The 125,109-nt window shown below is 35.7% G+C and overlaps 3 protein-coding genes across 3 annotated transcripts; 1 reads left to right on the top strand and 2 right to left on the bottom strand.

Annotated features, from left to right (window-relative positions):
* The first annotated feature begins 9,726 nt into the window (after positions 1–9,726).
* LOC128991725 (acid-sensing ion channel 1B-like) lies at positions 9,727–18,721 on the top strand. The gene is made up of 6 exons (XM_054414849.1): positions 9,727–9,805; positions 10,541–10,801; positions 13,871–13,939; positions 14,232–14,403; positions 16,284–16,375; positions 18,585–18,721. Exons 1-6 carry the CDS (start codon positions 9,727–9,729, stop codon positions 18,707–18,709), a joined length of 798 nt encoding a protein of 265 aa, XP_054270824.1. The 3' UTR covers positions 18,710–18,721.
* Positions 18,722–26,743: 8,022 nt separating this feature from the next.
* Positions 26,744–29,559, bottom strand: LOC128992736 (solute carrier family 35 member B1). Its single transcript, XM_054416466.1, has one exon. It carries the CDS (start codon positions 29,408–29,410, stop codon positions 28,457–28,459), a length of 954 nt encoding a protein of 317 aa, XP_054272441.1. The 5' UTR covers positions 29,411–29,559; the 3' UTR covers positions 26,744–28,456.
* A 21,566-nt stretch (positions 29,560–51,125) lies between these two features.
* Positions 51,126–119,498, bottom strand: LOC128993576 (protein RCC2 homolog). Its single transcript, XM_054417553.1, has 9 exons — positions 119,148–119,498; positions 111,514–111,748; positions 106,985–107,116; positions 89,081–89,169; positions 86,261–86,375; positions 81,753–81,916; positions 80,669–80,849; positions 65,882–66,060; positions 51,126–51,758 (listed from the first exon to the last, which is right to left on the bottom strand). Exons 1-9 carry the CDS (start codon positions 119,349–119,351, stop codon positions 51,588–51,590), a joined length of 1,470 nt encoding a protein of 489 aa, XP_054273528.1. The 5' UTR covers positions 119,352–119,498; the 3' UTR covers positions 51,126–51,587.
* Positions 119,499–125,109: the final 5,611 nt, after the last annotated feature.

Here is a 125,109-nt window from a genome sequence, read left to right as displayed (position 1 = left end):
TAAGAGGCATGACAGATAAACAACTAAAAATGGGCTTGCAATGAGTTTTCGGTGGAACACCAGCAATTAATCTAATAGCTCTCTTCTGCAACACAAATAAAGATTTTACATAACCACAATTAGCCCAAAGAATGGTACCATAGGTAAGATGACAGTGTATGTAGCTATAGTAAACAGTAAGCAGAACTTCCATTGAAACAACATTTTTTAATTTTCTTAATATAAACATACCTTTGGATATTTTAACAGCTAGAAATTCTATATGTGATTCCCACTTCAAGTTGCTCTGAATTAAGATACCTAAAAATTTAACAGGTTGTTGATGAGAATCTGTGTTAGCATAAGAAATTTTCAGGTCTTGTGTTTTATTTAAATTTAAAGACAGTTTGTTAGCATTACACCAGTCTACCATTGTATTAACAGAGCCAACGGTGATTCCATTCTGCAAGTCCTTATGAGTTTTAAAATTTAGACACACATCATCAGCATACATATAACAAGAAACACAATCATTCTGTAAATTATAAGGCATATCATTGACATAAATAATAAATAACAAAGGTCCTAAGATCGACCCTTGCGGAACGCCATGATGAGTCTCCACCAAATCCGACAGAACACCGTCAAAGAACACTGCCTGACTTCTACCACATAGATATGATTCCATCAATGCAACTGCGCTATCACTAAAACCTAAAAATCTTAGTTTTCTAAACAACAATTGATGTGACACAGTGTCAAAAGCCCTTGAGAGATCAAAGAACTTGGAGCAAACACTCTTTTTCAACTCCATCGCATCCAAAGTATCTTGAATATACATTAACACTGCATCTGTGGTTGACCGGCCTTTTCGAAAGCCAAACTGAACACCGGACAAAAGACTGTTAGATTCTAAAAAATGGATGATTTGCCATGAAAGTAATCTCTCAAGGACCTTTGACACTGTGGGAACCAATGCTACTGGTCTGTAATTCCCAGGAATGCTTCTGTTCCCCTTCTTAAAGATTGGAACAACCTTTGAAACTTTAAACTTATCTGGAAAAGTATTACTGGAAATGCATGAATTAAAGATATGAGCCAAAACTTCACAGATATAAGCACTACTTATTTTAAGCATCTGAGAAGAAACACCAAATATGTCTAGGCTGGTACTGTTACTTAAATTATTAATAGCATCAAAAACTTTTTCAACTGACACCTGAGAGAAATCAAATCTTACATCAACAACAGGAACATTTTCTAAAAATACATCAATACTATTTACATTATTAGGAATATTATCAACTAAGTTACTAATGCTATCAACAAAGAAGGAACTAAAGGCTTCTGCGTCAAGATTGTTGTTGTTAGCCTTCATAACTGGTAACTCGTTAATAGATAAACTATTTTTTATAATTTTCCACATCTCTTTGGGTTTATTACAGGCTCTAAGAATGCGATTGTTATTATAAACTAACTTTGCTTCTTTTACTTTATTGTTGTACACACTCATGTGGCTTCTGTAATGATTTTTATGAACCTCCAAACCAGTTGTTTTGCTTAGATGAAATAGATCTAGACATTTTTCTTTCAATAGCCTAAGCTCGTGAGTGTACCAATGACCAGCAGAAATATTAGTATGTAGTGAAATTTTAACCATTTTAAATGGAAAACAGCAATTTATATACATTAAAAATACATTAATAAAAAGACAAATTTTAACATTAACATCAGATACAGAGTAAATATCAAACCAGTCAGAGGTCCTAATGTAGCTATTAAATAAACTTGAATTGTTGCTATTTACATGTCTCCGGTAAAGTCTCCTAGTAGGCCCCTTATGACGCTGATTAGATGCTGCAGCAACAGCCAAGTCCAGCGAAGAAGACACCATGTAGTGATCCGACGCAGTAGTTGGTATAACCGCAGCAGACCAGCGAGAAGGATGCAGATTTGTCAAGTAGTTGTCAATGCAGGAGCCCTCTAGTAGGTTGACAGAGCTAGGCCGAGTAATTTCTCCAGTTAACATGAGGTTGAGTCCAAAACTGGTAATCAAATTGCTGAAGTCCGTTTTAAATGGGCAGTAACTGTCTCTCAAATCGATGTTATAGTCACCGGCAATTAGGATATCACAATTCATTGAGCTAACAATTTGTAACATTTCACTCAATTTATGTAAAAACGTTTTAAAGTTTGTTTTATCAGGAATACGGTAAATGCAAACTAGTAAGATGTTAGGATTGTCCAGCAAACAAGCACTAACTTCAAAAACATTCATAATGGCCAAATTAGTTAAACGAGGCACAGCCTTCCAGGTTAAGTCTAGATTAGGCTTACTTCTGATAAATATAGCCGATCCACCTCTGTGCATTCCAGGCCTGCTTCCTTTAGTGTTCCTTTATGAACTAATCTATTAAAATAAGAGCCTTTTAACTGTTCATAGTCGTTAGAGTCAAGCTCAACATTTGTCAACATTCAAATTGTTATCCCTCTTTCTTAAGCATTCTGTCAAACATTGATAATATTTTTCAGGAAATACAGGTTTTATAGTAAAATGGTGTGTCCCAATAAGATGGCTTTTGGGATTGAGCATTACGATGACATTATGGATGAAGAATTTTTTGAATTTATTCTTAAGGTCAGTAGATTATGTAATTTCTTTTTAAGTGTTTCATAAACATTTAACTTATCAAGAATTCTTTCATTACAGTTGCAGTAAGATTTTTGATTGTGAAGGACATCAACTTTTTTGTCAAAGAACACAAATCAAAATAATGTTATCTCTTCATTTCAAAGTAATTAACTAGGTTTTCTATACCACAGTCATATATAGGGTCCTCAAAAAGTCTGGAAGGGAATATCATTTTTAAGTGGCAAATAATATAAAAAAGATTTGCTCATACCTAAAAATCTACATTTGAAACCACTTCTATCTGGAGTTGTAAGGTAATCATCTTAAGACCATAGGTCAAAAAGTAGTTTAAATTGAAAGTCTATCTGGAAAATACAATGCTGCAAATCTGACTAAAATTTTCATCCTAGCCAAAACAGAGATAATGTAGTTTGTGTGGTTATTAACACTCCATTATTGTGTTTTCATTCAGGCCGCCATTCCATGTAAAGATCTGATCTTAAACTGTTATTGGCGAGGAAGGAAACGAGACTGTTGCACCTACTTTAAACCACTTCTAACTCCGTTTGGATATTGCTACATCTTTAACAGTTTACCAGGAAGGTTGAAGTATAAAAACTTTAGGTAAGAAATTGCAACTGTTAACATTTCAGTGAATGATTTTTCCCCATAATACCATGGATAAAACATACGGTACTCCCTTAGTAGATTTCTCATCCTATAGATCAGCTGAAGATAATTTTATTGTTAGTTCTGTCCGGTGCACTGTGGAGATTGTGTTTTGTATACAATTTGTTTATTGTTATTTCAGTAATTTAAAAACTTGTTTAACCAAATAAAACAATCTAACATAAACAATAACTCGTCCCCTAGTTATATAACCAAACAGTAAAGAACAAATCAGGAAATTAACCCTGAAATAACAGAAAAAAATTTTGTGTACCCTAGTAACTAGTGTCACTAACATGAACTAAACACAACAAACGAGCTTCAAAATTTACAATGGTATGAGTGAGAAGTTACTTGTGTTAGTTTTGTCTATGATAGTACCTTCACTATTTTATTATCTTCCTTGACAGAATGTTAGGTCACTCACTACAGCCTTTGAAATTCTTGAATTAATTAAAACGGATTGTAAGTCTATGATTTTTGTTTGAATGGACCACATTAATAAAATAGCTTGAACTGACATTATTGCTGAAATTGCCACTTAAAATTTGATTGCTTCAATGTTATTGGCTGTCGTTTTCTGTCAATTCCAATGTTTGTACTAACGTTAAGTCCCTTGCCTATAGGAAGGAACCTTTCTTCCTATCTGATGATAGGGTTGGATTAAAGATCCTGAAGAAGAAAAGTTATTGCTGGAAAGTGTCTGCTTTTACTTTATAAATAATATAACCTCAACATCAGCAACAATGAACGTAAAACAAAACAACAATTTGTAAAACAGTTTCCCTGCTACGCTAGAAAGATAACAAACCATTAGTTATTCATCTAAGTTTTTATTTTTTTTACTACTTCTTTTATTTACAGACCACCACCAGGTATAGATGATCGTGTTCTTGACGATTACTCGTTTTGGAGCATGACCAAAGGATATCCAAAGCGAGACGGGAAGCAAGCTAAGTTAGTTCGGCCGTTCTGGTCTGAGTTTGCTGGTCCAAACGCTGGACTCATGTTTGATCTGGTGGACGTGCGAGAAGAGTGGCAGGAAAACTGCTCCGGTGATGCACATGGATTCCAGGTTTTTTGTACAAATTTTGTTAAGAGTCCTTGGAGGCTAGCAGCCATCTTAGATCATTTCAAACAGTTGCTGAAGAGTTATTTACCGTCCAAAAATATTTTTTCAAACACCAAAGTGATTATAATTTAAATATCTAGTATAATGTGGGATTAAAAATGTTCTTTGTAGTTTTGAATTGTTCTCCGAGGGAGTCCATGAAAGCTAACGGCCATCTTGGATTTTCCCGCCATAAGAGCAATGTTAATTTTGTTAATTTCAAACAACACTTGAAGAGTTATTTACCATCTCAAAATATATTTTGTGGCCCTTTGGTGAGATTGATGGTGTGAAAACTGATTATTGATTCTGTGGTGATGTGATGTATTGATTGTAATTAAGTGAAATGTGTTGGTAATTGGCTGTTGTGGGTGTTAGGGCCTGGAGGACCCTAGCATGTTGCAATTAAGAAAGTGCTGTACTCTACTACCATCTTGAAATGACAATTAAATTGGAAACGTTGTTGGGGAACCAGAGGGCGGAAATCTTTACCCAGACCAGAAGCAGGCCAAGCCAGCTTTGATTACTTATTTTTAACTATTAAAAAGAACTATAGCTAACCTTCCTAACTAAACTGCTACGGTAATTAGTGTAAAACGGAAATGATGATTAAACAGGTAAATTTCGTTCCCTAACTCGCTACTGAACCAATTTGCACTCATAAGGCGATTCCTGAATGAATTAATACTTAAACCTTCAACGTGGTGATTTTTACATGTCTAGGAATGATTACCTCGTTAAGCGAGGTAATCATTATATTGGAATTTACATTTCTGCGAATGGGGCAAAAGCCTGCCGGCTTCCCCTTAAATAATTAAACTAGCCTGTCATCTTAATCCCAAAACTACTTAATAAATTAACCACTTATCCTGAATTTTGAAGTACATGGAGACATGACAAGGGGGCGATCTGCAGGTTTTCCAACGGTCGGCGGCAAGAGACAAGACGCGAAGACGGAGGAGAGCTCGGTTCCGTAGCTCCTTGACGTTTCTCGAAAAAAGGCAAGCGGCAGACCGAAGGAGGCGCGCCAATCGCAAGGCCAGCGATTTAGTTGTGTGGCACTATATAAAATAGTGGCGCTGAGCGTCACAATTTTTAAAAACCAGAATGATTCTAATTTAAATATCTAGTAAACTGTGAGAATAGAAATTTTCTTTGTAGTTCTTTTAACTGTTTTATGATTTAGAACGTCTAGGCTTCAAGGACTTTTAATATAAAATAAATATTTGGTTATCTTGAAACATTTGAAACACTGTGTTTTTCCAATGAAGAATTGTAACTTAATGTACAACTCGACCTATACTCTCATTTAAGATTTAATGCCGACTCTTTGTGGACTGCTTGGACTTAATTACATGTTTTATGGAGACTGGAACATCTTTAGGTATGTACTTAAGTAAGTTGGTAAGTCTTCTATCATCCGTTATGCAGAAGAGGATAGGATATACCTGAACAGTAGGAAAATGAATTCTGAAAAACTGTAATTGCCTTAAATTAGCAGAAAATACAAATAAAACAGTCTTCAATAACTATTCAATATATTTTACACTTCCACTTACTAAAATGAGCCAAACGACAGTAGACATATTTTTTTTTTTTGTTTTGCCTTAAGATTTCTACAGTCACCTTCTAGTATCTAGGACCATTTCAGGACTAAGAGAACAAAAATTGCATCACTAAAATAAATTAATCACAATTTACTAAAAAATGTCGAGGTATATTTCAAGTTTACATCAAAACTCATCTTCAGCCTCTAGTAACAACATATCAAGTAAATAATATACATAAGTAAATAATATAACAACATATCAAGTAAATAATATTTACTTGATATGTTTTACTAGAGGCTGAAGATGAGTTTTGATGTAAACTTGAAATATACCTCGACATTTTTTAGTAAATTGTGATTAATTTATTTTAGTGATGAGTAACCGACAACCTAAGCATAACATGAATAATGCCATCACGAAGGAAAAAACATACTGGAATGAAAAAATTGCATCCTTGATTTGATAGATACCATTCATCAATGAAAGTTAGGAAACAAATCCAGATAGGCAAAATTTAAGTTGGATTTATTTATTTCATTAAATTATTATCTAAATTACTATTATCACTTACTCTTACTTACTCTTACTCCCAGGGTCATGCATATCTAAGAAGATATTTGGCCGCACCAACAAAGCCTCTCCATCTTGCTCTATCCTCTGCATCCTCCTCAGTTGCTCCTAGTTGCTCCATGTCTTTCTTTACTTGGCTCCACCATTTTTGTTTTGGCCTTCCTCTCGGTCGTCTTCCTTCGGGATTTCTTGGTAAAACTAATTTTAACTTATTTTGCTCCTCTCTTCGTAAAACATGTCCAGCCCATCTAACTCTTCTACACTTAAATTCACACACCACATCTGGATCTCTGTAGAGTTCTCTCAGTTCTCTGTTGTGTCTCTTCCTCCATTCACCACCTTCATAAATTGGTCCATAGATTTTTCTTAAAATCTTATTTTCGAATGTTATTAACTTCTTTTCTTCTTTTTTATTTGGTTTCCATGTTTCAGCTCCATATAATAATACTGGGCTGATTATTGTCTTATAAATTCTAACTTTGGTGTTTTTAGACAGTAACTTAGAGGACATCAGTCTGTTGCAAGCGTAGAAACATCTGTTTGCCAGATTTAGTCTATTTTGAATTTCTATTTCTTCTTTGTTTTCCCTGGATAAGATAACCCCTAAGTACTTAAAATGTTCTACTTTTTCAAATTTATGGTCATCTACCTGCAGTGGGTCTTGGGCTATACCTTGATTTCTTGAAAATTGCATATGGTTTTCCCATCATTTACTTTTAGTCATAATTGTCCTGTTTTGTCCATAAATACTTTTGTTAGTTGGCGTAGGTCCTCTAAAGTTTCTGCAAAAATGACGACATCGTCTGCAAACGCTAATATGTTAATTCTGGAGCCAATTGAAATTCCCTTATCTATTGTTGCCACTTCTTGTAGAGCTTCTTCTATTGCTAGGTTGAAGAGGATTGTGGAGAGCCCATCCCCTTGCCTTACCCCTGCATTTGACTCCCCCATTTACTTTTACTGAACATGTGGAATTTGCTACAGTTGTTCTAGCAAGGTTTATAAGTTTGGTTGGGATTCCAAATTCGTCCATCTTTTTCCACAGTTTCTCTCTATTTATGCTATCATACGCTTTTTGGAAATCAATAAATATTGCAAAAAACTCCCTATTAAACTCCCAGTACTTCGATATGACTTCTTTAAGGATAAATATTTGATTCATTGTGGACCTGCCTTTCATGAAACCAGCCTGATGATCTAGGATTAGTTCATTTGTATATTCTTCGATCCGATTTAATACTATCTTTGATGAAACTTTGTACGGTATGCTAAGGAGTGATATGCCTCTAAAATTACTACATTCTTCTTTCTCTCCTTTCTTGTGAATGGGGACTACTATTGCTTCCCTCCATTCTTCTGGAATTTCTTCTCTCTCCCAGATTATTTTAATCAGTTCCCAAAGCTTTCCTATTACTACTCCCCCTCCCTTCTTCAGTATTTCTGCTGCTATCCCATCTCTGCGCGGGGCTTTATTGCTCTTTAGAGCTTTGACTGCTGCTTCGACTTCTTCTCTGGTTGGTGCCTCAACCTTTGGTTGAACGTGATAGTATACGTCATCATTATCTTCTTCTGGTGCAAAGTCCACACCATCTACATTTAGTAAGTCGCAGAAATATTCTCTCCATCTTTCTATAACCTGTTGGGTTTCTGTAACAACAATGCCTCCTTTGTTTTTCACTCCATAAGGGTTTGGAGTGTAACCTTTTTTGAAAAACCTTACTTTTTTGTAAAAATCTCGTGCATTATTTGCTGTGCTCTTCTTCTGCTTTTTCAATCAGGCTATTTATGTACCTTCTTTTCTTCTGTCTCAATATTCTGTTTGTTTCTCTACTTATTTCATTGTATTGTTGTTTATCTTCTGTGGACTGGCTGCACAACCATGCCCTTTTCTTCTCCTTTCGCTCTATTACCTTTGTTTCACATTCCTCATCAAACCAGGGTTTTTTGTTGGTTCTTTTCTTTTTCCCACACACTTCTTTCACTGTTTTTATTATGCTTTCCTTAAACACACTCCAGTTTTTATTTACATCCTTTTCTACTTGGAGGTTTTGTAAATCTTGGAATCTGTTTTCTAGTTTCAGCTTGAATTCTCTTGTTACCTGTTTGACTTCTAGCTTTTCTGTGTCAATATGTAAATTATATATTTCTTCCTTTCTTTTATGTATTGCGATTCTTTGGGCTACCTTAACTAACATTAAAGAGTGATCTGTTCCGCATTCTGCTCCCCTTATACTTTTTATATCTGTTATGCTGCTTTTGTGACGTTGGTATACTAGGACATGGTCTATTTGATTTCTAGTGGTTCCATTAGGGGATGTCCATGTGTACTTGTGTATATCTTTCCTAGGGAACATAGTACTCGCTATTTTGAAATTTTTGGCAAGGGCAAAACTTGCAAGTCTAGACCCATTATCGTTTGAGTTTACATGAAGGCTCTCTTTCCCTATAGCTGGTTTCCATATGTCCTCTCTGCCTACTTTTGCATTGGCATCACCCAGAACGATTTTCATGTTGGTAACTTTTCCACCTGTTCTTCCAGACGTTCATAGAAACCATCTTTATCATCATCTTCTGCTTCTTCTGTGGGTGCATAGAAGCTGACTAGAGATATATTCTTAAACTTTCCTCTTAACCTAATATTGCACATTCTGTTATCTTTGGCTTCAAAATGTATCACAGACTCAGCAATTTTCTTATTTACAGGAAAACCTACTCCTCCATAATAAATATTATCTTCACAACCACTATAGTAAATAAGGTAATTCTTAGTATTAATCCTTCCTGCTAAGGGCCACCGCGTATCTTGCAACGCTACAACGTCCAAATTATATTTTTCTAACTCCTGCGCTAGAATATCACTAGCTCCAGGTATTGCTAGGCTTTTTATGTTTCATGTACCAAAACGCAATAATTGAGGGCATTTCCGAGTCATTATCCCTTTATTCCGTCCAGTTTCCGAGGCTTTTTGTTGGCGATACGTAACAGATGTGTTTTGCAGGGCGGGTTGTCAGCCCAGCGCCCAACCCCCACCCTGGAGGACCAGGGGTTTAATTTCGGAGTCACCTTCTCCTAGGTTTGTGGCTTCCACTGCAGCTTTAAGATTCAAACCTAACCTCGGTGTTAAATCAGTTTCCTTCTCCTAGCCTTTGGGTACCCAAACCCTATCGCACAAGGCAGTGCGGGCAGTGCTTATATAATGGCGGCACTTCCTCACCATGACACAGCACTATCTTCGGGCTCATGTGGATTTTGTTGAGTGTGATCCCGCCACAGATCACCCTCCCACGCCCTCTGGTGCTGCCATTATTACATTGTATTATAATTACTATTACTGAGCATACAAACATAGACAAATAGAATAAATATAGACTGTCAAAGGAAGCTTCCAGCGCCCACCGCTAGGAGTGCCGTGTAGTTACGGCACACACCGCTGCAGGCAAGGAGCGTAGGAGCTGTATGCTTTCAGCAGGTGCTGCAGCGGTGTCCGCCGTAACTACACTACACTCCTAGCGGTGGACGCCGGAACATATGATAACCGCAGCACTGCTGCCGGTCTATATTCATTCTATTTGTCTATGATACAAATCAGCACTAACATACAAGAATGAAATTTGATTTTTTGTACCCTAACAGCTAACAAGTTTTGGAATGATGATGATGATGATTTTAGTTGAATTGTGACATTGATTAAGTGTACAGTTGAGGAACTTGTCAACTTTTAACCCAGCCATAACTGAAAGAAACTTTATAGTGCCACATAAATAATTTTAGTATTTAAAAAATAGCAAGCAATAGAATTTTGAGAGTAGCACACTCTTTAAACGCCTCATGTCCAACATGTTCTTTCTGTAGTAAATACTGTATTGGCTACAGCAGCTGCTGGTCCACATGACCCAACGTGATGGGGTGTCTACTCCAGTATTATAAAATCAATGGTTTTAAAATTGCACTCTTTTTCCTCTTCCCAAAAATCTAAACTATTCAGCATCTCACTATTCCTCAAGTAACTTCCTTTTTACCAGCTTGCAGTTTTCCCACCTTATGAGAATTTTGAGACGGAAACGATCATCACGATCCCTAAGAACGAACATTCGTACATCAAGCTGAACCCGAGTTTGATTCATGCTGAAGACAGCCTCAGATCAATACTTATTGAAGACAGGGAATGTGTGTTTGAAGACGAGGTTCGACTTGACTATTTCAACTACTACACTCAGCCAATATGCCGCATGGAGTGCTACTTACAACACGCTCTCCCCAGTTGTGGCTGTGTTATATTCTCTGCTCGCCGTGAGTAATATAGTTTCACCATTGTTTTGTCTTAAAATACTGACTAGATCAATCAAGGAATCAATAATATTTTTTCATAATTTATAATTTATCATAAATGATGGTAAGATTAGTAAGTAGTGGTACCGCGAGCCCTACTGTATGTATAGTTTAGGCCGACCATTCTACCAATACATTTCTTTTGCAATTTTAATTTGCTGTAATATGTTGTTTTAGCTATTTCTTTGTTTTATTCCTGTACATATCATAATGTATGTACTTACTTTTATTTAAAGCAAAGTACCCGTCCTTCGTACGGGGTTAGCGTGTAAGTATTAAATGCCTATTGCAGTTATACTCGTGCTTTGCGTTTGCAATAGGGACACGGTTTGAGAAAATTTGGTTCTTTTTAATTTACAGTATGCTATAGTATAGCACAGCACATCTACCATAGTGTACCGATTTTGTTGCAAAAAGCAACAAATCAATACAAGTTAACGCGAAGAACAGTCAGCTGTTTTGAACAATAGATCAGTATAGACCAGAATGCACCACGCACTAAAGGAGTAGAGGGGATAAGGTCTAGTCGGATGGTCATTTGCTTCCAGCAGTATCTGTTCCTTTCCAAATCTCAACGTAACTAGTTCGGTAAAACTTTCGTTTGTGCAAATTAAATTCATCTCGCGGCGTTTGGTCGGACAATCTCAAATTTCCTTAAAGTCGTTCAGCCTATATCCCTAAGGGATATAATTGCCTCGCGATCGGAAATTAGAATTTGTGTTGTTGTCAAAAAGTGCAAAAGTTCGTTACCGGCCAAACGCGGTCCGCCATTTGAAAATTTCTCAAACGTTCACACGAGTTTCAATTGATCGCGTCTTGTAGAATACCGACTAGTTACATTTCCTCATCCTGATCCCTTTGTTTGTGTTATATTTGTGGACGTCCAAACTGTAAGTAATTTGTGTTATTTATTTGTTATATATTTAAATTTCAGTGAGTCGCATACTTTGTAAATTTTCCTGTCTTGTCTTGTTAATTCATGTAGAATAAGCACATGTTCCCCGGTTCGATCCCAATTCGCTGATTTTCATATCCATTCATATTGTAACAATCCTCTTTATTTATTAGACTGTGGTAATACAATAGCATTAAGAATAAATAGATGAAAATGTTTTTATAGGGTAATTCAGAGTTGCTTTGTAATATTTTTATATAGTATTTGAATTTTGCACAGAGTCATTATTAAAGGTACAATTCGTCAAAGAGTGTCACAATCAGTATTTAAATTTGGGGGAATCAATTAATATCAAAGGAGGGATTAGGTAGCTGGTTCGGCTGAATCCGGAAGTGTTATCGGAGGCTGTGCCAGTTTGCATATCGACGAACCGCCAAAGTGCCAAATTAGCCATAAAACAATAAGCGACGTTCCAGTAAATATTATTACGATTAAACGCAATACTGTTTAATCAGTTGACCTTCGAGAATCGACCTTCATATTTACATCGTTGGCCAACGAACAGGACTTGCTTGGCACTGGTCATCTCAAATTAAATTAAAAACCACTCCTCCGTTGACACCTTCGAGATCGGTGTGAAACCGCGCCAAATATTCCCCTTTGATAAATCCATTCAACGTTCTCAAACAAAACAATTCAGTCTGATTGTATCACTCACGGTCATATTTTATATTACATCACACAATCAGAAATTGTCAAACCGAAATCATTGTAAATCTTAAATACTGCTTAATAAATCAAATTGTTACTCACTTTTTAGTTCTCAATAACCTTGGTAATTCAGTATATGCAATAGTATCTAATTGGTAAACAAAAGGTAATTCAGTAAATCATAAGCCACTACAAAAGATTCACCTTTTAAGTGCAACACTAAACACTAGTGTAGTAGTGAGCAAGTAAATTCAGTGTAGAATTAAGACTGGTAAATTGCTCTCATTAAAGGTATTACATTTTTGGAAGAACCATAACAGTACCAAGGGCGTCCCCTAAGGACCTTTGGGGAATATTTATATTTTGCAGGGCCCACACATATTTTTTATAACATCAAGCTTCCACTGCCAAAAGCTCTGTCTGATATTTTTATTTTCTAGAGTTCTTCCAACCTAGGGGCAACCAACATTTGTAAATAATTCATTAAAGAGCATTGCAAGGAGTAAATATATTTAAATACAGTAGAGTCCCGCAAACTCGGCGTAATGTGGACTGGAAGGGTGCCGAGTTTGTGAAATGCCGGGTTATTGGGAACTAGGGTTAAAAAGTAAGAACAATAAAATTTTTAAGCTTTTTAACTGTCTCTTTTATTTATATTTATATTACAAGTTAGTAATAAGTCATCAGATATAGTACAACATATCCTTAGTACGAGCTGCGAATGATTTGACTTTTGCTGGCTTGAGTACATGTTTAACTCGGAATCAAAAATCACTAATTTTCTGAGCCAGGTGATGGCCGAGTTATCCAGACTGCCGGGTTATCGAGTGCCGAGTTAGCGGGACTCGACTGTACAATATTTAAATATATAAAAGTAGTAGAAAGGGGAAACCCTTTTCCTTTTTTCTTTTTTTTCTTTACAATAGCCATTATGTTCTAGCACTTCACCTAAACAATAAATATAAGTTAGATTCTCATTTTTCACAGCTTTTTTATGCTAGTTGGTTCAAATTAGATGTTGTCATTTATGCAAAAAAAATAATAGTGCTTGTACCCTGTTGGTAAACCTTAACTTAACGTAACTTTTTAATGCTACTTACTATCACAGAACCAACTTGTGAAGTTGAAACAGCTGACAAAATTCTGCTATTTCTTTTAAATGAATACTTATAAGGTTAACATGGGATTTTAAATATGAGCTCAAAAGGATTTTTAAGATAAGAATGTGTACATATGTTAATCGGGAATGTGAGCTATCATCACACCAAATTTCAGCCCAACCCAACCAGTGTTTTTCGCTTTTACTTGTCACAAACATCCATACATCCAAACTTTCTCACTTATAGTAGGATTCAAGCAAAATCTTGGATTATTATTTGTGAGAAATAATATAAAATAAGACAATAATAATTTTTTTATTCCAGGAATACTTGGAACATTTAATCACCCCTACTGCAATGAGTCCCAATATGGTTGTCTGTCAAAAGAGCTAAGTAAGTATACATAAATGTATTACAAAATTACTTAAGTAGGATTTTAAAATACTTATTTATTTAATTATATTCACAATTCACATGTTTTACAACTAAAGTGTATTACTGTACATCATAATCAATTGTTGCATTTTTAAATTTATTCATTAAAAAAAACACAATAAAATCTGAGACAGTAGCCGACACTGCAACAGAAAACCACTTGTAACTTTGATATGAAACCATTTTATTCACTTAAGTATTAAGATATAATTTTTAAATCTCACTGTCAACCAATTTATTCTATTTTCAGGTAACTTACTCATCACACCACTGGTCAAACCCAAACAGGTAGGTGGTTATGACAAGTGTGCGTGTGTACCAGCTTGTTCTTCTTTAAGATACGACTTACAAACAAGCTATCAACAGATCATCACCCCAACTACACTACCTCTGTGGGCAGACGACTACAATGAAAGCGCAGAGTAAGTATTTTCATTATATTGAATTTTAGCCTCCTGATCGCATTTAAGTAGGCTACTATAAATTGGTGTAAATTACCTACAATTATGCAATCCCAGTCAAGATGTCTTGTCGCTTCATATAAAGGTCGTTATTTGATAATAAATAAAAAATCATTGATAATAAAGACACGCACATTCACACATTTAAACCTGAACAGTGATCATTTACCTTAAATAATATGGGCGTTGAGGGCCGACACCGTCGCCTGCTTGATCGCCCAAGCTCATTCCTCTCGACTTCTTCCTTTGGTTCACAATGAAACAATTTGTAGTACACCTGAAGAGAGTAAGATGGACTTAGTAGCTCGAGTGGTTGAGGCAGCCACGATAATAAAAGAAGATGACCAAGGCTTTGGACAAGTTCTTAGATCCATGATTGATCGGTTTGTATTATGCAACCGGGTTGACAGTCGTCATTTTGAACAGTTTGTTGTAAGTAAAGGAGTCCTAAGCGTTGAAGGAAATGTTTTAGTAAAATCCAGTCAGGCAAATTAAGGAAATTTGCTTAGTATGCAGGTTAGATGTGGCAAAAGTATTTTTTATCAAACTTGTTGTGATTCTATTCGTTCAAAAACACAAAACACAACACATCACAATCTTGAGTTGTATTTTGTTGGTTTATGAACATATTTTGATCATCAAATACCATATTATATTAACACTTTTTTACCCTTCTGTTGTAGCAAAGATAAGTACTCGTTAAACAAATACCTAATGCTATTTAAATTTGGGAATAAATGTGATATTTCTAAGGAGACATTTTAGTGTAAATCCAATCAGGAAAATGGAAATTCACTTAGTCTGCAGGTTTTCTGCAGGGGTATTAATAGGTAATCTCTGGTGATTTTTATTATACAGGGTGACAATTAAGTCTTAGGACGACTTTATAACTTTTAAACGACAAACGATATCACAACCACATTTGGTATAGCCTACCGTTACTGGAAATTGTAAGCTACTTTTCTGTGTAAATGGTGGTCGGATATCACCTTTGGGGGACGGCCCGTCGGGGGTCAGAAGAAAATCTTTAATGACAGCCTATGTTGAGTTGTACATCATTTTAAAGGTCTACTTCAACTGAAAACAATGCCGCAAACCGCACTTCAAAAGGTTGATCCTGCGCAAAATGGCAGATGTTCAAAGATTTTGAAAATTAGCCAATTTCTTTAAATTAAAACACTTTTTTAAATCTTTAAACAACTGTCATTTTTTAACGGATGGTCCTTTTGAAGTACGGTTTGCGGCATTTTTCTTTGCTTAAAATTCCCTTTAAAATGATCCCCATAACTTCACATTCAGTGATCCAAATAACTCTTCAGGGCGACGGCCCACAAGGAGTCGGAAGTAAATCTTGAATGGAAGCATAGGTCGATATGCACATCAAATTAAAGGTATTTATTTGTAGAATACAATGCCGCAAACCGTACTTCAAAAGGACCACCCGTTAAAATATGACAGTTGTTTAAAGATTTAAAAAAGTGTTTTAATTTAAAGAAATTGGCTAATTTTGAAAATCTTTGAACATCTGCCATTTTGCGCAGGATCAGCCTTTTGAAGTGCGGTTTGCGGCATTGTTTTCAGTTGAAGTAGACCTTTAAAATGATGTACAACTCAACATAGGCTGTCATTAAAGATTTTCTTCTGACCCCCGACGGGCCGTCCCCCAAAGGTGATATCCGACCACCATGTACACAGAAAAGTAGTTTACAATTTCCAGTAACGGTATACCAAATTTGGTTGTGATATCGTTTGTCGTTTAAAAGTTATAAAGTCGTCCTAAGACTTAATTGTCACCCTGTATATTACTTTGTCCATTTTAAATTCTGGTTTTAATTTTTCAGAGAAGATTTTGCACGGGTGTCAGTATTCTTTCACGAACAACAATTCAGTACCATCGATCGTAAAAGGACATCTACCCTTGGAAATTTCCTTGGTCAGTATACAATGGTAGCCCTACAAGTTGCATTTTTTTATGTAAAACTATTTTTTTTATTTTAACATTTATTTTGTAAACAATGCAGCCATAATGTCATTTTCTTGAAATGTAAATTTAAATAATTTTTAAAGTTTATTATTTTGTGATTATGATGAAATGGATATAACAATATATTGAACATTAAGGTGTATTTTGTTGTAATGAACTCATCACTGCAACAACTTTTAGAGAATACTAGGTGAAACCCGTCGAAATCGACGGTTACTTTCAAGGCTTACATTAATTCATCTAACTTCGATAAATTAGGTGTCATATATATTTTGAGCATTTAGCATTGTTTAAAGAGTAATAAGTGTAAAAACAATAATAATATTAATTGCGTTAGTTGTTAAATTTGGTTGATCATTCAAATGCTTAAAATATTCCCCATACCGTACGTCATCATGTTGAAAGGAAAATTTCCTCCATGGTACGTTATTGGAGTTATTATTAGTATGTTATATGGTATCTCTTCCTTTGGAAGAACCTTTAAATAGTATTAAAATCGTATTGGTGGATCTTTTCTAGTTAAACACTTCCGTGATTTCATTAGTGTAATATGATTTTATTTCAAAAGGAAATATTTTTTGGAAAGAAATAATTCTAACTTTAAAGGGAGGTATATCCGTTACAGTGTAAGACTGATTTTTCCTTCGTCACGTCACGTCAGTCCATATCGTACTTCTGTGTCAATGAATGAACCCTCTAACATAGTTTTGAGAAATTCATTGTGGGGTTACTGGTAAAGCTGGAATTCCTTGACATGGGGGATGTCAGTTAGTTGTCTCAGCCTTATCAATAACATAAAGTTGTCAATATAATCTCTCTACGGAATGTTAGGTGTAGTGGAATACTTGAAGTGAAGTTGGCTTTTATTCTTGAACTGTTAAGGGGCCTCCGCTAGTTCATATGGTCTTGGGGCTTCATTGGCAACAAATAATGCAAATGACACAGCAATGGGACATTTCCAAAAAGCAAAAATACTGTAAATTGGCTGTTACGTATATATTGACGTTTACATATTGTTAATCAACGTATCTTATTAAGGATTATGAGATCTAGTTTAAAAGGAATATGAAGTTTCTGTTATGACAGTAAAGCTGCTTAAATAGTATTTTCTCTTTGTACCATATTTTACAACCAAAATGTTGTGTTATTTTCAATAATATTACCAACCCAGTGCGCCAAAGTTCGTAATATAGGCAGGTGCAAATAATTTGTCAAGATGGGTGCCATTTTAGGCAAGGTTTCTATGTATGGATTTTATTAGACACGATAAGAGCATATATTTCTACATAAATATTTGATATGTGTAGAATAATATAATAAAATGTAGGCAAAAGTGGTGAAAAAGGCAGACACCAACCCGTACAATAGATATAAAATAATTCAATAAGAAATAATGTAAGAATTGCTGTGATAAAAAATGTTCCACTGATTTCGTATTGGAACGTTATATTGCAAAACATGACACGATAAAGAAGAAAATCAATTTTAAAATCAGAAAATAACATTGCAAATATGTATTTGGTAGAATCTTTGACTATTAATATAGTAAATGGTAGAATTCAGTAACTCCCAATAAATGTGTGTTGTTTGAAATACAGTTTGCAAATGAACAGCTGTTTCATTAAAAAGTATTATTCACATGGTCAAAATGTAAACAACTCTGTGGAGAGATCTTTAAAGGCTTCTAGGGCAGAGTCCTAAGGGATTTTGCTTAGTTTTTCTTTTGATAACTCATCTACATACCAAGACCTTTCTTTGGACACCTCTACCAAGTTTCTACGCCCAGCCGTTCTCTCAAATTAGTGGGGACAAAGTTGCCAATTAAATATTTAGATTCCCCCATGTTAATCTTATGGGTGAAACTCCAACTTTGATGGACTGTGGGGCAAATCCCGAGGATTTTTATTACAGGAATTGGTGAAAGGGGGCATCTACACAACAAATACTCTATTTTGACACGTCGTTTGTAAAAATCCGTCCATTATTAACGGAGGAGTAGTGTTTTGTAGAAATCGCCTTCACGTATTATATATAAGGATTTTTCATCACAAGACAATGATTTGATTGGTTGGCAGTTGTCACAGGAAAGCTTGTAATTTTCATTTGAAAATAAGTAGCACATATATAAGTTTTTTTTTTAAGTTTAATTATTTTCCAGGAAGTTGCGGTGGACTTCTGGGATTGTTTCTTGGGTTCAGCTTCATGAGTCTGTTTGAAATAATTTATTTTGCCTTAATTCGACCAGTTAATAGATTAATCACCTCCTACATTCAGAACCGTTAAAATGCACTTTTGTTGGCAATAAAAAATATGTGTACTTCAATGTAAGTAAATAGATTATGTAATAACTGAATCTGTTGTTTTCATTCTAAACATTTTCATACCACTTTACTATAATTTGAGTAATGATGTCCAAACCTTATCACATTTTGGGCAACTAAGAACAAATTTGTATAGTGCTTCTTAATGGACGGTTATTAACAGCAGTGTAATCTTTTGTGTTCAGAGCCATTAGAAAATAATCGTCAAATATCGTTACTCGCCTGTTGTTAATTAAGCGTTGCCATCACACTTCTAAAAGAATAAAGCTATGCTTGGAATGTGAAAAAGTTTGTAATATCAGGGTTGAAAATATCAGATTACAAAATTTTGTTGTGAAAAACGCTATGTCAAACATTATGCATGTATTGATGCATTGCAGTCAACAATTTTGACTGTTAGTTGACTTTTCTGTGAACCAATTAACCTTTTAATCGATGATGTTTAATATTCTTTACAATTGCTAAGAAGTACAGGAGTTATTTATTAACAAATAACTTATTGTTTAACCCTAGCAGTGGCCAATGGTCCTGGCAGGACCATTTCACCGTGCACCCTTAGAATGGCCATGGTCCCGCCGGGACCATTTATGTCCAAACATTTAATTTTAATGCTAAAAACTAATTGATAATTATCTTTAAAGTAGATAGTTCATATACCATTCGAAAGATGGCATTCTAAACTTTCATTTTATTATACAGACTGTCCCAAAAGTCCCGGACCGGTTTAATATTTTCTAAACGACAACAGATAAATCAATAAGATTTTGAACATCAACACCACACTTAAAAATCTACTTTTTTAAGGAACTATAAATTTTCTGTCATATCATGGGGACGTCCCACGAGGAGTCAGAAGGAAATCTTAAATAGGAGCATAGGTCAATATGCACATCAGTTTAAAGGGCTTAGCTAGCTGAGTTCAATGCCGGAAACCGCCCCTCGAAAGGATCACCCGTTACAAAATGGCGGCCGTTCAAAGATTTCTTGAACCTGCCATTTTGAATCTTTGAACGACTGCCATTTTTTACTCAGGCGTTCTTTTGAGCTTGAATTTACGGCATTGTAATCTACTAGTGAAGACCTTTAATTTGATGTGCATATCGACCTATGCTTACATTAAATTTTTTTTTCCGATTCCTAGGGCTGTGCCCCCAAATGCAAATTAAATGAATCTTTGAACCACTGTCATTCTTGACTTGGTTGTCCGTTTGAGTTCAAATTTGCAGCATTATATTCTGCTAGTAAAGACCTTTAATTTGATGTACATGTCAACCTATGCTTCTTTTTAAGATTTCCTTCTGACTCCTTGCGGGACGTCCCCATGATGTGACAGAAAATTTATATTTCCATAAAAAAGTAGATTTTTAGGTGTGGTGTTGATGTACCAAATCTTATTGATTTATCTGTTGTCGTTTAGAAAATATTAAACCGGTCCGGGACTTTTGGGACAGTCTGTATAAACGAACCTTCTAGCGTCAATATGTCAACGCAATTGCAATTTAAATTTGAATGAAAATTTCTGCGCGAATCTACTTCCACTTGTAGTGTTGCGTAAGCGCTAAACACATAAAGTTTAGAAAATCATAGCGAGGTTAGTTTTGTTCCCTATCTGGATGCGAGTTATACCACTAGATAGCAGTAGGGTTGCTGAATATTTTGGCATAGATTATTTTATCAATACATCGATAGCAAAGAACATATGATTTTTAGAAAACACGTAATTTTACAAAAATTAACAAATGGCCAATGGTCTTGCCAGGACCATTTCTAAAGTCGAAATATATATATAATGGAATATTTATAACTATTCAAATATAATATCCTTTTGTAGCGTAGGAAACGTAGAATAATTTAGTGTTGAGAAATGGCAGCCCTGCTCACTGTAATTTCTGTGTTCTGTCAGCAACAAAAGAAAATCGCCATCTGACCGAGTTACTCTGTTTGTTTTGTGCGGATCAGCTGACTTACGTTTTGAAGGTAAATATTGTTCGTCAAATATCTTGGGAATCATTCTAATTTTGGATTTTGTAGTTATGTAGTGTTTTTTGTTAGTAATGTTTTTGTGTTTTAGGCCTAACAGTAATCTTTATGCATGAATATAAGCCTACTGGAAAGTCTGAATTTCTTTTTACAGAAACAGTAAATTTTTAGTTTTTTTTGTATCATAAACGGGTAATCAAAATTTTTTCACTGCCTACAATGTGACATATTTGTATTCCTTAGTTTATAACCTACAAGAATATGTGTACTATATTATTATCACTAATTACCTTACATGAGCTATCTCCGAGTTACTAATTATTCGTCTTACGTGACAAACCATGCGATTTTTCGTATTTTCTTTAGGGATGGACGGGATTGAATTTTTAGTTCGGGACGGGACGATCGTCGGTATGACTTCGCGGTCACGGGTTGATCATCGGTATGACTCGCGGTCACAGCGCGATCGTCGTTACGTCTCCGCGGTCACGGGGTGATCGTCGGTATGACTCGCGGTCACGGCGTGATCGTCGGTATGACTCGCGGTCACGGCGTGATCGTCGGTATGACTCGCGGTCACGGCGTGATCGTCGGTATGACTCGCGGTCACGGGGTGATCGTCGGTATGACTCGCGGTCACGGGGTGATCGTCGGTATGACTCGTGGTCATAGCGTGATCGTCGGTATGACTCCGCGGTAACGTCATAATCGTCGGTATGAATCCGCGGTCACGGCGCGATCGTCGGTATGACTCCGCGGTCACGGCGCGATCGTCGGTATGACTCCGCGGACACAAGGTGATCGTCGGTATGACTCGCGGTCACGGCGTGATCGTCGGTATGACTCTGCGGTCACGGCGCGATCGTTGGTATGACTCGCGATCACGGCATGATCGTCGGTATGACTCTGCGGTCACGGGACGATCGTCGGTATGACTCCGCGGTCACGGGGTGATCGTCGGTATGACTCGCGGTCACAGCGCGATCGTCGTTATGACGTCGCCTCCTGCGTTCGCGGAACATCTCTCGCGATAGCGGCGTTATCGTCACTCGCGAAGCGGCAAAATCGCCGACGATCGGACCAAATCCCGTCCCTTTTTCCCGAAAATTTCCCGAAATTTTGGGACCCGTCCATGCCTAATTTTCTTACATAACAAATGTAAATAAAAATAATTCCTCCATGTGTTAACATTTCTATAAAGAGAATTAAATGTACTATAACATTTTTATAATCTGTTTGGCCTAAAAAAAACTGAACAAAATTTTTTTACTAAAATGTCTTTGAATTTTTTTTTATGTAATCGGTAAAAATATTTAAAATATTTTTAAAATACTTAAAATATTTAATAAGTTTCCTGTTGAATTCAGCTCTTTGCCTTTAAATGTTTTCTCTGACAAACTGTTAAAGTGGTGTAAAATCAATCCAATGTACAAAATAGATGATTTTTTTGATGTTAAATTCAAAAACAAGGACCTAGATTTTAAAAAGTAACCTTTATTTATATATTCTGTTTGACGAAATCTATTGTTATTTTGTAATTACCGAACGATGAATAAATTGTCTATTGCCTATTGTCTATTTAGTTTTTTGTATCATAAACGGGTAATCAAAATTTTTCTACTTCCTACAATGTGACATATTTGTATTCCTTAGTTTATAACCTACAAGAATATGTGTATTATATTATTATCACTAATTACCTTACATGAGTTATCTCCGAGTTACTAATTATTCGTCTTATGCGACAAAATTTGAATTTTCATTTTCTTACATAACATTTGTAAACAAAAATATTTCATAAAAATGTATAATCTTGTTGTTTTATATTTTTATAAAAAAATATAAAACAATGTTTGTTTCCCATGTTAATCTTATGGAGAAATACAAAACTTTAAAGGGCCCCAGAGCCTCACTCTCTAATTATTTCCCTAAAAAGAAAGTTTCCTGCACAACTTCACGTTACGCTCTTTCCAATGACACAAAAAAAAACATGCCAATCGGTTCAGTAGTTTCGGAGAAGTAATTGTCACAAAAATCCTGCTTGTGTATTAAATAAGTATAGATTTATAGAGAAAAGTAAAAGCATCACAAAATATTCACAGGTTTTATACGTACTAAATAAAGAAATGAGTAGCCTACAGTTTTCTTCCACAAATCCATGCTTGGGTTAACTCTATTTCAGCACCAAGATTGTCTCTAGCAGTCGATCAATCAGTTTATTCTTGGAGCGGATTGGGTTGGTTTCCATACTATAAACATTGGGTACTAAAGGCGCCAATAAAAGCACACTGATTTATTGGCTATCATGAGTAACAGCTCCACTCAGAAACTATTTATGCAAGCACAATGTAAAAAATATAAAACCACAGCATTTTATGAACAAACAAAAATGCTTACATGTTATCTTTCAGTTTTTGTAGTTATGTAGTGTTTTTTGTTAGTAATGTTTTTGTGTTTTAGGCCTAACAGTAATCTTGCATGAATATAAGCCTACTGGAAAGTCTGAATTTCTTTTTACAGAAACAGTAAATTTTTAGTTTTTTTGTATCATAAACGGGTAATCAAAATTTTTTCACTGCCTACAATGTGACATATTTGTATTCGTTAGTTTATAACCTACAAGAATATGTGTATTATATTATTATCACTAATTACCTTACATGAGTTATCTCCGAGTTACTAATTATTCGTCTTATGCGACAAAATTTGAATTTTCTTCATTTTCTTACATAACATTTGTAAAAAAAAATATTTCATAAAAATGTATAATCTTGTTGTTTTATATTTTTATAAAAAAATATAAAACAATGTTTGTTTCCCATGTTAATCTTATGGAGAAATACAAAACTTTAAAGGGCCCCAGAGCCTCACTCTCTAATTATTTCCCTAAAAAGAAAGTTTCCTGCACAACTTCACGTTACGCTCTTTCCAATGACACAAAAAAAAACATGCCAATCGGTTCAGTAGTTTTGGAGAAGTAAATGTCACAAAAATCCTGCTTGTGTATTAAATAAGTATAGATTTATAGAGAAAAGTAAAAGCATCACAAAATATTCACAGGTTTTATACGTACTAAATAAAGAAATGAGTAGCCTACAGTTTTCTTCCACAAATCCATGCTTGGGTTAACTCTATTTCAGCACCAAGATTGTCTCTAGCAGTCGATCAATCAGTTTATTCTTGGAGCGGATTGGGTTGGTTTCCATACTATAAACATTGGGTACTAAAGGCGCCAATAAAAGCACACTGATTTATTGGCTATCATGAGTAACAGCTCCACTCAGAAACTATTTATGCAAGCACAATGTAAAAAATATAAAACCACAGCATTTTATGAACAAACAAAAATGCTTACATGTTATCTTTCAGTAAAAGCTAAAAAACAAGAAATGTACTTGACAACTGATCAGCAACCTGCAATCGACAATAATTGCTTCGGTCAGTGTTTCATATAGCTGCCACTCGACTGAGTTCACACTACGTAAAGGGAGCAGGGAGCTCAGTATATAAAGGTAGTTTAAATTAATCTATTTAAATAACATTGGGTTTAAAAAGTACAGTACCTAGGTTTGCTGCTACAGGTAGGGTAATAAAGTGTGTTATTAAAATAAAATCTAAATAGCTTCTAAAATAAATACAGTAAATTTGCCAAGTTTGGTCAAAATATATCCATAAACAAGCAAACAGTTTACTTATTCGCTATATAAGAATAACATGGGAATTTTAAATTTACTATTTATTAAATTTTCTCGGTAACCAAAAACCGCACAAAAACACTCCTATATACTAAATTATTTGTTTTTAAGCTCTTTCAAATAATGTGAAGAGAAAATTGGGAAATTTTATGTTTTGAGGATGAAAATGAGAAAACCCAATTTTTACCCCATAACACCCCGTTCCCATAGTACGATTATGCTGGTTCACGAACTCATTCAAGCTTATCCCACTCTACGTGCCTTTAAGCCAAATTTCATTAAAATCAGACAAAAATTCCTCAAGTTATCGCGTTCACATGTATATAAATCTATATATAGATATATATATATACTAGCAGAGTACCCGTCCTTCGTACGGGGTTGGCATATAAGTATAAACAACTTATTGCGGTTATACTTCACCTAAACAATAGAGAAAAATACATTTTTTTAAATTCGCAAAATATCACAAATTATTCACAAAATTACAAAAATAAACATAACTGTAAACAATCCTACTTTGACAGTTAGTTTTCATGTTTTTTATTGCTGCTTAGTTCAAATTAGCTGTTTTCAAGAATGCAAAAAAATATAGTCCTGCACCCTGTTGGTAAGTCTTATAACTTTTTAATGCTTTTGCATATCATAGAACCAACTTTTTAGGTTGAAACAGCTGATTAAAATCTTTAATTCCCTTTAAATATGAACTAGTGTACATGTTGCTCGAAATCGAGCAATTGCAAAGAAGTACAGGAGTTACATATATAAACAAATGACTTATTTAAAAACTGATAACAGTAATAATTCCCGATGATTTTAAAAGAGTCAACTAAAAGATTATTAACTAATGGAAATACTTACAATTTACATAACAGTCCTATTCCAGTTTAAAGGGTTAATTTTTAACTAACAAACTGCCCATGGGCGGGAAAAGGTAAGCTTACAATTTAAGTCAACGTAAAAAAGCTGTCAGCTTTTATAATGTACCATACCTAAGTTATTTAGCCAATTTGTAGACAATAAGGTGTAGGCTACTTTAAACTCTACAGAACAGTGTTAGGCAAAAACTGGCAGAACTCTGAAATGGTGTTATTTATCATAGGCATACTCATATGCCAAATCTTCATAATAAAAATTCAATAGTTAATAACTTATATAATTTATTATATCATTGTAATAAATAATCTATCATAAAGTTTAACATGGGGAACTACAGAGCCACTGGGGCGGAGCCCGAAAGGAATTTTGAGATAAGAATATGCCTATATGTTAATCATGAATGTGATCTATCATTATGCCAAATTTCAGCCCAATCCGTCCAGTAGTTAATGCGTGATTGAACTTCAAACAAACAAACAAACAAACACACAAACTTTCACATTTATAATATTAGTAAGATATACAGGGTGACAAAAAAGTCTGGAAACGGTTTAATATCTTTTTAACTAAATCCGTTAGAAAATTCAAACATTTCACATCAACTTACATGTATGAAATCTACTTTTTCCCAAGCATTGTAATTTTTTTACCTCTACCAGGGGACGACACATGAGGAGTAGGTACATAATCTTTAATGTAAGCATAGGTTGATATGCACAGCATTTTAAAGGGTTAGTCAAGTGTGGAGTTCATTGCCGGAAACCGCGTCAAAAAAGGTTCATCCGTTACAAAATGGCAGCTGTCCAAACTTCTTGTGAAATATACCTGCACAGGCCTTAGTATGGGCAAATATACTCGTAATAAACATTAGCTTGAGAGCTTAAACTGAATTTTCAAGTCAACTAGCTCATAGACTAATAGTATTTAATCTTCAAAACAAATTTAACCGGGTTTCAGATTTCCCTGCTTATGTTACGTTTAACATTTAATAGCAACTAAATAGCAACTATTTCAGCACTAACAAATTTATGAATTGTATATGAATTTTGTGGAAACTGGTTTGTGTGTGCAAGAAAACTGCACCGGACATCTTAAGACAATCTTAAAAAAAACTTGTATAAATATATACAAAAAAATATAGTAAGAGAAAATAAATAGCTGATTGCCGGACATTGAAAATTGATTAAATTGTTTTCTCTATGGCAGTGTCACATTTTAAATCATTTTTTGTCAATCAACAGGTTTAATTTATAAACATAGACTACAACATCTACTTTTTCATTTTGTAGCTCTGTATTATGACAATTGTACTTTCTGATTATAATGGTAGGATATAATAGTTTAACTACAGTATTAAAAACCTTATTCATTGAATATAACATTTGATACATACGGATAAGGAAATTGTGATAAGTTGAAGAGGTATTTTGAATAATAACACGTTTTATAATAATAATGTTATATTTACACAAATTAAACGAAGAATTGCATGTTTTAATAAACGATTACAAAGTTGTTGACCAAAACACATCATGTTTTTTTTTGCCCTCGATTTGGCGTCACGACCATTTGGGAAAAATTTTCAACTTTGGAGCACGACAGTGGCAAGCCTGGCGTCGATGGAGTCAGTTGGTTTTAGAGACTAGTTCGGGGTGTACGTCAGGATTGTAGTGCCGGTCGTTTCGAGTTGAAAGGAGGAATTACAAGACTAATAAAGGAAAGATTGTGTTTTTTGTAATTTTGGTGTGTCCATGACCGTACGTAGTCATTCGATGAAGTAGACATGGTGTTAATTTTTGTTTATAAGATATTTCAATTGCTAGATTAACCTAGAAGTCCACTTTGTATCCTCGAACATGAGGTGCAGGGCTACCGCCAGAACAGAGCCAAATAACACGTAATTTCACGACCAAAGTTTCACGACCATCGCGGTTTTTTTCACGACCAATCCAGCCTTATGGATTATAGTGTGTTTGGTCGTGACAATAACTTTAATATAATTGTAATTTGAACAATTTTGGTCAATTGAAACACTTATTTTTATTATAACTAACAGTATAATTGAAGTATTGCTAGGAAAGATTTAGATTATTTCAGAAAATTCACGACCGTACCGCTTGTCCCTGACCATCACGTTTATGATTTCTATCATAAAAATTTCAAAAATTAAAATATCGTCATATTTCAATGTTTTATACACAAAAGAAGCACACCTCTATACAAACATAACGATTTTTCGGGTCTCAGGTAAGTTTTTTCGGAGTTATACAAACTTAAAAAGATTTTATTGGCTTTTTTCAAGTTTTTGAGTTTTTGTTATTTTTTTCTAGAAAGACCAAATATACCAAAAGCTCAGTGACCTTTTTATTGTATAATGGTCATAAAAGTAAATTAGTTTATAGCAAAACATAGCTATAAAAATAATATTAACTATTTTTAATATTCATTTAAAAGTCTGTTATATGGTCGTGACAGGATTTTGTGTTTTTCCACTAAAGATGCTCTTTTTTTTAAAAAATACCAAAGATATTGCGTTACCATGGACATTTTATGAAACTTCAAATGTTAGTGAAATAAAAATAATAATAAAAGTTTTGAAAACAGGGGAAAAAATTTTGCAAAGTGCTTTTCCTGAAAACGTACGTTTTTAAATTTTCACTCTAATATCAAACAATGATTGCAACAATTTGTCACTCAGATGTTAGGCCTACAAAAAAATGTAAAATACAAAACAATTTGTACTAAACATAAAAGAATAATGGGTCAACAAAAAACCAATAACTTAAGTTGGGTACAAAAATAAAGACATCCAAGCATAAATTAAAGGCTAACTTCTGAGAAATAGGCTAAATATTTTACTTATTTGTGCTTAGCAATTCTTGTACTATTTTGTAGGTTCTATTTATTTTACATAAATAAATAAATAAATGCAGCCTGGGTTTGAGATTTTTAATCAGCCTATTGAGAAAAAAATACATAAGAAATCACCGTAGGCCTATAGCTTACTTTATTAAGTTTGAATAACTTTACAATAATAGCCTACAATTATCACAGAGGTTTTGTGCTTAAAACACAAAAATATTAAGACATTAAAATTATATAGATATATCTTGTGCCAGCATATTGAACGTTTCTTTAATCTTACCTCAACTCAATTACTTTTCAACTTTTGCAGGTGCTTTCTTTCCATATAAACTGTCAAGTAAAAGTCCAGTAAATACAATAAAAGTTGCTATCCATTGCCTGTTTGACATGGAGTTTCCAAAGAACAATATAGAACCGAAGACTGTGAAGAACTTCCTGGTTGTAGTAACAATTGAGCAAGGTAGAGGTCCAAAATGTTCCACCATCAAAAATATAAAAAGCTGTCCTTGTGCACTTGCAATTGAGAAGGAAATCAGTTCCCAAATAATACTCGGGTGCCTCTCTACAAAGCTAACAAAATCAAAAATCTCACCAGTATATGCAATAGCAATTCCAAGTCCGAGGATTGACCATTTGTTTATGCTAGACATCATATGAAGAGATTTAGTTTTATATTCCGCTCTCATTCTTTCTTGAATAGCTCCGGTTATTCCGTCCATTGTTAAGGACAGTATAAGCAACATTTCACCTATTCCTATAGAACCAGACGAATTGGCAGAAGAATGTCCATCCTTATACATGAAGAGAGCAACTCCGATAACAACAAGCAGTACAAAAAAGTATTTCTGAATAGGATACGACTTTCTTCCTAGAAGTACTCCTAATATCATTACTGGTATGGGTTTTCCAGATTTCCCTATAACCTGAGTTGGGTAGCTTACCCATTGTAAGGCCATATTACTGCAGACCATTGCAAGAAGATAGGTTAGTGCTGAAGAGCACAGGTAGAAACTTGAGGTTAGATTCTCACCTTGCTTCATAAATGTTCTAAGAAGAAAATGTGCATATAGCCAGTTGGTTATGCATTGAACGAACACCAAAGCTAACACACATTTGAATTTTTCTTGCGTTTCTGGGGTCGAACCGTAAACACCTCTTGTAATACGTTCTTGGATAATGCCATAGTAAAAGTAACACACAAATATTCCTCCTGCATAAAAGAACAATTTAAAATGCTTATCCATTTTATACCAAGAGTCCTGTTGCGTTTGCTAAAGCACAATACACACACAATACAAAACTTGCAACTACAGCATTTTTAACACACAAAAACAACAAGATTCCACGAATACAATAACAACAGACGGCAAGCGTGCCAGGTTGTCAACAATTTCTGTAAGCAGACCAGCACTCAGCAGACGATTAGGAGAAGAATAAAGACACGTCAGTCGTAATCCAGTCAGCTGTTTTTATAATTACCCGTTTCCAAAGGCCTCCAAGTTGCAAAGCACATACTACTTAAAAAAAACTCCATGAAAAATAAAGAGATTATCCAAACACATGTACAAAAAATGTGTGTTGTTTAATGTTACCATGTTACTTTGCGATTGTACGACAAGGGGGTGATAATAACTAAGCACATCAAATAAAATCTGACTCAGTTACTCACTAGCATTTTAATTTATTTATTACTCCCCCCTCTTATAATAAAATGAATTAACAGTGATCCATTTTTTGCTAGGGAGTATAAATCGAGTTCAGTTAATTTACATACTTATAGATTAGGCTATTTGCATACACACTGATTTTAGACGGTCAGTAATAAGTCGGTCGATATTTTATCGGTTCATGGTGCTTGCACACATACCCGATTTTATCGGCGAAACGATCAGTCTTTGTTTTTGTGTCGAGGACGAGACGAGATTATTGAATACTTGTTCCTAAAAGAGTTGTTGCTATGTGGTTATTGTAGCGACGTATTAAACGCCGTAGGATTAAACGTATATTCTGGATTCACCCAATTAATCAAAGCAGAGAAAAAACGGGATCATTCCACACACTTTTTTGAATAACTGGCTTGTTAGAAGTAATATTTTCAACTATTTCAGAATGTCAATAGCATCCATATCTATAAAGTCACCCATTTAAAACGATATAAACACGCATTACCAAAACTTATTAAAAATGTCAGAAGAGCAGTCGCCTGAAATGGAGGATGGTGTAGCGAGAACTGCCGATACGATACGATCGGTAAACAATCTGTGCATGTGCAAGCTTGTGTTTAGTTACGTACGCCACTGCGTCGCCGGCACATCCCCGGCACCGGTGGTATCACGATTACTATTCTTAGAATTCGTGGGCGGTATGCAGTGGCAGTGGCCGGCTCGGCTGCGCATCGGCATTTTACCGGCGCCGATCAGCGGTCGGCGTGGGTGTGCTAGGTCCCGTTCCCGACTGTGGTTCACTATTGGAATTTGGACGGTCGGTAAAAAATCGGTCGTCCAAAATCGGTGTGTGTGTGCAACGCACCTTAGACTCGTCATTGTTGATCATATAAAAAATAGGAGTTGTCAACTATTTACTCCAAAATGCTAATGCTAATGCTACCGGTACACGATAGTATTGTCAGATTAGCTGTCGATCAATCTCAGTTTGATAAACCAAGCGGTCAAAAGTGAGAAAAACCTATTTTTACCCCATAAAACCCCCCGTAAAGCCCCGTTCCCATGGTCCGATCGTGCTGGTTCGTGAACTCATTCAAGTTTATCCTTGAACACGACATAGAGCTTTACTCACATGCACTAACAACGGAGTGGATGCTTTTAGCGAATTTCCCTATAGGGAAGTAGCTATTACCGTAGGTGGCACGGTAAGACCTAGACCCGGGACCGATTTACTTTTTCATTTTGATGTCCCCAGAGGCCAAAAACACCATTCGTTCAAATTTTTATATATGTATATATATATATATATACGTCCGTGAACGCGATAACTTGAGTAATTTTTGTCCGATGTTGATGAAATTTGGTTTGAAGGTGTAAAGCAGGATAAACTTGAATGAGTTCACGGACCAGCACGATCGGACCATGGGAACGGGGCTTTACGGGGGGTTTTATGGGGTAAAAATAGGTTTTTCTCACTTTTGACCCTCAAAACACAAAATTTCCCGATTTCTCTTTAGACCTTTATAAAGAGCTTAAAAAACAAATAATTTAGTATATAAAAGTATTTTTGTTCGATTATTAGTAACGGAGAAAATTTTAAAAATTGTAAATTTAAAATTCCCATGTTATTCTTATGGAGAATATTGTCAAATGTTGTGCTTTGCTTGTTTATGGATATATTTTGATTAAACTTGGCAAATTTATTTATTTTGTACTAAGCTATCAATATTTTACTCAAAAACACACTTTATTAGTTTCCTTGTAGCAGCAAACCTAGGTACTCGTTAAACCTAATGTTATTAAAATATATTTAACTGAAAATCAATTCAGACAAATGGAAATTCGCTTAGTCGGCTGGTTTGCTGCGGCGGGGGTATTATAAATTCACAAAAGCTGTGTTAACTAGTTAACCCCCTAGTTAATATGACCTCTAGACATATTCCATCCCCATGTAAAATTTGTAGCCAGTTATTTAACCAAAATCATCGTAGTTGATGTGAGCCACCGACAGATTGTGCTGATCTAAATTCCTGATTTCTGTCGAGTAAAGAATCTTTTATATGCTCAATTAAAACTAATGGAATTACTTATTGTGAGCTATAGCAACTGTTATGATCCATAAACTTTAGTCCAGGCGCTGAGGGGGTTTGAGCATGCATAAAAGTGTAACGAAATTTGACTTTTGATTGTTGCTATGGGTACCTAGTAGATGAAGAAAATCGATGTTGTCGCATTTCTAGGTGGTTAATAACATGGGGGGGAGGGGCGAAGTTGGGGGGCCGCCGCGCACAAAATAGCTTATATCTCGAGAACCAAAAGTCATATGAATACGTTAGACATGTCAAACTGTGCAGAAAAACGCATTCTACAAATAGATTATCTAGTAGTTTCACGGAAATTGACAAAAAGTTACTAAAAATTATATTTTTTAAATTTACGATAAGTATAATCAGGAGTATAATGGTTTTTGTTGTTGTTTAGAACCACTAATTTTTTAATTGACAACTTTTGAGAGTAGTACACAATAGGTAAATAGTACTTCTGTATAATGAAACTATTGCGGTACATAACTTAACAGCTATACAATCCTCAGATCCAATAAACATAACACAAACAAAGGCGCAAAACGCGTCGCGGTCATTGTTCCTGCTGCCGTAACTATTAATGGAGAGTACAGTTCAAGCTGAGACTTATATTATACTTTTAGAAAGATGGAGATTCTGAGGATCCATTTTCATATATGTAAAATAGTATTGAGCGACTATTATGTAGCGGGAAATATAGTATTTAAAAGAAGAGAGTTCAAAATATATTTTGGTGGTGGATCGTTTCCATCACCATCTGAAACTGCAATAAATTCCCTACAATTTATATATCTCCGAATCTGAGGTTGGTTATATAGTTATTTGTGCAACTAGTGAGAAAAGTGAGCAATTATTGTACTTTGAACTCGAGTTGCACATTATACTTTTCCTACAGTTACCCCCTATAAAAAAGTAATTTCTGGCCATATGGCCATATCAAAATTCCATGTATGTTTTTATAAAGCCATATATGGTTTTTTATGGCCATATATGGAAGCAGATATGGCCAGATGTGGTTGTATCCATATATGGGGGTGTCCATATATGGTCATATATGTAGTCTATATATGGAATTATTGGCCATATATGGCCATACATGTTTTCTATATATGAAATGATTGTCCATATATGGCCATAAATATCCTCCAATATGGAATTATTGTCTATATATGGCCATATATGACTCCCAGGTATGGAATTAAATTACTCATATAAGGAATAATAATTTTCCATTTATGCTCATGTATAAATGAGTTTTTGACAATAACTGGAATTATTATAAGGAATTGTTGCCACATTTGGGTTTTGTAACTGGAATCCCAAACACTTCTTATAATATATATAATATTTTTGTTGCTCTCGCAAGCACAAACTACTGAACTGATTGAGTTGAAATGTGGTACAGTAAGGGGGCAGATAATATAGGCATTTCTCCTTTAAAGTAATTAGTAGTAAAGTAATAAAGTGTCCAGATTTGAACCCAGATGACAAAATCCTGTACATACATCTATTGTACAATTTTATTATAACGCAACAAAATCTTTAAACTGACGTATAATTTTAAAATTGTAAGTGTAGTGTCCTAAATAAGGAGAATATTATATTAATAATTAATTAATTGTACCTTTGCTATTAAACAGCCGCAAATATCAATGTCACGTAGTTAGGCTATTTTAATGATAACATTCTTCAAATGACGTAAAATGTCTAAGAAAATCTTGTTTTACGAGACCACATACAGCTTCTCTTATTCGTAATGGGTTTTGTTGAGTGAACTGACATGAAGCGGTTGTGATGTAGTGGCTAAAGGGGCCGACTCCCACGCTGGAGTCCCGGGTTCGAATCCTAAATGGCTGATAGAAAATTTTGTTTTGAAATTTTCGTATAAAAAAATTTTATCATGGTTTTAATGCATAGTTTATACCATTTGATGTAAAAATATGTTTAATTTTTATTTTTTTATTATTTTTTTTTATTTAAAGATTTTCATATATGGGGGATTCCATATATGATCATATCTGGTTATACTTGGTCCAAAACCAAATATAACCAGATACAAAAAATTTTATATGGCCATATATAAACTTTTTCATATAAAACAAATAAATTGGTGAAGAAACATAACCTATTTTTACACAGAAGTGAACTTTTAATTGAGCGGAGCGAGCGAAGCGAGCGAAGCTCTTATACGTCGACTCTTATGCATTTCGTAATACGCAAACTCCTCCTAGACGGCTAAATCAATCGTTTTCAAATCTTATGGTGATAAAAACCATATCGGTGAGTGCCAACATCTATATGGCGTTAAAATATTCTCTCAGGAATCCGCCCCACTGGGTCTCAAAGTTTCAATGTAATCCTTATGGAAGCAGTATTTGACACATAAACAAAGACATGATCACTGTTAACTTTGAAAACAGTGCATAAAGAAATAGCTGATAGCATTATTCCACAGATATTAGAACAGAAACGGTATGGATCATAAATATAATTAAATGACGACACTGACTTGAGGTCCATGACATAAGAAGTGGTGAAGGAAGTAGTAAAGGAAAGCAGTCTGGAGTGTGGAAACTGTTTATGACGATTAGATAAAGGTATCTGCAATCCTAAAATGCTATGGGAAGGGAGGAAATCAGGCCCACGACGTAGGAAGTAGGGATGGAAGTAGTCAAGGCGAGCTGTCCAGAGTGTGGGATCTGTTTATGACCAATATATTAAGGTATCTGCAATCCAATGGTGCTTAGGAAAGAGGGAAAGAGGTCAGTGACGTAGGAAGTGGTGAAGGGAGTAGTCAAGGCGAGCTGTCTGGAGTGTGGGAACTGTTTATGACAATTATATTAAGGTATCTGCAATCCAATGATGCTTAGGAAAGGGAGGGAAACAGGTCGTGACGTAGGAAACGGTGAAGGAAGTAGTAAAGGCGAGCTGTCTGGAGTGTGGGGACTGTTTATGACGATTAGGTTAAGGTATCTGCAATTCAATAATGCTAAGGAAAGGGAGGGAAACAGGTCCTTGACGTAGGAAGTGGTGAAGGAAGTTGTCAAGGCGAGCCGTCTGGAGTGTGGGAATTGTTTATGACGATTAGATTAAGGGATCTGCAATCATCATATACTATGCTATGGGAAGGGAGGAAAACAGGTCCAAGACGTAGAAAGTGGTGAAGGAAGTAGTCAAGGGGAGCTGTACGGAGTGTATGATCTGTTTATGACCAATATATTAAGGTATCTGCCATCCAATGATGCTTAGAAAAGGGAGGGTAACAGGTCCGTGACGTAGGAAGTGGTGAAGAAAGGGGGATGCGGAATACTATCCCCCGGAAAACTACCCCCCCAGGTGAAACGTGACGTCACAAAATCTCCTAACTAACCAATATGGAAGCCGTGTCCGCGACTGGAATACTACCCCCCCTAGACAAACCATGCTATGTAATTTTATAATTTTAATTCGAGTAATTCCGTTGGATAATAGAAAAGGCATGTGGTGAATATAAAACAGATTTTCCAAATGTTACAACAAGTTTGGTTGGTTAGGTTAGGTTAGATTAGAACTGTTTGACAACTAAATTTGAGTGTCCGTGACTGGAAAACTGCCCCCCGGTCTCTGACGTCAATATGACGTAGGAACCTGCTTGGGGGGGTAGTTTTCCGGGGGGCAGTCTTCCGGCGACCCGAAGAAAGTAGTCAAGGCGAGCTGTCTGGAGTGTGGGAACTGTTTATGACGATTAGATTAAGGTATCTGCAATCCAATAATGCTAAGGAAAGGTAGGGAAACAGGTCCGTGACGTAGTAAGTGGTGAAGGAAGTTGTCAAGGCGAGCCGTCTGGAATGTGGGAACTGTTTATGACGATTAGATAAAGGGATCTGCAATCCTAAAATGCTACGGGAAAGGAGGAAAACATGTCCGAGAAGTAGGAAGTGGTGAAGGAAGTAGTCAAGGCAAGCTGTCCGGAGTGTGGGAACTGTTTATGACGATTAGATTAAGGGATCTACAATCCTAAAATGCTATGGGAAGGAAGGAAAACAGGTCCGAGACGTAGGAAGTGGTGAAGGAAGTAGTAAGATGAGCAGTGTGGGGTGTGGGAACTGGAAACCGTTTTTAGTTGTTAGATTAATGTATCTGCAATGCTGAAATGCTATGAGAAGGAATGGAAGCATGCCCACGACATAGGATATCTTTAATCCTAAAATGCTATGAGAAGCGAAGGTAACAGGCCCCACGACGTAGGAAGGGGTGAAGGAATTAGTAAAGGCTGGCAGTGCACCCAAGTAGCACACATCGTTGGCCCAACGTTGGGAAATGGTCGGCACGGTTGGGAAATGGTTGGCAGAAATTTTAACTGCCAAGAAGAAACTGGTATTCGTTGGCCCTACAGAGGAAAGAATCGTTGGGCCTTCGTTGGGTATTCGTTGGGTTTAAGTATAAAACATTCTAAAACGAATTTGAACAAATTGATTTATTTAAAAGTACATAAATGTTATGGCAGCAGAATATAAGACAAATATTGTAAAAATTTGGATCAATAATGAATGTATTCAGATGATGTTGTGATACTAGATACAGTGGGGAACACCTGCTTAACATATAATAATTATTACCGGTATAATTTTTTTTTAAATATTCTTTAACTTATTTAAGCAAGTGTTTAATAGTTATAGAGAAAAGATTAATTAATTATATAACAATCAATTATAACAGTAGCCTACTATTCTAATGGTAATTAAATAATCTATATTCAAATACTAGTATCCTCTCCAACTACCAGAAAAACAATTCAGCTACTTGAGGCCTAAACAGAATCATTATTATACTGTAGCATAAAAAATATTTTAAGTATTAATTGTGACCATTGCACCTGTCGGCTACTCTTCACCACTTGAAAACACTCTAAATCAACAAGCACAGTTAGGTCAGAGGTAAGGCGTGAGGCTCACATGTCGAAGGTACCGGGTTCGAGACCCGTCCTGGCCAAAAAATTTTTATTTCATTTTACTTTCAAAATAAGTTTTTATCAACTATTTAATCAATTTACTCAACTCATAATTATGCTTTGCTTACAAAATCTTTATTATTTTGTGTTTTTTATGTTTATGCCCAATATGGGATGGTTGGCCCTTCCGCAAAAATTGGTTGGTTGGCCAACCGTAAGACTGAGTGCCAAAACATACCGTTGGCCAACGATCGACAGAAACGTTGGGCCAACGATTTGCCAACGATTTTTGCTACTTGGGCAGAGTGGGAGGACCTTTTGGGCAGTTAGATAGATGTATCTCAGTATCTGTAATACTTAAATGCTATGAGAAGGGATGGAAACAGGTCTATGACGTAGGAAATGGTGAAGGAAGTAAGGCTAGCAGGGCAGAGCGTGGGAACTTTCTGTGGCAATTACATTCATGTCAATCTATATATTTGATATTGTAAAAAAAAAACAATTATCTTACTGAGTATATTAAGATAGTTGGCTTGTGGCTTGTAAGTTATGTTTTAGTAGTTCCGAAGATCTCAGCTTTGAGAGAATGCCATATACTTTGTGTTTTCGCTTATATAATCACCATCACATGAAGTCCTCTTATGCAGTTACTGAATGAGCCAAAATGGTAGAATTCGAAACTGTAAGGGTTGATTTCTGGATTATCACTAGCTGGAACTGTAACGCCCTATTTGAGAAAAAGCTAATGACCATCCCAGAGGTTTTAAACTTGAAATGTAAATGCAGGCCTCCGAAAAGGCCTAAAATGACATCTCTGTGTTTTTACTCCCCTTCACTATAAACAATGTGTAGCCAAACTAATTACCCTATTATTTATATCCACACAAATGTTGTCTTCACTTAAAACTGTAGGTTAAAATGATTATGAAGCACGCACGAATTGATACATATTTCTATACATATGCAATCGTTCGTGGGGTCTCATAGCTTATAATGTCATAGCTTATAATCGTGAATTTGTTCCATAGCTTATAATGTTGAAAATGTGGCATAGCTTATAATCAGTTATAAGCTATGCAACACTTTCACGAAAAATTATAAGCTATGCCACAATTTCTCTAAAACGTTATAAAGTATGACACATTTTCAGTTTCACAACGTATAATGGTCAAATAGTGGCGCAGCTTATAATTCCGATTCTGTTCTATAGCTTATAATCCTGATTTTGAGTTATACCTTATAATTCTGATTTTGGGACATAGCTTATAATTGAGGAGAATGTTGCATTGTGGGAATGGCATCAGCTGCTCCCTTCAGTCAGGTCTACCATATATACGATATTTTATGACGATCGTGAAGACAGCTATCGCCAGCTAACGGCGGGCGGAGAATTCCATACCCCCACCACCCATTCTCTGTACAGTCTAATAAAACGGAAATAGACCTCAAATTTATTAAAAATTTTAAAACCTTTTTTTAACAATATAACACATAATGTAGCGTTTTCCAGCACATATTAACGATTTAAATGGGTTTAAATGGGTTAAATGGGGAAATACTTGAATGCATAACAAATAAAAAAAATATATAGGCCTAAATAAAATGTTAGTTATTTTGAGCTAGAAGTCCAGCTAACGAATTGGCGCTTAGCGTACAGACAACTTTCGACGGATAATAAAATTATGTTCCTTATCAATTCCCAAACTTTTATTGCTGAAATTATTTAAGGTACATGTAATCTAAAAGTGTACATATGTTATAACAAAATAAAAGTGGTGGAAAATAGGTTAAAGTTCCCCTAACCATTTACTTACCATTCAATCTGTAGAACTCACTCAACTTTCGACGGATAATAAAATAATGTTCCTTATCAATTCCCCAACTTTTTATTGCTGAAATTAGTAGAGGTACATGTAACCTTAAAGTGGACATATGTTATAACAAAATAAAAGTGGTGGAAAATAGGTTAAAGTTACCCTAACCATTTCCATACTGCGTACGCTGAAAAATCCAGTCAAATTTCGACAGATAATAAAATTATGTTCCTTATCGATTCCCAAACTTTTTATTGCTGAAATTAGTATAGGTTCATGTAACCTAAAAGTGTACATATGTTATAACAAAATAAAAGTGGTGGAAAATAGGTTAAAGTTACCCTAACCATTTCCAAACCGCGTACGCTGAAAAATCCAGTCAACTTTCGACGGATAAAAAAATAATTTTCCTTATCAATTCCCAAACTTTTTATTGCTGAAATTATTTGAGGTACATGTAATCTAAAAGTGTACATATGTTATAACAAAATAAAAGTGGTGGAAAATAGGTTAAAGTTCCCCTAACCATTTACTTACCATTCAATCTGTAGAACTCACTCAACTTTCGACGGATAATAAAACTATGTTCCTTATTAATTCCTAAACTTTTTATTGCTGAAACTATTTGAGGTACATGTAATCTAAAAGTGTACATATGTTATAACAAAATAAAAGTGGTGGAAAATAGGTTAAAGTTACCCTATCCAATTCCATACCGCGTACGCTGAAAAATCCAGTCAACTTTCGACGGATAATAAAATTATGTTCCTTATCAATTCCCAAACTTTTTATTGCTGAAATTAGTTGAGGTACGTGTAATTTAAAAGTGTACATATGTTATAACAAAATAAAAGTGGTGGAAAATAGGTTAAAGTTACCCTAATCATTTCAATACCGCGTACGCTTAAAAATCCAGTCAACATTCGACGGATAATAAAATTATGTTCCTTATCAATTCCCAAACTTTTTTTTGCTGAAATTAGTAGAGGTACATGTAACCTTAAAGTGGACATATGTTATAACAAAATAAAAGTGGTGGAAAATAGGTTAAAGTTCACCTAATCATTTCAATACCGCGTACGCTGAAAAATCCAGTCAACTTTCGACGGATAATATAATAATGTTCCTTATCAATTCCCAAACTTTTTATTGCTGAAATTAGTTGAGGTACGTGTAATTTAAAAGTGTACATATGTTATAACAAAATAAAAGTGGTAGAAAATAGGTTAAAGTTCCCCTAACCATTTACTTACCATTCAATCTGTAGAACTCACTCAACTTTCGACGGATAATAAAATAATGTTCCTTATCAATTCCCCAACTTTTTATTGCTGAAATTAGTAGAGGTACATGTAACCTTAAAGTGGACATATGTTATAACAAAATAAAAGTGGTGGAAAATAGGTTAAAGTTACCCTAACCATTTCCATACTGCGTACGCTGAAAAATCCAGTCAATTTTCAACAGATAATAAAATTATGTTCCTTATCAATTCCCAAACTTTTTATTGCTGAAATTATTTGAGGTACATGTAATCTAAAAGTGTACATATGTTATAACAAAATAAAAGTGGTGGAAAATAGGTTAAAGTTCCCCTAACCATTTACTTACCATTCAATCTGTAGAACTCACTCAACTTTCGACGGATAGTAAAACTATGTTCCTTATCAACTTTATTTTTAAGCGTACGCGGTATGGACATATCCAGCTTCCGTGGGATTTTTTGTGAAGCAAATGTGTGACTATGTGGAATCTCTTTATTATATGTCACATAATGGTGTAGTACCGGGTGTTTACCCTCAAATTGCGGGGTTTGGTTTTTATGACGTCGTAAATCCAAGATTGCCGCCATGTGTGACATCTATTCATTAAATTAATAATAATAACTCTTTTCAGTGTAAAATAATCGAATTTTAATTTACACCATTGAATTCAGCTAAAAAAATCAAACAATTTGGTGTTTTGAATCATTGCTCTATGACCATTGGTTACCGAGATATTGAAGGCGGAAAACACAGAACATTGTCCCCATGTTATCCTTATGGGGAAAAAATAAAATTGTATATCTAGCTTATTACTCAGCATATCTTAATAATAATTGGTATGTAGCTTCATTTAATAGAGATCTACTTGATTATGGCCTAAAATACCCCATTTTTACATTTCCGTGGCAGCAAACCTGCATACTAACTTCCAATGTTATTCTTATGGACAATTTTTTGCATGCTTGTTCATGAACATACTTTGAGAAATGATAATATGTGGCTGATTTTAATTATTTATTGAAGCATTTGTAATTCGTTGAGTATAAAGGTCTGCTGCTACGGGTAGGTCTGCTATAAACAAATTATAGGTAGGGCCTATTAGAAAATAAAATGAATTAGACTATAGTTGTGAGGCATATGTAATTTTGTAGGATTTTGAATTAAGCAATTGTATGATTGTTGGCGATTGATAGGTAATGACATGTAGAGCCGTGTACTACCGAGTATTTTGTCTGAAAGTGTGGCCAAGCTGGTGTTTTCGGCCGCCATCTTGGATCCGCCATATTGGATGTTAATAACTTTTTTATACAATGCTAGTGTTGTGACACATCATTATGAACTAAATTTTCACGCTGATTTCAATGCTGAAATATGTTTTTCCGCTCAGGTTACTACGTCATAGTGACGTCAGCCCACTAACGTTTTGCCCAGGGGGTAAAATTCCAGGTGGATATAATTCCGGCGACCCTATTTGCCTTCAGCCAAATAAGTGCTTGCTGTAGTTTTTCACGTCGAACTTTGAAACCGATATGGCCAAAGCCGCCTTGACGTTGGACAATGATGACTTTTAAGTTTTCGGGCAGTGTAGGTAAGACAGATGCTATTTCATTAATCTTGCTCAACATTAATGATGTTACCTTTGTAGTGAAACTGGCCATTCTGACCATTTGCTTGTACTTTGTAAATGCGCATAGCGGGATGTACTCGTGCAATCAAAATTTGTTCTACAATCGTCAGGTCAGTTAATTCGTTCGGGACACTTGACACATCCATATTATTTAACGCCGACAACGCGAACAAATCGGTGTGTATCTAATTCTTGTTGGAATTGATTAGCTAACTGCTTATCACTATCAGCTTCTTCCGCCACTGCTTCATCTGGTTCTTCTTGTTCACGACGCCTTGTTCTCTTACAATATTTGCTTTATTGGTGCGACGACCAATATTACGACGTGGCCTTTGAGGCATGCTCAAAACAAATAATAATAGCAAAACTGTTTCTTCCATTGATAAACTGTTACATTCCAACTTTAACCTAGGATGAAAGTAAACATTGAAATGTAAACAAAACCGTTACAAACAATTAACATATGTTTATCTTATTTAAAGGAAACGAGATAAACCCATGTGTCATAAACCCAATATAATTTTTCTTTCAACTTACATTAAATTAACAAGCGAAATTGCGTGACCCGTAAAATAAAATCCAGAAGGAAATTTGCAAATATTTTTTACCTAAACATTGTGCTCAGTATTGTTAAGCTGTTGGCCAAATTTCATATCAATTGGTCAAGCCATTACATTCTGATGCTCTTACAAAGAAGTTACAAAGTGAAGGAAAGTGAGCTCCGCTCGCTTCGCTCAATTATATTGAATTTGAAGCAATTTTGTTACAAAAAGTTATAGGTTATTATATATTTACATGAAATAAGGTTATTTGAAAATGTTCTATATTATAATGTATTGAATCAATTACCTATTGGTCTGTTTGGCCATATATTATACAAGGTTTGATAAAGGGAGATGGATTGACATATTGATAAAAATAAAAACATATGGTAAAAATTAAATTATTCTATTGAAACCATTTGTGAAAATACTAAATTGTTACAGCAGTATCCTTATATATAATACGTGAAGGCGATTTATACGAAACACTACTCCTCCGTTAATAATGGACGGATTTTTACAAACGACGTGTCAAAATAAAGTATTTTTTGTGTAGACGCCCCCTTTCACCAATTCCTGTAATAAAAGTCCTCGGGCTTTGCCCCACAGGCCATCAAAGTTGGAGTTTCTCCCATAAGATTAACATGGGGGAATCTAAATATTTAATTGGAAACTTTCTCCCCACTAATTTGAGAGAACGGCTGGCGGGCGTAGAAACTTGGTAGAGGTGTCCAAAGAAAGGTCTTGGTCTGTAGATGAGTTATCAAAAGAAAAACTAAGAAAAATCCCTTAGGAATCTGCCCCAGAAGTCTTTAAAGATCCCTCCACAGAGTTGTTTACATTTTGGCCATGTGAATAATACTTTTTAATGAAACAGCTGTTCATTTTTAAATTGTATTTCAAACAACACATATTTATTGGGAGTTACTGAATTCTACCAAATAAGTATTTGCAATGTTATTTTCTGATTTTCAAATTGATTTTCTTCTTTATAATGTCATGTTTTGCAATATAACGTTCCATCACGAAATCAGTGGAGAATCCTTTTATCACATCAATTCTTAAATTAGGCCTATTTCTTATTGAACTATATTATATCTATTGTACGGTTGGTGTCTGCCTTTTTCACCACTTTTGCCTACATTTTATCATATTATTTTACACATATCAAATATTTATGTAGAAATATTTCCTCTTATCGTGTCTAATAAAATCCAAACATAGAAACCTTGCCTAAAATGGTACCCATCTTGAAAAATTATTTGCACCTGCCTATATCCTGACTTTGGCGCACTGGTTTGGTAACATTATTGAAAATAACACGACATTTTGGCTGTAAAATATAGTACAAAGAGAAAATACTATCTAAGCAGCTACTAATGACAGAAAAGTCACATTCCTTTTAAACTAGATCACATAATCCTTTATAAGATACGTTGATTAACAATGTAAACGTCAATACGTAACAGCCAATTTACATTATTTTTGCTATTTGGAAATGTCCCATTGCTATGTCATTTGCATTATTTGTTGCCAATGAAGCCGCCAAGACCATATGAACTAGGAGGCCCCTGACAGTTCAAGAATAAAAGCCAACTTCACTTCAAGTATTCCACTACACCTAACATTCCGTAGAGAGATTATGACAACTTTATGCTATTGATAAGGCAGAGGCAACTAACTGACATCCACCATGTCAAGGAATTCCAGCTTTAACAGTAACCCCACAATCAATTTCTCAAAACTATGCAAGAGGGTTTTATTCAATGGCACAGAAGTACGATATGAACTGATGCGACGTGACGGAGGAAAAATCAAACTTACACTGTAACGGATATATACCTCCCTTTGTAGTTAGAATATGTCTTCCCAAAAAATATTTTCTTTTGAAATTAAATCATATTATACTGATGAAATCACGGAAGTGTTTAACTACTAAAGATCCACAAATGCGATTTTAATACTTTGGTTTTTCCTAAGGAAGAGATACCATATAACATACTAATAATAACTCCTATGACGTACGGTATGGGGAATATTTTATTCATTAAATGATCAACCAAATTTGGCAACGAAAGCAATTAATATCATTATTGTTTTTACACTTTTTACTCTTTAAGCAATGCTAATTGCTCAAAATATGTATATTTCACCCAATTTATCGCAGTTAGACGAATTAACGTAAGCCTTAAAAGTAACCGTCGATTTCGACGGGTTTGGGGTTTCACCTTGTAACATTTATTTACTGTTGATGCAATAAATTTATTTCTCACACAACAATTAAATACAATTTGGTAATTAAAATAGTTTGGTAGTTTTTTTTATAATTTTATTTTTATGCGTATTTAAAAAAAAACAAAAAAACAAAAAAACATTGATATTTCTACGTAAGGAATCATATTTTACACAACCTTATAACATTTGGATAATATGGATAAAAACATTATTTTTATGATTTTTGCGGGTTGATTTAGACATTTCTAATTTGCATAATCCAAAAATTTGCAAACCTCTTTGCTACTACGCCTAAAAGCATTGCTGAAAAATATACAGGGTGAGTTTTAAATGAGTTCCCCCCCCCCCTACTTTTTTATATCAACTCCAGACCACGTCAGATCATTGTAGAGTAGTAAGTACTTCATTTTGACTGGGTATAAATTTTTGACCGCCATCTTGGATCCGCCATATTGGATACAAAGTTTTTTTTCCAAATGTAAAGGTAGGGTTGTGACCCATTATTCCAAACTAGAATTTTACGCTGATTACAATGCCGCAAATAGTTTAAAAAAAATCTTGATCCGTTCTAAAGTTACAAGGACTTTTTATAACTTTATTTTTAGCCCATTTTAACATTGTGCATTTACAAACTAAGACCATAATCTAAAAATAGTGCTAGATAAAGATAAGTATACACCACCATTCATTGTCGACCTATTTTCACTTGGTTATGACGGATGTATTTTCTTCGGCCGCCATCTTGGATCCACCATCTTGAAATGTGACAAATTAATTTAAATATGAAGGTGTGTTGTGACCCATCATTTTCAACAACTTTTTTATGTTGAACTCAATGCCGCAATCCGTTTTTGGTTATCAAGCTTTCTTGATGAAATATTAAAATTATCTTATTTAAAATTTCAATAATTCAAAAACCAAACATGCAAATGAAAAACTGTGTGCGGCATTGAGTTCAGTATAAAAAGTAGTTCAAAATGATGTGTCACAACACCACCTTCATATTTAAATTAATTTGTCACATTTCAAAATTACGGACCAAGATGGCGGCCGAAAAAATACATCCGTCATAACCAAGTGAAAATAAGTCGACAATGAATGGTGGTGTATACTTATCTTTATCTAGCACTCACTATTTTGAGATTTTGGTCTTAGTTTCTAAATGCACAATGTTAAAATCGGCTAAAAATAAAGTTATAGTCCTTATAACTTTAGAACGAATCAAGATTTTTAAAAACTAATTGTGGCATTGTAATCAGCGTAAAATTCTTGTTTGGAATAATGGGTCACAACCCTACCTTTACATTTGAAAAAAAACTTTGTATCCAAGATAGCGGCCAAAAATTTATACCCAGTCAAAATGAAGTACTTACTACTCTACAATGATCTGACGTGGTCCGGAGTTGATATCTTAAGAAATGTAGAAAAAAGTAGGGGGGGAACTCATTTAAAAATCACCCTGTATATTTTTATATTATTATATTCTACATTTATCACTGAAACATAATATAAAATAGATATCTACTTATATGGGCATGTAACTGTTCTCTGGTGAATTATATGGTACCACAAAAGGGCCAAAATATAACCACCACTGGTACCCAAATAGGGTCAAGGATTGAGAGATAAGAAGTAAAATTATAATGCTTCGAACTTCAACTAATCAGCTGTTCAAGTCAATTTAATTGTTAATGATTGGTGCGATGATTCGTTGCATTACTGTCAGAGACAATGTGGGGTAAAGAAAAAATAACCTCTCTTTTTAAGTTTTGAGTAGTGGTTTTTGGTAATTAAAATACTGTCGCAGGTTAATTAATGCACACAACTCACGTAAATAGTGTTAACGACACTCGTAGAAGTTTTTAAGGCACTCGCCAAGGCTTGTATTTAACATTTTCTACTCGTATCGTTTACACTACCTTTACGCGATCGCCGAAACAGCTGTTGCACCAATTGTGTAGCCTGGTCAGGTGATGGAAACGTTCAACTACCAAAATTTGTTTGAACTCTCTTCTTTTTCAAACTATATTTCTCGCTACATAATAGTCCCTCAATACTATTTTATAAATATGAAAATGAATCCTCAGAATCTCCATCTTTCTAAAAGTATAATATAAGTCTCAGCTTGAACTGTACTCGCCATTAATAGTTACGGCAGCAGGAACAATGACCGCGACGCGTTTTGCGCCTTTGTTTGTGTTATGTTTATTGGATCTGAGGATTGTATAGCTGTTAGGTTATGTACCGCAATAGTTTCATTATACAGAAGTACTATTTACCTATAGTGTACTACTCTCAAAAGATGTCAATTAAAAAATTAATGGTTCTAAACAAAAACAAAAACCATTATACTCCTGATTATACTTATCGTAAATTTAAAAAATATAATTTTTAGTAACTTCTTGTCAATTTCCGTGAAACTACTACATAATCTATTTGTAGAATGCATTTTTCTGCACAGTTTGACATGTCTAACGTATTCATATGACTTTTGGTTCTCGAGATATAAGCTATTTTGTGCGCGGCGGCCCCCCAACTTCACCCCCTCCCCCCCATGTTATTAACCACCTAGAAATGCGACAACATCGATTTTCTTTATCTACTAGGTACCCATAGCAACAATCAAAAGTCAAATTTCGTTATACTTTTATGCATGCTCAAACCCCCTCAGCGCCTCGACTAACATGGGAAACTCTAGAGCCGCTGGGGCGGAGCCCGAAGGGATTTTTGAGGTAAGAATATGTCTATATGTCTATTGACTTTTGTCTAATGCATTTGTTGTAAATGTTGAAGGACAATAAAATGTTTCTGATTTCTGATTCTGATTTCTATATGTTAATCGGGAAGGTGAGCTATCATCATACCAAATTTTAACACAATCCGACCAGTAGTTAATGCGTGATTGAACTTCAAACAAACAAATGAACAAACCAACACACAAACTTTCACATTTATAATATTAAGTATGATTGGTTGAAATTACAATAGATATGGGGAAAGGTGGCCGTGTATGGGGCCGTCCAAATATTACGAAATACGAACCGTAACGATTTTTTCGTTATTTTCAACCCCTGGCCCCTGTGGCGCTGCATAACGCAAGCCTACCACCCCCTATTCCTCGCTGACGAATAGTTTTCTTCAAGTTTGAAATATTGTTAACGTTTTCTCCTGAAGTAAAAGAATTGTTTTAAAATTGGCTTTGTATTATATTTTATAATTTTTAATCAATAAACACAAATACTTTAAGAACAAACTTTAGTTTATCTGAACTCAATATCTTAACAGAGTACAAACGTGATTTAAAAAACAGCAATCATTTGAACAATTCTTGTGTAATGTTTAGCATCTTTTTACTGTAGCACTTATAAAAAAATAGATTACGGTAATTTAACAGAACAAAATTCAGATTTATCGTATTTGCCATAGTATTCAACCGAGGGTGACCGAATCCTTTCTTTCATGTTCTCTTTAACTGTTAACTGGAAGATCAGAGCTATAGGAAGGAGTATTGGTAAGACTATAACCAAGACTTTTTGAACTAGAATATCAGTTCCAGACAAACAAAACGAGAAACAAACAATAAAAGCAATTTAAACTATAAGATGTAAAATATTTATAACAATTAGTTGGACTGTTTCTTAAATAATTTTATCATTTTGGGTTATACTTCAGATTTTTTTTCATTTGAATCAAAATTTTTGCTTTCAACAAATTTACTAAGACATTAACAGTTAAAACATTTAAAATTCCTTGTTGGCATTGGTCATCTTATCTTTACCAATACCTTCATTGTATACAAAGCAAATTATATCACAGTCTTTAAAACTTAATCTAGTCAAGCAAAATGTCAACTATTGATCTGTAGTGTAAAGTGTTCTGTGTTCCTTAGCGATTGGCTGGTTTAAGACAAATTTTATCAAGCTATGACTTAACCCTTAATCCTAAACCTTAACAACTAACCCTTAAGACTTAGGGTAACTTAATCCTTAAGAATAGAGGTGATAGTATTATATTCTGCTACAAGGCCGGAAAGTGTTTACATTACAAGCATGATAGTTCCCATACCCTACTGATTTGCTGAGCATGGGAATGATGGGATTTTATATGAGTACCTGTGAGAGTGAATGGTAAATTTACCGTACTCAAGGGACATTAGAGGTCCCTTTCTGTTAACGGACTTTCTCATCAACAAAGGGTACAGAAACCAGCTGTTTACTATCCTGTGTGTTGAACAATGATGAAGAAATGGATTGTATTAAAACTATTAAAAGAAATTCAAGCGATGGGATGCATAAACAAAATTATAGATATGACTGTTATGAGTTTACCATGAGTTTGTCCAAGGACTTATAGAAATTCACAGTAAAAGGTCACATAATGCTAATAGAAGTAATAAATTTCAAAACCAAATTCATTGAATTTTTAATTTTTTACTTTTAAGAAGTCCCTCTCTAAACATCTTCTCAGAAAAGCAGGCTAAACTCTTATCCCATTCCAAAAATCCTCTTTGGAGTAGAAAACCTAGGCTACTACCCATTTAAAAAAAAATTAACAATCTTGTGAAACCTTCAAACAACGGATGCTTTAAACATAATACCCTACATGGATTCGAAATTGATGAGGGACAGGATGAGTCAACTAAATTGAACAATTTAAAAAATCAATCTTAATTTATTTTTAGAACATTACATGTATTTGAATTAGTAAAACTAACCCTACGCTTTTAAGTACTACATATAGACTTATATAAAAATAATACACGACTTATAATAAACAGAGCTTTGTACTTTTGAAAACATGGTAGGTTTTATAACTTGTCTTGAAGAGTTCCAGGTTTTAGATCAAATTATGAGAAACAAATGTTATCTAAGTAATTTATAGTATGTTTTATTGCTTTTGGTGAAAGAAAATGTTAGAAACCTACAACAAATGTGATCATCAGATGCTTTTATTTGGATACGCATTATATAAATTACACCAGTTTGTTGGCATTGTGTACATTTCTTTACCTTGTAATGCCCTCTTGTATCTTGCATAGTACAAGACATGCTAACCAACCTTATTCTAAAACTCTACGACACCTGCACTATCTCACTATTATCTCTTTCCACTGAAACAGTTTTATTTAACAAATATATTTTTAGTGAAACTGATAAATGCTAGTAAAAATAATGAAGTTTCTTTCAATGTTAAGTCAACAATGTTTCAAAAAATAAAAACATATGTATATCAGTCTCTGAGTTTAAAGACTTAGGTCTACCTTATGCTTAAATACAGTGCGATGCAGTTTAAACGGTCGTAATTTTATCAAATAAATACTTAGACCCTAGCACAACCCGAATCACAGTGCAATGGCAATCACACATTTAAGTCTATTCAACAACAATATTAACAGATTCAGTTTCAAGGCATTTCTCAAGTGTTACGGCTGATACTCATGTTTTCAAAATACACTTCAAGCGATACAATTGTATAACAATTATACAAATTGTTTTCAAAATGAAAACATAGAAAAGAGAATAGTGAAAGTCATACCTAAAACCTAATTGACGTCTCTGCTAGATTAAGGAAATGGAAAACTTGTGGCCACTACAAATTTTGATATTTTTCTTAAAAGGAGTTATTTAAAAAACACGAACAACCTATACAGCTTGTGGCACCTAAGCTGGCACTTGGCCTAGCGCGGGCAGTGTAGGCGGGAGGAGGGTGGAGGTAGGGAAAAGACCGGACTGCAAACATTTCCGCTGCTTCACGGGGTTGACTCCACTTGTGTTATGTACTTGAGCACCTTCTATGGGTCGCGAGGACAGTTGATGCAACCCGCATTACGGGACATAATGTTTTTAAAATAGGTACTAGTAGTGATCGGCCAAGTGCCAGCTTAGATGTCACGAGCTGTACACTGGTTGATGTTTGAAAATTTAGATATTACAGTAAACTTTGTATTAAAAAATTTAGCATTTCAAAATTGTAGAGCAAAATAGTTTTAAGTGAAAATTAGATGTAATAGGCCTATACTTAAATTTACAAGTTTCAATAAATGAAGATAAAAGAAAACGTTTCACAACCAAGGAGGGGAAAACACCACTTGTGTTCCTTTATTGTAAATTTTTTTTTTAACGTACATCATACAAAGTTTACTGCATCATCTATCTATCCATAATAAACTAATTATTGTATGTGTTACTAAAAAAGTTGTTCAAGCAAACTAATAGAAACCTGTGTAAAATATCAGTCTTATTGCATAAGCTAGTCTTAATTGTTTATTACACTGTAAAAACATATTTGTTACTCGCTCAAATAATACTTTGGAACTGATTTGTTCAATACGTAAAAAGAGCCCTGGTTGGATAAGTCAACAATAGATAAGAATATTATTTAAGAGTCGGTTAGGTACCTATTACTTTAAAAATAAATGCATACTTCTATTTTGTTTGTGACTTTCTTAACAGGACAGATAAAATATCACGAAAACAAAACAATGGATGATTTCTTATAACTTTAGTGGTTGTTAATAATTACCATAACAATTATTCCTTGGTTCAGATTCAATACTGATTGAAATAGTACTATTTTAAGGAACACAATTTCCACTTTCTCCCCCATAGGTTAATTTTTTTTCATAACAATATACAAGTATGATATTTATTATTTGGGCCGAGGAGGAGATAGTCTATCAATATCTGATAAGGTTTATTTCCTAGGTTATTGAATGTAATATGTTTTAGAAATTTCATTTGTTAATTTAATGAGTGCTGACCTGGTTATACTTAAGTATCACAGATTCACAGGTATATGTTGAAGTATAAAATGGATATTGTATTATTTTTTTAAATCATTAACAAGGATAGTGGTTTTAAAAACCAACAAAGTTCAAGAGCTCAATCTGGTATCACTTCTTTTAAAACTACTGTAGGCCCTTATGAAACTGGTGGTAAACATGGAAAACATAAATTTTGAAACATGTAATAATCGTATACAAACATCTTTACTGCCTTATAACAGGCAACACCATAGTTTTCAACTATTATATAGAAACAAAAATAGCAAAAGTAAACCCTGTAAATAAATACACAAACCTGTTAAATTACCATGAAAAGCGAACAGGGAACGGAAAAATCAACATGAATGACATCGAGAGAGAAACATGAACCGTTCCATGCATTACATTTAGTGATCACAGTGAGGTTCCAGCAGAGGTCTTAAATATCCCAACACATAAGAAAATAAAGTAAATGAACGACGGCACATTGAGCAGAGTTACGGTTCGTAGTCGGGCAGATCGTTGATTTTATCTTTCTCTGCCTCGCTCTCGTCTCTGGCCAACAACAGAGTGTGATGCATCCCACAAGCTACTTGCTCCACGTACAATCCGTCTAGAGCCTTCACCTCCATGGCAGTGGTAGTGGACTTGCGTGTGGGTCCATGTCCCTGTCCAACAACAGTTATCACTTATATGAATCCAGAAGAAATTTACACAAGTTACAATAGGGCTGATTTACCCAAAATCCATTTCTAAATTTAAATTTGACTCCATTGAAAACATATCTCTCCCTGCCCCCCCCCCCCCCATAGGGCCATTTCCAACCGTTGACAAACTCTTGGATAGTCACAGTTACTCATAAATACCCCAAGCGAATTTCCACCAACCCAATTCGACTTTTACCTAAATGTTTTTTTTTTACATGTCTGATTTATTTCCTATTCAAGTAACATTATGATTAGCAAGTACCTAGGTTTGCTGCTACGGGGAATGTGGTATCAAACTTTTGTGGTGTGTTGTGATCAAGAAATGTCATTGGGAGGAGAGACCACGAAGGCTGTCCAAGGCAATTCCGGACCTGTTCCATCATTATTCTTAGCTAGGGTGGGGCTTTGGAAAGGGCCAGTTTTAGTAGCAGGAACTAGGTTTTACAATTTAGCAACCAATGGCAGCACTTGATGATGCAGGTTGGTGTACAGTCAGAATAAGAATAACTATCATTTATTGACATAAACACCAAATGCAATACATTAAGTGACTAAATTTCTTGGTTTTATTGTTATGGGGGAGCAAGCTGGTCTAGTGGCAAAGGGCGGGGTCGCATAATCCCACCAATCACCAATGGGTTTTATCTAAGTAATATTGTTGCAACCCCTAGGCTGAAGTAATGAGAAAAGAAAAAGGTTTTGGGCTAACGCCTAGCATCCCAGAATGTGAAGGTGAAAAATATATACATTGTATTTTAAGGTTCAGATAGTTTGGCAAACCAAACTAGAGCAGAGACTCTAATGGTGAGACTCTTGACTGACTGTGAAGAATGAACCAAAGAAATAATTAATAAATAAAAAGGTGTGAAATCAATTATTCCATCACCATAATTTATTCCCGACAAACTCTTGTTAGAAAAAAAATCAGTGATGTGTCAATTCTTTGTTACAAGCCTCTGGACAGTTATTTTCTCAAAGAATTCATCTCCACCCATCTCCATAATCATGCTATATTTAGGGGAGGGCGAGTACTCGACTGTCGAGTAATTACTCGAGTAGTTGGCAATACTCGACAGTCGAGTCGAGTAGTTAAAGATACTCGTGACTCGAGTCGAGTAGTAGACGTTAAGCCGATTTCGTTATTTTCATTGATATTTGATAAATAAATAGTAAGAAAGGAAAAAGTTTGAGTTTTATTTAATCGCTTAACCCCTTTAAATATTGACATACTAGGCCTACTAATAATCGGCAACCTAGACATCGCTTGCGTCATCCATTTCACTGGCAGCGACAGCGCCGACAGCTGAGCTGACACTGGGTGATGTGATAGGCATTGGTGTAGGTGTAGGTGTAGGTGTGCGATGCATCGAATCCCGATTCGATCCAGCATGCATCAAAATCCCGATGCATCGATTACGTCACGATACAGCTCTACTAGTAAAAAGGGATGATTCGATTATCGTCATCGATACCACCGATACTTGGACATTGGTATCGGCACCAAGACTCGATTGTCAAAAGTCGATTCCGATGATACCGACATCCGACAGGGATAAATATTTTATTTTAACATTTATTTACTGTATAGCTACAGTATTAGTTTTGTCATCACGGTTAACAATTTTCATAGCCAACTTAGAAACTATCTAGTTCAAAACAGCGACGGTGCCGGTGACATTGTTTAGCTTCAGCATTGCACAACACAATCTACGAATCTACATTTCAAGATGTCAGACTCAACTCAAGAGACAACCGGCGCGCGAATGTCCTGCCAACACGAAATTAATTATACTAAACAATGTCTGTATCAATAAGTCAGAGATTTAGATGTATTATTTTTATTTGTAGTACAAAATAAATAACCTAAACACGCCGAAATTTTCAGTTTAATAATCCCTGCATTATACGCATCATTAGAAAAATTATATTCAACAATTCAACCATTAAACTTTAACATCGTCGTATGGTTAGGCTTGCTTTATATTGCACCAAAAAGTAGATCCATATTTGATCTGTACTATCTACCTGATTAAAGAGTTTAGTGAAGTTTTTAGTGCTACTATAACATAATGTATTTATTGAAAAATATTATAAGCCTTAGTCCGTGTCGATTTTGTAATGTTAAAACGATTGGTGAATGTTGACAATAAAAGTATGTAACAACAGTTCTCATTGGTCAGGAGGCGTCAGTGCACTACCATGTCAGCCAATCGACTTTCGTGTTTCAATGGAGCAAATGACGATTGCTTTGACATCGTTTAGTGTTTTATTGTGGGTGGAAAGGGTATCGATAAATATCGTGATTCGAGATCCGATATGTAGGACGTGTTTGTTTATAAATAATGAGTATTTAATAAGTATAAAAAACTAGGTTACAGACAGGTTCAAAACTTCGATTGTTCCGATCCATTGTTGACACCCCTACACGGAGGTTATAGTGACGTCGTGCATAAGGGCCAGGCAGGCCGGTTCACAGTGAATCCACTCTGCCGAACCTTGTTCTTGGTATAATCGGGAACATAGTCAAACACTTTTGTTACTAAATAAAACTATGAAATGTTTGTTAAAAGCACTCTTTTGGTCTTTTGGAGATTTTAGTCCCAAAACATAATCTTTATTGTAGGCTAAAAGTAAAACCTATCTATTGCCATACTTTTCTCCACAGACGTCGACTTAGGCTATTATGCAATGTCTTTAAAAAATACCAGGGTTTCAGTCAAAATACTTTTGTAAACATTGACAATGTGCTGTTTTAGCACAGTTCATTAATTGACCACAATCGTTTTTACTCACTAGAGAAAAGACTCTCCTTACAAAATGTATTTGTAGGCCAAGATGTTTGTAATTTTTTAAGTATAACTGCAATTGCTTTTAAAAAGAAATACAAAAACTGACAAATGACTTAGATTAATACTTAAAAAGTTAAGCCTATTTATAAATTAGAGGAAACTTTATTAGATCTCATCATAGTCAAATTCAAACATTTACAGTATTTCAAAATAATTAACACTCTTGTGTAATGGAAATCTGCAAGCGACTGAGGCCGAGGGTGAGGGAGGGCATGTGAACCAGGCTTTAGAACAAGGGCAGATTCTGCCAAACTTTCTCTTTTCCTCCCCCATGTCCCGTTAGACGGTGGGTGGGGTGGGGCTTCACACAATAAACAGTTCATTCATTCACAGTAGAGAAGAGTTTTTGTGGCAGTTGACGTATGTCTGTTGTCTGCTCTTCAAGTTCACACATCTGGACTTCTTTAAAACAATAATTATAAGTGATAATCTTTATTAAAAATAAGTGAAAAACTTTTGACATTTTCAAGGAAAAAAAGTTGGGAAATAATAGTGTTAAAAATTTTGTTTGATTAGTTATTCTGTATTTCAAAAATATCCTCATTTATGATTATGTTTTCAGCTAGACTTGGTGACTTTTTCATAGTTAAACAAATTTTGAAGATATATAATTAGTGAGAAAATGTCATTATATAGGAAATTAGTTTATACTCACTTGGGGGAAAAAACTTACCTTACAAAGAGTATATGTAGACCAAGATGTAGGCTAGGTACGTAATTAAAAAAAAAATTATAAACTAATGAGTTAACTAAGACAATTTCATGGAATTTCAAATAAATACAAAAACTGAGAAATGACTTAGATAAATACTTATAAGCCTATTTATAAATTAGAGGAAACTTTACCTATTAGATCTCATGCTTTAGTCAAATTCAAACATTTACAGTAGGCCTATTTTAAAATAAACACTTAGTTCCATATTTTTGCATTTTTTTTTTTTGCAATTAATAATACACCTTTAACACAAAAATATAAGTTTGATACACATAGGCCTACATAATGTGTTTTTTATATGGTATAAAAGTTTTTAACCAGGTCTATTTTTGCTGGTGAATTGAGAAATGCTTTGTTCGTAAAAATGAAGATGGAATATATGTAAAATAAAATTGTTGATTTTCTCGTGAACTACTCGACTCTCGAGTATTAGGGCTAATTACTCGACTCGACTCAAAAAAACACTACTCGCCCATCCCTAGCTATATAACCAAATAATTTAAGCTTAAAGCTCTAAAACTACAGTTTACCAGGGCTGTGCAAATAGTTCAAAAAACCAATAGAATTCAAATCATTTTAGAGATTTAATTAGAATCAGAGTTAATCTGTCTTTGGATTGTTTGTTTTAAAATTTACGTAGGATATTGCCTAAGTTGCAATGGGTCAAAATTGGATAGCTGACACTAAAAACTACTAGTGTACTCTGATTTGCTGTTACCTGGTTCATGTTAGCAACCTGACCATGGTATTAACTTAGTGTTAGGCAGGCTTTAGGCTTAGGTCACATTTGAACCGTGTTTTAGCTATCAGTAAACTTAACCTCAGTATGAGTTAGTTTACTTGTCATAGTCATATGGATTTAGGCTTATGCAGGGAAATAACATTGAGAATAGGCCTATGTTTTAGACTGCACAAATTGGTAACCCATCACAAAAAATTTTAGGTGGACCTAGATTTGACTTGATACTGATTTAAAAAATGGATTCAATAACAGCTGTAAATTTCAAATTTCGATTCTGCTTTGAATTAATTTAAAAAATCTGATTTGATAACAGCTGTAAATTTGAGACTCGGATTTGACCCGGGAATAATTAAAAAACTAGATTTTGACCTGGATTCAATAAAATCTATACAGCTATGATTTCGATTCTGATTTGACCCAAAATCCCTGGATTCGCACAGCCATACTGTCGGACGCGTTGCAGAAAGTCAACAGTGCCGGAAGGTCAAATAATTTATACCTGTGCCGCTAGGTCAAAAACTACAATGTTTGCAGTGTCTGTAGATCAAAAATCCCATTAAGTCAAATAGTACAGTCCAAACTAAAAACGTAGTCTATGTTAAAGCAATTGACTTATTGGGAATTTGACCTAATGCAACAGCAGTTTTAATATAACGAAATAAGATAAAATATAAGTTCAGTTTCGCTGAGTCAACAGTGCCGGAAGGTCAAAAGTATAATCTGTTAAAAACAACGATAGTCCTCTCGACGAATGACTTCAATAATTTCGTGCTTTGGTGTACTTAAAGTTGTGCTAAACTTTTGAAATTTTGCACAGAGCTTCTTGGTTAGTCCTACTCGATGACTATTTTGTTGGAACTTTAAACTATTTACCGATCTAATTAATAAAAATTGATATGTATGGTGAAATAGTTTTAAATCGTGATTTCTAACATGAAAAATTTAGCATGCGAGATTTTTTTTTGTTTTTGGGTTAGAGAGGTTTTGTCTGTGGCAAAGTTGTAGCCAAAAGTGTGATGCGTAAAATATATTTTTTTGGATTTTTTACAATTAGTGGTTCAATAGATAACTTAGGTTGAAGAGGACGGCAAATTTAGCATTTCGCAATGCATGGAAAGAACTACATCGTACGATGCGACTGCTGAGTGGACTTTTAATTTACAGTTCTAAGGACAAGAAAAAGATGAATATACAGATCACCAGTACATTCATATTATTTATAAAACATCTTTCTGTATTACCAGCTTACATTTTTCACTTATAAGAATACATCATAAACAGGGTGTTAAAAATAAGCGGGGAGATACTTATTACTAATTTTTTTAATACAAATATTTATCTTTACACTTTTCCAACCGATTTTTATGAAACTTGGTATGTATGTTAAGGTAGGAGAGACCCATGTTATAAAAAAAAAGATTCATCTCGATTCACCCTAAAATTTCAAAATTTAACACTTAACTACAATATAATATACTTTACTACACCACAATATTTACGTATCACCATAAATCTTTAATGAAATAAAACGTTCACATTTTTTAAATCCAAAGTAAATCAATATAATCTTTATTTTTTGAAAATATAGTAAAAAAATAAGGTGGTGTTAAAATAACGTCAGGCGAGTTTCGATCTGGGTGTTTCAGGTTTGAACCTATGAGGATTTAACATTAATTAACATTAATGCTTAATCCTCCTAGGTTTGAACTGATTGAGAGGAATACATGATACCGAAGGGGGGAGGTAGCAACAAGTGCACTAGTATTTACTATAAAATAGTGTCCAATTACAATTTGATGGATTTAACCAAAACCTTTTCTATTTCACTTATTTTCAGCTGTTAAATTTCAAACGATACGTTTTAGCCTACATCATTAACATTATTATCATCATCATCGTTTGAGTTTGGGCTTGCGGCAATGTATTTTTGTGAATAAAACCTTTAATTTGATACCAAACCTCTGCTGCTATTAATTGACTGTATGGACTAATAATTAACAGCTGTGTCTAAGGATTATGTCGGCCTTAGTCACTAACAGGACAACAAGATCGCTCCACTCATCACACACTCATCTCCATTCATACTTGGCTTAAAATGCATACATTTGTATGGTCGCCATTTCAAAAACAGGTAAAATAGTATTAAAATTATATAAGAATTTTGTCTCAGTCTTTGTGGTCCATCCCAATTGTCCCCATTGGTGTCCCCATTGTTTTAAGGGATAAAAAAAATTATAATAGCTTAAGACAGTAGATATTCATGGCTATTATTGATATACAAAGTCTCACTACTTTATCTATATTGTTAAAAAATATCCAGGACTTTTCAACCATACTGTATAACGCCAACACGAAATTTTTCCGAGGCGTAATACATTTATACAGTTTATATGTAGACTACATTATAACTCATAAAATAGTTCTACAATTAAATGGATCTCCTTTTACGAACGTATATAATAACCAGAAATTTTCAGATCGTCCTTGCGGGTAATTGAATGAAATGAAATGAAATGAAAAAATATCTTTATTCATATGGTATACAGTCGCATACATTGAATGGCGTCACTAGGCTTAAAACTAAATAAAACTAATCTACAATTCATCGAAACCATAAAGTGTTTTATCAGTTAAGAAATGTTTAAGTTTTTTTTTAAATTTGGAAATATTATCAATATTCCTCACCTCAGCTGGGAGTTTGTCCAAAAACCTTTTCCCTGCACAGGTGGTTTTTTTGTTAAAGAGCTCCAAGTTATGGACACTGACAGCAATTTTGTTTCTGTTCCGGGTAAAATAATTATGACAATCACCAAGTTTAGGGACCAAATTAGCATTAGAAAGTTTTTTTGTGTGTAAAATTGTATGAAAAACATAAATACTATACACAGTCATTATTCCCAATTTTGAAAAATATTGACGAGCGGAAGTATCCCATTCTAAATTTAACATAATTCTGATTGCACTTTTTTGACGAGTAAGAATTCTATCCAGGTTTTGCTTAGAGGTACAGCCATAAATACTTATGCCAAAAGATATTGATGAATCGATAAAAGCAAAATAAAGAATCTTTAAGGTTTCTATTGAGCAAAATTTTGACATTCTATTAATAGCATGGATACCAGAAGTAATTTTGTTGACTACCTGGTCAACATGCTTATTCCATGTAAGATTTTTGTCTACAATTAATCCTAAAAACCTTGTTGTGGTGATTTCTTCCAATTTATTATTTTGAAATTGAATTACAGGCTGTACAATTTGTTTTCTTTTTCCTGTTGTAAAAACCATAAAATTACTTTTGCTTAAATTTAACAAGAGCTGATGAGAATTTAAAAAAGTATTTAGCATATTTAAAGTATCAGAACAATGATTTTCTAAATTTGATAAAGATGAATTGCTGATTTTAAAAGTAACATCATCAGCATACAGGCAGATATTACTACTGTGTAAACTAGTTGAAAATGGAATTGACAGATCCCTAATATAAATGAGAAATAAGATCGGTCCCAAAATAGACCCTTGGGGTACCCCATGGTGAATCTCTGTAAGAGGAGAAGATCTTGAGATTAACCTGTTATTTGTCAAATTTTTAATTTCAACGTATTGATATCTGTTAGAAATATATGATCTAAACCATTCAAACGAAATGCCATCAATGCCCAAACTTCTGATTTTATCTAAAAGAATTGTATGTGACACACTGTCAAAAGCCTTACTTAAGTCTAAAAATATGCCAACTGTTGTTTCACCTTTGTCAAGAGAGTTTATTACTGATTCTATAAAATCTATTGCTGCAGTTGTAACTGATCTTCCTGATCTGAAGCCATGCTGATTATTATCATGTAAAGAATACTTTTCCAGATAATTCGTCAGTTGTATGTATACTGCTTTCTCATATATTTTTGAAATGGTAGGTAATAGCGAAAGAGGACGGTAATTGGTTATTTTTTTAGAATCGTTGTTTTTATAAAGAGGAATAACTTTAGCAATTTTTAATTTAGAAGGAAATAATCCACTAACAAAAGATGAGTTAATTAAATGCACAAGAGGTTTCACTAACTGATAGCAAGCATGCTTTAATATTGTCATGGGTATCTCATCAAAACCAGTTGAAAGTTTGTTATCAAAGGAACTGATAATTTTTAAAACTTCACTATCTGTGACTGGTTTTAACCTAAATTTAGTTTGGGAGACTTGTTGAATTGGCTTGTTGACATGTGTGTTGCTATTTTGTGCAAGGTGAGGAAGTATTGATGAGGTTACATAGGTGCTAAAAAAATCATTAAATATTAAGCTAATATCTCCAGGATCAGTAAACAATGTATGATTAAAATCTATTTCAATATTACTAAATGCTGGTTTCTTGTTGGAGACCTCATTATTAAGGATTTTCCAGGTAGTTTTACATACATTACTAGATTGCTTAACCTTAGTCTCAAAATGTTTCTTTTTAGTAGCAATGACTTTTTTTCTAAAATCCTTATTCAGACTTTTGGCTTTATCAAATAAAATTTTATTTTTTGTGTTACGTGCCATTTTACTCATGTTTACAATTTTAGATTTTTCATTCTTCAAATCATCTGTTATCCAAATATTATTTGATTGTTTGCATCGTTTTTTAAACTTAGGAAAACATGTATTAAAATAAAACATAAAAATTCTATGAAAAGTGTCGAATTTCTCCATAACATTTGCGTTGTAAACATCTATCCAGTTTTCATGATCTAATAATTTAGTAAACATGTGTAAATTTTTTTCACTAAAGTCTCTTACTTCTTTTACAGTTATTTTATTTGGAGTCAAAACATTTTGGTTTGTGAACTTATTATTTAGGCAACTAATCTGCAACAATAATCCATCGTGATCAGATATCTGGGTATTCACTCCAGTAACATTTATCTTATAATCTAAAACATTTGTCAATACATTATCTAGAGCTGATTCTGACATATATGTAACACGAGTAGGAAAGTTTACAAGATATCTCATGCTATATACCTGTAGTACGTCATTAAGCATTTTCCTGTAAGTAGTGTCCAATACATTAATATTTATGTCTCCAACAATTACAATATTTTTAAAATGTTTCAACAATAAATTTAATAAAGAGTCAAGCTTCTCTAAAAAGAGATTAATTTTTACAGAAGGGGATCGATATATTGCTACTAGTAAAAGCTTTAAACTATTATGCTTGTACTCTGTAATACAACACTCAAATTCTTTTTCACATATTATGTTGGTATTTTCCAAAATATTTATTTTTCTATGTTTTACATTTCCATTGATTTTACCAAGGATCAAGACACCACCACCACCAGATCTACTTCTTGCAAAAGATGAGTGAATACAATAGTTATTTAAATTAAATCTCGAAAGTTCTAAATCTGTCATTTTATGCTCATTAATTAATATTAAATCGGGATTTAATTCTTCAACTGTTATCTGTAAAGAATCTATTCTAGATGGCAGGTGTTGTATATTTAAATGAAATATATCCAATTTAAAACTTTTGTTGGTTAAATTTAAGTGATTTCTTTTGGCATCTTTAATAAGTTTTTTGAAGGCGGGTTGTCTGTTACAGTTGGTGGTGTACAAGATATAACATTGCTTACTTTATCCTTAGCTTCTAGATTACAATTGATATTAATATTTCGGGTTTGAGGAGGGAGTTGAAGTGTACATAGGGCAGAGAGGCTATGCATTACGCCGGCACCAGATACCGCACTGACACTAGCACACCCACTGACAGCCAACCCCCCATCACTTGACACAGTTGAAGGTGAAATTCTCAAACTGGACTGGGAGGTATCATCTTCCTCTTGTAGTTGGCTGTAGACATTAACATCTTTGTGAACTGCTGTTGTAGTTCTGGTTGCATCAGTGTGTTGTTGGATGTTATGGATACCAGTACTAGAAGTTTTGACAGCGATAGCTTCTCTGAGACTTGTGATAAACGCAGCATGCGAAAGGCCATTTCTAATGTTGGTGTTGGTTCTTTCATCTGAAGTTATGATGATAACTGATGCATTAGTTGACCTTTGAAATTTCACTATATTTTTTGCAAAGTGTGCAAGCGTGACATGATCTCTGGAGCATCCCATAGGAGAACAAATTAGGGTTTTCAAATTTTGTTTATTAAATTCTTCTATTAGTTGATCAAAAGCATTGTTGTAAAATATGTACTTGTTATGTCTTGGTTTTTGGTAGTACCTTGATTTAGTGACCAAGCCAAAAACTGATGGCCCATTGTTAACTTTCTGCTGTGTTAAATTAGAGTTACAGTAGTCCGAATCACATGGTTTACCAAAACACTCTTTAAAAGCTACAGCTACTCCTGCACTCATGTTTTTTTCATGAGTGAAATCAGCTGAAATACAATGAGCGAAAGCAACATCTACATTACATTTTTGTTCTTGAATAACAACTTTCATGTCAGCCTCAATTACAGTAATTCCAGGGTTGTCTTGATTTGTAGCTGTAACTGTTACTGTTTGATTTTGTAGGAGTGCTGTGGCTGTACCAGAGTTCAGGCCATGTGTACTCGTGAGAACAGTAGGCCTAGCATTTTTTCGGTTGCTGTACCACTTTTTTAAACAGTCAATTATAATATGTGCTAATTTAGTTTTGCCTTTGTTATTGAGGTGCAGTCCATGGGATGTGTAGTGATATCTTTTGAGTTCACTTAAATTGATTAGATGCACATTGTCACTTCTAGCTGTTAATTCATGGAGATAGTTGTTTACCATCTCTATATTTAAATTTTCAAAGTGATTCATGGGTTTGTCATGTCTTGTTGGTACAGTACATAAGAATACTGGTCTGGATTTGCTAATTTGGGTAAGTTTGTGTTCTAGATGTACATATATATCAGATAGGTTTCCATTCAGACTGTCATTGGTGCCTCCAAGTATGACTAAAGGGTAATTCTTGTTGTTATCTATGGATGCTGAGTCCACAACCTGCAGTAGAGTGGTATTGGCTCGTACATAGCCAAACGTGTTTATTTTGCCCAAGCTGTAGGTTTCAATCTTGTTGGCTACATTTCTACCTTGACTGTCCGAGCAGAATGTTAGATTAATATCAGGACATGTAGTTGTAGTTCCTTGGCTAGTTCTTCTTGTTCTTCTTTTAGGCCTAGTGTTATCAATCTGAAGTGCTGTAGGCTTTGTCATGGAGTCTTCCGGTGTCATGAGTTCTCTATCGGGTCTATTTGCCTTGGTAATATCCTGGTTACTCTGTTTGTCAAGAACAGAAAACTTATTTGTTGTTACTATTTCAGGTTCTTTTGTCAATGCCTTTTTAGTTTTAATATGATTTCTTTTAGCTCTAGGTTGTATTTGGGTCCAGGATTGTGAATTAGGTGTAGCTGAAGTTTTCTCTGTATTACACAACCTTTTATTTTCCTTGACTTTACCTCCTTTTTTAATCAACAAATTGTAAAACAATCCGTTGTTTAATGCTGTGGAATCATGCAGAAGATATGCAAGTATTGAGCGTTTTAAAATCACGTCTTCATTGGTGAGTTTACAATTCTGGAGATACTGCACATTTAATGACCCAGTAGTGATAATGTCATCTACCAAAGACTCTACGACCCAGCAGGAGATCACACCACAGTCATAGCTGTTCGACTGCTGTGGGCCATTCAATGACAGAAATTCAGCCATACACGTTTTTTCACCAAAATAATCTGAGAGCTTTTGAGCAACCTTCTTTGCAGCAGACAAATTGGCATTGTTCAAGGAGTCAAAATAATAGAATTTATTGTTCTTCCTGTCAAATGACAATACACTCCAGTGGGAACCGCTAATTCCACTGCTAAGATCTTCAGAGTCATTTATTAATGTTAAAATAATATGTTTGTTTTTAATTTCCAATGGATCTAGAAATTGGTGAACATCCATTGAGTTTTTCACTGCATGGACAATTAGTGGGTTTATAATAACACACGATGTCTTAGTTAATAACTTGTTATTTAACATATCAAGATATGGTTGGATAGTTATATCAGTTAACCAATTTGTGCCTAATAATTCAGTGGCAATCATTGACTTACTCATTGTGTTTGATTTAGTCTGTGTCCCAGTGGATGTTGTGGGTTTGGTTTCTTTGTCTGTTTGCATTTGCTTAATATTACCTTCCAGCCCAGTAATTAAATTGTCTTTGATTTTAATCTGATTATTTAATTGAGAAATCCTAGTCTCAAGATCATCGATTTCCTTCCTATATTTAGAGCACAATTCCTCAGACTCCTCCTCAGCTAACCTCAGGGATTTTTCCATCTTACTTTTCTCAAACATGAGTTGATAGTTAATCTCATTCAATTCTAATAAACTAGTTTCATGCTCAGGTTCATTATGTGTTTCTGGATCATAAATAAACTCCTCAGCTGTTATTTTAAATGAATCAGCTTCATCTATAGCTTGTCTCAATTTACTAGTCACTCTCTTTGTAGGTAAAACATCTTCTACATACATAGAAAAATCAAACATATCCATCCTCTTGCAGGTGCCAGTCTGCCCCGTGCCAAAAAATGTTACATGATATTTATCTTTGTCTACCTTGGTTACAAGAGCAGGCCATGGCTGATGTCCTTTAATTTTTGCAAAAATCTTGTCATTAATTGAAAACATTATTTACAAATAGCCGAGAATAATTACAAATATTGTAATTATTGTAGAGTAAAATGGATTTAGTTAAAAATAAACATAAACAAACTTCAGCATAATATGAATCCTTGAACTGAGTTATAAGAGATAAGATAAGGACCCCCAGCAGAGTCCAGTCAATCTGACCCTCCTTATCTGATCTGATAACAGACCCTTCTCTGCACTGTTATTTGAAATATTTTCAGGATTTTTAATTACATTTTCTTACCTAGCTGTTTAATTCTTTTCCACTTTGATAAATAAAAGTCAAGATAACATTCACTAGTTGAAAGTAAACAAATTACAGTAAAAATTATGTATAAAATTGCAGTATTTACTCATAAAATTAGCAAAAAATCAGGAGCACAAACTACACTAGACTTGCCTTGCTGCTCTCTCAAGCCACTCTCCTAGCTATTTGATGCCACAAATTTTGACAAAAGGCTATACCTATTTACAGTGTTGACCAAACAGTTGGCAAGAAGCATTAATAGATAAGCTATGTACCAAATATGATAATTTTAGCTCTATTCTAATTATGACAAAACACGAAGTAACTAAAAGCGAGTTTTTTTGGTGTAGTAAGCGTTGCAGGAGGTCTACTTTACACTGAATCGACGTTCACTTTTATTGCTTTTGATCTTCCGGCACTGTTGACTCAGCGAAACTGAACTTGTATTTTACCGTATTTCGTTATATTAAAACTGCTGTTGCATTAGGTCAAATTCCCAATAAGTCAATTGCTTTAACATAGACCACGTTTTTAGCTCGGACTGTATTATTTGACTTACTGGGACTTTTGATCTACAGACACTGCAAACATTGTAGTTTTTGACCTAGCGGCACAGGTATAAATTATTTGATCTTCCGGGACTGTTGACTTCCAGCAACATTCCCATACTGTCTACTAAATCACAAGGTTCAAAAAATATAAAAACTCGGTTACATGACAAAAAAAGTACTCACCAAATAAATTAATCTAGGCCTACAAATTTATGCTAGCTACAATTAAATCCAAATCTCAGTAGTAGTTATGTAGTTGGTACTGATTTTATCTTGATGAAATTTTCTAGGTTCTCAATTAATTGTACTTAGTTAAAAACATCACCATAGAGATGATCTGTATGACTTACCAGTTCTCCGAATGCCGGGGACGGGCCAAAGGATATGACACTGTTGTCTGCTGCCATGACTACAGCAGTGATGCCACACCCGACAGACCTCACGTTCCAACCGTATAGATCCTGCATGGGCTTCGGATACATGTTAGCCTCTCCGGTTTTCTTGGACTGTCCGAACAGGTAGGCCACCTCTGCAGACAAAAACACACTTGAGAAATGGACAGATTTGAGTCTAAAATCATTTATTAAACATTCATTACATGCTATCATTTGTACAATCCAATAACCAGCAGGGTTGTTCTCAAATTCAAAGCAAATATAGTGTCTCATTAAAATAACAACAATTTATAAATAAAATTTTTGCAAAAAAAAATTTATAATAATGCCAGTTATTATAATTAACATGGTAAGTGGAACAAAACAATTATAAAATAAAAATAAATATGTTTTAAAAAATCATGTGTGCCTTATTTTTCCCTTCGCTCACTGTCTCCTGTCTCAGGGTTCTAAGTTCAAAGTTAAAAATTTCCATGAAAATGATGCCAAAAAATAATAAAGGAACATTCAATATATTGATGAAAGAATGCCATTTGTTAATCAATTGAAGCAGGGGCGGCTCCAGGATAGATTCTCGGGGGGGGCCATCCAGTGGCTATGGCTTCTCCGGGGGGCCTGGGGGGTATGGAATACCCCCCAGCAAAAGGGGGGGGTCCTCCCCCGGGAAAATTTTGAAAAATATGTGTTCAATATTGCTGTTTTAAGCCATCTAAAAGTGCTGGCCGTAACTTCATAAAATTTTGAAGTTAAATATTTTAAAGTTTTGACTATTTGAATTTGAATTTGAATTTGAAATTCAGTTTACTCCAACGTTTTTTAGTTGTAAGTACAGAAAATGATTTTTTGATCACAGGAAATGAAGTACGGTACACTCCTTTAAAATAGTATATGTTTAATGTTTTTTTTAATCCACAAATAAAAAAAAAACGATATTACTAAAAATCAAAAACATCTTAAAATGTGTTTTCTTTTAAATAATATATTACTAAGATGCAAGAGGCAATAAAACATAAATTCGTGCTGACATTTAGCTGAAAAAGCAGTGTTACAGAGAAACCCCTTATTAATTATTGTACTAAGCTTATGGGTAGATAGATAGGCCTATCTCTAAGACACAAGCAAATTTTATTCATAATATATGAAATGGTGTACAACAAACTGTTGTCATTCAAAAGAGACTACTGTAGGTACAGTTACTAACCACAAAAAAACTAACCCTAGCCTATTTACATTTAAGTTTTAATGACACAAGAAAATTACATTATAATAAACTGGTAAACAACAAACTGTAATAATATAAACGAAACTTCAAACCAGTTAACCACTAAAACAAAATAACCCTAACCTAAGTAAATTTTAGTTTTAAAGACACAAGAAAATTAAATTAACAAGTTATAAAATGGTTTACTATAAACTGTGGTTATTGAAAATAAATTACAGCTAACCACTAAAACAAACCAAGCCTAACCTAAGTACTTTTGAGTATGAGTTTAAAAGATACAATAAAATTAGATTCATAATTAATAAACTGGTTAACAACAAACATAAGTTATTATACGCGACACGACAACACAATGAACTTCATTCTCACATCACACATGATGATACAAGTCGGCCTAGGACGCCTAGGTGCTTCTTCAAATTCAGTATCGTACGTAACATCGAAATCGACCAAGGAAACGCCTTTTTGTAACAGAGGGCGATGAAGACTCCATAACAAAATACAAACATGTAACCTTATAAAACAAAATCCAACCTTCGAATGCCTGAGTTTGCAAATCTGTCTATTACTTTGTTAACATCCACTTTAATATCCCTGTGGGTGGGTGTGAAGCAAACATAGGCCACTTAATCTTTCTTCTCCCATCGTTGATCTTAACCATGTCTTTAACCGTCGCAATGTAGAAAATGATCTTTCTGCAGACGCAACACTTACCGGCAAAGTACAAAGTATTTTTAGCAAATCATAAATGGTAGGGAAAATGTCTGTGTCGCAAGCTTCTAGAGCGTCTAGAGCAGTTTTCGGTAGATCAACTCCTGATGCTTTTTCTCTAAGCCATTTCGCGTGCCATAAATCAAACTCCCCTTCGATAAGATTACTTTTTTGTTTTTGCCCAAGTATTGGTGATAGTTTTTCAGTTAGTATGAGTAAATTTGCCTTATCTTGTGTTGGTGGAGAGTTAGTTTGTGGCTCAAGTTCAATGTATTTTACAATCTTTGACGGAATGAGTATACTAAGACCAAAACATTCTAGAGAGTAGAGTGTCTTTGGAAAATCTTGATTTAAGATCAATGATGATGTTATCTAGTAGAGGGATGAATATTGATTTCTTGAATTAGTCCTCAGGCTCAGTAGTCATATAATTGGTTCGATTTCTTTGAATGCCAGCTATTCTTGGCAATTTTAGCTCGATGTCCAAAACTGAGCACAACCCTTTTACCCCACTAAAAATCTTTGGGAACACAATGTCACACTCTCTTCTCTTCGTTTCCAAAACTGAAATAGTATCATGGATTGCATCAGATGCTTTTTTCAAATCTAATGATGGTGCTTGAAGCATTCTACTTAAGGGGAGCGTTTGTTTCAATACGTCTATCAGAGAAAGTAAAGATGTTATAAACTGAACATCACATAGAGATTTCATTAGGGCATTAGCTTTTGACGAACTGTTTATGTCTGTCCACTCAGAAATAGATTCTAGAGCTTTAACTGTATATGGTAGAGCTTCACAGAACTTTATCACACTATCATGTCTTTCCACCCATCGGGTTTCACAGAGACTAGATAATTTAGTCCCTTTGTTTTCTCCTAACTCCTCATTCCTTTCCTCAAGTACACTCTGGAGAACTGTACTTCTTTTTGCAGAAGCTGAAAAAAACTCAACAACAGTTTTTATTGTGCCTATAAGATTTCGTATGCATTGCACATTATTAGATCTCGATAAGGAGTTATTCAAAGCGTGATTCAAACACGGACATCTAACCGCATAAACTGCTTCCTTTAAAATTTCCGAGACTGCGCCTTTTACATCGGAAGACATGACGCTGCAACTGTCAGTGCCAACCCCAACACAATTCTTTATATCTAAGTCTAGGTCTTTTACAAGTCTTACAACTATCTTCCCTAACATTTCACCACTAAGCTTGGGCTCAGCACTTTTGTCCTCCGTGAGTTCAATCAGTTTTTCGTGTGCATCAATAAAACAGAAAAAATCTTCTCTGACTTGTCCATTGAAAAGGTATCTCATTGTTAGGGACAGTTGCGATGTGTGTGATAAATCGGTGGTTTCATCGAATATAAATACTGTAGAATCTAGCTTCTTTTACTCGGTTTATCAACACATTCTTTATTTCCTCTCCACAACATTCAATAAGTTGGTTTTGGGTGTTTTTCCCTATATACGTTGCCCTGGAGCTTGCATTGTCCAAATGCTTCTTCAAAACGCAATCTCCTGACGCCACCTTGAATCTCAGGAGCTCTCTAAAGTTACCTTCGTTTGCGACTATGGATTTGTTGTCATCTAACAGTTGACCGTCGTCGCGATGACCACGCAACGGTATGTTTTGCCGACCTAAAAACAGAATAGTTTCGACAATTGGACGCAGTCTCTCTCGGTTTTCCGTCACTTGTTGCAGGCGTTGTGTATTGACTTTATTAATAACTGTATGTTTAGGTGACAGATACGCTTTAACAAATTTTTTACCAGCATCAACGCTATGTTGGTGGTAAATATTTTTTTCATGAGTTTCTAAAAACCCGTCTTTTCCCAAGAGTTTTGCAAAGCAGGTCACAGGTTTTGACACAAAGGATTGGAGGTGGACACCTTTGTTATGGCCACTGTATTCTTGAGAGAATAGGACGCAATATTTGCAATAAAGTCCTTTTTGTGCATCTGATAAAACTAACCAGTGTTTACTTTGTAGATGTTGCTTTCCTAAGTACCGCTTTACTTCCTTCCCAGCTTTATGGTGGAGCGAAAATGGAAATACATAATCTTCTGGTGGTTGCCAATGATTCTGTAACAGGCCAAACTTTGTAAATTTATCTATTGGCTTCCCAATATAGTTTCCAATATCAAATGTTTTTATTGGTTCATTCGAAGCGGCAATAGTTGAAATCTCTGAACCGTCTGAAGAAGGCAAAGGTAGTTCTGGAAGCATGTCAGCCACTTCAGGAGCTTCAGAGTAATTTGACGAGTCATTGTTTGCGGGTTGTAGTTGTAATGGTATTTCCGAATTTTCAGAGAGTATGGGTATATTAGGACCTGAAGACGTACTAGGCTGTGGTTCTGATAAGTCGATCTCGAGATTCTTTCTTGGTGGTATTGGATTTTTTTGATTTTCAGGTGGTGTACCAGAAGGACTTGAAGACGTGCCAGGCTGTGGCTCTGATAAGTTGATCTCAAGATTCTTTCTTGGCAATTTCCCAAAATAAGATTCAATTGGGTTGGATAATTTTCTTTTTGTGGATTTCCCAGGTATACTCTGAAAACATCAGAGTGTTCAATGAATTTGGAAAGTAATAAAAATATTCCTGCTATTTTTTTCAGCAAGAATAAAAAAAATATTTAAGTTAAGTTTAGATTTGATAACAATGTAGTTTTTAATATCTGTAAGCCTAATAAACGGAAGTCGGAAAATAAACGGTATCAGCAATCTGGCACATACTTTCTCCCACTAGCTTGTCATCAACCATTATCATGGGTAAGCGGTAGGGGTAATATTTTAAATATTTTGCAAGAAAAATCACAAAAGGTGCAATAATTTTTGAACCGCAACTTAAACAGTAATGGGGGGGATTGCACTGCTGGACTAGCCTATTTTGTTTGGATTATAAGGACCATATCAATATCTTACTTATTTTAATCAAAACCAAATATTTTCGAAAATCTGATTTGTTACGACCTTGAAGGGGTTGTGCTACCGAAATCAAACTTAAATTACCGTTTCGTTTTAAGTATTTTATACGATACATTCGGTCATTATAAAATGTCCATAATATCACGTTGAGTGCTGAAAACCAATGGCAGCGAGCCCCGGCGCGCCAGTGAATCAGCGAACGCAATTGGCTTCGAGCGGTGGTGATGGTGCTGCGTTACCCCTTGAGTGGACGTAGTTCACTGAAACACCCACAGGTAGCAGCACTGCCTGGATCCGTAGGCAGTATCTTTGTAATTTTTTCACTCGTAGAAAGTGGTCGAAACCGGGATAAAAGCATTGGCAGGCGGGATTTTATGGGAAATTTTAGTACCAACCTTCACCAAAATAAAGCTCGCATTCTAAACTACAGGCTGGCGACGATTCGTTCTCCGGCAATGCCTGAGCACATACTGAACTAGTCAATAGATGTAGCCCCCGCACTCAACATGTTTGTTTTATATAAGCAGTATTAGTATATTATATGCATGCTTGGTATTCGTGGACAATGATAGTTATTATGTATTTTAAAAATCAAAATTGTATCGGGTATTATGATCTAAAAATAGGTTAGGAATTTAAGATACACTTGCTGATCATGTCTGTTCTGAGTAAAGAGATAAATGTTTGTATTAAACATTTTACGATGGCTTACCTTTTTCATGGTGATGCTACGAACGTACGAAGGAACAAAACAAGTACAATAATAAGCTAAGAAGTAGAAAAGTAACTTTAGGCATAATTCTCTCACAGTCTATCTCCATGACACTTTGACACCTACCAACATTACAACAACAACACAGCCCGGTCCGGGTGCGCGCGCAGCTTGTCCAAGAACCACACCAATGCCAACCTGACAATGTTAAATTTCGATTTGAATATTAAATTCAATAAGCAAGAGGTTATAGATGTAATAAAAGTGAATTCTTCGCAAACTGATTGTGGGTTGAATGACTGCAATGGGCTACTTCGGTGATGCATATTTATTCATATAGCCTATGTTTATTTTTTATTTTTCCTTGGCTCTCGGGGGGGGGCCATGGCCCCCCCCCTGGAGCCGCCCCTGAATTGAAGAGGAAAGCTCAATATCATCACGTTTTTAAATATTTATGAAGTTTTAACTGTCTTCAAGTTCACGACGAATTTGCCGCGATGTTTTGAATTTGCCGCTAAATCGCCCGCCAATCAACGTATACCAGCATGCACCGGCACTGTGTGAGAGTGGAGTGTATTGTACAGAACGCCGGCCGAAACTTGATGATAAATTATATATTTCCCGAGTTAAAACGGAAATTCTGGTTAGAATTAGTGCGTACCTTTATTGCTGTTTCCTTCACTCACGTATCATAACTCAATAAATTTACAAATAACAATAATAACAATGGTATTGTTTAAAAGTACCGAGCAGCCAGTATAACCTCACTTTCAGGCCAGCTGAAGCTGCAGTTACAGTCGCGTCAAAAGTAATAGACCTTCAAATTTTCTCTCCGCTCACATTCTCTCCACTCACGTGATCGGAGAGAAAAACGTGAGCGAAGAGAATGTTTTGTGACCAAATAACTTCTTTAGAGAGATTTGTTGTCATGATTACTTTCCAAAATCAAAAGTTACTCTGTAACAATTTAACCTCTGGGTTTTTTGATAAATACTAGGTTTAAAATACTCACTCACGTGATCGGAGAGAAATACATGAGCCAAGAGAATGTTTTGTGACCAATAGAGAGATTTGTTGTCATGATTACTTTCCAAAATCAAAGATAATTTATTTTCGCTTTATAAAATTTACTACCCTATGTAACAATTTAACCTCTGAGTTAAGAGGGTTCCCTACCCCCGCCGAAAAACGTTAGAAAACCGCTTCGCGCGGTATCATATAGCGATTCCAGTTTAAACATTTAAATTGTGAACCATACACCATTTTGTATATAAAGAGTGGCTCTACTAAGTTTGCTTTTTAAAAAATGTCTATGCTTACGCAATCAAGGGCAACGACTTGTCAAAGTTAGTGAACTTTACAGTTGAGAAATAATATATTTTTTGAAATTATCGATTTTTAATAAAGCAATATTAGTGCGAAATTTAACTAAAAATTTTAAGTCACTTTTAGTTTCAAGAAAAGATTGGTTGTTTGCAATCGGTTTCTCTTTTCCGCCTAGATAGATATTTCGGCATTAGTTGTTTGGACGGCAAACGAACAAACTTTGCTAAGAAAAGGTCGTATCAAGCTAGATGCGCTGCTGCAGTCGTGAGCCACAATAGCGGTACACCGCATTAAAAGTTGCACAAAGCTGTGTACGAATGCAGCCCTGGAAAATATTCCAAGTCATATGAAATAAGGCGAAAAAAATAATCAAACGTGCACACTTGCGGTTGATGACTCCAAAAAGTAGGTGCCGACTACTCCTAGGAAACACCAATAAGTCAGATCCACATTATGGCGAAAACGCCCAAAGGCCAGAGCTTGGTGAAGATGAGTATAAAATGAAAACCGAGGAGTTCTTGAACAGCTTGAAAAAAAAAACTGAAGAAGAAGTGAAAATAACTGAAGCCAACACGAAACTGCAGCAAGCCTTGTGGAGAGAAGAAAGACGCAGGCTTCTAACGGCCTCAAACTTTGCTCAAATGTGTAAACGACTTCCACATACAAGTTGTGATAAACTTGTCACACGACTGCTTTATAGCAATGAGATTGACGTGCACAGTTTGAGGTACGGTCGAGAGAACGAGGCAGTGGCTATCCAGGAGCTAAGAGCAGCTGGAATGGATATTTCCAAGTGCAGCCTCTTCATCGACGTGGAATTGCCATACCTTGCTGCAACGCCAGATGGTCTTCTGGGCGAAGATGCTATTGTGGAAATCAAGTGTCCTTCAGCGGCAGGTAACCTCACACCAGATGAAGCTATAGCACAAAAAAATGGAGTGTTCAGTAATTTCTGGTGGGAAAACAAGAACAAAATACTAGAGGTGAATCGATCCCACGCATACTTCTACCAGGTGCAAGGCCAGCTCCACATAACAAATAAGAATTACTGCATGTTTGTTGTGTGGACACCAAAAGGAATGAAACCCCAACGGATTGATAAGGATGAAGAATTTTGGAAAACGAAGATGGAAGAAAAACTAACTAGGTACTACAAAAATTGTTTGTTGCCCGAGATAATAGATCCCTGAAAACCACGGAACATGCCAATCAGGAAACCCCTCCTACATTGTTGAAGCTAAGAAGAAGAGAAAGCGATAAGATGATACAATGAGATACAATTTGAATATAGTAGTATAGAGATATATTTGAAGATTTAGTATTTGTAAATCTTGTCTTGTAAATATTACTCATATTCACGATATTATTATTTTTAATTATTGCAATGATTTTCACGTATAATTGAAATTGCATTTTACCACTCAGTCATACACAATTTTCTCTTTACACTTTTAAATGTTCTTACGATTGCTATAACTTTTTTGTGTTGTAAATAATATTTCTGTTATTATAAAAAAGATTTGTATAGTATGGTATGTTTGCGGAATATTTTTATAGTTTTTATGTGTGATACTTAGCTGTAGGCCTACTGTCATTTCTTTGAAGATTTAGTATTTGTAAATCTTGTCGTGTAAATATTACTTATATTCACGATATAATTATTTTTAATTATTGCAATGATTTTCACGTATAATTGAAATTCCATTTTACCATTCAGTCATACATCATTTTCTCTTTACACCTTTAAATGTTCTTACGATTACTATATACTATAACTTTTTTGTGTTTTAAATAATATTTTTGCTATTATAATTAACATTTATAAAATATTAGTATTTTTAAGCAATATGTATAGGCCTATGATGTTTAGTTTTCTATTTGTTGCATAATTTAGAGTGTGTTAGATAGCACGTGCATATTAGTTTTTTTTTCAATTTGTTAACTATAATATAACATTCTTTTAAATTATTCTAGAGATATCTACTGAATATTTTTATTATGAAATAAGAATTTCATTGAATCAATTATATTCAATACCTCTTATTTATAAGCGAAATAAATAAGTAAGCATATGAATTCAAAAAATTATAACTTGGGCTATAATCCCACACTTATTTTACAGCGGTGTCATCTGACTGGAAGAGGCGCGCAACGGTCTTGAGTCTGTATGAACGGCGTGAATAGGTTCAGGGAGGTAGCCCGTTGTCGCCAGTCGCCGAGGGTTGTAAAAGAGAGAGAGGGGGAACTAGGGGAGAAAGTGAAAGTGAGTGCACTGCTGGGGCGGGTTTACTAGGATGGGCCTACTTCCACTGCGGAGGCGTCCTGGCGGTGACACGACCAGCAGACAGCAATCCTAGGGAATATTTTGTCGTCTTGTAGTTCCAACTAAACTCACCAGGGTCGCAGAAAATTGAAAACAGTCCGAGGTAGGGAACCCCCTTAAAGTCACTTTGTAGTTCCCCTCTCTCACTCTGTAGTTCCCCTCGCTCACACTAATTCCCCTCGCTCACACCCAGTAAAAGCTATGTTTATCAAAAAATATTTTTTTTTTAAACCTGTTTTCAATTTCAACGCAAGAACCAATGATTGTTACACAGGTTTATTAGTTTTTTTATGAATTAAATAAAAATTTTACTTTTATTCTAAAATTTAACTTCTGTTTTGGTCTATTTGGTAAAAAATGGAGGTTTTTTTTAGATCAGCAACAATTACTTTTAATTAAATAACGTTTTTTAAATTTTTAATTGTTAGCTACAATTATAAACTTTTACTTAAAACTATAAATTTTACTATTTTTCTTTTTTTTTCAAGGGGGGGAGAAAAACGTGAGCGAGGGGAAAAAATGCATGACATCCTGAAAGAAAATTGTATAATTTTAACAAAAAATGTTAGAATTAAGCTCAGCCATCTTTGTTTTCTTATTAAGGGACATTTCTTAATAAGGGACATTCTTATTAAGGGATATTTCTTTTAATTTAATAAATAAATGATTGTAAAAAAAAATTTTTTTTGTTTTTTTTCCGATCCCCAAATTTGCCTTGAATTTGAGAACAACCCAGCAGCATTTTCCACTTTTATGTAGTTAGTTGCTTCTGACAGGGCAGGTTTAACCCATACGCGACCTACGCGGTCGCATATGGCGCCACGAAAAAGTGGCACCAACGGGACACAATTTTTTTCAGGATACAAAATTGGAAACAACTTTACTGACAAGTGAACAACTTAATTTTGTTTTTTTCTCTCAGAGTTCAAGTATCCAAAGCACCAAACCAAAGGCATTTATTCTGTTTGTACCAACAGCATTTAGAAAATGTGTATACTTGTACAGCACTTCAACTCAAGGACTCAAGGCATTGATTTGCAGTTTCGATTTGTAGTGAGCTGACGTTCGGCAGCGTACAGCGTGGCGCCCGTGGGTTTCATTTCATGACTCATGCTCGAGATAAGCGTGCAGCACCACAACAAGAAACTTCCCCCTCCCTTCTACCCCTGATCACTCTCCCATCCTAGAGCAGAGCACTACGTTGTTTTGTTTTGCACTCTTAGTTGTATACCGTTACTGTTTTTGATTATAATAGGCTTTATAAAAACTTATATTGTATCCAAATTATCCTGTAAAAACTGATTTCACATTTAGAAATACATTTTTAACTTTGGGTTTTGCTAAAGTGTATATCCCACTTATCCACAAGAATTTTTTAACCATCACATCTCCAATTTATTCTGCAATTTAGTAAAAGTGCAAAAATGTTAAATTTCTGTGAATAATAAACAGTATAGTTGAAAAAAGTCTCTAATTGCAAGTATTCTTCTAACCTAAACTTATAAAAAAGTTCTTCCCAAAAATTTCACAAATAGGGTTAAGTTATGTTCATGGGGGGGTGGGGTGGGGGGATTCTAGGTGGCACTGATTCGGATGTTCGCTTAACTCTGAAAAATTCCTAGAACCGGCCCTGGCTTCTGATCAGTAAACACTCACATCAATATACTTTGATTTCAAGCAGGCCAAATTTGAAATTTTGATATACAATATTGCACAGACACATTATTTGGGCATATTTTGTTCATCTTTAAGCACAGCTCTATTGGAGAACTGCTTACACTGTTAGTTACTAATTAGTAACCAACAGATACAACAAAGCAAATTTAAAAAAAGTTTTAAGTTGAACATCATGGAGCGGTGAAAAAACAAGAGTTTTCCTACAGATACAATACAATCACAGCACCAATCAAGAGATCAGCAACATGATTTTATGTGTAATTGCTTTTGCCGTAGTTGTACAGTAAAACCTCTTTTAACTGCCCCGTATGGTAAAATTAAAATTTAGCTAGGCAATAGGAGCTGGACAGATGGCCCAGCTTGGGCAATACAGCAGGAAGTGACACTAAATCTAATCTCATACCAAAGTTCAGAAAAGAATAGTCGATTATTATACAAAAACAAAATATAGTTTTAGTACATAGAAAAACTAAAATAATGCTAAAAACTATGTATTTATTTATTTATCAACTGCAATCCAATAATCCAATATGTGTTCTATACAAGGTGGTGGAATGTATAACTAACAGTCTAGATGTAAGATATTGACAAAAAGGAAGTTAATAAGGAATGGCTAAATTAAGGTGTGGAGACAAAAGACTAGACATAGATAACAAGGACAGATAAACTAATTAAATAAGAATAACAAAGACTGACAACTTATGCTATATAAATATGCTACAGAAATAACAACGATATAAACTATGGATCTGGTAACATAACAGCAAATATACTAGGCCTACTGTTGTAGATCTCTTTAAATCAAAATAGCTAGCTACAACTATAAAAAAAAGGTTATCCAAAACTAATTTGCCCTTTTATTTCAGTTTGTCCGGGTTTTACTGTGATTAACACTAGGCCTAATGAGATAGATAAGTCCATACATATACACTTATCCCAGTTTAATCATGTCGTTGACACAACATGGAATTCAATCTTCAAAACTTGCAAAAAAATAGATTTTATTGGTAAGAATTGGGGATGGACGGGATTGAATTTTTAGTTCGGGACGGGACGGGACGGGAATTTTATTTCCTTCCCGATTTTCGGGACGGGACGGGACGGGATTTTTTCTGTGCATAAAAAGAAAGTCTTGAGTATTGCAGTTACCAAAAAAGACATACAAAATCAATTTTTACCGTTTGTGGTACTGATCTATAAAAACCAAAAAAATGGGTAACAATATACCTATAGAAACTTGTGCCTCACGGTCACGGTGCGATCGTCGGTATGACTCGCGGTCACGGGATGAACGTCGGTATGACTCGCGGTCACGGCATGATCGACAGTATGACTCATGGTCACGGCGCGATCGTCGGCATGACTCCGCGGTCACGGCGCGATCGTCGGCATGACACCGCGGTCACGGCGCGATCGTCGGCATGACTCCGCGGTCACGGCATGATCGTCGGTATGACTCGCAATCACGGCATGATCGACAGTATGACTCACGGTCACGGCGCGATCGTCGGTAGGACTCCACGCGCGATCGTCGGTAGGACTCCACGGTCACAGGGTGATCGCCGGTATGACTCGCGGTCACGGCGCGATCGTCGGTAGGACTCCACGGTCACGTCTTGATCGTCGGTATGACTCCGCGGTCACGGCACGATCGTCGGTAGGACTCCACGCGCGATCGTCAGTAGGACTCCACGGTCACGTCGTGATCGTCGGTATGACTCATGGTCACGGCGCGATCGTCGGCATGACTCCGCGGTCACGGCGCGATCGTCGGCATGACTCCGCGGTCACGGCGCGATCGTCGGCATGACTCCGCGGTCACGGCGCGATCGTCGGTATGACTCCGCGGTCACGGCGCGATCGTCGGTATGACTCCGCGGTCACGGCGCGATCGTCGGTATGACTCCGCGGTCACGGCGCGATCGTCGGTAGGACTCCACGGTCACGTCTTGATCGTCGGTGTGACTCGCGGTCACGGTGCGATCGTTGGTCCAATAATCACGGTCACAGCGCGATCTTCGTTATGACTCGCGGTCACGTTGCGATCGTCGGCATGACTCCGCGGTCACGGCGCGATCGTCGGCATGACACCGCGGTCACGGCGCGATCGCCGGCATGACTCCGCGGTCACGGCGCGATCGTCGGTAGGACTCCACGCGCGATCGTCAGTAGGACTCCACGTCGTGATCGTCGGTATGACTCGCGGTCGCGATCGTGATCGTCGGTATGACTCCTCGGTCACAGGGTGATCGCCGGTATGACTCGCGGTCACGGCGCGATCGTCGGTAGGACTCCACGGTCACGTCTTGATCGTCGGTATGACTCCGCGGTCACGGCGCGATCGTCGGTAGGACTCCACGCGCGATCGTCAGTAGGACTCCACGGTCACGTCGTGATCGTCGGTATGACTCCTCGGTCACAGGGTGATCGCCGGTATGACTCGCGGTCACGGCGCGATCGTCGGTAGGACTCCACGCGCGATCGTCGGTAGGACTCCACGGTCACGTCTTGATCGTCGGTATGACTCCGCGGTCACGGCGCGATCGTCGGTATGACTCCGCGGTAACGGCGCGATCGTCGGTAGGACTCCGCGGTCACGGCGCGATCGTTGGTCCAATAATCACGGTCACAGCGCGATCTTCGTTATGACTCACGGTCACAGCGCGATCTTCGTTATGACTCGCGGTCACGTTGCGATCGTCGGTATGACACTGCGGTCACAGGGTGATCGCCGGTATGCCTTGCGGTCACGGCGCGATCGTCGGCATGACTCGCGGTCACGGTGCGATCGTTGGTCCAATAATCACAGTCACAGCGCGATCTTCGTTATGACTCGCGGTCACGTTGCGATCGTCGGTAGGACTCCACGGTCACGTCTTGATCGTCGGTATGACTCCGCGGTCACGGCGCGATCGTCGGTAGGACTCCGCGGTCACGGCGCGATCGTTGGTCCAATAATCACGGTCACAGCGCGATCTTCGTTATGACTCGCGGTCACGTTGCGATCGTCGGTATGACTCCGCGGTCACAGGGTGATCGCCGGTATGCCTTGCGGTCACGGCGCGATCGTCGGTATGACTCGCGGTCACGGTGCGATCGTTGGTCCAATAATCACGGTCACAGCGCAATCTTCGTTATGACTCGCGGTCACGTTGCGATCGTCGGTATGACTCCACGGTCACGTCGTGATCGTCGGCATGACTCCGCGGTCACAAGGTGATCGCCGGTATGACTCGCGGTCACGACGCGATCGTCGGTAGGACGATAGGTCGGTAGGTATTCTTTTTCGGAGTTTCGTTAAGTGAGGGCTCCACTACTGGTTGCCTGGGTTTTATATATAGTTTTAAATATATTGTATTTTAGCTATATAGCATGAAAGTATGGGATTTTTAGTTATATGTGACTCTATTCTGATGCTGCAATGTATTCATACGAATAAAGTTTATTTTGACTTGACTTGACTTGACTTGACTAGGACTCCACGGTCACGTCGTGATCGTCGTTATGACTCCGCGGTCACGGCCCGATTGTCGGTAGGACTCCGCGATCACGGCGCGATCGTCGGTAGGACTCCACGGTCACGGTGCGATCGTCGGTATGACTCGCGGTCACGGGATGAACGTCGGTATGACTCTCGGTCACGGCATGATCGACAGTGGCAAAATCGCCGACGATCGGACCAAATCCCGTCCCGAAAAATTCCCGAATCAAATGTAATCCCATCCCGATAATCGGGAATATTTTTTTTCCCGAAAAATTCCCGAAATTTCGGGACCCGTCCATCCCTAGAAGAATCTATTGCCTAATAAGTCTAGGCCTACTTAAGAATTCACTTAACACTTACTGAAGTCATTGATACAGATGCTAAAGCTGGAACCACAGTAGATGGATTTGATTCCCTTCCCCTGAGTTTCAAAAAACTTGATGTGCCTGGGCACTATTTCATCTTTAGGGTCTGAGTGACCCAAGCGTCCGTACCCTCCGAACCCCCAGGAGAACACTCTCTTTTTGGAGTCCAGGGCAATCTGTTTAACAGAACAAGGTTCAAGCTTTGGATAAAATACAAGGTAGTATTAAACATATCAAGGAGTTTCCAATCTCGTTCAATAATCACCAAACATTTAACACTTTCGCAATTTTCATAACCTTGAAGTGTACTAACATACAATGATCCCTAAAACCCCGACATTCGCCACCACTGGACATGGTTACTATGGTGATTGTACTACAAACTGGAATTTTGGAGTTTCTGCGGGTGGTTTTGCTATGTATTTTAGAAGAAAGTTAAGAACCAAATAGTCCAATGACGTGCTTCTATTTATTACACCATAAAACTGTTTTAAATATGAGAAATTTACAAAAATGCATTCAAATCAAATAAAAAATCAGGTTTATAAAACACCAAACTCCTTGGCTGTGTGTATCGTCACTGTCTGAAGCCAAGTTTGTGTTTAGCGCCAGCGGCTCAATAATCATAAAAGCTCACATTGAATGTAAAATAGATTAGTTCTCTTTTATCCCTCGTATTATTCTTAAGAACATGCTTTTTTTATGTCTGTGGTATTTAGTATGCATTTTTTACTTCTGATCAAAATCCAATTTGTTCACCACCAGTTCTGCACGTAGGAGCAAACATGTTAAAAATGTGCTCTAATTGTTTGGAGTCTGAACACTAATTACAAGCTTGATGAATTTAACAGGTTCAGTCCCAGCCGGCACACTCCTCCATATTAAGGTCTCTCTCCACATGGGAGTGAGTGTGTTAAGCTTCATATTTCATACACGAGATCTACAATTTGTGCAACAGAGACTAAATCTTGAAGAGTATTTGACAAGAAATGACAACCTAGAAAATCCTTTGTGGCACTGAAAATGCCGAACTAAAACTGAAAATTAATATCAACTAGACAATATAATTTGTATATTACCGTATGGTTGGTGCCGCAAGCAATGTCTCGAATGTCAACGTCCTGCATGGGAGTGACATGGTCCTTGTTCTTCTCAATGTAGTGCACCAACATCTTGGGAGCCTTCTCAAACTGGTAGTTCACCTTGCCTGAAGACTGGATGTACTCTCCAGTGGTGTTGTGGCCTGAAAAAGAGAGTATTATAACTAACTGTGCTTTAAAAATGTATAGCCCAGTTTCACTTGTTTATCAAAAGAACCCATCAAAGGATGATTTTAGCAATGCGCAAAATTGCTGCAGAAATATTTCAAGTCATGAAAAAAGTAGAATCCTCAAATTTTATTTTATTAGTATTATGGAGCCTACAAAACTTTGAAACTAGATGTTTGGGCACACACTCTTTATTGAAACATGTTCTGTCACTTGCCATTCTGAAAATAAAGACAACTAAGATTGTCATTATAGTAATAAAGTTGTATCGCACAGAATACTTTTCTAATAAAGTCCATTTTATTTTCAAGAAATTCAACTAATGTAAACATAAACCATAACAAACAATACTAATAATCAATACACAACAGCTGTTATGTCACATGCCCCTTTTTTTAGGAACAAAGTCTTTGTATTTTGTTGGAGGCTTGGAAGTTCTTGTAGGCCTTTTCTGCTGTACTTCCACAATTTCAGATTCTTTTCTCTTGCTGTCTTGAAAATTATGTCCGTATGCTGGCCTGAGGTGAACTCTGTTCCTCCTATAGGTCCCACCTTCGGTTTCAACAATATACGAGTTTGGCATTTCATGTTTCTTCAAAATTCTTCCTTGGACCCAATCTCTTTTCCCATTCTGTACATAAACAGCTTGATTGTCTTTAAGTTCCTTGAGACTGTGAGAATTCTTATCATAGTAATTCTTCTGTTCTACCTGTTTTTTTCTAAGAGTTTGAATTGTATCAGTAGTAGGGAAAAAGGGTTTGAGAACTTCTTTTGGTACTGGAATGACAGTTTTCAATAGTCTTCCCATCAACATCTGAGCAGGAGCTTTCAGATGATATTTGGGAGTGTTATTATAATCTACAACTGCTACATTCAAATCTCCTTTGGAATTCATAGTTTTTATAAGCATAGATTTTAGAGTTTGGATGGCTCTCTCTACCATTCCGTTTGATTTGGGGTAGTATGGAGAAGATGTTTCATGTTTTATCTGGTAATTATTCACATAGGCAGAAAACTTAACCCTCCGAGTGTCCCTTGTTTTGGCCTTAATGTCTGCATATTTTTTGCTCATTTGCAAGGTTTTATTAAAACGGATCTGAGAAGCTTGAAAACAATGTTAATTATACTGTTATATTTACCATTTTGTTTGGAAAATCATGGGCTTCAATATTATACATAAAACATAAGGAACATTAGTTTCAAAAAATTTTTTTAGGTAAAAAAAATATTTTGGGAAATTTTCAAAAAAAAAATAAGTTTGCGCTCAATGAAATTGTATAAATTATAGGCCTATAAATATTTGAAAATAGCCACTTTGTTCTAAATTTTATGAGGATTACAAATATATAATAATATAAGGAAGTAGATTTGCAAATAAATAAGTTATGGGCCAAAAACAGATTGCAGTACATAGCGTTTAGCTAAGAATGCATAGCCTAACCATAGCTAGGAATCTCGCTGATAGTTTACATCAATATCACTACCTACTTCTTCAGGATCATCAACCAGCCCTTCAAAATCACTTAAATCTTCTTATAATGCACCACGTATATCACTACTTTTGATTTTTAACACTAAAACAATGATAAACGTAATAAAACACATCAGTCATCGGTCCGAGGTTAACCAAGCTGTTTACAAATACGCACGTCAGCTGTCTGCTACAATATTTTCGGAACTAAAATGAAAAGCGCTTAGAGACAGACCTCCGGAGAAAGCTCTGAATCTGCCAAATAAAACGATACCTAACTCGATCCAGTTCAATCCGATTTTGTCAGTCATAGAGCCTTCGCCGTAAACAGTGTTTGTGAGTCAATGCATCGACACAAAACACTACACAAAGTGTGTTATGTATCGAAGCATCGACAAATAACACTCGGAGGGTTAAGGCTGTCAAAGGGAGGGCCATTATCCTAGTGGATCTTTTTGGCAATCCATGTGTTCTGAAGATTTGAGTTAAACTGCTGGTAACAGATTCAGCATTTGTTGTATTCATCTTTTCTCTAGTAATCAAAAGATTGAACAACATTATCTAAATTATCCCTATCTGTATCTTCTAGTTTGAAGTTATTAAAAATGTCCAAACAATCATTCCCCTTTAAACAAAGGAGTAAGGCAACTTTAGTTTTATCGGGCTTTTTAGATTTCTCAGTAGCTTCTAAATACAAAAAGAACTTTTGCTTGAATCTAGCCCATTCATCAAGTGTTCTTGTTCAAATCTATAACAACAAGGTGGTGGGGCTTTCAAATCCATAATGTGCTGTTCTAGGATGAAATAATAGCTATATGGTTTTATATTACCTTAATATTTTGACCGCTGCCACCAGTAATAAAGTTGTATCGCACAGAATACTTTTCTAATAAAGTCCATTTTATTTTCAAGAAATTCAACTAATGTAAACACAAACCATAACAAACAATACTAATAATTAATACACAACAGCTGTTATGTCACAATTATCACTGATGATAGCATCTAAGCCTATAGATTCCCATTTAAATTTCATGAAAAGTAATGCAATGTACAACTAATGAATGAGCTACAACATTACAACATTTGACATTTAGTAACATTTCAACAAATTTTTAAAATTAAAAACAGTTTTCAGAGTTGCAGTCTTAATGTTTGTATGAAAACACCCATATATTTTTAAACGAAATCCCAAAAAATACAGTTGAAATTTTAAAGATCATAGGTTAAGTCTACTACCAATTATTATTCTTTTAACATCAGTTAATTATATTAGGCCTAAGAGGTAGACCTACTCATAGCTCATGCCTAAATCACAAGTGACAGTATTAGGCCTACATAATAATTCAGAAAATTTCTGTTATAAGACAATTACAAATATTTACATCACATCTAGGGATGTGTCGATACCACTGATACTTGGAAATAAGTATCGGTATCAATTGTCAAAAACCCATACAGATTGGCTGCGATTGCCACGATCGTGCATGACTATTAAGACACTATCATAAATCTGGAAGACAATGACGATGCCTACATAACAGCAGGAGATGATCAGAATTATGCCACGATCGTGAAAGACGATGATAATGTCTACACGACCACGGGATATGTTTATGATTTTGCCACAATCGGCGAAGACGATGGTAATGTCCTCATGGCGGCAGGATATATTTAATATTTAACGTGGTCATGGAAGACGTTCGTAACTTTTACGTGACCCCCACGATAGTGATGTTTCCGTGACTGAGGAAGATATTCAGAATTTTTCAGAGATCAGGAAAGACGGTGATGATGATGTTCCACGACCTTGTTCTATTTGTTTTATTTTATACCCTCTTTTACCTTAGAAAGGGTATTTATTTCATGCATTTAGAAGAGTTTAACCTAATTAGCTTGTTAGGATTTCTCATTGCTGCATTATTTCTTTAGGCCTACTTGATAAACACCCCATTGAACCAAATTAAATTTGGAAGGACATAAAGACAGGGGTTGGTGTAGAATAACAAATCTATAAGTATAAAAGAGGATGTTTGTATATATATTTGTTTGTTTGTTTGGCAGGGATAAACTCGGACACCGCTCGACAGATTGTAATGAAACTTTCAGGCATTATTAAGCATTATTCAAGGAAGGTTTGTGTGAAGTTTGGTGCTGATCAGTCAAAAGGGCTCCGCCCCAGTGGCTCTGGAGTTTCCCATGTTAACCTTATGAGAAATGGAATAAATGAATCTTAACAGCTGTTTCAATTAAACAAGTTGGTTCTGTTCTATGATGTTCAATAGCATTAAAGTTACAAGGATTACCAACAGGGTGCAGCACTATTATTTCTTTTACATTTATGACAACAGCTAATTTGCAACCAAAAGGTAAATGAGCGTAGCGAACGAACTTCAACCTGGAGGCGAGTTAGCGTAGCGAACGAGCTAACCTGAAGGCAAGTGAGCGTAGCGAACGAGCTAACCTGAAGGCAAGTGAGCGCAGCGAACGAGCTCCAACCTAAAGGTGAGTGAGCGTAGCGAACGAGCACCAACCTAAAGGTGAGTGAGCGTAGCGAACGAACGTCAACCAGGACGTGATTGAGCCATGCGAACGAGATCATCTTGAAAATTAAACGTAACGGTACTTAAATTATAGTCAAAGGCATAATAAATAAAAAAATAATAGTCAAATAAATAAATAATAGTCAAAGGCAAGACAACGTCTGCCGGGTTCAGCTAGTCCATATATAAAATTGAGTAAAATCAAAACAAAATGGTATCGGTTATCGGTGTTGAGAATCAATAAACTTTGGTAGGCTAACAACACATCTCTGATTACAACATAAGTTTGAGATTCTTTTACATACCAAGTTGGCCATACTCAGGAGAGCCAAAAGAATACAAAAAGCCCTTGCAGTCCAAAATAACACTGAACTCAGCCCCGCAAGCAATCTTGACAATTGGAGGTCCCTTATATCTGATCTGCAATTATACAATACAAATAAACATTAGACCTAAAACTTAAGATTGTAAGAGAGTAAATCAGGCAACAGTGCTGAAATCTTTGTAAAATTTCTAGTGAATTTCAACCTAATCTAATCTAGTATGAAAATGTATAAAACCAGAATAATAATTATTGATTGTTGTTGGTCAACATTTGAAATCACAAGTTCTTATTAAAAATTACTAAGAAAGTAGAAGTTTTTAAAATCAATCAATGTTCTTGGTAGCCTTTGAGGAAATAGTATACTACGTTACTATTCCTGAAAATAGGTGTTTACCCGACGAGTGTGGTTGTTCCAGTCGTGCGAGACGAAGTCGAGCGTGGGATTACTATACGAGTCCGGTAAACACTTTTTGGACGAGTGGCGTACAATATTTTACGCCATACCTCTCTAAGCTAACTTAACAATACAAAATCTGTACAAATCCTTATGTATTCCCACCGACTAACAGACTAACAATAACTACTCATAACTAGAGGTTATTTTTTTGTTTATAACCACTCATTGCCAAATATAATATAATCAGCTGGTTGGTGTCCAGTAAAAACTGAAATGAAACCCAATTTGATTAAGCTGGCAGCAAACAGCTGCTTTCTGGACTCAATCCTTGTGTGGCAATTTTGTTAAAACTGTGTAGTGTGGCGTAAAATATTTTATGAGAAACCCAAACACATATTTTTTTATTTGTTAGTAAATTATTATTTTTGGTTTTTATAGTAGGGTTAATCTATTTAATTTACTAATTAGTTAAACAAACTATCTGTAGCCTATATGTCACTTTCAAAATATTCTATAACATATTGTAACTGAAACATTGTACAGTACACTCCCTATTATCCGGACTCCTCGGGACCGAGGCCAGTCCGGATAACGGTTTTTCCGGTTAAACCGACATCCCCAAAAACTTGTTAAAACAGAGCATTTACTGTGATATTCAACTTAAATTTAGGAGAACATTGTATTTATTCATGTGATAACTGGTCTCAAATCTTTCCCACGAGAACAGTTGTTTCAGGACCGCCCACTTCCTGCTGATCTAGTCCGGTTAAACCAATGTGCTGCTAAAAATTGTCCGGTTAAAGAGATGTCATTTCCGCCGAGTGTAGTCCGGTTAAACAGATGTCCGGTTAAAAGGTGTCCGGATAAGAGGGAGTCTACTGTATTGTAAAAAAAATGCTGAAAAAAATTCTTTAATTATGAAATATTGCCTAATCTAAATTAAAACAACGAAAGGGGTCCTGTAACAAATAAACAAATCCCTCCACCAGGGATTGCTAAAGAGTTAAAACATAGTGGAGCGGCTAGGCTAGAGTGAAGCAGATAACTTAGCTAAGAGTTTGTTTGCCGCCGATGGTAGCGGCGCTTCACATGCACATAGTGGAGCAGCCAAGGTAGCAAGTCAAGAGGCTGATTTAGCCTTCAGTACTTTTGAATATACATTATACCTGATTAATTCAACATAAAGGTGAACAAAATTGTGAAAATAGTGAAACACAGTAAAGTAACATACTATGATTCTATGACATATTAGGCCTATAGCTCAGATTAGGGAACAAATGTCTTTTGTCTGTTTTTATAGGCTACTAATATGTAGAACACATTGTAAAGATTTATTTATTTAGTTTAAAATTTTTATCTTTTTTAGCTCTTATACAAATTGGCATTAGTGGATAAAAGTGATTTCGGCACATTCATGGACTGTCAACAATCTCATCCACATAACAAAGGATTCAAAAATATTATAAAACCAGTTCAACATAGGCTTCAAATCTTTCATTTATCTCCTCAGTAGCCAAAAATAATCAACAAATTACCCACTGAGATTAAAAAACATTGCCTCAGTCTCTAAATTTAAATTACCTTTAAAAGGTTTTCTTTTGGAGAGAGAATTTTACTCACTAGAAGAATATCTGCAAGTTGTGTATAGCCTATTTGAAAGATATTACTTCTCCCATTAGTTCTTATTGATTGCATTATCTATTTTGTATTTTATCATTTAGATTTGTCAATGTAGTATTAGACTTTAAGACAAATCACCTGTCGTGAGAATTTAATGTGATGATGTTAAATAAATCAATAACCATTCATTAATAAATAAATAATGCATTTAAATAACAAATAATTAACTGCATAACATTTCTAATTCTAATTTTTTGGGTAAAAAAGAAAACAAATATTGGGTATAACTTATATACATTACATAACATATACGCCCTTAAGGAGAACACTGTACCTTTATGACAAGAATAATTACACGTTATAATTTCAAATATTGTAACAACATTAGTTCTGATTCCAAACAGGACGGCGGCATTTATTAACTGACAAAATAACACTAGATTTAAAAAAACAATTTTACTGCTAAGGTTCGACCCTTGTTCAAACCCTCAAAGTAAAGAAATGTGGGTAGAATATTGGAGCCGAGAGGTTAGCGTACGTCCCCATGGGTAGCAGCTACGCTCTCTGCTCCACTATGTTTTGACGTACCTACTTACAACTATGATTTAAAATCCGCTGCACTCTAGCCACGCCACTCAACTATGTTTTCACTCTAACTTAAACTTACTTGATTATCAAATGACAACATTTTTGACGCAATTCTATGTACTAATTTCATGAACAATAATGAAATAAAGAATGTTTGAATTGAATTGAATTGAATTGAAAATATCAGCTACTTACCCTTGTGGGTTTCTCCACCATTTGGACAGTGCTTCCCACCCCGCACTGGCCCTTGAGGTTGTCTCCACAGGCATAAACATGGCCACGATCTGAAAACATTTCTTGTATTAGTGACCTACACTCACAAACTACGCTGGGAATCACCAACAAAAATATTTAGCACAACAGTTTATGAAAAACATTTGTTAACAATCTCCATATCTAAAGAAGTAACATTCAAATTCAAATTATCTTTATTTATATTATGTACAAAACGTACAATAAATAGTGTCAAGCTTATAATTACTATGTACAAATACTTAACCTAAACAAAAAATACAGAAAATAAAACTATCTATAGCTGTATACATTCATAAAAAGTTCATCTATTGAGTAGATGGGTTTTTCTATCAAAAATTCTTTAAGTTTTTGTCTAAACTTTTTTTTATCCTTAATATCTTTTATTTCATTTGGTATTAACTTTAAAAACTGTACACCGGCATATGAGGGCTTATTTTTATACATTTCTAAGTTGGGTTTTGGTAGAACTATATTATTTTTGTTTCTAGTGTTGTATTGATGGGTTTCACAATGAGTTTTAAATTTTTCCTGGTTATTTTTTACATGTACGATACATTCCAGTACGTACAAACTAAACACAGTTAATAGTGTAACAATTTTATGAAATTTGTATTTTAAAATTTTGTCATTTAGTAAAGCAGTTAACTTATTAGTTTTGTCAAGACGTGATGTAAGCCTGCAACCACCGTGAGCTCTCTGATTGGCTGTTCAGGGTTCGATCCTATGAAAAGATAGTCAGAGTGCCTACGTCACAACCGAGCTTATAAAAGGGGTCGGACCACGTGGCCCGCTCTCATTTGGTCAGTGTAGTAGTTATGTATAATGTGAATTGCTTAGTGCACATAGTCCCCTTTGTGGGTAAGTCTTAGATTTAATTTTTACAATATTATTCCATTCATTGTTGTGAGTACGGAGGGTGCAGGCAGGCAGTGATCTTTTTATTTAATAATTTTCAGCTTTATGAAAGAATTTACTTTGGCCCTTCAGGCAATTAAAAATATCTTTTGTTTTTAGGGTTCAACTACCAGAGAGCAAAATGTCAATAAATGGGAATGAAATTAAAAGACTATTGATTATTTACAAGAACCAAAACCTGAATAGTTAAATTTCTGTGTGAATACAACTATACAAGAACACTAAAAATAATTTGTACTGGTTTAAAAGACATTTTAAGTAAAACGGTACAAATTAAATGCGCAACTCTGCTTACTACCTAGTATATCTAGTTATTACAAAAGAAGATGTGTTTTAAAGTGTATAAACTGGACTAAGTGCATTTTGTGTCCAAAATGGGTGCACACGTGGACCTTTTAATTAAAACAGAACTTGAATATGAACTTACAATTAGGAATGTTAAACTAGAAACTAATCAAACTGTTGCAGACCTAAGAAAGCGATTACGTTCTGTTTTAAAATTAAATATTGAACCAAGTGCGTATAATATAGCTAAAAAGGTAGTTATAAACGATGAAATAAAGACAATTAAAGTAGCTTTAGAAGAGTTAAAGTTAAAAATAGAAGAATGTGGAAAAGAGAAGAGGGTAGTAGATTCGTTGAGATGTAAAGCCAAGATTAATCATTACAAACTAAGGTTAACTGTGTTATCTAGTTTCAAAGTTAACGATGAACAAAAGAAGGATATTCAGCAGTTGGAAGTAGTCTTATCAGAATGTGAAACAATGTTTGGTTTAGTTGAAGTAGATAAAGACCTTGAATCTAGGATAGAACGTAGATTAAGCGATTCTTTTGCCGAGGACGAAGAAATTGAACAGAATGTAATGTCTAAATTGAATATTTCTAATGAAGCTAATGAGAGGCCCCATTGTAATGAACAGTTAAATATGTACGCTAAACTCCCCAATCCTGTTGAGAGACATTTGAAAAATGTAAAATCTTGTGATGGTCTCGAAGCTAGGGAACTTCTAAACTTTATTAAAGTCATGCTGAAACTTAAAAAAGAATCCGAGCTCTCAGACTTCCAAATATTAGATGTAATACTAGGCTACACAACAGGACCGCTGTACAGTAAAATTGTAGAATTTAAGCAGTTAGGCCACTCAATTGAAGAAGTACATAATCTATTGTTAAACTATTTTGTACCTCTAGGGTTAAGAGAAAACCTGAAAAGAGAACTAGTAAATAGACCACAAAAGCATTACGAGCCTCTAAGTTGTTACATTTTAGAAATCAGAGAAAATTCTAAACTGTTGAATTGTTTGTATTCTGAACTTGACATTGTCAAACTAATTATAATTGGTTTGAATCAATCAACTAGAAGCCGTCTTGCATTAACAGAAACTCCCACTAGTTTTAAGGAACTAGAGTTATTGTGTGTACATGAGCAGAATGTTGCCTATGAGGATACGCGAAGAGGCAGTTTAAGGTCTAGTCCAGGTAATCATGGTAAACCGGTTTGGACACATAATACTAATGCTACTAGAAAGTGTTACTATTGTGGTATGTATGGTCACATGGCGAGGGAGTGTAGGAAACGCATTAATAACCCATCACGCACTCGAGATCAAAATACTCATTCAAGTCAAATTCACTATTCCAAAAATGGTCCGCCAAAAAACGCGTGATGAGGGATGGACCCGTTAAGGCTCCAATCAGGGCTCCATCCCATGGAAACATTCACAAGGGGAACAGTAATAAAAAGATTGGTAGAAGTTTGAACTTACTTGAAAGACGCAAGTTTAAGAAACAATCTAAATTTAAAGCAAATCAATTTGAGCTAAACAATAATGATTGGTTAAACTTAAAGATTGACACTAACTGTAGTAATGGGTTACCTACACTAAAGGCTGAATTTTCTTATAACTGTATAGAAAATGCTTTGATTGATACGGGTAGTAGTATTAACTTAATAAGTGACAGAATGCTTAGTAACTTACAATCAAAAGGTTTAGTTAAAAAGGTTTACAATTCTGAAGTCGAGTGTAGGTCAGCTAATAACACAAATGTAAATATTCTGTGTTATTGTGAAGTAAAGATAAGAATACACAGATATTCTTGGTGGAGTGTAAAATTCTTTGTAGGTCAGAATCTAACTTGGAATGTAATACTAGGGAGTGAGTTTATCAAGAAGTCTGGTATGATTATAGATCTAAACAATGATTGCTGTCATTTTAAGTTTGATAAAGAGTGTAAAGTCGAGTTTGTTTGTAATTCAAACAAGGTTGTGTGTAATATCAATGAAAATGTACAAGTAGGGTTGTATAAAGCTAAGGAGGATGTAGCTAAACTAATTGCTAAATATCCTAATGTATTTACAAACAAGATTGGAGAAGGTTTAGACTTTGAATTCAAGCTTAAACTTAAAGATGATATACCAGTATCCCTGAAAACTTATCCATTATCCCCTCCTCGTATGATTGCCATGAAAGAAATCCTAGATGACCTACTTTCCCAAAACATAATAAGACCTTCACTATCTCCCTATGCAAGTCCTACCTTCTTAGTAAAAAAGCCTAATTCTGAGAAATTTAGACTTGTAATTAACTACAGTCAGTTAAATAACAAAATAGAAAGAGTCAACTATCCTATTGGAGATTGTAATCAGATATGTCAGTATTTACAGGGTTGTACATATTTTACAGTACTTGATTTATGTAATAGCTTTCATCAGATCAAGTTGTGTGAAGAGAGTAAGCATATAACTGCATTCACAACACCTTTCTCAAGCTATGAATGGAACAGAATCCCTTATGGATTACATTTAGGGTCTGGTTTATTGAGTTCATATTTGAACAAAGTTTTTGATGGAATTCAGTACTCTTATGTAATTAATTTTGTAGATGATGTCATTGTGTTTTCTAAAACATATGAGGAACATATCAAACACTTAGACGAAGTTTTGTCTAGGCTTAGTAAACACAATCTAACTGTCAACCCACAGAAAGTAAAGTTTGTATTTAAGGAGATTAAGTATTTAGGATTTTTAATCTCTAAGGATACTATGTCGATTGATCCAGATAGAACGCAAGCAATTAGAGATTGTCCTGCTCCTAAAGATGCTAAAGAAGTTTCTAGGTTTATTGGAATGGTATCTTACTTTTCATCTTTTATACCTAACTTTTCTGAGATTGCAAGTCCACTTAATGAATTAAGAAAGAAAAACAAACAGTTCATATGGTCTGACGAATGTGATGCTAGTTTTCATAAGCTTAAAGATAGTGTTGCAAATCCACCTGTATTAGGTATACCTGATTATAGTAAGCCTTTCACGCTACATTGTGATGCAAGCGATAAAGCCTGTGGAGCCTGTTTGCTTCAAAACTTTGGTGATAAAATGAAACCTATAGCTTACTATTCAAAAAAGTTTAATGATGCAGAGAGATGTTTATCTGTATACGAGAAAGAAGCTTTATCGGTTGTGTGTGCGATAAATAAGTTTAGATCTTATCTAGAAATTCAGCCTTTTACTCTCAAAACAGATAATAGTGCTTTAGCATGGGTATTGTCAAACTTTAGGAAACTAGGAAAAATCGGGCGTTGGTGTGAAGTAATGCTTAGTCTTCCTTTTACTATAGAACATATCAAGGGTAAAGATAACGCCATAGCAGATTATTTGTCGAGAATCTTTAGTACTGTCAATGAATCTGAGAAAGTTGAGTTTAGTAGTGTTGTAAATAATGATTCTAGGCTAAAGAAACCTGTAAATAAGCGTAATGAGAGTAATGAGAGCTCAATCCGAGACTTAGGCATTATAAAGTCAATAAATGCTATTAGTGACTTCCCAGTAGCGTATACCGACTTTAAAGTGCACCAAGAAGCAGACTGTGAACTTAAACAAATAATTGAGAGCATTGAAAAGGGTGAAAACAAACTGTGTTTTTATTTAAACAAAGGAGTTTTAATGTATAAAAAGAGGGAGTGTAGTTCACCAAAAGTTTATTTGCCTAAAACTCTAATAGACATGGTGTTTAAATATTTCCATAACTCTTTAGCAGGAAGCCACATGGGTAGCTTAAAAACTATTCAACGAGTTACTCAGTATTTTTACAGACCGAATTTGGTTAAAGAAATACGACAACGAGTTGCAGATTGTGACATGTGTTACCAAGGTAAACCAGCTCAGAAGGTTTACAATGGACCATTGATCTCGAGTTTCTCTAAAGGTGTAATGGACAGGTTGTACATTGATGTATTCGGACCACTTGTTAGAGGTAAGGCAATGAATAAAAATGTGCTAATAATGGTTGATGACTGCAGTAAGTATGTGTGGATTGTACCCATTAGAGATGCAACATCCTCAACTATTATAAACGCATTAGAAAATATTGTTTTCAAGAACTTTTCTTTGTGCAAGGAAATAGTGACAGACAATGCTAAGTATTTTACTAGTAATCAAATCAAAAACTATTTATTTAATAAGGGTATATTGCAAAAAACAATTACGCCTTATGTACCTAGGAGCAACAAATCAGAAAGGTATTTGAGAAATTTAAAATCAATTTTTCAGATATATTTTCATGACAGACAGAATAGTTGGGATAGAAATCTTTCTGAAATACAATTAGCAGTTAATTCAGCTGTTAATGAGTCTACAAACTGTACACCTTTTGAGATTATGTTCAACAGGCCTCCTAATTTAACACTAACTAACATGTGGAAGTTAAACGATTTGATTGATGACAAACAAATCAAATCTAATGACATTGCTACCAAGCTTACAAAAGTAGTAGAAAATCTTAAAAAGTCTGTAAATAAAAATCTTGCTCGTGAAATGTATAATGATAAGAATTCACAACATCCTTTTAAAAAGGGCAGTATTGTATTTGTCAAAACCTATCATTTAAGTGACAAAAGTAAAAACTTCATGCAGAAAATGGCTTTAAGGTTTGATGGACCGTATAGAATAATATACTTCATAACCGAAGTTACTTGTTTGGTTCAAAAGCTCAATGATTTAAGTATTGTTAAGAGGTGTCATATTTCACAGTTGAAGTTAAAGAAATGAAGTTTGCAGGGATGAGTAAATCAATGATCAAAAGCTATGTCTGTTATTGTATAGCTGAGTTTGTAAATATGTAAATATGTTAGTATAAGATTTTTATTCAAACTTGTTAGACTTAAGAAATGAAATTCATGATTTTATATGCTAGCATTTATGTGTATTTTCAGAATGTTGCAACTAATCCTTTCTAGGTACAGGTTTTTAAATAATTGCTTAACCGTAATAAACCTGAAGTTAAAAGGATTTATGAATGATGTCCAATGGGGAAAATGATTATTAGTATGTATACTAAACGACAAGAGGTGTAAGTCGTAAGTATGGTGGTAATGAAAAAAGATTATGGTAATCAATTTTAATAGAAATTGATGATTGACTTTGTGTCTAATTATATCTTTTGAAATTGTTATTTTGTTTTGTTAAAGTAAAAAAAAATGGTTTGTATTTTGTTTAATGGAGTAATTTTGCTGTCAAGAAAGCTGCAATTCATTATTTATATTTAGAGTTTTGAATAATGTGTTTTATTTTACGTTACAGTGCAAAGTTTTAATATTTTACTGTAACATTTTAAAGTAACGATGTGAGAATGTTGGTTTGCAATAAAACAAGAAAAAGTAAGATCATTGAAGAGAGATAATGAGATTTTATTAGGTCAATAAATGGTTTAAGATAACAATCACCTGCTTAGATTGAGTAATACCTTGTTATGGATATCCAAAATACTACACAACACTTTACACTGCACTTTGACACTTCGTACTTCACTAACACTTCACTCACACTTGCACTTACTTCACTTTTTACGAGACTTTTTCACTAGAACGTAACTCAATGCGCGCACGACTTTCACTACAAACTTTTGACAAAAAACAAGAAATTTGGGTATCCTGATTTGTCTTGCAGCTGTTATCTATATTTATATTACTAAACCTCATTATTAAAAAAATGTTTGGAATTTTGTTGCATGTACTTCCTATAAGTTGACCTGGGTCAGGGTTTGCAAGGACCGTTCCAGTTCTCCCTAATCTTGACCGCTTATCTCTGTTATCGCCAAGAGTAAAGACTGCACATTGAAGGATGATCCCGTGTCCTAAACCAAGTCTGGCGAAGAATGAGCAATTGTTCACATTGTTATTGTTAACATTTTATTACTTATGATGTAAAAGTTTTTGATTTATTTTGATATGTAATTTAATTTCTTGGTATGTGAGTTTGAATTTGAAATGTTAAACTTGTAAAGAAATGCCAAAATTTTGTTTTTTGGGGGGAAATTTGTAACAATTTTATGAAATTTGTATTTTAAAATTTTGTCATTTAGTAAAGCAGTTAACTTATTAGTTTTGTCAAGACGTGATGTAAGCCTGCAACCACCGTGAGCTCTCTGATTGGCTGTTCAGGGTTCGATCCTATGAAAAGATAGTCAGAGTGCCTACGTCACAACCGAGCTTATAAAAGGGGTCGGACCACGTGGCCCGCTCTCATTTGGTCAGTGTAGTAGTTATGTATAATGTGAATTGCTTAGTGCACATAGTCCCCTTTGTGGGTAAGTCTTAGATTTAATTTTTACAATATTATTCCATTCATTGTTGTGAGTACGGAGGGTGCAGGCAGGCAGTGATCTTTTTATTTAATAATTTTCAGCTTTATGAAAGAATTTACTTTGGCCCTTCAGGCAATTAAAAATATCTTTTGTTTTTAGGGTTCAACTACCAGAGAGCAAAATGTCAATAAATGGGAATGAAATTAAAAGACTATTGATTATTTACAAGAACCAAAACCTGAATAGTTAAATTTCTGTGTGAATACAACTATACAAGAACACTAAAAATAATTTGTACTGGTTTAAAAGACATTTTAAGTAAAACGGTACAATAGTTTCAAATTGACAAAATGTTGCTTTACAGACTCGTTATAATCTAGATTTAACATTATTCTTATTGCCTTTTTCTGTAAAACAAGTATCTTATCTAAATTTTTCTGGGAAGTGCCTCCATACACTACTATTGCATAAGATATATGTGATTGGATATGGGCATGAAAAACTATTTTTAATGTTGCTAGGTCACTTAAATAAAACATTCTTTTCAAGGCATAGATTCCAGAATTTACCTTACGCACAATGCTTCCTACATGATGATCCCACCTAAGACATTCATCAATATGGATACCTAAAAATTTTGTACAATCAATTTGATTTATTGTGTTTTTGTCAATAAAAATATGAGGGCTACACTTGTTCTGCTTAGTGCTGAAAGAAATAAAATTAGTTTTTTTTACCTGGTAGATAGAGTCCAGATTAGCCTTGATTACACATAAAACACATGACACAACACAGAAAAACTTAATATTTCGTCCCAGTTAGGGACTTCATCAGAAGGGAGAAGAAAGAAAACTGGCAGTTACAGTTCAAATTCAAAAGTTCCACAATAGTGTTGCCAACTGTTGTTTAAAATTAAATGAAAATTCCTGTTGTTATGTACATCTATATACACATACACTCCTATATATACATATGGTGGTTGATTTTTATAAAAATGAAGCTAGCTGAGGGAAGGGTTGGGTGAATTATCTGATGTTAAGGTTAGGAGGGTTTCTGGAATCAGTGATGTATTGGTAGGCTAGTTCCCACCTTCTGAGTAGGGAGCTGTTACATTAGTCTTTGGGGAGGGATTTTATGGCTTTTGTGGTGAAACATGTATCAAAGTCTAAGTTGTGGTTTGCTGCATGTATTGCAATGGGTTTGTATTTGTTTGTTTTAACATCCTGTCTATGTCCATTCATCCTTTTCCTAAGAGTTTGGGTGGTTAGGCCTATATCCTATATTCCTATGGCCTATATTCCTATGGTTATTGAGCTTGACAGAGTTTGCATTGTAGTTGGTAGATCAGGTTTTTGCTATTGCATGTTATGTGGTCTTTTATTTTGTACTCTTTGTTGTACGATGTGCTGGTGAAGGTTTCTGCAGGAATGTTGATGCCACAGGTCTTGCATTTGGTTTCATTGCATGGGTAGGAACCTGGGGGCAGTCTTGGAGGTGGTTCAACGGACGGGTCGGGTAACTCGGGATGGACTAGGATGGTTTTTAGATTGGCAGGTTGTCTGTAGACTATGGTGGGGGGTTTTTGGAAGAGATCTTTGGTCTGGGTGGAGCTTCGAAGCATGTTGTAGCCGGTTTTCAAAAGGTTATTGAGCCTGTTGAGACCTGGGTGGTAAGTAGTCACCAGGTTGACATCGTAGGTGGTTTTGGTTTTCTTAGGTGGATTGTCAGTAGCATTTTGGGTCGCTTTTATTTGCGAAGAGACTGTTTGTGTCGGGTATCCTCTATTTTCAAAAGCAGTTTGGAGTTGTTTGTTGTAAGTTATCAGATTCTTCTTGTCGGAGTTTATTCGTTTCCCTCTTAAGGCAAGACTGTAGGGTAGGGAGCGTTTGGTGTTGTTGGGATGGCAGCTGTTATAGTGTAGGTACTGTTGGTGGTTGGTGGGTTTGGTGTAGACAGATGTGGAGATTGAGCCATTTTTCAGTTCCACCATGACGTCAAGAAAGTGAACCGCAGTTTCAGATAACTCCCAAGTGAATTTCTGTTGTATTAAGTCTGTTCTTTTTATCATGTGTTTAAATATGTTTGTTGTCAGATGTTTTTGTATATGACATTTTTGTGTATGTTTTTCAGACACGACGAGTGTCTTAGGGCCGTTCTAGAGAGAGTGCAAGCTAATGGAATCACCTTGAATAAGCAGAAGTCGGAGTTCTGCAAGAAGACTGTGGACGGAATCAAGCCTGATCCAAGCAAGGTACAAGCGATTGTGGACTTACCAGCTCCAAGAAACGCTAATGAAGTACAAAGATTCATGGGCATGATCACTTTTCTGGCAAAATTTATTCCGAACCGCAGTGAGATTTTGGAGCCAATTACGAGCTTGTTAAAGACTAAAAACGATTTCTTTTGGGGACCAGCTCAAGAAAACGCTTTTGTCACAGTAAAACAGATTTTATCATCAGAGCCATGTTTGACTGTTTACGATCCGCAAAAACCCTCGATTCTTTCTTGCGATGCTTCAAAAAAAGGTCTTGGAGCGGTTTTACTTCAAGTTGGAGGAGAAAACAAGAAACCTGTGGCATATATATCTCGGACTCTAACGCCTGCTGAAGAAAACTACAGTAACATTGAGAGAGAAGCGCTTGCGTGCACATGGGCAAGTGACCGTTTGAAATGTTTCCTGATGGATAAAATGTACACAATTGAGACCGACCACAAACCGCTTGTCTCAATTTTCAAAACACAAAATTTGGACGAGCTCTCACCGAGGCTACAGCGGTTCCGAATGCGTATGATGAGATACGATTATCGCATGACCTGGACCCCAGGAAAAGACCTTGCCATAGCAGATCTACTATCAAGAAGTCCTATTCCGGCTGACGAAGATGGCGAATTGACCGAAGAAGTGGAAGCCTTCGTCCACGAAATCAGTCTGATTAGTATAAACACTACAGATGAAAATGTGACAAAGGTACTTCACTCACAAATGAGAGATCCAATCTGTGCACAACTTAAGTTACAAATTTTAGACGAATGGCCTGTAAAATCAAGTTTACCTAATGAGATTCAAGAGTACTTTAATGTGAAAGACGAGTTAAGTTGTATTGATGGGCTATTGCTTCGAGGAACTCGGATGATAATACCTCAAGAACTACGAGCGGAAATGCTCGAGAGGCTTCACAGAGGACACTTGGGAATCACAAAAACAAGGAAACGTGCTTTGGGAACCATGTGGTGGCCTGGAATTTCTCAAGAAATAGAAAGGAAAATCAAATCGTGTCCAGTGTGTATTCAGAACTCAACTAATCACAGTGAACCATTGATTCCGAGAACTGTCCCGGATTACCCGTGGCAAAATGTGTCTGTTGACTTGTTCAAACACGAAGACAAGTGGTATATGGTTATCGTGGATCACTACTCAAGATACTTTGAAGTCGAGGAAATGCATCGAATGAGGGCTTCAGATGTGATTTGGGTTTGCAAAACCACATTTTCACGTTTTGGAATTCCTCAACGTGTTTATTCAGATAGTGGGACACAATTTCACCATATTGACTCAAGTGAATTTAAATTGTTTGCAAAGGAGTGGGGGTTCTCCACATTCAGAAGTAGTCCCCACCACCATCAGGGAAATGGGGCAGCTGAAGCAGCTGTGAAAGTAGCAAAAGGGCTAATGAAGAAAAACAAGGATAAATTTCAACTTGCCCTACTTTCTTACCGGACCTCACCTCTTGAAACCGGCTTTTCCCCATCTGAACTTATGTTTGGAAGGAAATTAAGAGACAATCTTCCATCTACTTTGGTTGGAAATCCTGTGGAAAATAAGAATTTTCTTGAGAGGGAGAATAAGTACCAGAATAAGTACAAGATACAATTTGATAAACGACATGGAGCGAGTGGTTTAAGTGAATTAGAAGTTGGAAGCATGGTATGGATCACAGATCTACGTCGACACGGTAAGGTAGTCAGGAAATTGAACGAACCACGTTCCTACCTTGTGGAAACTGACAAGAGAACTATTCGCCGAAACAGGAAGTTCTTAGTTCCTGCACCGTACTACGGAGGAGATGGAATTCTTTCAAACTGTTCATCCATGGTCCTTAATCGTCCATGCAACTCACGTGATCGTCCAGGAGCTGGCACAGTAACCCGTTACGGAAGGTCCATTAAGAAACCGAGGCGGTACTGAGGTTCATAAAGATGTGGACATCTTGAAGCGGGATGTTGTATTAAGTCTGTTCTTTTTATCATATGTTTAAATATGTTTGTTGTCAGATGTTTTTGTAAACATTGGTTTAGTTTGAAAATAGAGTTTGTTCAAGCAAGATGTGTGAATAATATTCTTGTATAAGAAATAGAACAATTTCAATGTTGAGAAAGTGTTTAGGCTATTTTCTCCATGGGGCCAAATGACAAAGATGTCGTCTATGTATCTGAACCAATAAGTTGGTTGTAGAGTCTGTTTTTGCAGAAAGTCATTTTCAAGTTTTCCCATAAACAAGTTGGCGTATGAGGGGGCCATCCTGGTACCCATGGCAGTCCCTTTTATCTGCAAGTAGTGGCGGTCCAGGAATTGAAAATTATTCTTTTCAAGGATGAATTTGGTGAGGCTGATGATAAAGGAAGTCTTAGGGAGTTCACCTTTAGTTCTTTTGTCAAGGTAATGTTCAACTGCAGCAAGTCCGTGGGCGTGGGGGATATTGGTATACAGGGATGTAACATCTATTGTAGCTAGGATGGAGTTAGGTGTGAGCTTGTTTGTAACTGAAGAAAGTCTAAGAAGGAAGTCTGTTGTGTCTTTGATATATGATGGGAGATTTTGTACTATAGGCTGGAGATAGGTGTCCACATAAGCCGAAATTCTTTCTGTGGGAGAACCGCATCCTGAGACAATTGGTCTACCTGGTGGTGGGAAGGTATCTTTGTGTATTTTGGGGAGAATATATAATTTTGGGGTGGATGGGTTTTCTGGCGTTAGCAGTCTGACCGTTTCTGGGGTTAGCTGGTTCAGAGAGGCATTCCGTTTGATGAGGTCTTGAAGTTCCGAGTTATAGCGTTCTGTAGGGTTTTCATTCAACAGTTGATAGGTTGTGGAGTCTGAAAGTTGACGATCAATTTCTGCAACATAATCTGTCTTGTTCATGACTACGGTTGTGGAACCTTTGTCGGCTGGTAGAATCACAATGTCTTTATTGTTCTTCAGATCTCGCAAGGCTTGCTTTTCATCCAAGGTTAGGTTGGGTTGGGCAGCCTCTGGAAACTGATTTCTCAAAGGAAGGATCTGATATGTTTTGGACTATGAGATGTTGTTTTGGACTATGAGATTGATAAACTGTTCTATTGGGTGGTCCGGTGGTAAAGGGGGCGGGTCAAAGTCAGATGGTGGTTTGAATTTATTAAGCGATGTCATAGTGGTCGAGTCTGTTGTCGGAAGAATTTGATTGGCAAAATGATTCTTGAGTCTAAGGCTTCTTGCCATGGTCATCACATCTTTGATGAGTTCAAAATGGTTAAATTGTGGTGTTGGGCAGAAGCTTAGGCCCTTGGAAAGGAGGCTTTCTTCATTTTTGGAGAGAACGTGGTCGGAGATATTGTGAACTTGAAGAATATCAAGACTCAGAACATCAAGAATGGTCAGACTCGACCACTATGACATCGCTTAATAAATTCAAACCACCATCTGACTTTGACCCGCCCCCTTTACCACCGGACCACCCAATAGAACAGTTTATCAATCTCATAGTCCAAAACATATCAGATCCTTCCTTTGAGAAATCAGTCCAAGAGGCTGCCCAACCCAACCTAACCTTGGATGAAAAGCAAGCCTTGCGAGATCTGAAGAACAATAAAGACATTGTGATTCTACCAGCCGACAAAGGTTCCACAACCGTAGTCATGAACAAGACAGATTATGTTGCAGAAATTGATCGTCAACTTTCAGACTCCACAACCTATCAACTGTTGAATGAAAACCCTACAGAACGCTATAACTCGGAACTTCAAGACCTCATCAAACGGAATGCCTCTCTGAACCAGCTAACCCAGAAACGGTCAGACTGCTAACGCCAGAAAACCCATCCACCCCAAAATTATATATTCTCCCCAAAATACACAAAGATACCTTCCCACCACCAGGTAGACCAATTGTCTCAGGATGCGGTTCTCCCACAGAAAGAATTTCGGCTTATGTGGACACCTATCTCCAGCCTATAGTACAAAATCTCCCATCATATATCAAAGACACAACAGACTTCCTTCTTAGACTTTCTTCAGTTACAAACAAGCTCACACCTAACTCCATCCTAGCTACAATAGATGTTACATCCCTGTATACCAATATCCCCCACGCCCACGGACTTGCTGCAGTTGAACATTACCTTGACAAAAGAACTAAAGGTGAACTCCCTAAGACTTCCTTTATCATCAGCCTCACCAAATTCATCCTTGAAAAGAATAATTTTCAATTCCTGGACCGCCACTACTTGCAGATAAAAGGGACTGCCATGGGTACCAGGATGGCCCCCTCATACGCCAACTTGTTTATGGGAAAACTTGAAAATGACTTTCTGCAAAAACAGACTCTACAACCAACTTGTTGGTTCAGATACATAGACGACATCTTTGTCATTTGGCCCCATGGAGAAAATAGCCTCAACCATTTTTTAAATAGCCTAAACACTTTCTCAACATTGAAATTCACTTGGGAGTTATCTGAAACTGCGGTTCACTTTCTTGACGTCATGGTGGAACTGAAAAATGGCTCAATCTCCACATCTGTCTACACCAAACCCACCAACCACCAACAGTACCTACACTATAACAGCTGCCATCCCAACAACACCAAACGCTCCCTACCCTACAGTCTTGCCTTAAGAGGGAAACGAATAAACTCCGACAAGAAGAATCTGATAACTTACAACAAACAACTCCAAACTGCTTTTGAAAATAGAGGATACTCGACACAAACAGTCTCTTCGCAAATAAAAGCGGCCCAAAATGCTACTGACAATCCACCTAAGAAAACCAAAACCACCTACGATGTCAACCTGGTGACTACTTACCACCCAGGTCTCAACAGGCTCAATAACCTTTTGAAAACCGGCTACAACATGCTTCGAAGCTCCACCCAGACCAAAGATCTCTTCCAAAAACCCCCCACCATAGTCTACAGACAACCTGCCAATCTAAAAACCATCCTAGTCCATCCCGAGTTACCCGACCCGTCCGTTGAACCACCTCCAAGACTGCCCCCAGGTTCCTACCCATGCAATGAAACCAAATGCAAGACCTGTGGCATCAACATTCCTGCAGAAACCTTCACCAGCACATCGTACAACAAAGAGTACAAAATAAAAGACCACATAACATGCAATAGCGAAAACCTGATCTACCAACTACAATGCAAACTCTGTCAAGCTCAATATATAGGCCTAACCACCCAAACTCTTAGGAAAAGGATGAATGGACATAGACAGGATGTTAAAACAAACAAATACAAACCCATTGCAATACATGCAGCAAACCACAACTTAGACTTTGATACATGTTTCACCACAAAAGCCATAAAATCCCTCCCCAAAGACTAATGTAACAGCTCCCTACTCAGAAGGTGGGAACTAGCCTACCAATACATCACTGATTCCAGAAACCCTCCTAACCTTAACATCAGATAATTCACCCAACCCTTCCCTCAGCTAGCTTCATTTTTATAAAAATCAACCACCATATGTATATATAGGAGTGTATGTGTATATAGATGTACATAACAACAGGAATTTTCATTTAATTTTAAACAACAGTTGGCAACACTATTGTGGAACTTTTGAATTTGAACTGTAACTGCCAGTTTTCTTTCTTCTCCCTTCTGATGAAGTCCCTAACTGGGACGAAATATTAAGTTTTTCTGTGTTGTGTCATGTGTTTTATGTGTAATCAAGGCTAATCTGGACTCTATCTACCAGGTAAGCTAGCTGATCCCTATCCTTGTACATAATAATCCTAATCAGCCAATTGGCCTTTCCTTAACTCCTAAAATTAGTTTTTTTGTGAATTTAGCATTAATTGATTGTTTACAAAAAATTCTTGGATTTGTGATAATTCTATATGGGCTGCTACTTCCAAATCAATCTGACATTTAGCAGATACAATAAGATTAGAATCGTCAGCATACTGTATGAGTTTAGAATTATATATTACATTGTTACATAGACAGTTTGGCATATTCTTAACATAACAAATGAAAAGCAAGGGTCCAAGAATAGACCCTTGCGGGACGCCATGCTTTATACTTTGTGTTGCGGAGGGAATTTTTGAAATTATAGTGTTGTTTATATGACTGATTTCTGTAAATTGCTGCCTGTTGGTGAGATATGACCTGAACCACTGCAAAGGAGTTTTTTGAATCCCAAGATAATGTAATTTTTGTAACAGCCTTTCATGTGATATACTATCAAATGCTTTGGAAAGGTCCATGAAAATACCAGCAACACTTTCTTTTTTGTCTATTGATTCTATAATTGATTCAGTAAAATTTATCAGAGCTGTGGTGACAGATTTATCTTTGCAAAAACCATGTTGTTCGTCATCTAAAAGACTATTTTGTTCTAGAAATAGCATGAGTCTTCCATGCATGGCTTTTTCAAAAACTTTTGAGATTGAAGGGAGAATAGAAACTGGACGATAATTTTCTATATTAAGTTCATCCCCTTTTTTGTAGATTGGTATGGTTTTAGAAATCTTCAATTTGTCCGGGAAGATTCCAGAAATGAATGATGAATTTATCAGGTGTAATGAAGGCTTTATCAATGCGATTTTTGAAAATTGTATAACTGTTAGGCCTATTGGTATTTCATCATATCCGTAAGAGTTTTTATTTTTCAAAGAATCAATTACTTTAGCCAATTCGTCCTCATTAAGTGGATTGCATCGGAACACTTTTTGTAGATTTAACAAGTTATTTGTCAAAGTCACGGGCTGTGCTGGAGGCAAATCCTTAAGTAAATTTTCAATTACATTTACATAATAGTCATTAAAAATGTTACTAACATGAGTTGGATTGGAGACCAGTCTACCATCAGATTCTATTACAATATTTTCACCAGATTTGATTTTTTTATTTGCTACTTCTGAGTTAATGATTTCCCAAGTTGTTTTGGAGATGTTGTTGGAGTTTGCAATTTTATTACGGTAAAATTGTTTCTTTGCGTTAACTGAATTTATTTTGAACTGCCTTTTTCTAGTTTTTACTTGTTTATGAAGTTCAGTAGACTTTGTTCTTCTTGCCTGTTGGCTAAGTTCTACAATATTGTTTTTTTCCTCTTTTAGCTCCTCAGTTATCCATGTTTTTTTATTTTTATTTATTTTTAATAGAACTCTTGGAAAAGAAAGATCGAAATAATATTTAAATATGCTATCAAAACTGTTGTACTTTTCATCAACAGTTGCATTGTAGACTGCGCTCCAATCCTCCTTTACAAGTAATGAATTGAAGAGGGTCATGTTATCTTTTGTAAATTTCCTCCCATACCTAAATAATTGTTTATTTTCATTATTACCTAATGTACATCTAATTTTCAATACCTGCCCATCATGATCAGACAAACCAGTTACTAAACCTTCTATCTGAAGAAAATTGACATCAATGTTAGTTAAAAAATTATCTATACCAGATTCTGAATTAGCTGTTACTCTGGTGGGAAAGTCTACTAAGTACCTTAAGCCATGCCGAGTAAGAACATTTTTAAACTCAACTGATTCAGTAGAGCTTTGTAAAATATTTATATTAAAATCTCCAGCAATCACAATATATTTTTCTTTTTTTAACAGTATTAGGTTATCGAGCCTGTTGAAAAATTCTATTGTTTGGAAGTTAGGTGTTCTATATACTGCCGCTGTTATAAATTTGAATTTACCTATCTGAAATTTGGCCAAACAACATTCAAAAATTTTATCCTCACAGAGGCTGTTTAATTCTAAAGTAACAAACAGTCTCAATTTATTCATCATTGCCTCCAGGATTGATTATTGACAATATAAATAGGTTACATACCTTACGTCGTCAATCCTAAAAAAGTAACATAAGTAACATAAGGCTAGTTAGAAAAAAAACAAAAAAAAAACGCTTAGGTCCTAAGTTACAAACATTGGGCCTTCTAGCACATCTACCTGGGCAATATATAAAGATCCAGGTAAACATTACAAGTAGAAATTTGCAAAAGAAATATATATATAGCCTAGAGCCTACCGTTGAAAAGCTAAACGTATATTTCATATGAGTTCCCTTTAAAAGTTTCTTTAACAGTACCTGTGCCTAATTCTAAAATAGTCTTTATCCTAAGCTACCGGTACGTACCAGTTAGGAAGAGAGTATGGTTGCGTCCACAAGCGGCTCCTACAATAGTCAAGTTCTTGAGCTCTTCCAACTCAACAGGGACATCATGGCGCTCCGTGTTGCCAGTTCCCAATTGACACTTCTCATTGCGACCTTTTGGAAGTTAATTTAAACATAATTAGGCAGTGTTGGGGAAGCTACTTTTAAAATGTAGCTAGCTGCTACAACTACTGCTACATTTCCAAAAAAGTAGCTTAGCTACAGCTACAGTTCCAAAATACCCCCGCCGCAGCAAACCTGCAGACTAAGCGAATTTCCATTTGACTGATAGGATTTACACTGAAATGTCTACTTAAAAATATAACATTTATTCTTGATTTAAATAGAATTAGTTTAACAAGTACTTAGGTTTGCTGCATCAGGGAGGGTAAAACTGTTTTTTTTTTTTTTTGTTTTTTTTGTAAAATGTGAGTAGTTAATAAGAAATAAAAACATTTTCCAAATTTGATCAAAATATGTTCACAAACAAGCAAACTACAACAGTTTACTTATTCTCCATAAGAATAACATGGGAATTTTAAATGTACAATTTTTTGGTATTTTCTCCGTAACCATTAGGCGCATAATAACGCTTCAATATACTAAATTATTTGTTTTTTTAAGCTCTTCAAAATGGTTTGGAAAGAAATTGCTAAATTTTATGTTTTTTGGGTCAAAAATGAGAAAAACCTATTTTTACCCCATAAAACCCCCCGTAAACCCCCGTTCCCATGGTCCGATCATGCTGGATCGCGAACTCGTTCGAATAAACGTACGTTTACACGTTTGTACCAAATTTCATCAAAATCGGATCATTCTTGCTCGAGTTATCGTGCTGACGGACATATATATATTTACAAACAAACAATATAAACAATGGTTAAGTGTTTTATGTATTTTGAAGTTTGAAAATGGACTAATGTCCGAAACATGTCACTTCTTTTTATAAAATATAATATTCAGGGTGCTCAGTTGTACTTATTTACTTAAATATTTAATATATATATATATATCTAATATATAAAATTCTCGTGTCACAGTGTTTGTCTGCAAACTCCTCCGGAACGACTTCACCGATCGTTATGAAATTTGGTGTGTAAATTCTGTAGGTATGCGAATCGGACGTAAACTATTTCCCGTTTCGAAATTCTTAAAAGGGCTCTGCCCCAGTGGCTCTGGAGTTTCCCATGTTAACCTTATGAGAAATGGAATTAATGAATCTTAACGGCTGTTTCAATTAAACAAGTTGGTTCTGTTCTATGATGTTCAATAGCATTAAAGTTACAAGGATTACCAACAGGGTGCAGCACTATTATTTCTTTTACATTTATGGCAACAGCTAATTTGCAACCAAAAGGTGAGTGAGCGTAGCGAACGAACTTCAACCTGGAGGCGAGTTAGCGTAGCGAACGAGCTAACCTGAAGGCAAGTGAGCGCAGCGAACGAGCTCCAACCTAAAGGTGAGTGAGCGTAGCGAACGAGCTCCAACCCAAAGGTGAGTGAGCGTGGCGAACGAACTTCAACCTGGAGGCGAGTTAGCGTAGCGAACGAGCTCCAACCCAAAGGTGAGTGAGCGTGGCGAACGAACTTCAACCTGGAGGCGAGTTAGCGTAGCGAACGAGCGAAACTGAAGGCAAGTGAGCGCAGCGAACGAGCTCCAACCTAAAGGTGAGTGAGCGTAGCGAACGAGCTCCAACCCAAAGGTGAGTGAGCGTAGCGAACGAACTTCAACCAGGACGTGATTGAGCGATGCGAACGAGATCATCTTGAAAATTAAACGTAACGGTACTTTCTTTCCATCGGTCTGTCTTAGGTACCTATAACTTAGGCGATACGAAGTTCGCCGGGTCAGCTAGTAAATATATAAATATATATATATGAATTTGAACGGATGGTGTTTTTGGCCTCTAGGGACCTCAAAACGAAAAAAAAAATCGGTCCCGCGTCCAGGTCTTACCATGAGTACTACGGTAATAGCTTATTCCCTATATGGGAAATTCGCTAATATTCCCTATATGGGAAATTCGCTAAAAGTAGCTAGCTACAACTACAGCTACAATGAAAAGTAGCTACAGCTACAATTTTAGCTACTTTTCCAAAGACGTTACTTTTTATTCCACGCACGTTAGGTAAATGTAAAATTAATTGCAACTACATTTTTATTGAACAAAAAAAATGTCAGTATTGTATCTAACATTACTCGGAAAACAAATTATTCCTAGATTGTATTTAATTTGTTGGCATTATAAACCTAACATTATAACAAAAGAACCAAATAGTTGGGTGCCCCATCATATTTAGTACTTATTTTTAAATATTGCATTACTGTATTTTTAAGCATCTTAAATGTAAATTTCATTAAGTTCAAAGGACATACAACCAAACTATATTTTAAAAGCTCATTTTTATTCTTTATTATAGATTCATTTATAGATGTCTTATATCAACAATTAAGACCAATAAAACTGTAAAACGATTATTTAAACATACTTTTTTGTGTTACAGAGCCTTGCCTACTGAAATTGGAGTTTATTGCTTTTACTTTTAATGTTAAAAACGACATTGCTACAACTTTTAACCATAGTGATGAGTTACTTGTTCTATGAGTAACACTTTTCAATGCCAATAAATCGTCCTTTATTGTCATTATGCTTAGGGCAAATTGTGCTTCAACCTAGTTGGTACAGAAAACAGTATTCAGCAACCTATACTGAAATCGGCTTTTAATTTAAACATGTTGAAATTTGTAAAGTAAAAATAACATGTAGGCCTACTTGGCCATGTAACAAGTTGGCTATAGTAGGCTTGTTCTTGCTAAGACTAAACTAAACAGATATTATATTATTCCTAATAATTGAACTTGGAACTTGGTATTCGTCTTAAACCATAGCTAGCCTAGGAATAGTCCTATACAAGAGCTGTAAGCAGGAGCAAACTACGCTATTTTTTCAATGTAAGTTTCATGGATATGGAGATTTTTTCGTTACAATTATCATGTAGGCCTAGCCTAGGCATATATTAAATCTCATCAGGTAAATTTCCTCTTTGTTAATTTAGTAAACCTTTAAAACATCTTCGTAATCTAACCAAGGAAGGGCTTGTGATGATAAACCACAATCAACAGCTGAAACAAAGGTTGATGGACCAGCTTTCTCATTATTTTAAGTATTGTTGGTTTCAATTAAAACCCAAGTTGAAACACCATCAATATAATAAAGAAACTAAGTTGATTACTAATTTCCCTGTCAATCACTTGCAATCATTCAATAGCTTCTCTTGTCACCGGTAACGTTTAAACGTCGTCTGCATCTAGCGATTTTATTTTATCTGACAGTAATCATAGAGTATTAAATTAAGGAAATGAGAGCAAAAAATGTGGATAACACTCATTTAATGGCCTCCATGTCCACACAACGTTTTAATAGGGAATGAAACAGCTGCAACCAGCTGTATGAAGCCAAGAAAGTAGGCCTAATTTTTTTGAAAATCTCAGTTTGAAAGAGTTTGTTTCACGTAAGGTTGAGGTTATGATAAAAATCACTATCTCAAACAATGTTAATGTAGCGAGAAAAGTAGCTAAAATTCCGCTACAACTACTTTAAAAATGTAGCTAGCTACAGCTAAAGCTACAAACAAAATCTTAAAAGTAGCGTAGCTACAGCTAACGCTACAAAAAAAGTAGCGTAGTTAAACATAGTAGGGAAGTAGCGCGCTACTTCCCAACACTGTAATTAGGAGCGTAATTTCCTTAATAAAATAAGGTTAAAGGTAATGAGCCCTAAGCATTTCATACAAACAAACATAAGCCTACTGTAATGAAAATTGTGTAGGCCTATGTAACAAAGTATTTAAAGTAAAATTATTATACAATAAGCCTTACAGCTCATGACATCTAAGCTGGCACTTGGCCGATCGCTACTAGTATCCAGTTCAAAAACATTTGTCCCGTCATGCGGGTTGCATAAACTGTCCTCGCGACCCTTATGAAGGCGCTCAACTACATAATACAAGGGTGAGTCAACCCCGTGAGGAATCGGAAATGTTTGCAGTCCGGTCTTTTCCCTACCTCCACCCTCCTCCCGCCTTCAATGCCCGCGCTAGGCCAAGGGCCAGCTTAGATGTCATGAGCTGTACTAATAAGATTGTCATTTTTCTGATAAATTGTAGCCTAATTCACCTTAGATTACCTAAGTTTAAGATAAGTGTATGTTTTATGTTTAACTTAAATCTTAAGTTCAACAGATCTTTTGTAAATCAAAGTCCCAATAAATCTTGTAAACTTACTGGATCAATAGGCTAAGTTATCAAGTTTACTAGGCCAAGGCCTACCTAAGTTTGTTTGAATGATTTTGTTAAAAATTGAGATCACAATTTTACTGTAATCAATTATGTGCTAAAAATTTTCTCATACAATATTGAGACTCTGCTATTAGGGTAAGACAGTACCAGTATGCTAAAAGTAAAATATATTGAGAAATTCTAAATAAATAAATCAAATGATATAGTCTTACCAAAAACCAATGCCTTCCAATCCTCTGTTATGATGACACTATGGGCAGCGTTACACCCGGACACAACCATGTGTACTCTTATGTTGTCGAGCGGAGTAAATACGTGGGGTGAGAACAAGTTCCGCCCTTTGTTGGCAGTCTTGCAACCTTTTGGAACAGACTTGCGAGCCACCATATCCCAGTTGGTAGCCCCACATATCAACACCTTGCCCAGATGGTCTGGGCCTTTCACCCTCTGAAAATTGATTGAGGTAAGTTATTACACAACATCAGGTAAAAAATACACTGAGGTAACTTAAGTTAACCTAAAATGTAACTTTATATCTTAAGCTCATCATAGTAGGGGGCGTGGGTTGGATTATACTAATTATGTTTAGCAACTTAAGTTTACAGGTTTCTGACAAGGAATAGCCTAATAAAGTTATAATTTAACTTTAGGGTACACATCTATGTGTAGTTCCCTATAGCAACATACAAACGGTACCACCGATAACAACCGATACTTTGTTAATAGTGATAGTTACAAATGAAATAATCGATATATTGATAGTTTTAATTGGGCGTAGGCTAAACTAAAGTGCAGCCTCTCTATTTACTACCTTTTCTGTATTTATGTAGCACCTCTAGACTGTCAGCAATCTCTCTCATGTTGTGGTTTATAGGTCGATTACATGAGTTAGATTGCTGACGGTCTAGAGGTGCTACATAAATGCCGAAAAGGTAGTAAAACTAAACACATTAGAGGAATTTGAAATTTACAAATAATACCACGACAACACTGCCAGTGTTTTGGGGGGATATTTTTTTGCTAGCTGTCATAATGAATGTATAATTTTGTATAAGCAGCCCGAAAAAGTGTTTCTAAGTAGCTCACTATCACCACCAACAACATTTTGCCGTAATTAAGATAGCTTAGCTAAGAATGGTAAAAACGGACCTTGCCAGACAATCCTTTATATACCAGTGTCGAATTTTACTTGCTACATATGTTTTGGTGGTTCTTAACTCCACCATCGTCAGGATTTAAAAAAGATCCACTTCTGGAGGTGTCGTCAGAATACGACAAACATTTAGGGGCGGTTTGGGAGCTCGGTATTAGCTCTAGTCCGCGACTAAGAACTGGATATTTCCGGTATTTAGGCTGCCGCCTCGAAAACGGGTTTGGGAGCTCGGGATCAGTAAGGCGCGCGCCTAACTTGTGCAGGGATAATCTCGCGCCTAAATGTTGTTGGTTTGGGAGTCAAGTGGACTTAGGCGCCAGCCTAAGAGATAGTCTCGGTGGGTTTGGGAGACCAATTTCGGGACTAAGAGATATGTTTTCGTCATAATCAGTGAGTTTAGTCCCAACTTTAGTCCTGGAAGTCGACATCATGCCGGTATTAGCTCATTAGCAAGTTAATTGTTTACATATTATTAAGTAAAAGAATGTTATATTGGAATTCGTTATTAAATTCCAAACAATTTCATTAGGCCTACCCTCAAAGTATATTTGGTAAAAGTTTTTTTTAAGGTTTCTGTTGTTCAAAATATAAAAAAATCTTGCAGGAAGTAATTTAACAAAAGATTATTTTATTTTTGTTTTTACTGTTAACTTCAATAAAAATATGGAGCCTGAATAGAATTTTTATTTCAACTTAGAGTTTGGTTATAAGCACCCGTACCTTAATTATAAATATTTTATTAGCTAGGAAATAATAAGCAACCCCATACATAACCCCCCCCCCCCACTCACCCCCTACGAAAGAGTGAAGAGATATATGAACAAAACATAAAAAACTGCAAATAGCTCACAGTCATAATCGTTTTCTTTTTATTGCGTTGTGATTGAGCTCAGTTCAGTGTCATTGACTAGTGCTAGTTACATCAAAATGTAGTACCTAGATTATTTGGAGTATAAGAAAATATATATATATGCCCTACAGTATATCAATAATCCCGCCACAGAAAACCTACAGACTAAGCGAATATCCAATAACCTAATAGGACTTTCAATAAAATTTATTTAAATAGCTTTAGGTTTAACAAGTAACTAAAACTACCTACGTGTAGGTATGCTACTACAGGGAGGGCAATAAAGTGTGTTTTTTACCAAAATATTATGAGCTTTATTTAAAATACATAAATATGCCAAGTTTCATCAAAATATATCTATAAACTACAAAACTACAATAGTTAACTTATTCTCCATGAGAATCACTTAATCACATAGGAATTTTAAATTTAAGATTTTTTGAGAATTCTCTGTAGCCAATAACCGTACAAAACATTTTAAGATACCGGTACTAATTTGTTTTTTATACTCTTTTAAAATATTTTAAAGATAAAGATTTATGTTTTAGGGGTTAAAATTTTGGGCCTCTGGGGACATCAAAATGGAAAAGTATATCGGTGCCGGAACTAAGTGCTACCTACGGTAAAAGCTATTTCCCTATAGGAAAATTAGAAAAAGAGTGTCATGTTTAAAATTTTTTAAATTGACAAAAATGTTTTTGTAAGTATTAAAAGATAGGCCTATACCTTTGCTTCACAAAATCATAACCTCCGCAATTACTTAAAATACTTTTTATTTCCGTCAATACCCATATATTAAGATAAGATAAGATCTTTATTTCCATTAGATATTTTTTTGAATACATTGGATATGTCAGGTTACAATATATAATCTATACAATAATAAATCGAACAAAGGGCTCACCCATTTTACACAAAATCATTGCAAGTCAATTTTTTTGTCAAATATTCATCAATTGAATAGAATGCATTTGCAAGTAAGAACCTGATTACAACAGTTTTAAATTTAAAAATGTCCATGTCCCTAATAGCAAGGGGTAGCTTATTAAATAACCTTATGGCTAGTACAGATGGCTTTTTCATTGATTTACTTAATCTAACATAAGGCAATTGTAAGTCATGTCTTATTCTAGTGTTGTAAGAGTGCACGTCATTATTATGCACCAAATCTGGTTGATCTTTAATGAATAGCAAGTTTTGCAGAATAAAGAGTTAAAATTTTTATATTAGCCTATACAGGGCAATTGCTGTTTAATTTTAAAGCTTTTTATTGCATAAAACCGAGTTTTAGATGTTACCGTTCCACACACAGGGTAATCTTACTTTTAAATGATTACCTAATGTTTTTAATTTTTGATCTCTGAAAGAAATCATATTGATTTTCAAAAGCCTATGTTGCTCTGTGCCTATTTAAGGTGTAGTACCATAGATAAAACATAGCCGTCAATGAGATGTAAATCAACGATCTTACAAAACTACATTTTTGCAATGGTAAAATGCAGAAACTTACACCATAGTCTACTAATTAGCCACCGTTGATATACCAAGATAAAATTTTATCCATCTTCAATTGTTCATCTTTTGTTGTTGTCAACGGTAACGTGCTCTGCAGTGGCCGTTGCCAACGTCAAAACCTGAATTCCCCGCGATTCCCTGTCCATCTAGCTGCGCTGCAACTTATGTGCGACTATACTTGATCTACGACCATTTCAACTTAGGCGCGAGCTTCCAAGCCTGGTTTCTGGTCCGGGGACTAAAGTTAGGCGCGTCCAACACTAGGCCTCGCTAGCTAGCCAACACTAGCTGGGCTCGAGCTCCCAAACCGCCCCTTAAGTTAATACAAAAACACGAAACGATTACAGATAGGCCTGTCAATTCGTACATTGCCGACGGCAGGATTTTTTTTTTTTTTTTTTTTTTTTTTTTAAGGGAGAGGAGGGAAAATGCTTTTACGCACACAGGTAGCCAGCCTGTAGTGTGAGACTCCTGAAGAAGACTACTCACTAAAAAACCCCCTCTACTCTGTTGGACACAGACCTGGAATTGTTTGTCACATTACTTCAAGTCAGGCCAACATGTTACCTAAGCCCTCAGGGCTCTCACCGTTTATGGCATTTGGATACTTTATGACCAACACCGCATCCCGGTCAAGGTCGAGCTTCTTGGCGCGGAGAATATCCTGGATGTAATGTGACACACAGGTCCAATTGTCCTCACCCTCCGTCATCATCGGTATGACCGTGTCCACCGACAGCCGTCCTACTAACTGTTGAGCCTCCAGGCGGGGCCTTTCCCAACGCTGGCAGTGGAAAAAGGTATGTTCCACGTCATCGAGAATGCCTGGGCAGTATATGCAATCGGGTGACACGGCTTTGCCCATCCTGAACAGGTACGACCGGAAAAAGCCGTGACCCGTCAGAAATTGGGTGAGGTAGAAGTCCACCTCTCCGCACCGCCGATTAACCCAAGGTTGGACTTGCTTTATCAATCGCCTGGTCCAGCGTCCCCGAGTCTCCTGTTCCCAGCTCTCTTGCCACAGCTGGTAGGTGCGGGTGCGTTCCTCTGTTCGTGCCTGGTCCTCCCCACGGCGCTGATAAATTGCTTTTCTCTCCGCCGCCAAAAGTTTGACGGGGATGACTCCAGCAACCACCAGGACGGCGGGTTCGGACACTGTTCGGTAGGCGGATGCAACTCTTAGTGCTGCCTGACGCTGCACTCGGGCAAGCTGCATCCTATATACCTCCTTATTTAGAGCGTCTGCCCACACCTCAGCACCGTACAAGAGTACGGACTGGACAGAAGACATTAACAGCCTTCTACGGCTGGACCGAGGCCCTCCGACATTGGCCATCAACCGGCTAAGAGAGGAGACCACCCTAGCGGCCTTGTCCGCCGTACGGAAAATCTGATCCCGCCAGCTAAGCTTGCTGTCCACCATAATCCCAAGGTACTTGGCAGAACGAACGGTCTGGACTTCAACGGCCCCTACCCTCAACGGCACGATGGTGTCAATCCGTTTTTTTGTTAATATCACGATCTCAGTTTTGCTCAAAGCAAGCGAGAGACCGTGGTCTGTCATCCATGCGTTTATAGTACGCATAACTCGGTTCAGCTTTAGCTGAGCCAGCTCAACACTACGTGCAGCTATCAAAACTGCAACGTCGTCCGCGTACCCAACCAAAACAGTTTCCTCAGGCATTTCAGACCTCAGGAGGCTGTCATACGCGACATTCCAGAGGTCCGGGCCGAGTATGGAACCTTGGGCAGCACCGGAAGTGACACTCATCGTCCGTGGGGCCTCTGTAGTGTCATACAAGAGGAGGCGGAACCGGAGATAATCCTCTATGATACGCATGAGGTATGCCGGAACGTGGAAGGTGTTCTCCAGAGCATCGAGCATATCGCACCACCTCGCCGAATTAAATGCGTTTCGCACATCGAGAGTGACGAGCAGCACAACCCTTCGAGAGTAGTGGTTAAAATCCTCAGCTCTCATCACGGCTTGCTTCACCTCTTCAACAGCGTCAACCGTAGATCGAATCAGGTTCAGGTTATGACGGACCAACGTGGTCTCTGGATTGTTGTCTGCGTTTTCAACAGCTGATATTGGACTATTGTAGTGACTAAGAAGAGTATTGAAAATATAATGGGATTCATAATTAATTGAGTGTTTTCACTTAAAAAAAAATTTGTGCTATCAATAGTTGTATGTAGCCTATATTTCAAACTCCTTAAAGTATTTAATAAATTTCCTTTTCTGCAGTAATCCAGCATATAAATCGGTTAACTTATTATTGTCAATAATTTTGAATGGAAAAATCGATTATGAATCCCATTATATTTTCAACACTCTCCTCCGTCACTAGAATTAGTCCAATTTCAGCTTTTGATAACACAAACTATCCACAGACCACGTCTTTCCGTCATTACCTGATTCAGTTTATTTCCAATCCTGCCCGCGGCAATGCACGCGTGAATTGATAGGCCTACCTATCTGTTATCGTTTCGTGTTTTGTGTAAAAACGGATTGTCTGACAAGATGCGTTTCTACCATTATTAGTCATAAAAGGCAATCCTGGGGCTATCAAAATTAATTATAAGATTACTTCGTCACAAAAACCTTTTGTACTGGTGGCAATTATTAAGAGATAGGCTACTGTGGGTATTTTGCCCGGCGATTTTTGTAGAAGGCAGCCTGGGAGTGGCGAGCAACAAGTCTGTCTTATTTCGTGACTCTGCCTATAATTTTGAAACAAAATACTTTTTGCCAAAGTATTATTAATACACTTAAAGCTGTTTGAATTCTTAAGCCCTGTAAAAATTAACGCCACCTAATATATTGTACAGTTACAATATAGGCCTAGGTACTGTGTTGGAGTAGAGTAATTCACCGAGTAGGCCTATATTTTTGTACGTTTTGAAGACGTTGTCTATTGCAATACCCACTGAGCACACATAACTTATTGGCTGACAATACAGATTCTGAATTGTAAATTGAAAAACTTCTAATTCTTCCATTAGTTAGATTTATATTGATGTATTGTTAAATGACGTTTAATATTAAACATTTAATTTTGATTATCAGCAAGTTTGTTTTTTGTTACCTTAACCCTTTGAGTGCCAACGTCCGGGGAACCGGACGTTTTTAAAACGAGCCAAAAGTGCCGACGTCCGGCCGACCGGACGTTTTTAGAACGAGCCAAAAGTGCCGACGTCCGGCTGACCGGACGTTTCGTAATGATCGAACAGTTGTCATAACAACCGAATGGATACTCGGATTCTTTTAACCCATATATTAACATTGAGTCGAAAGTTCATCAATTTTCGTTGGTCGAAATATCGAAAATTCGATTTTTACGAAATTTTAACCTAAAAATCACCAGATCGCGCTCGAAATTTTTGGCGCGACCTTCGGGAAAAATCATCGGCATTTTTTGAGCGTTACTTTTATTTCTCGCCTGGCACTCTAAGGGTTAAGTTTACTAATTTACTTACTTTAAATGCTTGTTTTATAGGTAAAGGAAAAATTGTCAGATAAATTGGTGAGGGGAGGGTAGGTTTAACTTAAATAAACGGCAGCATAAATTGGGGGGGGGATTGCACTTCTGGGTTTTGGGGGGATGGGCACCTCACTTCAAAACACTTAGGTACTTAATACAGTCACGAATCCACATAATACCCGACCTACCTTCCTCACATGCCTAAATAAGAACTGATTATTTGGTTTCAAAAATCAAAACGAATTGATTCGATTTCATCCCGCATTAGATCAAGTAGGTATTTAAACAGTTGTTTGCTCTTCTCACTCAGTCCTCCTCACTCCTCACTCAGTAGCCTACCGACCCGTCCAGTCCAGACCACGCCATATTAACACCTTCAGTTCCGCTCAATTATCCTTAGATTCGTAATCCTAACCTTCGTTTTATGGCCACTACGGCAATTTAGGAATCTCTCCGACAAAAACTGATTGCATTTTTTGGTTCAGCGTTAAAAGTACTGTAAGTAGACATATAAAAATTACATCATATATCCCAATGAAAATACAGTAAATATTTGCCACGCTGAACACCAAAAACACTTCAGTTCAATCAACATCAAATAAAATGTTCATAAGTTGTATGTTAAAAAAAACTAATTGATAGGCTAATCGAGTCTTTCAAGTGATAACTTATGCCCAAGCCTAGTTCATCATAGCCTACTTTTCAATAGGCCTACTGGACAAAGGACTAAGTTTAACTTAATTAAGTTAACTCTCAAGCTTGATATAGGCTATAGGTATTAACTTATAAGTTGAATTTGAAGCTGTTTTAGGCTCGCATTAATTAATTAACACCAAAACATACCAAGGAATCGTCATCGGCTGGCAAGTCCTCAATATCATTATTTGGATCATGTTCATCGTGGTTTGCAGGGGAACCATCATTAGAAACATCACTTCCAAATTCGTCATCAAAATCACTCATGTCTTCATCATGTTTAGCTTTGCCGTTTTTCTTCGATTTCTTAGATGCCCTACCTTTTCCTTCAGATTTGCGTTTGGTTGACATTATTAATTCGCTAAATAATAAGTTAATAATTTAAAACTGTTCAAAACTCAAAAATTGTAACAAATTTTTATAAACAACTCAACACCAAGAAAGCGGAAAAGAGAGAGCGCCAGAGCGTCAAGCGTCTACAGTCAAATGCAAAGAGTTACAATAAATAAAACAATAGAAAGTTGGGTTAGATTTCTTCATATCGATTGTGTTATTAGGTAGAAAAATTAACTAATTTATGAAGCGTTGCATAATTAAATAAATATGTAACAAAATGCGAATAGTCAAACCAAATAAATAAATTGCAAAATAAAAAGCACTGTGTTTTAATGCCAGCCAGTATTTACTCTACAGGAACATATTTACTAGCTAAAGAAATTTCATTTCATTTATTACAGCTTGCTTATATGTGTCAGCATGTATAATATGACAACGAAACTTCCAATTAATTATGCGTTTTGTTCGTAATTGACCTTTTAACGTTAAGATACGTTGGAAATAAATCATCTTGACCGACCCACCTCTACCAAGAAGTTACCTTACAACTAAATTAAGTAACATCTCCTTAACAGCTTAACTTTTATTAATTTTCAACGGATAAGAGTATTACCATAGATAAAACATACTCCCTTAGTAGATTTCTCAATTTCTGACCGTATAGGAATTATGTCAAGTAGGAACTATAAAACCTATAAATATCTTTTGTCATAGTACAAGCTGGCACATGGTCCAATGGGCTATTTCAATGCATAGGTTGTCGACAAGGTGCCACAACAACCCGCCACGGAGCCGAATCAGTGTTTTGGTGGTTTTGGTAAGAGAAGAAACAACCCGCCATGACAAAAATATACCCACTAGGGTTGACGGTGTACGTATCCGATCCGTCTAGATGCAGCCTCGGCCTCAATAACGTCCCACCACGACAACCCGCCGACACGCATTTGTCCTAGGTGGTGGGGGAACTTTCACGCTCCCGTCTAGGCACAACAGTGGCTACCACAACAACGTGCCACCATATTCGCTCAACCCGTTGATTTGCAGTTCTGTACAATTAGCCTAAATATATTGCACAATGATTCAGTTATTTTAGAGAAAGTTAATTAGTTGGCTCGTATTATAATTATTATTAGCATTTTTGCCATGTGGTACGCTTTTAATAGGATTATTACTTATTTCCTAGAAAGTTAAAATCATAGATAAAACAGAGGACGAGTAAGTTTTATTTATATGGTTAAATGTTAAATATATTTGATGAAAACATCTTAAACAGTTAAAAAGTGGGTAAATGGGGCTCTTTTTTTGATTAAATTGTTAGCTGCTGCAATTTCGATGACCACCAGAAAATGATGACGATTTTTTATGTATATAAACACTTTACTTCACAAATTCCTATATTGATTCAATCAAGTGCATGTTTTATCTAAATTTACTAAAGCAATAACTTTTATGGCTCCATACCTAATTTTGTTTGTCCTATGACGCTAGGCACCAGCCTGGGATTGTTGTGGCATAAATCTATTGGCGATTTGGTGGGATTTTAACCCAGGACCCCTGGGACCAAAGTCCCGCGCTCACTCCCCAGATAATATAAATAACCCTTGCTTTACTTTATTAAGGGCGTCTAGAAGGGATTAAATTAAAGCAATTTGTTTTATAATTTTTCGAATTTCCCATATGTATAGGGAACAAGAATTTAAGATATTACTAGTAGGTCTCACAAGACCTAGCCCTGAAACCGATTTACTTTTTTGTTCTCATATGTAAATCGTTATTTAATTGTTCTACGCAATATATTTGGTTATTTTAGCGAATTTCCCATATAGGGAATAAGCATATATGAATTTGAACGGATGGTGTTTTTGGCCTCTAGGGACCTCAAAACGAAAAAAAAAATCGGTCCCGCGTCCAGGTCTTACCATGAGTATACATGAGTAGTACCACAACAACGTGCCACCATATTCGCTCAACCCGTTGATTTGCAGTTCTGTACAATTAGCCTAAATATATTGCACAATGATTCAGTTATTTTAGAGAAAGTTAATTAGTTGGCTCGTATTATAATTATTATTAGCATTTTTGCCATGTGGTACGCTTTTAATAGGATTATTACTTATTTCCTAGAAAGTTAAAATCATAGATAAAACAGAGGACGAGTAAGTTTTATTTATATGGTTAAATGTTAAATATATTTGATGAAAACATCTTAAACAGTTAAAAAGTGGGTAAATGGGGCTCTTTTTTGATTAAATTGATTAAATCGTTATTTAATTGTTCTACGCAATATATTTGGTTATTTTTTATTAATAGAGCATCTTTGATGGAAAAACAGGAAATTTTGTCACGACCATCACGGACATAAAACTGAATATTAAATATGGTTAATATTACTTTTATAACTATGTTTTGCTATAAGTTAATTTACTTTTAGAGATATTATACAATAAACAGCTCACTAAGCTTTTGGTATGTTTGGTCTTTCTAAAAAAAAATTTAAAAAAACCAATAAAATAATTTTAAGTTTGTATAACTCAGAAAAAACTTACCTAGGACCCGAAAAATCGTTATGTTTATAAAGAGGTGTGCATCTTCTGGGTATAAAACATTGAAATATGATAGGCTATTTTAATTTCTGAAATTCTTATGATAGATGTCATAAACGTGATGGTCAGGGACAAGCGGTACGGTCGTGAATTGTCTGGAATAATCTAATTTTTACTAAAAAATCTTTCAGTTATACTAGTTAAACAATATGTGTTTCAGTTGAACTAAACTGTTCAATTTACAATGATATTTAAAGTTATTGTCACGACCAAACACAGTATAATCCATAAGGATGGATTGGTCGTGACATTACGTGTTATTTGGCTCTGTTCTGGCGGTAGCCCTGCACCTCATGTTCGAGGATACAAAGTGGACTTTGGCTAATCTAGCAATTGAAATATTTTATAAACAAAAATTACTATTCATGTCTACTTCATCAAATGACTCCGTACGGTCATGGACACAGCAAAATTACAAAAAACACAAACTTGCCTTTATTAATCTTGTAATTGTACTTTCAACTCGAAACAATCCTGACGTACACCCCGAACTAGTCTCTAAAACCAAACCGACTGACTCCATCGACGCCAGGCTTGCCACTGTCGTGCTCCAAAGTTGCAAATTTTTCCCTAATGGTCGTGACGTCAAATCGAGGTACAGACCTATATAGTCATGGTAGTCAGTTTACAATGAAAACAAAATTATCATATGCTCCTTTTTCGTAAGTTTAATAACTATTATTTATGTAATAAAAATGACATTATATATTTCGGCATGAATAATTATTCTAAAAACAGCATGAAAGTTGCAAAATGTACCCTAGGGACACGTGACGGTCGTGAGTATTGAGGCTTTAAAAATACGAAAAAAATACCTAGAACCTATTTAAAGCCAAATAATTGTGTAACGTGTTGCCCCCGTCCCAAAAAATATTAAAACACATAATGATAAACTACATACAGTACTGTATTCAGAATCTACCAAGTAAAAGGCCAGGGACATAAAAACGTACGTTTCAAAATTTTCACTCAATGGCGTTTCCCATGTAAATTTTGAAGCTCGTTTTTCGTGTTGTGTGTGACACTGATTGCTATAGTGTCGACAAAATTTTGAAAATCTTAAATGCCCCCGCCCAGCAAATCTGCAGACTAAGCGAATTCCAATTGCCTGATTTGACTTTCAATTAACTAAATCTATTTCGATAACATTAGGCTTGATAAGTAACTTACCTACCAAGGTTTGCTGCTACAGGGAGGGTAGTGTGTTTATTGGTAAAACATTAATAGCTTAGTATAAAAAATTTCTAAGTTCGATCAAAATATATCTATAAACAAGCAAACTAAATGAGTTTACTTATTCTCTATAAGAATATCATGGAAAACTAAAATCTACAAATTTTTTATATTTTCTCCGTAACCAATTACCATACAAAAACACTTCAATATACTAAATTATTTGTTTTTAAGCTCTTCAAAATAGTATAGAAAAAATAGTTATTTGTGCAACTAGTGAGAAAAGTGAGCAATTGACTCACTCGAGAGAAATCCTTACTCACGAGCCGTAGGCGAGTGAGGAATGGTTTCTCGAGTGAGGCAATTGTACTTTGAACTCAAGTTGCACATTATACTTTTCCTACAGTTACCATAAAACAAATAAATTGGTGAAGAAACATAACCTATTTTTACACAGAAGTGAACTTTTAATATAACATTTAACGTTAAGTGACAAATACAACAGTACAACAGCTGACCAGCTGATTTACAGCCAGTGCTGCCAACGTATTTCGCGTGCATGACGTTGCCTGCATGTTACGCGCTCCCTATTTTGTGCCTTCACGTTGCAAATCTGGAGTGAGACAAAGTAATGTAATTAGAGTCTCACTGATGAGCGAATTGGCCACTTTGCTTTCTCAAATCAGTGAGAGAACATGTACCTACATTGTTAGGTAACTGTAGGAAAATGTTATGTTTTTAGGGCCAAAACGAGAAAAAATAGTATATTCCATTACTAGGACCGAAAGTGGCAACTTGGGGCGGGCTCAAGTTTTTGTACGAGGCGAAGCCGAACACAGGGAACCCCAATTTCACGGGCAAGGCAAAGCAGAGTATGTGAGACCTATTTTCACATGAGGCGAAGCCGAGGACGGGAACAATGGAGCAAGTGCCGGACAATAACTTTCGGCACAAGTTATGAACGATACTTTTCATCACGACGCAAAAATACACAAACACAGACTTATTTATTTTTCAATTAATTTGATTAAACATCGTAATATAAAATCTTCTAAAAGGAAACCTACGTATATTTTCGATTAATTTTTTAAACTTAAAAATAAAAGAAAAAATTCTAAAGGAAACCTAAGTATTTTTCTCAATAAATTTGGTTCAAACAGTTAAGTAAAACAATAAAACAACCTTTAACAAAACAGCTGATTCATTATTATTTCATTACACTAGCGTGCTTAGGGAGTGATTGGAGAACTAATTGAGAGCGAGGGAAAATCAGTTGACCGATTTTCCCTTGCCCTAAATTAGAGCTTGGGAAATGACTTCTTTCATTGATGGTGTTTATGGCCTGTTGAAGGCAGCAAACATGTTTGTGAATAAATATTGGTTTACAAAGGTAGCGTTGGTCTTTTGGTTTATGATGATAAAAAGGCTACTCTGATTGAAATATTGGAAATTGTCTTAGTCAAATATGAAGATGCAAATAAAGGTGGGTTGAGATAAGCTTACTTAATTAGTTCCTGGTCTAAAAAGCACTAAATTAGCACCCCCACCCAGATATTATTTCTAAGTGTATGCCCCTTTAGTAAAGTAAAGGCATCCCATTGACCAAACTTAAACCTAGATTTGTTTTTAAAAAACTACTATTAGCCTAGTGTAAGTTTATGTGGTGGTACTCCTCCGAAAGGTGCAATTGACTTTACATATTCTATCAAAAATGGGCCCAATCAACGCCTGATTACTATTTTGCGACTGGTTAGGGTTGTACTACCCAGTAATTGAAACCAATACGAAATTACTTTTAATCAGCATCTTCAACATGCATATTTTTGGTTAGTTTTAAGAAACCGAGACTACCTCTAGGTTTTACTGTATTGTGTGCACTGGCCATTGAAAAATAAGAGCCTCACAATACCAATTCTAATAAAATTGACTAGAACCACACCATCCTAGAACAGAACCAACTTAAATTATAAGCTAAAAATTAGACATACATAACTTAT

This window comes from Macrosteles quadrilineatus, unplaced genomic scaffold (assembly GCF_028750875.1).
Source record: "Macrosteles quadrilineatus isolate MER2022 unplaced genomic scaffold, UCM_ALF_1.0 Scaffold_4__1_contigs__length_99947679, whole genome shotgun sequence".
NCBI lineage: Eukaryota > Metazoa > Arthropoda > Insecta > Hemiptera > Cicadellidae > Macrosteles > Macrosteles quadrilineatus.
The sequence above is the reverse complement of the archived record's forward strand: the minus strand, read 5'-3'. Positions and strand labels throughout refer to the sequence as shown.

Coding starts and splice junctions, on each gene's coding strand:
- LOC128991725 (XM_054414849.1), top strand. CDS start 9,727: ATGACACAGCACTATCTTCGGGCTCATGTGGATTTTGTTGAGTGTGAT. Junction 10,802..13,870: donor TGTTATATTCTCTGCTCGCC/GTGAGTAATATA, acceptor TTTTTATTCCAG/GAATACTTGGAACATTTAAT. Junction 16,376..18,584: donor TACCCTTGGAAATTTCCTTG/GTCAGTATACAA, acceptor ATTATTTTCCAG/GAAGTTGCGGTGGACTTCTG.
- LOC128992736 (XM_054416466.1), bottom strand. CDS start 29,410: ATGGATAAGCATTTTAAATTGTTCTTTTATGCAGGAGGAATATTTGTG.
- LOC128993576 (XM_054417553.1), bottom strand. CDS start 119,351: ATGTCAACCAAACGCAAATCTGAAGGAAAAGGTAGGGCATCTAAGAAA. Junction 89,170..106,984: donor CCATACTCTCTTCCTAACTG/GTACGTACCGGT, acceptor AAATGTTTTCAG/ATCGTGGCCATGTTTATGCC. Junction 86,376..89,080: donor TGGTGGAGAAACCCACAAGG/GTAAGTAGCTGA, acceptor GTATAATTGCAG/ATCAGATATAAGGGACCTCC.